This window comes from Xyrauchen texanus, chromosome 25, assembly GCF_025860055.1.
Source record: "Xyrauchen texanus isolate HMW12.3.18 chromosome 25, RBS_HiC_50CHRs, whole genome shotgun sequence".
Lineage (NCBI taxonomy): Eukaryota > Metazoa > Chordata > Actinopteri > Cypriniformes > Catostomidae > Xyrauchen > Xyrauchen texanus.
Window position 1 is genome coordinate 6,282,775 of NC_068300.1, and position 124,369 is coordinate 6,407,143.

Genomic DNA, 124,369 nt, shown 5'->3' on the forward strand with positions numbered 1-124,369 from the left:
TTGATGATTTCATCACAGAAATCTCTCAGCTGAAGAAAGAGGTGACGTCACTGAAGACAAAACTGATGGAGAGAGACGACAGGTTACAGGTTAAACATTCATTTCATCCTTAAAGTTGAGATTGTAAGCTTTCAAATGCTGTGATATGATGAACGGTACAGATGTGATTTGTGTTGTGTTTGTCAGGAGCTGGAAAAGGTTTCCTGTCAATCTTCAGTGTGTGTGACTGATGGGACCTCCACAGAATGTCAGGATTCAGTGTGGAGCGGCAGAGATCAGTCCACACCACAGCGACTGCTGGACAAACTCTCTGAACAGAGATCCAGAGACACACAGGACTCACAGCTCACTTTACTCTGTTCTACTGACGGTAATCAGGGTGATCAAACCTCCACAGAGTCTCTAAATACTTACTGTAATGCTGGAGAACAGCAGATGCTGCAGATACCAGTGAAGATTGAAGTGAATCAGGAGGAGATAAAAGAAGAAAACACAGCAATGGAACAACAGGGAGATAAAGATGATGATGATGATCAAACCTCCACAGAGTCTCTGACTTCTGTCTGTAACGCTGGAGAACAGCAGATGCTGCAGATACCAGTGAAGATGGAAGTGAAGCTGGAGGAGATAAAAGAAGAAAACACAGCAGAGGAACAATGGAGAGAAGATGATGATCAAACCTCCACAGAGTCTCTGACTTCTGTCTGTAATGCTGGAGAACTGCAGATGCTGCAGACATCAGCGGAGATTGAAGTGAAGCTGGAAGAGATAATAGAAGAAAACACAGCAGAGGAACAACATAGTAATGATGATAATTATGATGATAATCAAACCTCTACAGCGTGTCTGATTTCTGTCTGTAACGATGGAGAACAGCAGATGCTGCAGATACCATTGAAGATGACGATGTGTTCAGTGAAGCTTCTGGACTGCAGGAACCTGATGAAGATGAGAGGAGAAACCACAGCAGAGAAGCAACTGTGTGATGATGATGATGATTTTATTCCTTTTGGTATGTTTCTTATTATATTGTGTGATCCGTTCACAAGTGGATCTAGTTGCATTCAGATTTCAAAGGGAAAGTCTCTGATTTCAGGATAGAATACATCAGTCAATTAATCAGTTTAGTACAGCATGATTTAAAAAGTGCAAAAATGTAAGAAAGTGCTAAAAACTGGAGCACCATGTCTTTTAATTAGGAGGCCAAGCACACTTAGAACACTCAAAGGTGCTCTAATCCTAATGTTTTTGTACTGATTTTTTTATTTTTTTCTGCTTTAAAAGTGTTCTAGACATACCAAACTTATGGGGCTTTTCCACTGCCCAGTACAACTCGACTCTGTTCGCTTTTTGGGGGTTGTCCACTGTGGATAGTACCTGGTAAAATTTTTTAGTACCACCTCAGTCGAGGATCCAAGCGAGCCGAACCGATACTAAATGTGACATCAAAACCCTGCAGATCACTGATTGGTCAGAGAATCGTTACTACCAGCATCACTGAATTTCTGATATGCAACATCAACCTGCTAGTTTTAAAGTTAGATACAGCAATAGCAGGATTATTTGTTCACTCGACTTTCGAATTGTATAAAGAAATGGCTGTGCACAAAACCATGCCGTGGTCAATAAACGAGGTGCAGGCCGACTCAAAACAAAAAGGTCTTTCAGGAAGTGTCTCGGCTGTTGGCCACACACTGCTACCACCGGACCTACCAATAGTGTAGGGAAAAGTTAAAAAAAATGTAAAAAATTGATTACAGAACCATCAAGGAAATGTAGAAGTGCTTCAACCAAATGGATGCTATCTAGAAAGGCGAGCAATGGGAGTGAGAGTGCCCTGGACTCTTGCTGGAGTCCACGATGGAGGATGGTACGTTAACTCTATAATCTGCTTGAAAGCTTCACTTTCTTTAGTTGACCAGCTACTGGAAGCTTCTAAAACAACCAGGCCAAGTTAATTGTTACACTCTTGTAAAGTCACCATGCAACAACGACTGTATGCTGCACAATAGCTTGTAGCTAAAAGCTAGCGGTCGTGTTATTGTTTATGGTCGCATTTAAGATGATGTCACTGCAGTAGGGGCGGCGCAACTATGACGATCAGCCTATAATACTCGCTCAGTTCATTGACTTAAGCTGCCGACCTGCTCTGTTAGACAGCTCCCTTTAGGAGAATTGGGTGAGAAAAGCTGACTCTGGATCAGTGGTTCAGTGCAACGTTCTACATCTATTGTGTGCGCAGAGAAAACGTATTAATTTCTAAAAAGATACTAAATTTTTGTTTAATAATAAACATGTAGTTTGATTCATGAAACAAAACATTTTTATGACATTTTGGTAGCATTAAAAATGAATCCATTCAAGTTGTATCTGTAGCCTTTGAAGTTGTGGAGTCTGTACTCACCATGGATCAACTCAAAACAAGCGTGCACTGAGATTACTTAAATAAAAAAATATAAATTGATTTATCAGACTATACTGGAAGCACTGTGTGTTTTGTGCTTTAGTTTCAACAGAGCTGGCTCATAAGAGTCATTTGTGAGTGACCTAGTGAGTGGTGGTGGCGTAGTGGGCTAAAGCACATAACTGTTAATCAGAAAGTCGTTGGTTCGATCCCCACAGCCACCACCATTGTGTCCTTGAGCAAGACACTTAACTCCAGGTTGCTCTGGGGGGATTGTCCCTGTAATAAGTGCACTGTAAGTTGCTTTGGATAAAAGCGTCTGCCAAATGCATAAATGTAAATGTCTTTCTGTGACTGAGGCTAACATTCAATCTAAATATCCATAATCATGAAATGCAGTTACTGTATTAACTTAAATTGGTGTAATATATCATACATTTTATAAAAATTTTATTTTGCACATGCTTGTTGTTTTTTGCTATTAAATTAGTGTTACATTTTATTTGATTTTTTTTAACATTTGTCCCTCTTACTGTGTTTTAGGAGAAAAACCTTACAAGTGCTCACACTGTGGAAAGCGTTTCAGTCATGCACGAGACCTGAAAAAACATGAGAGAATTCACACTGGAGAAAAACCTTTCAAGTGCTCACACTGTGGGAAGAGTTTCACTCAGTCACAAAACCTGAAAATACATGAGAGAATTCACACTGGAGAAAAACCTTACAAGTGCTCACACTGTGGAAAGAGTTTCACTCAGTCACAAAACCTGAAAATACATGAGAGAATTCACACTGGAGAAAACCTTTACAAGTGCTCACACTGTGGAAAAAGTGTCACCCATTCACGAGACCTGAAAATACATGAGAGAATTCATACTGGAGAAAAACCTTACAAGTGCTCACACTGTGAAAAGAGTTTCACTCAGTCGCAACACCTGAAAATACATGAGAGAATTCACACTGGAGAAAACCCTTACAAGTGCTCACACTGTGGAAAGATTTTCACTCATTCACGAGACCTGAAAATACATGAGAGAATTCATACTGGAGAAAAACCTTACAAGTGCTCACACTGTGGAAAGAGTTTCACTCAGTCACAACACCTGAAAAGACATGAGAGAATTCACACTGGAGAAAACCCTTACAAGTGCTCACACTGTGAGAAGAGTTTTACTCAGTCACAAAACCTGAAAAAACACGAGAGAATCCATACTGGAAAAAACCCTTACAAGTGCTCACACTGTAGAGAGACATTTATGCATTTGGCAGACACTTACAACCAAAACCAAACACTTACTTACCAAAGTGACTTGCAGTGCACTTATTACAGGGACAATCCCCCTGGAGCAACCTGGATTTAAGTGCATTGTTTAAGGACACAATGGTGGTGGCTGTGGGAATCGAACTGTCAACCTCTATAATCTGCTTATAATATACCTTCTGCTTACTATTTCTGTGCTTTAGCCCACAATGCCACCACCACTCCACAAACCCTGAAAATACGAGAGAATTCATACTGGAGAAAAACCTTTCCAATGCTCTTCATGTGGTAAGAGGTCCAGCCAATTAGGTAATTAAAATAAACATGTAAAGAATTGCCCAAGTAGTTTGTTATAGTAACTAAGTTTCCATCCAAGGAATTTTAGCCAAAAATGTTTAGTGCATTGTAAAGGGATTAATGGAAAAGATGAAGCAAGAACCAGCTTGACAATATCAATAATAGTTTAATAATAAACTGAACCGAAAAGACACAAACACACACAGGTTTCGGACAGCTGCCCATAACCCTTTCTCTGTCGTACTGCCATCTCAGGTCGGCCTTTATCCCTCTCGAGGGCTTAATTAGCCTGATTAGGGGCAGGGTGTGCAAAATCATGACCCACCCTCTGCCCTGCCACGCTCTCTCAGGCCAGGGAGCCCCCGTCATGACATACACATCAAAGTGCGTGTCTTCCACCCCATCTGCCGGCAGATCATCCCCGTCTACCTGGATGAGGGAGGGGACAAGGGGAGGGAAACAAAAAAAAAGTTTGTCTCACACTTTTGAAAATACTTTCACTCAGCCACAAAACCTGAAAATTAATGAGAAAAATAAAATTCCCCCATTTTAATGATGATAAGATAAATAATACAATATTTTGTTCAACTTTGATTATTTCAAGTGTATATTGACTTGCCTGCTGTGTGTTAACATACTTCTGATGTCATTATTAAAGCCCATCATTCATAATTTGAGGTGGTGTCTAGTGTTTGAATTTACTAAAATTAGTGTTGGGGCTCATGTACTCAGATAGGAGACAAAGGCAGGACTACATACAGTACAGTCATAAATCCTGACTTCGGCCTGTAGGAACACTCAAAGCCTGATAACACAAAACAAAGGGAGTCCAAACAGACTACAGATCCCATCAAGCCTTGCTCACTTTACACCTATGTATGTAATTGTGAAGGATTGAACTCTCAACTCCTGTTAGTTGAAACACAACAGAACACACTCTTCATCCATGACATCATCGAGAGTAAAATACCTCAGAGATCCTTCTAAGCTTTGCTTCCAGTGACAGTATGCACCACGTGTAATTGCAGCCCAGGGTCTCCCAGATGTAGCCTCGCTGCCCAAGGAAGTAACGTACTTACCTGAACTTTGGCCATACAATCTCCATCTCGCTGGACGAGCCGAGATTTCTCTGTTCCACCGAGCATACTGATGGATCCAAAGGAGACTGCCGAGCAATCCGCGTCTCACCCTTTTTCCTGCAGAAATGAAGAAGATTTCTCTTCCTTCAACCGAGTCGACTTCGCCGATATGTCCGCCAACCCCCCGAGAATCAGCCGCTGTACTGCCCGCCAACAGAGCAAGGAAATGTCCTACCATCACCACCCGAGCTTAACCGAGTCAAAGTGAAACGACAGAAGAAGCACACATTCTACCCACGTCCTCACGCAACACAAGTAAAAGGTTTACGTCTGGGCAGAGATGGATTATAATAGTGTGTTATATTGTGTATCAAGTAGGGTTGCAGTGGTATACTGGTTTCATGGTATACCATGGTATGAAAATTGACTGTTTTCATACCATGTACATTTGCTTATCTATGGTATTGAGAAAAAGAATGCAACCGGACGGAGAATCTCATCTGCGCATCTCCTTTCCTCCTCTACTGCCTGTCAGACTCGTCAACTTGCGTAACACACATGCAGTGCAGAAAATGTCAGAGAGAGGCGAGGGGGTCTGACATTAGTGAGTGTGTGTTAAGTAGTGTTTCTCAACTGGTTTCATCTAGTATATTTAGTTTTTCATAAATATCATAATGTTATTATTATTATTACTATTTTTAAGACTAGCTACACTGACCTAACCATGGTAATGAGGGGCCTTTCCTCCTGTGTAATATGTATCTTCTGTTAAGTGCAACAGTGGGTGAAAGTCTTGTGTGCAGTTCTGAGTAACATTGACAGTGATGAGACATTACCAATTTACAATCACATTAGATTGAACTTTATTGTATTGGGCTGTTTATGCATTTCCACCATCGTGGTTGAGACTGACACACTGAGTTTATCCATTAAAGAACCAACGACTGCTGAGAATGGATTACGAGCCGTTCACCGTGTCTCTGAGTGATAAAACTAACAGTTGCCTTCTTTCCCACGATAGCTAAAACCGTCACTCTGTTCTCTCTCTCATACTAAATGGACACACACACACACACAATTGGTGTGCAGATATCTTTCCGAAAGAGCCCAGCCTTGACCCCAAGTTATCGCACCAGCACAGACACACGTTAAATGGGCAGACACCATTAACCAGTCCCTCCACCCGCATTTCATCCACATTCACCGCAAGGACACAAGTAAATCAAGTGATGGAAAAGGTGATAATGCACAGGTTATGTTACTTTCTAGAATACAAAGTCTTAATTCGATATTAACAATATGAGTTCAGGTAATTAAGAGGGGGGAGAGAGAGAAGGATCTCGGGGCTCGTCGGCTCCCGTATACTTCGCCATGTGGTCCTCTTCCAGCTGGATGGCTGTTTGGAGTGATGCCTTGGGGGCCCACCTTGACAAGCAGAACCTGGAGTAGTATGTATGGGATTTGAACGGATAGCCTACAAGAATCATATGATCCATGCCTTCTGTCTCTGGCTCGCAGACAGACATTAATTTATTGACTTAATAAATAATTACTTCTAGGTGTGTGATTGCATTTATATGTTATTGATTTGATAAATATCAGTCATGAAAACGAAAAGAGCATGATGTATATTTTTGATTATTGACTACAAATGAAGAGAAACAGAGAAGTCTCCACTAAACTGTTCACTTCAGTGGAAAGATTATAATTTTATATTGGCCTAGTTAAGGTTCATTAAATTTTTATATAATTGTAATATCTAGCAATCATTTTCTGACTTAAAACACTGTTTTGAAGTAATATTTGGAAGGATTTGCTTCATGTCTGCACATTAATATCAAGGCTCAGTTTTCAGTGTGTTTCCCATGTTATATCAGTTTGTGTGATTCACTCCAGTCCAGTAGATGACAGAAACACGCGGGAGTTGATTTACAAACCAACATAAAACACGTGAATAAACAAGAGCTGCTTCCAGTTTAAACACTCAGGCAAGTGTTTCATGTGTTTTATATCATTTTATGTGTTTATGTTGGATGCACATCGAGATCTGTGTTGATGTGTATTTTTCTGTGCATGTTTTATTAACCATGTTAACTGTGGGGTTAGTAGTAAATCCTTGGTTACTACAGTCATGTTTACTTTAGTTTTAATACAGTAAAATCATGGTTATTTTTAGTAAGGGATTAGCTGATAATATTCCTGCTGTCTGTAAAAATAAACCAAACTCAAAGCACACATTTTATACCATCACAACCGATCTGGGCCTCGTTTCCCAATAACGATTGATCTCAGCGGTCAAGAGCGAATTTACGAACCTTCGTTGTTTTTTACGTATTCCAAAACTGCCCTTAACATGAAGAGGACGCGCTAGACGTCACTGTACATGAACCGGAAGTGATGAAATGGTGCTGCTCGCCATTGCAACGTAATTATATTTGTGCGTAACTTTAAACACGTTTGTAAAATACCTCGCTGGAAATATTGTACAAAATATTTTTTTAAATGTACTCATCACATAATTGCATTTTGTTTTGCAATTGTTAGGTGCACAACAATATATTTAATTTACATAATCACTGCTTCATACATCAGATGTGCACTTTAATATTTCGTTTTCAAAATTTGTTCTGTGGGTCGAGATAAAAGCTTCCAGGATCAGAGAAGACCGATGCCCTTTTGCATGGTCCTGCTAATGATAAGCTTTAATTAAATATAACGAAGTTCACCACGTTATTGCGGAGTACAAAATAAAGAGACGCGTTGAAGGTGCGCTTTTGGGAGTTCACCAATCTAAAGTAGATCTGCTCTTTGCTTCCAAATGTGATAAAAGTTACAGATATGCTACACAGTCAGTGTCAGCAGATGGTAAATGGTTTGCACTTATATAGCACCTTTTTAACCTCAAAGCGCTTTACACAGCATTGCATTCACACACCAATGACGGCAGAGCTGCATGCAAGGTGCTAGCCTGCCATTGGAAGCAACCTGGGGTTCAGTGGGCACTTCAGCATGTGTAGTTGTGTGGGCCGGGAATCGACCCACCAACCTTGCGATTAGTGGACAACCCGCTCTACCACCTGAGCCACAGCCGCCCCATAGCAGCCATATCACCCTGCAGCTCTCGCCTGGTTGCCCACTTAGCAGGGTTGAGCCTGGCCAGTACCTGGATTGGAGACCTCCTGGGAAAACTAAGGTTGCTGCTGCAAGTGGTATTAGGGAGGCCAGCAGGGGGTGCTCACCCTGCGGTCTGTGAGGGTCCTAATGCCCCAGTATAGTGATGGGGACACTATATTGTAAAAAAGCACCATCTTTCAGATGAGAGGTTAAACCGAGATCCTGGTCTTGTGTGTAATAATATAATTATGTTTTTGACTTTGATGAATGTCAGTCGATTATAATGATGATGTTTTTGTGTTCAGATGTTCATCATGAGAGAGCAGGTGGATGTGATCTTCTGTAAATCAGTAGGAACTGATCTGTCCATGCTGGATATTGATAATTTCATCACAGAAATCTCTCAGCTCCGGCGCATCACTGAGAATACTCACTCCAGGCCTGGGTGACAGAGATGAGTATCGTGGCTGGATGCAAGGGATCCAGGATGATAGGGTGCTTGAAAGCAGGATCTAACCATTCGGCCCACCTGAGCCTCCTTCCGACCCATATGATTCCATCGTCAGGGTCCAACTCCGGGGATAAGGTAAGTATACGACTACTTCAGAGTACTGCTTTCCCTAACTTAAGGTGATGCAGCTCCTCTGGGAAACACTCAGACTGTAAATTCTGAAAGATTGTCATCTCAGCCTGGCTGTAGTCCACTGCTGTCATAGGTCCCTCTCGGTTTGCGCCCCATGCGACTCCAGTGCCACAGCCTCAACCAAATTCTTCCAAGATGGGTATGGTTGGTCCTGTGGGGTCCCTTATCCGTCGGCTTTAGCGATCACTCCACATGAAGTCAGCTTCTTGTACTCTGTGATATCCTGGTCAGGGAACTCTCTTGGCGAGGATGGCCATTCAGCAGGTCCTTTGAGGAGGAAAGACGGCCCTTGGCTCCAGCATTTATGCACTGCCAACTCTGCTAAGGTCTTCCCTCATGTGACATTGTCCTCCTGATTGTGGGCAGAGTTTACGTAGTACCAGGATCTCTCCCCTGTGAGCTCCTGATTTCAGCCACAGGAGTACCCACAAAGACTTTGAAGCGACATGACTCTGGTTTTAACCTGGTTTCAGTCATTGTCGATTTCTTTCGTTGTCTTTGCCAGTTGGGCCACTGTCAAAGCACCACTGAATGCTGCCACTGGGGTGCTACCACTGGATCTAGCCGCAAGAAAAGCCAGGTAGACTCGTCCCTGGGTATCCTCAGTTCTGAGGTAGGAGACTGCTCCGTAGGCCCTTTCAGAGGCATCACTGAATATGTGGATTTGCCTGGAGGTGGCCATCTGATCGGTATTGTCTGGGTACTGAGATGCTGGACAACAAGTGTAACTCAGATTCCCACTTCCATGCATTCTGCATGTCTTGAGGGATAAGTGGGTCATCCCAGTCATGTGGCTTGTCCCACATGCTCTGGAAAATCAACTTGGCATGGGTCGTATAGGGTAAGATGAATCCTAATGGATCATATTGTCGAGCCAGCACTTCGTATACGTTTCTCATCATCAATGCTCCATATTCCAGAGGTCGGCCTCTGTACCCTAAGGTGTCAGACTCCCAGTGCCAGCTGAGTCTGAGGGTCTGTTCTGACAGGCTAGGTTCATCATGCGAGAGCCATCGCGCCATGCTGTCAGACCTCGCTTCCATGGGTAGGTGCCTGAGGACATCGGGTAGGTTGCAAGCCCACTGGTGGTCGAACCCTCCAGAAGCAAGGACTTCCCGGATCTGGTCCACCAGCTTCTTGGCTTCAGTGGCCGTGTGCACACTATGAAGGAAGTTATCCACATAGAAACATTGTTCCACTGAATGCCTGACTCCATCTCCTGACCTGCTCTGATCTCTCACATGCAGTTGGAGAGCAAAGATGGTGCAGCAAGGTGAGCATGTAGAGCCAAATGGCAGTACCTGCCACTCAAAGATATTGGGGGGTATGTCTCGCTTCATGTCCCTCCAGACAAACCTGAGGAGTGGTCGGTCTTCTGTTAAGAGCCGAACTTGTTGGAACATGCTTCTGATGTCACCACTGACTGCTACTGCATGTTGCCTGAAGCACAGTAGCACTCCCAGAAAAGAGGAAATTCCTAGATATTTCTAGGTTTTCTGTGAACATAGTGACCTTGAATCAGTAAACTAATCCAAATATTAAAACATTAAAGTAACATCATCTGACTACATTTAGCAGTTTAAATCAATGATTGACCAACACTAATGATTAAATTAAAAAAAATCTAGTTTTATGATCAGTGCTTATGAATTGGCAGGACTAGTAGTCATTGTATTGAGAAAACAAGTGAACCTTTACATTTACATTTATGCATTTGGCAGGCGCTTTTATCCAAAGCGACTTACAGTGCACTTATTACAGGGACAATCCCCCCGGAGCAACCTGGAGTTAAGTGCCTTGCTCAAGGGCCCAACAGTGGCATCTTGGTGGTGCTGGGGCTTGAACCCCCGACCTTCTGGTCAGTAACCCTGATCCTCAACCACTGAGCCACCACTGCCCCTTTACATTCCTAGCTATGTGACAATAAATAGACACTGTCTAGTAAATGTTAACATTTCACTTGCCGATGATTGAGTTCTGTAACGCAATTATATTAGGGTTCAATTTGATTTCTTTTTACATTTGTTCCTGTTGAATTGATTATTGTCTTTTAATGTGTTCGTTGTAGATCTGATGGTGTTGAAAGAGGAACATCAAGAGCTGAATGAAGTGGAGGAGAGTCTTCAGTATCAGAAACCTGATTTAATAACTGTTGAAGAATCTTTGAGTTGCTCAAAGACTAGAATTAATTTCTCATTAAAAAAGCCTCAAAGAGCAGCCAAATTGTTTTTCACCTGCTCTCCGTGTGGAAAGAGTTTCACATGTAAAAGCCAGCTTAATACACACATGAGAGTTCATACTGGAGAGAAGTCTTACACATGCCATCAGTGTGGAAAAAGTTCAGCAGATGCAGACCATCTCAAAGATCATCTTTGCTGTCACTCTGGAGAAAGATCATTTGAATGTGATATATGTGGTAAAACATTCGTTTTGGATTCATGCCTAAAGCGACATCTGAAATTGCACTTAAAATAGAAGCCTTACAAGTGTTCTATTTGTGGAAAGAGTTTTGCAAACCCATCCTATTTTAAAGAGCATCAGAAAGTACATACCGGCGTAAGGGCTCACTTGTGCTCTGAATGTGGGAAGACCTTTACAACAGCCGCCATCTTAAATCAGCACCAAAGAATTCATACTGGAGAAAAACCTTACAAATGCTCACACTGTGGAAAGAGTTTCACTCTGTCACACAACCTGAAAACTCACAAGAGAATTCATACTGGAGAAAAACCTCACAAGTGCTCACACTGTGAAAAGAGATTCTCTCAGTCACAAAGCCTGTTAAAACACGAGAGAATTCATACTGGAGAAAAACCTTACAAGTGCTCACACTGTGGAAAAAGTTTTAACCAATCTGCTCATTTACACCAACATGTAAAAAAGTATTGCTCAAGTAGTCACAGTAAGCAAAAATGATCTTCATGTGCAACAATACCAAGTAAATAGTTTTATATTATCCCAAAGATGCAGTGTCTCTCAAAAAAGCAGCATTATCTTAAGGCAACTATTACATTGTTTTTTCCGTGTTCTAGATCGCTCCACGAGCAGACCAGTTTTTCTCGACAATCGGACAGTTCTCATCTATGTGCATTGTTGCCGTTTGCGCTTAAGACTATCACAAAGCAGTTGTGGTGCACAGGTGTTGACTGCGTCTGTACTTGTGGTCAAAAGAGTATATTTTGAAAGGCTGAGTGCTAGGGCTGGGTGATATAATCAAAATAATTTTGCTGACGATGTAAAATTTACCAATATAATGAATATCACGATGATTTTAATGTGCTTTAATTTAGTTTTCATAAAGAGCACAGCAGACCAATTTCACGATCCTTCTGATATAATGCGTGTGGAGGCTTCAAGCTATTCTCTGTGGCATCCACGCATAACTCACCACATGCCCCACCGAGAACGAACCACATTATAGCAATGGGAGGTTACCCCATGTCTCCCTAGCAACTGGGTTAATTTGGTTGCTTAGGAGACCTGGCTGCAGTCACTCAGCACACCCTGGATGGGGTGGTAGTCAACGTCTTTACTCACTGAGCTACCCAGGCCTCTAAGTATTAGAAATGTATTTATGTCTTTAAAATATTTAATCGACTTGGCTTCAGTTGCTGTTTGAATGAAACAATGGTTTCTCTGATAAAAAAAAACCCACTTTTGAGCCATTTTAGAGCATAATAAATAAATGCATAATTATCGAGATATATATAGAATATCATCAATAGGCTGAAAAATATTGAGATATAATTTAAGACATATCGCCCAGCCCTACTGAGCACTGGACCTTGTGACAGGCTATCTGAAATGTGGAAAAAGTATACTCGAGCCTTAAGAGGCTACATAAGACATTTAAGGAAGGTATTTTTATTAATTCAGGTAAATAATTTGAACGTTTGTGGAAATTTTTTTTTTTTTATTTGTGGGCAAACGTTCCATATTCTTGTTATGGAAACAAATGTATATTATTTCTCTGTTAAATATTTGTTGTCTTAGTTGCTTAGAAAAAACATTGAAGCCAACAGCTAAGGTATCAAAATTGTTTACTGCTATTGATGAAAAGCCTCCAGGTACCGTACATTTTGTTATTTCACATGTTTGTCATGTTCAGTCATTGATGCAACACATAATAATAAACTAAACTGTAAACATCTGAACGGGATAATTTGTGTAATTTCAGTTTTTATTTTGTCTAGTGGAACATACTCTATCTTTTTTGCATCCTCCTTTGGGCAGTACTCAAAAAAATCGTACTGCACCCACAATCCTATTAAGGTAAGTTTTTCCCTTTTTAAAAAATTAGATTTATTTTCAGCAACACCATATTTGATTTTTGACAGGAATGATGAGGCTGTGAGGGATACAGTCTCTTCAATGGGCTGACATGCAGTTTAAAGTGTTTTTGGATCATTTCTTGGACAAAAGTTGTGACACACTGTAACTGTGATATGGTCATTCTCCACAAAGAAGAGAGAAACTGAGACATCACTGTTTCTCCCTACATGAGATTTGGGAGATTTGGGTTCTAGCAACTTGCATCAGCTCAGTTTTGGGCTGTGATACTACTGGTGAGTTGGTTGAAGAAGCAGAGCGAGTAGGAGGACCAAGCGCCAGGGTTGGTGGAAAGCAGCGTCAACGGTGGAGCAATGGCGTAGGATCAGTTGTTGATTGACTCGGATGGCCAGATCCACCACGTCATCGAAGCAGTGGGGCAAATTCAGAATGTCGTCAGAAAGACCATTCAGAAATCGATCCCACATAGCGTAGTCAATCCACTCACAAGAAGCAGCTAGGGTGAAAAATTCAATCTTATAATCTGAGACTCGTCGATCTCATTGACACAGCCCAGATAAGACCCTTGCCGCATTCCGATCTTGAGCCGAGCTATCAAACACTCGGCAGAGTTCCATGGTAAAAGCATCATTGGAAGTGGGGCAGAGATGTCTGTTGTCCCACATGGCAGTGAATGCGCTACAGGATTCAGCCTAATCTGAATACGGGGCTGGAGGGGGAAGGCAGGCTTCAAAGCATCCGGGGAACTCAGAATCAGGGGAACTGCCGGTGAGGAAGTTTCCTGAGAGGTATTAGGAGATAGGCGGAGCTGCTGCAGCAAAGGAGGTGAGCTCGGCGAGCTGCGAAGCCATCATCTCCAGAGCCTGGTTCGAAGCAGATTTGATCCTGCTGACATCCCAGCAAAGCTACCTGCTGAGAGAGGGCAGGGCGAAGATTGGATTCTTCCACTGGGTCCATACATGTCTAGATTGTTCTGTAATGAGCAATAGCGTGACAAACCGTTAAAGGGATTTTAACAACAAAAATGAGCAGTCACTGAGTTGTGGAATATCGAAGATCTCGGCACCGGCTGCAGCGGGAGGGGATCTCCGATAAGTGTTCATGCAGTGACCGCACAAGGGGCAATCTGTGAAGAGTGTGTTTGTATGATGCATTGTGAACAGGGGCGTCGGACTGGGGGGGGTAAAGGGTACCGAGTACCCAGGGCCCGAGGCAGGGGGGGCCCCTTAGAAGTCAGTTTTCTATACATACATATTTGGTACGGGGGCCCAGCAAGATGGTTTGTACCCAGGGCCCAAAATTTGGTGCTACGCCCCTGATTGTGAAAGTCAGCAATAGAATAGTAAAATCCTCTGTTGAAGCTTAGTGAGGTGCAGCACAACGTGCATCTGAGATGGGCAATCTTACTCCCGACACATGGGCAGAGATGAGGTATCCTACATGGAAAACCAGCTGACACAGAGGAAAACTGGAAGGCATCCACACACCCGACATGCGGGCAATCAACAGATACATGAGACAGGACCAACTAGGCACAGAGTGTGAGGTTAGTTACTCAACATCAAACAATCTAGCAAAGATACTGGGAAAATGAAAAGCATAAGAAGGGAGTGAATTAGAGGAGAACAGGTGTTGCTCAGCATGCAAATCAGTGACATGATCAGCGTTCCCCAGAGAACAATCAATGTTCCCATGGAAACTCCTATCGTGCATGCCGGCTGTGCCTGCGAGACATTAAACCAGTCAAGCACAGTTCCTGTTATGCCCAGTGAGGAGAGCGTGGAGAGTAAGATCTGATGGTTGACTCTGTCAAAGGCTGCAGAAAGGTCCAGCAGAATCAGGATGGATTATCTGGATTCAGCTTTCACTCTAAAATCTCTTCAGGATGCACTTGTTGCTCTTAGGCTCTGATGCAATCTGCTACTGTACTGTGACCACTTGATTTTTCTTTTCTAGCTCAATAAAGAAGACATGCAACTACTTGGATGACTTAAGACCATGAAGACAGACTTGTGAGATAATTAGATAAACAGTTATGCATGTTCTGGGTTTGAGCCTTCTTGACCTCTGGGTCCCCAATTGCAAGCTCCATGTCAACATCTATGGCAGGATGTATGTTATTTTCCCATAAGAACTTTGGTCCAGTGAACCAACTGGATATGATGAGATCATCAACACTCAGGCCTCATGATGCATGGGTTTTTGTCAGAGGGAATGTATCTCCACTGCTGAGGGGTTGAATCCTCTTAGCAATGAACATGTGGAAGCAACTAGCTTCGTTATTGATGTAGCCTAACACTACTTTGGAGTCAGACCAGAAATATGCCTCAATCCATAAGACCTATTTCTTCCTTTAGCATGTCATTCGATGCAAGTTACAAAACTGCAGCAGCTAATTCCAACTGAGGAATTGTTGTGACTTTAAGAGGGGCTACTCTGGATTTTGCTATGAGCAAAGCACAATGGATGATACCTTGTTCATTTTCAAGACTTAGGTATGAGCACTGGCAATATCCTCTGGTGCTGGCATTAGAAAAGTGATGGAACTCTCTCTTTATAACTTATACCTCTTTGCATCATGTCAAATGATATTGGATGAGGATTTTCTCTAAGTTAAGATCAGTTTTCCAATGCTCTCACCTTGGCAAATATACAGTAAATAAGGGGTCATCCCAGCCCATTCTATTTCTGAACATCTCTTGAAGCACAGCGTTTCCCTTGAGCAAGAATTGAGCAACAAACAAGATGGGATCATAAAGTGACGCAACAGTAGCCAGTATGCCCTAGCTGGTTGCTGGCTGATTCTTAAGGTTGATGCAAAATCTGAAATTGTCATGCTCTACATGCTAATGAATGCCTAAGGCTCTTTCTAAAGTCTGGTCCGTAAAAGACAGGTTGAGGGCTTTGATATCGGCTGCACAATCAGAGTGTGGTATGCTCTTCGAAACCGCTTGTCATTAGACACAAACTTGTGCTGCCTAAGGCCTCCTGAGGCACAATGCTGAAGGGGCTTTAGAACTAGCTGAATGGCTTTCTCTGTATTTTCAACACTGGAGACTCCATCGTCCTCCAATGAATTGTGAGCTTAGGGGATGAAGATACTCACCTTCTCTTGCAAGGTACATCTTGCTTTAATCCATAGTTTAATCCATAACACATTGGGCTACAGGGTGCTGTCTGAACCATAAAAAGAGGCCAGTCAGGCTGTTCATCAGGTCAGGACCTGGAGGTAGATGGTAATTTAGGCTGGTCCCTTTGTATTTGGCAGAGCAGTCAAAAACTACACAGAGTTTCCCTAGCTTTCTAGAGTGATACACTATGCTGAGGAATATAAAAAAAATTATTTCCTTCATCACATACTTTCTCTGCATCTCCATTTCCAATAAACTCTGCCATGAACTTCACACTGTTCTCTATACTCTTTGTGCTTCTCTAGTTTCCTTTTGAGATGCTGGAGCCTCACAATGGCAAGCGGCTCATTATCAGGAATGTAAGGTCTCTAATACCTTGATGACATCTGCAGGTGTTACAGGAGGGACCTCTTTAGTAGTTACTCTGTGACACACGTTGAGGCCTCTTTGTTACTCATCGTGTGTAAATGAGGGACCTACAATGCTCCATCCAAGATCTTTGCAAACAGCATAGGGTTCATTGTCTGCCCTAAGATCACTTCTCTTGGTACTAGTGCTCTGGAGCAATTATATCCTATGAGGGGACCAAACTCACAATCCTGCAATGGTGGAATTTCATCTGCTAGAGGTATGAGATGTTACCTTGCAGTCTCACAGGTAGGGATGCAAGAGTTAAAGTCTCTAACTCTTTGGCCGGAAACCTTTTACTTGATATTATCGAGTCCCTTCCAACCATGGTGGTGAGCTTAAGAGTCGCTGGGCATAAGTCAAGCTTTGACTTACTCCATGTTCACTAAAGACGGTGTCAATTTGTGTCTAGCACAGTGTAGGCGAGTTTCTCAGATACATGATTACTCTGTGAGGACAACCCCACTGGCACTATCAAGGAGGTGTTGGCAGATGGGTGTCCAGTCTCTATACTTAATGTCTTTGTAGCTACTGTCTCATGTTTATTCTCTGGGTTTGCGATTGGTGAAGACTTTTTTCTTTTGATGAAACTGTCATCATGTAAACATGTAGGATGCCTTTTCTTGCAACTGCAACAAGAGTGTCTGTTACGACTGTCTTTAGCCCTGTGGCCAAGCTTCAAGCAACTGTAGCACAGCTTACTGTCTTTAATGTACTGCCTTTGTTCTTCAAGAGAGATTGTAGAGAATTTATAACAGTTGAAAATGTAATGTTCACTGCTTTGGCATTATTGTAGGCCTTGAATTTTCATGCTCTCTAACTATTTTAGTGTGGAGAACATTGGCTTTGTTTTTACTAACCTTGGGGTAGTGTTTCTCTTTGTTTGCTTCAGAAGCATGAAGAGTGTAAGAAAGTGGTAATCGGATTGCAGACTATTTCAGCCTCTGCTGACATGAAGCTGGCAAAGTCTTGGAAACTCTTGAGTCTAACTTAGGGTTTGCATAGCTTGTCGATTCCAACGGACAGCTGCCCAGTCAGGTACCTTGCTAACAAAATTTGTGTTCTCACATTCATTCAATATTTCAAGACCTTTCACATGAGGCATGGCTTACTTGCATGCATTCAGGAAATCTGAGAAACTCCTTCAGCATCTTTTGATTGGATTCTGGGCCAATTTGTGAGTTTTTTGAATGCCTTTATATGATGAACTGCTGGACGTAATGACTGTAAGTCTTTTCTATGCATTCTTGTTGGCTTCCTCATCATTTCTTTAAAAGATGCCTTCAATGATCTTTTGAGCTCGCCCACCGATATACTACTTCAAATAATGCAACTTATCTGCTGAAGAAATGTGCTTTCTGTCAATGAGCGATTGGAACACAGCTTTCCACTTAATAAAATGAAAGGGGCCACCATGGAAAACTGCCGGCTCTGGCATTGGAAGTCTGTTCAGTGTTATACTAACTTGAACAGCTTGAGCAAGGTACAACACATCTGCATGAGTAGGTGGAGATGATGTTATGGCATTGCTTGGAGGCCTAATGTAAGAAGACACAGGCACCTGTGTGGGAATGCTTATATGTTGCTGCAATCTGTCATTCTTGTCAGCGGACTGAATGCTGGTTTCCTTATTATATGCTTCCAGTCTTGCTCTAGCAACCCTTACTTCCTTCACTGCCTGTAGTCTTTCAAACTCACTCTTTTGAGCATCAAGATTCTTTTCCTTTGTATTCTTTCCCTTTGTTCTTTTTCCTCTGTTATTGTTGCATATTCTGCTTGTTTTGCAGCTAGCTCAGCTGCTGCTTCTGCTTGTTTTAGCCATCACCTTGGAGCGTATGGAGGCTTGACTTATGGGTATTCTGGACATAAGAATGTGAGGCTGCGGATCCATAAACAGGACAATCATGCAACTCACGAAGACAGTCTTTTACTGTTTTACCATAGAAATCTCTATCAATCCCTGAAATCCTCTCAAATGCAATCTTTACAATGTCCTTTGTTATAGCTTCATAAGCATCAATCTGCAGTCTTTTTACTTGATAAAGTGGTGACTTTGAATTCTTATGTATGCTTTCATTACATTGTCTCTTTCTTTCTCTACTGTGTCTATTAGTATTGAAAGTTGACTCAGTAATGTCAGATTTTAGATGCACTCTTGCTTTACATGCCTCAGCTTTCCATTTTTTGTATATGTTTGTGAACCTTTTCTCTGACTTTTGGGCCACCTCCCTTTGATATGCAATTATATTTTCTGTTGGAATCCGTTGATGACCAGAGTGGCGTACATCCTCTCCTTCTATTCCGTAAAAAGGGATTTCCATCTCCTGATCTGTTTTTCATAAGGTAGGATTTTTTATGCATTATTTCTTTTACAGGAGTGCCACAACTGTCCATCAACAATTTAGAGCCTTGTTGAGTCAAAATTAACAACAGTTTAGTGAAATCAGTGGGGTTAAGCTCTTACTGTAGCAGCCCAGTTGAATAAAAAAATGCTCTTTCACTGATGTTTGTGATTATCTCCTTCATGATTGTTTATGATTGAGTAAGTCTGCTCCTTGTCTGGTTCTAGTTGCATTCCAGTCTTCGCCCCTATTAGGATTTCTGTCTGTCCCTGACCTCACCTAGTCCGCTCCCAGTCTGGTGCTCTCAAACATAGCCCCAGGTCCCACAGACTATCAAACTCTGCCTGTCCCTTGACCACTAGCTGTCTGGTTACTTGTCTGCTTAGTCCAACATCCCTGTCTGCTCTACTGGCTCTGAACCTTGCCTGTCCCCTACTACGGAAAAGGACTGCCCCTTCTCAGTACTGTCAGTCTGGTTTACCTGCCTCCTTGCTGCCGATTGGCTGTTGGATTGATACTGTTTGTGCCCTCTGGGGCTTATTTTGATTTCTGCCTCTTTTGTTGCCTCAATAAAGCTTCTCAGTTGTTTATTACCTGCATTTGGGTCCTTTCTGCTTCTTTGCCTGATAGAATGATCTGGCCAGAATGGACCTACAAGGTGAAGGACAGTGAGATCAGCCATTGTCCAGCAGGGGCTCTGTTGGTCCACCATGAAAACCAGCTTTCCTCCTCCAACTGAGTCATGGAGCTGATGGCATCCCAGAATGCTGACCTCACAGCCCAACTCCAGAAACTTCAGTCTGACAGGGACTCAGCTGCTGTGTATGTCACCTTCCCCCAAGCTGTTAAACAAGTGCCTGAATCCTGAGTTAATCCTCCACCTTGCCATGATGGGGATCCTGCTGTCTGTCTGACTTTTCCTGACATGTTCACTGGTCTTTGCTCTCCAACAAGCTACATTATCTTCAGAGGAGTCCAAGGTAGCCTATGTGATCACCCTGCTCACTGGCAGTGACCAAGAGTGGGAAACCACTTTGTGGCAAGCTACATTCCTCTGCTGTTCCAACTTTGAGGAGTTTGAGGCTGAAATGATCAAAGTGTTTGACCGGTTGGTACGTGGTAGGGAGGCAGCATGACACCTGGTTTCACTTCACCAAGGCGATTGCTCAGACTTTGACTACTCGATCCAGTTCTGCACGATGGCTCTATTCCTGTGGCTGGAACAAGGCAGCACAGTGGGTCCAGTTCTTGCATGGGTACTCGGATGGAATCCAGGATGAGGTTTCGACCCACAAGCTGCCCTTTAAGTTTGATGACCATGTGGACCTGGCCATCAGAGTTGATCAATGGCTGGCTGGCGGTGCGCCGATGTAGTCATTTGGATCGTCTGACTTTGATGTCAAGGGGAGCCTAGGATTCAACTCTTACCTCTCCTCGACCTGAGTCCTCATCTGAACCTGAACCCATGCAGATCGTCTGGACCCGTCTCACTGCTGAAGAGAGGCATCTCTGCATCTGAAAAAGGCCTGTGCATCTACGGGGCAAGTCGGGGCACTTTGCATCATCCTGCCCTTTAAAAGCCAATGCTCACCAGTAGCCAGTGGACTCTGGAGCAGAGGGCAATTTCATGGACTCGTCTCTGGCGGTGAAGTGGGGACTCCCTGCTACTCGTCTCCACACCCCTCTGACTGTTTGCAGACACAGTGGATTGCGACTCGCCCAGCTCTCCCAGTCTACTGGTCCCTTAAGTCTTACCATCTTCGGCAATCATCGTAAGGAGGTTGTGTTTAACCTGCTCTCATAGTAAGGAGGTTGTGTTTAACCTGCTCGAGGCCCCCAGCATTTCCATTGTGCTGGAGGGGCACATGGGCAAATCGCGCACAGCAAGACTCGTGCGCCCAAACAAAACATGAAATGCAAAACAGACGGGGGCAATGATGTCATGGTCCTCATCAGACAAAACCCAACCTGACCGGTTGATAAGACCATGACATCACCGGAGAGCACACTACGGTGACGTGCACCGCGGTACCAAACAACTGGACCTGGGCACTCACATAAAGGGGAACACAAAACACTGAGGCAGGCTGATATTGCCACTGTCCCATCAGGGAGACCATGGCAAGGCCTGATTAATCGGATAAATATAATTTATTCTACCAAACGCAGCCACACTCCAGTGTTACATCCTATACAGAATGTATTCTTATAGCTGTATTTAGATGTAGAATTAAAGATCACAGTGTTATTAATTGAATTAAATTATAAGTATTCAAAAGGGTTTTTACCACAAATGACAAAACCTTTGCATAGTTTTTTGTGACTGATGAGCATTTTATATATAAGATAACAGCAATACAAAAAAGATAATTGAGTTTCTAAAACTACTAAAATGACTCTTTTAATTATAATTAATCTGCATTCTTTCTCTCCATGTTGAACAAACGAGCATCTCTCCATTGTGAATTATTACTAGTCAAAATGGCCCTGCAAATATCTAAAATGGTTTTGACTTGGCAAAATTGAGCCACATCGATTAACAGCGAGTTTTCCATGTTATATCAGTTTGTGTGATTCACTCCAGTCCAGTAGATGACGGAAACATGCCGGGAGTTGATTTACAAACCGACATAAAACACGTGAATAAACAAGAGCTGCTGCCAGTTTAAACACTCAGGCAAGTGTTTCATGTGTTTTATATGATTTTATGTTTCGAGATGTGTTGATGTGTATTTTTCTGTGCATGTTGTTTTTCTCTCTTTGGCGTTTTTATGACCATAAACAAATCTTATTATCTCAGTATGGAAATTTGTTTTGTGACAGACGCTTGAAAATATTCAAGCAGAAATGTGAGAATATCATGTTTCATTTCTGATATATGAAAATTTAAATAAAGGAGTTCAATGCAGGTGATGATATATTGTACAGTTTATAGCCTGTTGTATTAACCATGTTAACTGTGGGGTTAGTAGTAAAACCTGGGTTACTACAGTCATGTTTACTTCAGTTTTAATACAGTAAAATCATGGTTATTTTTAGTAAGGGATTAGCTGATAATATTCCTGCTGTCTGTAAAAATAAACTAAACTCAAAGCACACATTTTATACCATCACAACAGATCTGGGCCTCGTTTCCCAATAACGATTGATCTCAGCGGTCAAGAGCGATTTTACGAACCTTCGTTGTTTTTTACGTTTTCCAAAACTGCCCTTAACATGAAGAGGACGCGCTTGACGTCCCTGTCCCAATACCCACACTTGCGGTTTTGGTCTTGTCTACTTACCCACTTGTCTTACGTATTTCTGGTGTTTGGCCACTAGTGTGCATAACTGCTTTAAAATATGAAATATAAGCAATTTCTTTTTACCTTGTTTCTCACACTGCATAAAACTTATATTAAAAATAATTGTATTCTATAAGCCTGTTGTGATCCTTTTAATAGCTACTAATACAAAGCATTTAAATAATATATGCTTTGGCTTGTCATTTAAAAGATGATCAAAGGCTGCTTTACACAACACATCATTATGTGGTTTCAAACAAATAAAAAGCATTAAAAGGTAGATTTTAAATGCATAAAGATGAGAATGAACCTGTGGTGGTAGTTGATACATCTTTAATTTTAAAACAACATTTACTAGACCGCATGTTGTATGACACACTGGCTGATAAATGACCAAAATCACCAGCCGTATTAGGCAAGAACAAACAAAATAAGGTGATTACTGGGCGAGAAGGATAACAAGGATGTATATAAATATATACACATACTATTTGGTGGGTATGATGCTGATATCGAGTCATTCCAAATGTGTTATATAATGTTGAATACTTTCATTTATACTCAAATAAATATATGCTTCACTTAGGTTTCACTATCTGATTATAATAATAACTTATGCTGAAAAGCTTACTTTGATGTCATCATGGCGAAAATACGCAGATTATTCGGGTAGGTGGTATTCGCACTAGTGTGGATTTAGTGTGGGTTTTAGACCTGGGACAGTCTCGAACACTTACTTCCTGTCGCATGCATGTGCACTGAAGTGGCCAAGACCGTAAGTGTGGGTATTGGGACAGGGCCTAGGTCGCTGTCCATAAACAGGAAGTGCTGAAATGTGTCTTTGCAACTTCATTATATTTGTGCGTAACTTTAATAACGTTTGTAATTTACCTCCCTGGAAATATTTCAAAATATTTTCTTTAATGTGCAACATAATTCACCACATAATTGCATTTTGTGCAGAACAGTATATTTCTTTTACACAATTCCTACTGTCAGTAAAAAATAAACCAAACACATTTGCACAAAGTACACATTTTATCCAAAGTTTTCCTGGAGGTCTTGCTGTGGAAACGAATGTGGGTGGGACTTAAATGGTCTGCACTTATATAGTGCTTTTTTAACCTTAGAGGTTTTCTAAGCGCTTTAGAGTGTGACTCATTCACATACACACATTCACACACCAATGGTGGCAGAGCTGCCATGCAAGGTGCTAGCCTGCCATTGGGAGCAACACATGGGGTTCAGTGTCTTGCCCAAGGACACTTCGGCATGTGGAGTCATGTGGGCCGGGAATCCAACCGCCAATCCTGCGATTAGTGGACAACCCGCTCTACCACCTGAGCCACAGCCACCTAATGTCCGCCAGAAGTCGTATTATCGCATTCCCCAGCTCTGGCCTCAGCATTTTATGTTTACATTTGCTGGATTGCAAATGGTCAGTGCTAAATATAGTTGTAAATGGGTTGCAAAGTGCTTTGTGATTGGATCAACATACAGAGGAATTTAAAAACCACATCGCATTTGAGGTTTAAAATGGCGTCCTGATGCATCCTGATGACAGCAGTGAAGCCCCAGCTTTCACCAGTCAATCACTCACCAAACAGATGTTTAAATCTGTGTGTGGATTTAAAAGGAAATAACCGTCCGATTGGAAAAACTGAAAAAGCAAATACATACCCAAGGATGAGAACCTCACAGCTCTTTCTCAGTATGTCTGTCTGATATCAACATGCAGGATGACACGATGACAAGCACACACATCTGAAGCTGATCTAACGCAGGTACTCCACTGAAACAACCAATAATTTAGCTCGAAATGTTGTGCTTGGAGTAATTCTCAACTGCATCTGGAAGAAATGGCGTGCTGGTTTTGTTTGCGCTTTCTTTATCTTTGACTTTTTTGCATTTTATTAACGTTCAGTAACACACTGATATAGTGATTGATGTATGTCCATACAAAATCATACATGCTCTCCTCAAAATCCCAACACTGCAATGAAAGAACGAATGGACGAACGCTGCAACAACAGCTGGGTTAACTTGAAAACAGAAGTAACGCCCATATTTCTCACTAAGCATCACGGGACATAGGACAAAGGTGGATACCATCACACAAACCTATATTTTTTTTAACAGATCTGATCTTGTGTATAGTCATTTAATAATCTTTTCTAAGTCTGATGAATGTCAGTTTATTATAATGATGATGTTTTTGTGTTCAGATGTTCATCATGAGAGAGCAGGTGGATGTGATCTGCTGTAAATCAGTAGGAACTGATCTGTCCATGCTGGATATTGATGATTTCATCACAGAAATCTCTCAGCTGAAGAAAGAGGTGACGTCACTGAAGACAAAACTGATGGAGAGAGACGACAGGTTACAGGTTAAACATTCATTTCATCCTTAAAGTTGAGATTGTAAGCTTTCAAATGATGTGATATGATGAACTGTACAGATGTGATTGTGTTGTGTTTGTCAGGAGCTGGAAAATGTTTCCTGTCAATCTTCAGTGTGTGTGACTGATGGGACCTCCACAGAATGTCAGGATTCAGTGTGGAGCGGCAGAGATCAGTCCACACCACAGCGACTGCTGGACAAACTCTCTGAACAGAGATCCAGAGACACACAGGACTCACAGCTTACTTTACTCTGTTCTACTGACGGTAATCAGGGTGATCAAACCTCCACAGAGTGTCTGACTTCTGTCTGTAACGCTGGAGAACAGGAGATGCTGCAGACACCAGTGAAGATGTGTTCCGTGAAGCTGCAGGACTTCAGGAACCTGATGAAGATGAGAGAATCCACAGCAGAAGAACAACAGAGTAATGAAGATGATGATGACTATCAAACCTCAACAGAGTCTCTGACTTCTGTCTGTTACGCTGGAGAACAGCAGATGCTGCAGATACCAGTGAAGATTGAATTGAAGCTGGAGGAGATAAAAGAAGAGAACACAGCAGAGGAACAACAGAGAGATGAAGATGATTTTATTTCTTCAGGTATGTTTCTTGTAATGTTTAACATTTTGATGACAATCAACCGTCATGTCAGAATCTGTTAGCAGATGATATTTATCAATCAAAAGGTGCACTTACAATTTACAAATGTATTTATTGTAATTTTAGAAGCGCTTAGTTGTCTTTTAAAAAGGTTCATCTGCTTTGAATACCCCGTGAAAAATACAGCTCTGGATAAAATTAAGACACCACTTGCAAAATTATCAGTTCTCTGGATTTAGGTATGGTTTGAGTAAAAGGGCAATGGACTACTGAATAGAAGCTCGTCTTGAATGCCCATGTTTTTCATGTATCTCACATATGTTAACAGCTGTGGACAGCTGGCCACATCAGTGGATTTCTTGATCTGGAGTGAAAAAATGGGCTGTGCCTGATACTGTCTAACACTTGCTCCTTCACATCCTGTGCCGTGTCAGAAATGTGCCGATCGACTGTGCTGTCAGACAGTGGAATATAATCAAGCTTTGAAGCCGCTGCCTCTCCGACCATCAAGGAACACATATCAATGGCTGCCGCTAGAATCCATGACTCTCCGATGTTTTGTGCTTTGCCCGCCATGGCAATAAGCAGCGCAATGTGATATGAAGCTTCAGTGGCATTTACATTTAATTTGACATTTTCTGACAACTTTTTGTTTTTTTTTACCTTGATAGGCTTGATTATTTATTTGGAAAAACTCTGGAGGTTTTCCTTCTACCTCAGCATGCTTGGTGTCAAGGTCTCTGCGGAGTGTAGCAGGTTGCATGCTGTCATTAGCTAAAATCTCCTGACAAACGACACATAAAGGTCATGGTGCATCAACTGATCCTGCCCATGTAAATCCTAAACTTAAATACTGCTCATCGTATTGTCGTCTTTTGGGTTTGACCCCTAAAATGGATTTTAATTTGGTAGTCTCAGACACCCCACCATTGTAATACATCATGTCTACTTTATTGGTGGGCTTGATAAATATCAGAGAATCTTCACAAAGGTTCTTGATATTTTATTGCCTATTATTTTCAGAACTGTTTAAATAATGTTTCAAATCAAATATAATCATTCTCAATACATGTACATTTGAAGTCAGAGTTTTTTTTTTTTGACTGTCTTTGACTAATTTAATTGACTATCACAATTCCAGTTGGTCAGAAGTTTACATACACCAAGTTAACTGTGCCTTTAAGCAGCTTGGAAAATTCCATAAAATTATGTCATGCCTGTAGGCAATTAGCCAATTAGCTTCTGATAGGAGGTGTACAGAATTGGAGGTGTACCTGTGGATGTATTTTAAAGCCTATCTTCAAACTCAGTGCCTCTTTGTTTGACATCATAGGAAAATCAAAAGAAATCAGCCAAATCAGACCTCTACAAGTCTGGTTCATCCTTGGGAGCAATTTCCAAATGCTTGAAGGTACCGCATCCATCTGTACAAACAATAAGACGCAAGTATATTGTTTGGGACCACGCAGCCATCATACCACTAAAGGAGGAGACACATTCTGTCTCCTAGAGATGAACGTAGTTTGGTGTGAAAAGTGCAAATCAATCCCTGAACAACAGCAAAGGACCTTGTGAAGATGCTGGAGGAAACAGGTTGACAAGTATGTATATCCACAGTAAAACAAGTCCTATATCGACATAACCTGAAAGCCTGCTCAGCAAGGACGAAGCCACTACTCCAAAACCGCAATTAAGCCAGACTACAGTTTGCAAGTGCACATGGGGGCAAATATCTTAATTTTTGAAACAAAAATGTTAACCGTTTGGCCATAATGACCATTGTTATGTTTGGAGAAAAAAGGGTGAGGCTTTCAAGCCAAAGAACACCATCCCAACCGTGAAGCATGGGGGTGGCGGCATCATGTTGTTGGGGTGCTTTGCTGCAGGAGGGACTGGTGCACTTCACAAAATATATGGCATCATGAGGAAGGAAAGTTATGTGGATATATTGAAGTAAAATCTCAAGACATCAGCCAGGAAGTTAAAGCTTGGTCACAAATGGGCCTTCTAAATGGACAAGCACTTCCAAAATTGCTGCAAAATGGCTTAAGGCCAACAAAGTCAAGGTATTGGAGTGGCTATCACAAAGCCCTGACCTCAAATATTTGTGGGTAAAACTGAAAAGGCATGTGTGGCAAGAGGCCTACAATCCTGACTCAGTTACACCAGTTCTGTCTAGATGAATGGGCCAGGAAGTTTGTGGAAAGCTACACAAAATGTTTGACCCATGTTAAACAATTGACAGGCAATGCTACCAAATACTTACAAAGTTTATGCAAACTTCTGACCCACTGGGAATCTGATGAAAGAAATAAAAGCTGAAATAAATAATTTTCTACTATTATTCTGACACTTCACATTCTTTTTTTTCTCCCCCTTTCTCCCAAATTTAGAATACCCAATTCTCAATGCGCTCTTAAGTTCTCGTGGTGGTCTCGCCTCAATCCTGGTGGCGGAAGACGAATCTCAGTTGCCTCCACATCTGAGACCGTCAATCTGTGCATCTCATCACATGGCTTGTTGAGCGTGTTACCGCTTAGACGTAACGCTTGTGGAGGCCCACCCTAGTCTCTGCGACATCCACACACAACTTGCCACATGCCCCACCAAGAGCGAGAACCACATTATACCCTCCCTGTATAATCCCTTAATTATACCCTTAAATGTATTTGGCAAAGGTGGATGTAAACTTCTGACTTGAGGCTTGTGGCCATCCATCTTCCTCTTGATCACATTCCAGAGGTTTTCAATGGGGTTCAGGTCTGGAGATTGATCCGGTGGTCCTACATTCACACCTTGATTGACCTGGCTGTGTGGCATGGAGCATTTTCCTGCTGGAAAAAACAATCCTCAGAGTTGGGGAACATTTTCAGAGCAGAAGGAAGCACGTTTTCTTCCAGGATAACCTTGTACATGGCTTGAGTCATGCATCCTTTTCCAAGACGAATCTACCCAATTCCAGCCTTGCTAGAGCACCCCAGATCATCACATGTCCCGTGAAGACAATATTTATGCCATTTTTGAACACTGTATAAACTGATGAGCCAAAATATTATGTCCACCCGCTTAATATGCTATTGGTCCTCCATGTGGTTCCAAAACAGCGCCTACCCACTGAAGCATGGACTCTACAAGACCCCTGAAGTTGTCCTGTGGTATCTGGCACCAAGACATTAGCAGCAGATCCTTCAATTCCTGTAAGTTGTAAGGTGAAGCCACCGTGGATCAAACTGGTTGGTCCAGTTCATCCCACAGATGGTCAATTGGATTGAGATCTGGGGAAATTGGAGGCCTGAGCAACAGATTGATCTCTTCGTCATGTTCCTTAAACCATTCACGGACAATGTGTGCAGTGGCAGGGTGCATTATCCTGCTGAAAGAGGCCACTGCCATCAGGGCATACCATTGCCATGAAGGGGTGTATATAGTCTGCTACTATGTTTAGGTAGGTTGCACGTGTCAAATTGACATCCACATGAATTGCCAGACCCAGGCTTTCCCAGCAGAACATTGCCCAGAGCATCACACTCTTTCCACCAGCTTGTGTCTTCCCACAGTGCGTCCTGGTGCCATCACTTCCCCAGGTAAATGGCGCACACGTACATGGCTGTCCACGTGCTGTAAAAAAATGAGACTCATCGGACCAGGCGACCTTCCACTACTCCAAGTTCCAGTTCTGACCCTTGCGTGCCCATTGTAGGCACAGCAGGGCGTGATGCACTGTGGGTTATGACACATTCCTCTTCTAACCATCATTAAAATTTTCTGTGACTTATGCCACAGTGCTGTAGACCATCGTTTCAGACCAGATGGGATAGCCTTCGTTGCCCTCATGCATCAATGAGCCTTGGCCACCCAATGACCTGGTGCTGGTTTGTGGTTTGTCCTTCCTTGGACCAATGTTGGTAGGTACTTACTACTGCTGACCGGGAGCACCCCACAAGCTTTGCAGTTTCAGAGAGGCTCTGGCACAGTCATCTGGCCATAACAATTTGGCCCTTGTCAAAGTCGCTAAGGTTTTTACTCCTGCCCATTTCTCCTGCATTCAACAAGAACTGATTGTTTGCTTACCATCTAATCTACCCAGACCTTGACATGTGGCCTTGTTAGGAGATTATCAGTGTTATTCACTTCACCTGTGAGTAGTCATAATGTTTTAGCTTATCAGTATGTCTTCTTGCTGCACACAAAGAATGATGAAGAAAACATGAAAATCAGTCTGACTGTTCAGACAGGAATGCATTACCAAAAACTGTTTTTGATGCGGATAGGCCAAAAAATATTTTTGTTTATTTTCACCTTGTGTGAAAATAGCCTAATTGGCCAAACGGAAAAATATATTGCCCAATGCTAATATCAGGGATTACACAAAGTCCTTGAAGTACCTAAAGTTCTTAAATGTATCTTACAATTCTTTTCTTTATATACACTCACCTAAAGGATTATTAGGAACACCTGTTCAATTTCTCATTAATGCAATTATCTAATCAACCAATCACATGGCAGTTGCTTCAATGCATTTAGGGGTGTGGTCCTGGTCAAGACAATCTCCTGAACTCCAAACTGAATGTCAGAATGGGAAAGAAAGGTGATTTAACAATTTTGAGCGTGGCATGGTTGTTGGTGCCAGACGGGCCGGTCTGAGTATTTCACAATCTGCTCAGTTACTGGGATTTTCACGCACAACCATTTCTAGGGTTTACAAAGAATGGTGTGAAAAGGGAAAAACATCCAGTATGCGGCAGTCCTGTGGGCGAAAAAATGCCTTGTTGATGCTAGAGGTCAGAGGAGAATGGGCCGACTGATTCAAACTGATAGAAGAGCAACTTTGCTTGAAATAACCACTCGTTACAACCGAGGTATGCAGCAAAGCATTTGTGAAGCCACAACACGCACAACCTTGATGCGGATGGGCTACAACAGCAGAAGACCCCACCGGGTACCACTCATCTCCACTACAAATAGGAAAAAGAGGCTACAATTTGCAAGAGCTCACCAAAATTGGACAGTTGAAGACTGGAAAAATGTTGCCTGGTCTGATGAGTCTCGATTTCTGTTGAGACATTCAGATGGTAGAGTCAGAATTTGGCGTAAACAGAATGAGAACATGGATCCATCATGCCTTGTTACCACTGTGCAGGCTGGTGGTGGTGGTGTAATGGTGTGGGGGATGTTTTCTTGGCACACTTTAGGCCCCTTAGTGCCAATATGGGCCAACATTTCTAAAGAATGCTTTCAGCACCTTGTTGAATCAATGCCACGTAGAATTAAGGCAGTTTTGAAGGCGAAAGGGGGTCAAACACATTATTAGTATGGTGTTCCTAATAATCCTTTTGGTGAGTGTAAATCTATTTAAGTTCTGTATAATAACTGTTCAAGTAGCTTGTTTTGTTGAAAGTGCATTGAGATCGTGGTCTACTCACCGTGATGAATCCCATGAGCGTGAAGCTTCTCAGCGCAGCTGTTCTCCATATATTCTTCTTTGGGGGAATAATCATCAATGCAAATAGCTGGTGGTTGATGGGGTTTCAGGCTTTCTGCTATTAGTGTTGTTCTCAATTATGTTTTTCATATCCCTTTACTGCATAAATATTGCTTTTCAAGTGGCAAAATTTCATTTTTACTAGAGTCTCGTTTCTCACTGATTTTAAAGGTGCTATATGTAATATGTTTACTCTACTAAATCATTCAATGATTTATATAATTCTCCATAATATGTCATTAGAGAATTAGAAAACATGCTAAGTTGAAATACTGGCTTCTCCGATAACAATGCCAGTATATTCTACTTTGAGGTTTCCATTCCGGGCCAGAATATCGGTTTATGTTTTGTCCTGTGTGATCCCGCCCACTGCCCACTAACCATTTGTATCTCCATACCGACGGGTTGCCAGATTTGAACAAGTTTGCAGGAAAACAACACTGTGTGCTGCAGCCATGGAAGCCAGCAAACAAACTGGATCAGAGATGACCGATTCCACCCGACATAAAAAGCCTTGCCATCCATCTAAGTTCACAAAGGTTGATCTGTTTTCTCCGTGTTTGGATGCCATAGTGTACCCCTATCTGGGAATCAAGATTCATTATACTCATTGTACAGGGTCTGATTATATCCATAAGTAAAGATAATACTTTTCGCATCTGCTGATCTCTCCTATCGCATGTTAAATCACGAAGCGTCATCTTGACTTAATATGTCAAAATCTGCAATCTCCTTAAAAGGGAAGTATCATCTGTTCTGCATGCCCACTGACACCTAGCAGTAGTCATTGCTCATTACATTCAGTATTTCTTTAACTGCACAAAGCAATTGGCTGCTCTCATACAAATAATCATATCAAACCGAGGGTACAAATTCTTATATCACAGTTACGTAAAGTATTTTTAGTGTCATTACACTGTAGATATTTTAATGTCATAGGTTACTGTAAACTATCAAGTCTTTTATTAGTGATTGGACTTTGAAACTTTCTAAACAATGGGGCTTGATCAAAATGTTTGAAATTCCATGCTTCACAACTCATGTTTCTGCATACAATTCGTTTTCTGCATCTGTTGTCAAAACATAAGGTCCCCATTAATGCTCTCTATGTAATTTAACAACATTACATTTATTTTAATTTATCTATGCAATTTGGTTATTTTGCCCCTTACATTAAGATTTCGAATAGATATATAGCCATTTAGTAATTTGTTCATCCTAAACTTCTTTAACAATTGATGTCCATACTCTCTGCAGCTGAAAGGAGCCCTGACTTTCCTACAGCAAGTCTCCATAGCCTTCAACACATTCATACTTCCTGGCATTCACTGCTCTATCCTCTTCTCGGCCAGTGTTTGCGACACCACAATCGCGGTGCTCCTGCAAGTTGCTCAATCTCCTGATCAGCGCAAATGTGCTGTTCTGGTGCTGCAACTGCGGCTTGTATTTCATTCCATGCAACTAAGCATCCCACAACACCACAAATGTGGTGTGGTTTCTGCTTCGGCTCAGTATGTCTCCTAGGCAGTGCAAATGTGCTGTCTAGGTACTGCAGCATATCTATTGGGCCACGCTCTAAGCATATCACAGCACAGCAAATACTGGTTTATAAAGAAAGCATTAATTTCCGTTCACATGGCAAAACTTTTTTTTTATCTTTGCAGGGGTTTTGCACAAACAATAGTCTCCCCCATCATAGGGCTCAAATGCAAAATGTTGTTCAAAAATAAAATGTGTTATTCATTTGCAAAGGTATTTCACAAACAATGTCGCACTTATCAGGGATCAAACGCATACTTCTTTTGTCCTCCTGCAAGGGTATTGCACAAACCACATTGCCCCTATCATGGTGCTGAAACACAATTAGTGTTTGTCCTTTTGCAGAACTATTGCACAGTAGACGTCGCTCTTATCAAGGGCTCAAACGCAAAATGTTGTTTTGTACTTTTGCAGGGGTACTGCACAAATATGCCTGCCTTTTCGTAAGGGCTCAATGACAAGCAAGGGCTCAATCACAAGCATTGTTTACCCCTCTGCAAAGATATTGCACAACAAGGCTCACCCATTCGTAGCAGCTCTACAATTCTAATAAGCTTGCCTACCTTTCTGCAGGGTCTGGCACAACATTGGCATGTTGCACAGTCATATACAAGCTTATGTTTGCATCATTCATTGTTATTTCCTCTCTTCAGATTTGACCCTCACCTTCTGAGGACCTGGGTGTTGTCCTGAGTCTAATTATTTGGTTTTATATTTTCATTAATGGGGCCTAGGTTAAATTAGGTTCTTATTTCTTTTGGGGTAAGCTCTGCTCCCCTGCCTTCATCGGCTCCGGCAGGACCTGATGGTTCAAGCAAGTATCTGAGCGCAGAACCATTGAATTGGGTTTACACCAAATATTATATGTTTTTCTATATTTGCAATAATTCCAATCATCCAGAGTCTTTTCTGATAGAAATGGAAGCGTAAACGGTAGTTATAGCAGGAGGACTCTGGATCCTTATGCTTTCATTCAATCAGGCATCTCATCTAATCACAATACAGACTCCGCTTTATAATCCCACACCTGTCTCTATTGTTTGCATACTTCCATTGTTTTCACCCTCCTCCACCCCATCTTCACAGGTTTAGGTCCCGTCCTGAATCTTAGGATGGGGCTTATGAAAATATGATTTCTTTTTACATTTGTTCCTATTGAATTGATTGTTGTCTTTTAATGTGTTCATTGTAGATCTGATGGAGTTGAAAGAGGAACATCAAGAGCTGAATGAAGTGGAGGAGAGACTTCAGTATCAGAAACCTGATTTAATAACTGTTGAAGAATCTTTGAGTTGCTCAAAGACTAGAATGAGTTTCTCACTAAAAAAGCCTCAAAGAGCAGCCAAATTTTTTTTCACCTGCTCTCCGTGTGGAAAGAGTTTCACATGTAAAAGCCAGCTTAATACACACATGAGAGTTCATACTGGTGAGGAGTCTTACACGTGCCATCAGTGTGGAAAAAGTTCAGCAGATGCAGACCATCTCAAAGATCATCTCTGCTGTCACTCTGGAGATCAGTGTGGGAAAAGTTTAGCAGATGCAGGCCATCTCAAAGATCATCTCTGTTGTTACTCTGGAGAAAGGTCATTTGAATGTGATATATGTGGTAAAACATTTGTTTTGGATTCATGCCTAAAGCGACATCTGAAATTGCACTTAAAAGAGAAGCCTTACAAGTGTTCTATTTGTGGAAAGAGTTTTCCATACCGGTCCTATTTTAAAGAGCATCAGAAAGTACATACCGGCGTGAGGGCTCACTTGTGCTTTGAATGTGGGAAGACCTTCACAACAGCCATCCACTTAAATCGGCACCAAAGAATTCACACTGGAGAAAAACCTTACAAGTGCTCACACTGTGGAAAAAGTTTCAATCTGTCACAAAACCTGAAAACTCACGAGAGAATCCATACTGGAGAAAAACCTTACAAGTGCTCACACTGTGGAAAGGGTTTCGCTCGGTCACAATGCCTGAAACGGCATGAGAGAATTCATACTGGAGAAAAACCTTACAAGTGCTCACACTGTGGAAAGAGTTTTAACCAGTCTGCTCATCTGCAGCAACATGTAAAAAAGTATTGCCCAAGTAGTCACAGTGAGCAAAAATGATCTTCATGTGGAACAATACCAAGTAAATTGTTTCATATTAACCCAAAGATGCAGTGTCTCTCAAAAAAGAAGCATCATCTGAAGACAACAGTTTACTTCAGTTTTTCCTTGTTCTAGATCGCTCCACAGGTGGCCCGGTTTTTCTTGACAAGTGGAAAGTCCTCGTCTGTCTGCATTGTTGCTGTTTGCCCTTAAAAGAGTATCACAAAGCAGTTATGATGTGCATGCATTGACTGTGTTTGTGGTTAAAAGAGTATACTTTGAAAGGCTGATCACTCGGCTGTGTACGAGGCTATCCGGAATATGGAAAAATTAAGAATACATGAGACTTTAGTGTATCGAATCAATTTGTCACTTATTTGTGCAATATTCTCATTATTGTTAAATAACATTTATAAGTATATTTTGATGTTAGTGAAGGTTTGGAAAATTGAATTCTGTCCCTTTTAAGAGTTTGCTATGTTCCACCCAGTTATTCTCTTGGTCAGTTGGGGCTTAAATTGATTGAGGTGCAGGTATGCATCAATCACATTTGTCTGTTAATAATGCTAAAAAATCACCACAAATTATTTTTGTATGGTAGTGATAATTTTACCATTTAATGTTTCTCTATGGGAGTTTTCATTCATAATTGTGTGGGAATATACTCTGTGTAGTTGTGCTGCCTTCATGTGCATCAGAATTATTGTAAATGTGAGTTTCTTATTCTGAAGCTGCCCATGAATACCCCTCAAGTTGTAATTATGACTGGGAAGCTCAAGAGATAATTTTGATACCCAAGTTGGAAGTAGATTTAAACTTTCATCATGGTGGAGCAGTGTATGGTTTCTGTAGTGAATGATTTTATTCATTTTTCATAATACAACTAATTGACCCTTTTCGCAGACATGTCATGACGGGTTTCTACCTTCTTTAACAACGTAAATGTAGCTAACTTTTTTGTATTTCCAATTGAAAAAAATATTTTGTGTAAATGTATAACATTGTACTTAGTATTATATCACTGCAACGGGGTTCGGAAAGGATGAAGCGGGAAACTGGATCAACGTCAACAAGACTATTTATAACACAACATCAAACTGTACAGGCACATAATAACACATGTCAACAACATACACACAGCTCCATGTGTGTGTCTCTCTATTTCTCTCTCTCTCTCTCTCTGGCATCCCAGACTCCTCTTATCTCTCTCCGGCTGATTGAGCTACTCAGCACCAGGCGTGCACCATCACGGCCCGGCCATGCCCTCCTCCTTATCACATACTCCCACTGCTCGATTCAGACCTGGCAAAGCTCTGGACTAACTTACCCCCAGAGAGGATGAATTGCCCCTTCGGCCATGTCCTCACTGGCTGATTCTACCCACCTCCTGGGTTCTTGGGTAGGATGAGGGGAGGTGAGTTGAAAGAGGGTGGGAGAGACAGAGAAAAGAAAAACTCTGGTTCCCGTCCACACCTCCATTCGGGCCAAGGCCAGCTGGGCAGCGGTCCTCCACAACGCCAGGTGATGGCACTGGACCTCGCCTCCCAGCAGATGACATCGAGCTCCCCCGCCTCCCGGCAGACGTTAGAAGCTGCTCCACCTCCCGCCTGGTGGCGGCGAGCTCACCTGCCCCCTGGGGGACAGTAACGGCTCCTCCGCCCTCTAGCGGCACACAGCTATTTGTGTGTCTGGCTCGATCTCTCTCTCTCCCTCTCTCTCTCTCTGGCATCCCTGACTCCTTTTTTTATCTCTCTCCCGCTGATTGAGCTACTTGGTACCAGATGTGAACCCTCACAGCCCGGCCACATCCTGGTCACAATTACCCTGGAATAAGTTTAAAAAAATCAGTTACCATGGCTGCGATGAGGCTTCTAACACCGCTATTGCGGGAGTGACAGAAAATCTGTCCTGTTTCTCTCTGCTTACTACTGTTATCCAGCATTGTTGGAGCAAATAGGTATGAAGGACGAAACCTGCAAAAATAATAAATATATAAATAAACAAATCTGCATATTCATGCATGAATATATAAACAATTAAATTGCGAGGAGATCTACAAATAAATAAATAATACACCAGTTAATGCAAAAATAATAGAATATAAAAACTTAAATTGTTGGAGAAATGTAAATTGTTAAAGGAAATTGAAAATTGAAAGTTGATTTTTATTCCACAAGCAGGGCCGGATTCTGGGCCCCTGGTCACGAAGGCATCACTCCCACCCCGCCTCCTATCAACTCAACCTCAGCTAGTAATATGTAAAACTATGTTGGTTATAAAATTCAATTGATTGTTCAGTAGGCTACAGCAGCCAATGGAAAATGAACAGTACACCATCTATAAATGTAATTAAATCATATAAACCTACAGCAAGCATAATAGCATGTAATAATAAATAAACATGCCTCTTACCTTAGAAAATTGGCCTCTTTCTTGATTTTTCATCAAAGCCAGCTCTCTGACAAGTTCGGACTCAATAGCCATCAATGAAAGCACACTAAGGTGTTTCTGACACATACTTGTTCCTAGTTTGTTTTTTATTCTTGCCATTTGCGAAAATGCTCATTCACCCTCACATTTAGTTACGGTAGAGTCAAGAAAAGTCTGAGTGAAAAAAACACGTATGGAAAGGTTGATTGTAGGGCGTTTCTCAACACTATCTGCAGCAGTTTTGAGGGTGATTTGTCCTGCTCACCTCTTACAAAGAATTTAAATTGAATGAGCTTGTCTGCAAAGCTCTGATCCAAATACGTTGGGTAAGCAGAGGAATGTGTATTGGCCCGCTTACGAATATCACTGGTTTCAGACTCCTTGCTATCAAACAGAACTCCAAAGCAGTCCTTCAGATGCTTGTATGCATCCAGTCATTGATTGAAACAGCTGAGTAACTGATATATCATCACGTTGAAATTCCCAACTTAAAATTTGTGGCTCCCCTCTATTGTGACTTCATGCTCCCTGGTTTCATCTGCAAATGCTTTCCGTTTCCTTATCCAATGAAGGTTGTGCTGATAGGTCTGGCACACATCTCTATCACCCATGGCTTTGGTCTTTTCAAAGTCTGAAAAATGATCCCAATGTGATGCCACAAATGACAGCAAAGACTCCAGTAGTCGCACAGCAATCTTTAAATCAATGTCACTTTTCTGCAACAGCTCACTTGTCATCTTGAACCAGTGTAGAACGGCATCCCATAAATGGGCCGTGGAGGCTGTTTTCAAGCATTCCATTTTGCCACACAACAAAGCTGCCTCACTTTGTGTAGCAAGAGTTTCATGCATGTTACCTGACAAACTCCCCAAAACATCCCTTATTGAGCTGTAGTTCTTCTAAAGTTCTGATGTTGAGTTAGCATGACAGCTCCATCACGTGCTTGATAAGGATTTCAGTCATATTTACTTTTGATGTCAGCATTGTGAAAAACTTTATTCCACTGGTGAGTTGATGCAGCGCAAAAACTGTACGTAGACTGCAGTATACAAAAAAATTGACTAGCCTCTTGGCAGCGGTTTTCAATCATATTGACACCAACCAAATTCAAAGAATGTGCAGCACATGGTATGTAATGAATTAGTGGGTTTTGTTTATTTAATTGGGCCTGAAGACGATTGTCACGATCAGCTGGACATGTTCGGCTCCATTGTCCCCTCACTCGTGAACAAGACCCCGAGGTTCTCCTTCACTTGGGGCAATACCTCCTTCCCTACCCGGAGTACACACTCCATCGGTTTCCTGCTAAGAACAATGGCCTCAGATTTAGAGGTGCTAATCCTCATCCCAGCCGCTTCACACTCGACTGCCAAGTGATCCAGTGAGAGCTGAAAGTCACGGACCGATGATGACATGAAGACTACATCATCTGCAAAATGCAGCGATGAGATCCCCAGCCCACCGAACCGCACACCTTCCCCACACAGAGCGCAGCCTTGGTAGAGACCAAATCCCACATGGAACGAACTCGACTTCGTGCCGAGGACCCAGACACAGCTCTCGCTTTGGACGTACAGGAATTGGATCGCCCTAAGAAGGGACCCCCCCACCCCGTACTCACGCAGCATCTCCCACAGTCTCTCCTGGGGGACCCAGTCATACGCCTTCTCCAGATCCACAAAACACATGTAGACCGGATGGGCATACTCCCGTCGTTCCACGGCCAGGACGGAACCCTCATTGTTCCTCTTCAATCCGAGGTTCGACAATCGGCCGAACCCTCCTCTCCAACACCTTGGAGTAAATTTACCAGGGAGGCTGAGAAGTGTGATACCCCTGTAGTTGGCACACACTCTCTGATCCCCCTTTTTGAAGAGGGGAACCACCACCCCATTCTGCCACTCCTTAGGCACTGTCCCAGACTTCCACACAATGTTGAAGAGGCGTGTCATCCATGACACCCCCTCCACATCCAAAGCTTTCAGCATTCCTGGTCGGATCTCATCAATCCCCAGGGCTTTGCCACTGTGGAGTTGTTGGTCTACCTCAGTGACCTCCCCCAGGGAAATAGAATCTGATCCCCCATCAGCCTCTGGCTCTGCCTCTAGCATAGAAGGCTTGTTGGGATTTAGGAGTTCTTCAAATTGTTCCTTCCACCACCCAATAACCTCCTCGGTTGAGGTCAACAGCATCCCATCTTTGCTGTATACAGCTTGGATGGTTCCCCGTTTCCCCCTCCTGAGGTGGCGGACGGTTTTCCAGAAGCATTTTGTTGTGGACCGAAAGTCCTTCTCCATGGCTTCTCCGAACTTTGCCTCCCTCACAGCCGAGGCTGCAGCCCTTCGGGCCTGTCGGTACCTTGCAACTGCCTCCGGAGACCTCCGGGACAACAAATCCTGGAAGGCCTCTTTCTTCAGTCAGACAGCTTCCCTGACCACCAGTGTCCACCACAGTGTTTGAGGGTTACCACCCCTTGCGGCACCTAAAACCTTGAGGCCACAGCTCCCCACCGCGGCTTTGGCAATGGAAGATTTAAACACTGCCCACTCCGGTTCAATGTCCCCAACCTCAGCAGGGATGCCTGAAAAGCTCTGCCGGAGGTGTGAGTTGAAGATCTCGTGGACAGGGACCTCCTCCAAATGTTCCCAGTTCACCCGCACTACTTGCTTGGGCCTCCCAGGTCTGTCCAGAGTCTTTCCCCACCCCCTGACCCAACTCACCACCAGACAGTGATCAGTTGACAGCTCTGCCCCTCTCTTAACCCGAGTGTCCAAAACATATGGCCTCAGATCCGACGACACGATTACAAAATCGATCATCGACCTTCGGCCTAGGGTGCTCTGGTACCACGTACACTTATGAGCATCCTTATGTTCGAACATGGTGTTTGTTATAGATAATCCATGACTAGCACAGAAGTCTAATAACAAACATCCACTCGGGTTCAGATCAGGTGTCCTTGTCATTTCCCGTGCGCGTTGAAGTCACCCAGCATCACTATGGAGTCCCCTACTGGGGCCCTATTCAGGACTCCATTCAGGGTCTCCAAAAAGGCTGAATACTCTGAACTGCTGTTCGGTGCATATGCACAGACAACAGTCAGAGTTTTCCCCCCCACAACCCGTAGGCGTTACCGGGGTAAACTCCAACGTATCGGCGCTCAGCCGGGGGACTCGTGAGTATCCCCACACCCGCCCGTCGCCTCACACCCTGGGAAACTCCAGAAGAATAGAGTCCATCCCCTATCCAGGAGTACGGATCCAGAGCCAAAACTGTGCATCATTAAGTAAACCCCACCAGATCCAACTGGTAACGCTCCACCTCCCTCACCTGTTCCGGCTCCTTCCTCCCAGTGAGGTGACGTTCCATGTCCCTAGAGCTAGCCTTTGCTGCCCGTGTCTGGTCCGTCGACGCCCACAGCCTTCACTGCCACCCATATGGCAGCGCACCCGACTCCTGCGGTTTCTCCAATGGGTGGTGGGCACAAGGGATTCTAAATCTAAACATTCTAAAATATGTATGTTGTTTAAACAGCAAAAAAGATTGGACTACCAGCAACTCCCACCCCTCTCACCAAATCATTCCCTTGTAGGTAAAATATGTTTCTCCTTTCGTTGCAATAATTATAACAGATTAATATGAGCCCTTTTCCAGCAGGATGTTGTATTAGGACCAAATGTCCGGCAACCTATTGGAATATAGAAGTGCTCCGCTCTAGCGAAGTCTAGACTCTAGAGAACACAACAGTGTAAACTTTGGTTCCCACCAAACATTAGTTCCGAAGATAAAATGGAGGAGAATCTAATTATTGCCGTGGCGGGTTTCCCAGTAATATATGATCTGTCCCTGTTTGCTTACAGGGATATAAAACAACCAAGACCACAGTTATATTACAAATGTATTTTATTTTGATAACAAACAACTATAATTTTAAATACTTTCTGCCATCGATCGATTTCTTATTTTCACATTTTAAAGAGTTCATGAGGATATACGCTACTTGTGATAGGTCGGCAAAAAGTAAATGGTCGACATGTCTGGATGTTTAAATTGCGGCCCCTTTAAATATAGCTCACAAAAAAAGGATTCTGAACAAACGTTGCCGCCTATTTCAACTACGTCAGAGCGTCCTCGAGCGTTGAAGGCAGGGCAGCCAGAGCGAATTTTGACGCTCTCGCCGCTTCTGGTGTGAGCGTCAAACTGGTGTGAGCGTCATCTTTAGTGATCACCAGATGGCGGTAATCAGTTGCTGGTATCCTAGCAACGATGTGACCGAAACCAGTTTCTGACGGTACCTTATATGCAAACGCTGTCTGTTGACTGATAGGGCAGCGAGGCAACAAGACGGTTGGTTTCGGACGCAGCCTGTAAATGTGACTGACTGAGCTGTAGTTTCTTCTTTTTAATGGCTGAGCTACAAACTAAAACAATGCATCACTGCCATCTACTGTTTACATGGGAACTAGACAGCCGGCTCTTCTTTTTTTTTTTTTTTTCTTGACAGCAATTGCAGTTACAAACACATACAAATACATACATAAATAAATCATATAATAAACTATACATAAATAAAGTACATACATAAATAAATCATATCCAGTGGGGTCTGCAAAGTCCAGGAAGGCTGTTGGAATAAGTTCCAATTTCATTCAGTCACGTGATGTCACAAGATTTGAATATATCTGCACAGTCTTCAGAGCTTTACAGTTCTTTGAATGTCTTATGGAGTCCAAGTATTCATTGACTTCACTCTCAAACAAAGGAAAGAAGGGTTTAGAGCCCCTGAACTTACATTTATGGATGTGATATTTAGCGAGTAGAAATAAAAGATTAATAATGAAATACTTTCCTTCCTTGTCCGTCTTGAGGTCGAACACACCAAAGAAAACATCTTTAAAGCAAAATGAGAAATCCGTAACGAAAAAGGTTTGGATAAAGTCAAGGACATCTGACCAGAATTTTTCTATGTACGAACATTTCCAAAATAAATGGCAAATATCTTCATCTGACCTTTTACAGAAAGAGCATTCAGATTCAATATCTGGTTTATACCGCTTAAGCACACACTTTACTGGGTAGAATCTGTGAATTAATTTAAACGTAACTTCTCTCACTTTATTAGTAAGCATATATTTGAAAGGCAAAGACCAAACGTTTTTCCAAGGGACATTCTCTATTATCCTGTTCCAATATGGGATTATATAAGGAATAGTAACAATATCCCTCTGGTATAAAGTCCTAATAGTTTTATTTTTCATCTGGTGCACCGCAGAAAAGCACAAATTCCCCACAGCAGTATCAGATAAATCCATATTGTGAATCAGTGGCCATGGGAAATCAATGCCTCCCATCAGCATTCTGATACCAGAAGGAATTGCATCAAAGACAATTGCATATTCTTTGACTGAAACAGGAATTTTAAATTTCCGCAAGAAATCTGAATAACTGTACAGTCCGCCACTTGTGTCATAGAGATGGCCAACAAGTACAATATTATTCCTGTACCAGTTTTCAAAAAATAAAGACTTGTTTTTGTAGAGAATGTCTTTATTATTCCAAATGTAATAACGATGAGGTGAGAAGTTATGTTTAAATAAGAGAGACCAAGCCAAAGTGATGTTGGGTTGTTAAAGAATTGTCTGAGCCAGTTGATTTTGAAGGTATTGCTTAAAGTTGTGAAGTCCAAAAAGTTTAAGCCCCCACACTGATTTGTGTTCATTATTACAGACTTTTTGACATAATGGGTTTTGTTTTTCCACACAAAATTAAACAACATATCGTCAATTCTTTTCGATACCCCACAATCAACATCCAAAGAGGCCGCCAAAAAAGCAAGTCTGGAAATTCCCTCAGCTTTTGTCAATAATACTCTTCCTCTCAAGGATAAGTCTCTTTGTAGCCAAGAGTTTAACTTTTTTAGTTATTATTGTTCCCAGGTATGTAACCCGATCCTTCACAAGAATGCCACATATGTTTGAAACATCACAATCTTTAACTGCCATTAGTTCACATTTTCTTAAGTTTAATTTGAGACCCGAAGCTTGTGAAAATCCTCTGATCAACTCTATCGCAGGGGGAATCTGGGAGGCATTTCTCAGGAAGATGGTGGTGTCATCAGCCAGTTGACTAAGGATGATACTTCTTTCAGCCAATGTTATCCCTTCCAAGGCACTGTTAGAGACATGTAGAGCTAAGAGTTGAGAGGCGATCAAAAACAGGTATGGGGAGATTGGGCACCCTTGTTTGATTCCACGTGACACTTTGAATCTAGGGGAAGTACCGAATTTCAATTTTATTGCACTACTACCATTTGTATACAGGGTCCTGACAGTTCTGCAAAAGCCATCTCCAAATCCAAATTTTTTAAGTGCTTGCAGGATAAAACCATGTTCAAGCGAGTCAAACGCCTTATAAAAATCAAGGAACAGAATGAAACTGTTGTCAGTGCTGAGCTCATTATAATCTAATAAATCTAGCACTAATCTAATGTTATTTGCAATATGTCGTTTCCTCATGAACCCAGATTGTGATTCATCTATAATAGAGTCTAACACTTCTTTAAGTCTATTAGCGAAAACTAGTGCAAAAAATCTGTAATCGTTATTTAAGAGAGTGATAGGATGCCAATTCTCTAGACAGTTTCTGTCCTTTTCTGGTTTTGGAATCAATGTGATGACACCCTGTGTCATAGTTGTTGGAAGTGCTTCTTTCGCTAAGCTCTCTGAGAAAACTTTTACTAGAAAGGGGGTTAGTAATTCATCAAACATTTTGTATAATTCAGCAGTTATACCATCACACCCTGGGCTCTTGTTGTTTTTGAGATTTTTGATCGCCTTCAACACCTCCTCTTGAGTAAAGCTATCATCACAATAGTCTCTGTCTTCTGGGGATATAGTTCTACAATGACTAATAGAGGTCATAAATGATTTAGTTGTTACCTCACAGTAATTAGATGTGTATAAATTGTTATAGAAATTATAGCAGTGGATGGCTAACTCTTTTGGATCTTCAATAATTTTTCCCTCCACTTCAATTTGATCTACAGTACCCAGTACATTTTTACTCTTTTCAAGTCTAAAGAAGTAGGCTGAGTTTTGTTCACCCTCTTCTATCCATTGTTTTCTTGACCTTATATATGCTCCCTTAGCTTTTGATTTATAAATGTCATCTAATTTATTTTGTAATTTCGTATACTCACATATCTCCTCATTAGATAGAGACTCTTTTTGAGAAAGAAACGCTAGCTTCTCAATAACCTCGTCTTCAACTGCTTGTCTGTTCTTGGCCAAATCACCACCAAACCTCCTGAGAAACTTCCCCAACTCAAATTTTAGAAGCTCCCAATTCGTCCCATAATCTTTCTGAGAGTCTGCTTTAATCCAAAAATTTTCAATCATTTCTTTAACTCTTTGTTTGACCTGCTTATGTTCAAGGAGCGAACTATTAAGTTTCCAAAATGAAGCTTTTGGGCCAGAGGACTGGTCCGAGGACAGAGCTATTGAGAGGTAGATTGCTTTGTGATCGGTCAATGGAGTGTTACTGATATTGCCTGAAATGCTGTTCCTTGTTAAACATCTGGAAACTAACCAGTAGTCAATTCTGGATTGTCTTGAGCAGTCTTTATTGGACCAGGTATACTGTCTGTCATTTGGAAACTGTTCCCTCCAAACATCAACCAGGTCACATTTATCCATGAGACACTTTAATAGAGTTAGGAGACCCTGACCTTCTTGGTGGCCATCTGTCTAAGATATTGTTCATTGCTATATTAAAATCCCCTCCCACAACTAAAGAGGCATAAGGGTATTTGTTCAACCAGTGTGATATTTTATCTTCTATGGTATCAAGAAGCATGTTATTCTCCACAGAAAAGTTGTATCCATATATGTTTATAATGAGTATGGTATGATTATTTTTAGTAATTACCATTATGAGAAAATGCCCTGAAGAATCTAAGTCGGTATTTAGAATATTCCCATTAAATTTGTACCTAAAGATTCCTACACCAGCTGAGTGCTCTGATCCATGTGCTAACCAAATGTTATCTCCCCACTGTGACCTCCAAAAACTAGAGTCATTGACTGTTGAGTGACACTCTTGAAAAAAGCAAAAATCTGTCTTATTTTTCTTTGCAAACAAAAACAAAGCCTTGCGTTTCACACTATTTTTAAGACCCCTGGCATTAATAGACATTAAAGACAAAGACATAAAATAATATCAGGTATAACCTGAAAGCTGGAAAAATACACACGATTCTCTCTAAACACTTAGTTAGAAAGTTGTTGTAAACTCTGCAATACAAGAAACAAACCCTTAGCGAAAGACAATGGGCATGTAGGTACATTCTGTATACATATGATAAATCTACCCCCCAAAAAAAAGGGAAAAAAGAAAGCTATGTCCTTTGAGGAAAACATTTAAAGATATTTTTTTTTTCTCCATGTAGGCTGTATCCGTTAACCTTAAAATGAACTGATTAATAAAGTATAACTTGAGCAATAGGTAACAATTGGTTAGCATAAATTATTTGACACAAAAAAGGAAATAACACATTTAATTCAGTCTTTTTGTGCTTTTTATCTGTACCCTTACATTTTTCGTTCTACCCATCTTTTCTGAAGTCCTAACCAAAAAATTATATTCAGCATTGAAACGGCTTATATATCCATCTACTGAAGCAACAAATTAATGTTATCCAATCAGACAATAGAAAGTTGCTACTATTCATACAACTCATAGGCTAGTAGGTTCTAGCAGAGGTTCTGTAGCAGTTCTACAACAGAGGTATTGTGCGAATTATTCACCCTAGCCAAAGTAGAAAATAAAATACGTTGGGTGACTTTGAAAATACATTAGGTAACCCTTTGAAAATACCTTTTTCTTTTTTCCTTTTTGTGAATCCTTTTATTTAATTTTTTAGATTTGTATTAGTAGTAATTTTTTGATAGTATTTTTGTTGTTTAATATTTACTGTAGAACGTGACTGGTATTTTATTTATTTATTTATTTATTTTTTTTTTTTGATAACGTTACTCCTGAGATGAATAATCCACCCAGAAGTAGAGCAGACAAAATGTAAGTCATTACATCTGTAAATCTGTTATCCAAACAAACCTGCTCTTATCTTAGTTAAGATTTAGGTATCTACATACTACATGTGCTAGAGCAGTTCAGCGGCCTGGCTCACATTCAGCGGCCTGGCAACAGTCATTCACTGTTACCCTTTTACCATCAATATGTGCGAAATGTCCTCTGAAACCCGCTTTCTTCCCTTCCTTCCTCGCCTGTTCCACCAGCGGCCACAGTTTGTTCCTGGCATCCTTGGCATCTTGAGTCAGGTCTTCAAAGATTTTGATTTTTCTTTCCTTGAGTATGGTCGATGTTCTGGCGTCCTTCCAAATCTTGTCCCTGTGGGTTCGCGATAGAAACTGAACAATGATACGGCGGTTGGAACGTGCCTCTCCCGAGCGGGGTCCCAGTCTGTGAGCGATGTCCACGGAAAAGGCCAGTTGGTCTGCGATATCTGGTGAGACCTGGCTGAATAGTTCCACCATAATTTTTTTTACATTTTCTCCCGCTTGTTCCTTTAACCCGGCGACGCGTAAATTCCACCTCCTCTTGTAATTATCAAGTTTGTTGCACCTGTCACGGAGCACACCGTTTTCTTTCTCCAGGAATCCAACTTTTTTCTCTAGAGTTTCCACTTTGTCTGTTGCTTCTTTTAGTTGTTTCCCCATATATTCCATAGCGTCAGTGACACTTTTTATGGTGCAAGTATTATCTTTAACTGTCGCCTCCAACGACTGCAACCTCCTCAGTGACTCTTCTTGCATTTTTTTCAACCCTCTCCATTATTATTAGCAGAACAGAATTGGGCACAGACTGACCTTCATTGTCATCAATTGTTTTACTTCTCTTTGCGGCTCGCAGCTTCGGCGAATTTGGCAACGGTTGCACCGAGTCCGAGCCCTCCTGTTCCAGCAAAGTTAACGTTACCTCCATCTCGCCTTCTTCAGCCTGTGTCTGTGGAACCTTTTTGGCGTATGAGTGCATAATGCTGCTAATATCTTCCTTTTTGTCCATTTTCCAAGAATATGAGGGTCAACTGAAGGCTACTGGTCGAGCAGAAGAAGTGACAGTCCGTTTGAAAAGTTAGCCGTTAGGTTATCAGAAAGTGGTTTGCGTTAGCCACTAACTTCAGCCAATTTTCAAAAAAGCCGAAAAAGTAAGGACACACGTAGATATACAGTGAGGAAAATAAGTATTTGAACACCCTGCTATTTTGCAAGTTCTCCCACTTGGAAATCATGGGGGGGTCTGAAATTGTCATCGTAGGTGCATGTCCACTTTGAGAGACATAATAAAAAAAAAAAAATCCAGAAATCACAATATATGATTTTTTAACTATTTATTTGTATGATACAGCTGCAAATAAGTATTTGAACACCTGTCTATCAGCTAGAATTCTGACCCTCAAAGACCTTTTTAGTCTGCCTTTAAAATGTCCACCTCCACTCCATTTATTATCCTAAATTAGATGCACCTGTTTGAGGTCGTTAGCTGCATAAAGACACCTGTCCACCCCATACAATCAGTAAGAATCCAACTACTAACATGGCCAAGACCAAAGAGCTGTCCAAAGACACTAGAGACAAAATTGTACACCTCCACAAGGCTGGAAAGGGCTACGGGAAATTGCCAAGCAGCTTGGTGAAAAAAGGTCCACTGTTGGAGTAATCATTAGAAAATGGAAGAAGCTAAACATGACTGTCAATCTCCCTCGGACTGGGGCTCCATGCAAGATCTCACCTCGTGGGGTCTCAATGATCCTAAGAAAGGTGAGAAATCAGCCCAGAACTACACGGGAGGAGCTGGTCAATGACCTGAAAAGAGCTGGGACCACCGTTTCCAAGGTTACTGTTGGTAATACACTAAGACGTCATGGTTTGAAATCATGCATGGCACGGAAGGTACCCCTGCTTAAACCAGCACATGTCAAGGCCCGTCTTAACTTTGCCAATGACCATTTGGATGATCCAGAGGAGTCACGGGAGAAAGTCATGTGGTCAGATGAGACCAAAATATTACTTTTTGGTCATAATTCCACTAACCGTGTTTGGAGGAAGAAGAATGATGAGTACCATCCCAAGAACACCATCCCTACTGTGAAGCAGGGGGGTGGTAGCATCATGCTTTGGGGGTGTTTTTCTGCACATGGGACAGGGCGACTGCACTGTATTAAGGAGAGGATGACCGGGGCCATGTATTGCGTGATTTTGGGGAACAACCTCCTTCCCTCAGTTAGAGCATTGAAGATGGGTCGAGGCTGGGTCTTCCAACATGACAATGACCCGAAGCACACAGCCAGGATAACCAAGGAGTGGCTCTGTAAGAAGCATATCAAGGTTCTGGCGTGGCCTAGCCAGTCTCCAGACCTAAACCCAATAGAGAATCTTTGGAGGGAGCTCAAACTCCGTGTTTCTCAGCGACAGCCCAGAAACCTGACTGATCTAGAGAAGATCTGTGTGGAGGAGTGGGCCAAAATCCCTCCTGCAGTGTGTGCAAACCTGGTGAAAAACTACAGGAAACGTTTGACCTCTGTAATTGCAAACAAAGGCTACTGTACCAAATATTAACATTGATTTTCTCAGGTGTTCAAATACTTATTTGCAGCTGTATCATACAAATAAATAGTTAAAAAATCATACATTGTGATTTCTGGATTTTTTTTTTAGATTATGTCTCTCACAGTGGACATGCACCTACGATGACAATTTCAGACCCCTCCATGATTTCTAAGTGGGAGAACTTGCAAAATAGCAGGGTGTTCAAATACTTATTTTCCTCACTGTATATCTTCTTCAAAAAGTCTCTGATTTGTCAAGTATTAGGATAGCATTTTTAAGCCCTCAATTCGTGTTAACTGTTAAAAAAAACGAGGTTTGCTACCTCATATTGCAGAGCGACAACAGAGTGTTGTTACCTCGACGCCATCTCGCCAGCCGGCTCTTCTTTCCTATGTTCATGGACGACGTAATGACGTAAGGATGTACGTCATAAGCCAGCGATCCCGCGCCAAATCGGACCTGACAGCTCAAAAATACAAATAATTTCTGGTTGTTTATGTACTCAGTCAATAATGGCAATTTGTGAAAATTTTATCGAAAAACTTGCATAGTGCAGCTCTAACAGGGATACTACAGACAGAGGATGTTACACAATTCAACTATAATTCGGTCGTCGTCAGTGTTGAAGTAATTAGGAAAGATCATTTTGATTTTAGTGCTATGACTCGTATGTGGCTTTGTTGTACCTCAAGTGTCATTTCAAACAAATATAGTAGGACTGAGTCGCATGGACTGATGAACAGACTGTGTTGATGTTATTCAAATCTGTAAATCGATGTGCAATTTCACAAAGCCTTCATTATGGTTAATAATGGTTAGAGAAATTAGTTAATTATTTATAAAATGTTCATTTTTTTATATCACCATAGAGTGAAAATGAAAAAGTCAGTGTTGTTGTAATATAAACATTTTAATTTATAACTCAGAATATGGGTTATGAAAACCAACAGCACCATCTACTGTAAATTAACTGTAAATTATACTCCGATTGTCACAAAAGTTATAAAGATGCAATATAAACGTATTTTCAACCTAATATTGGGGGACAGAATACAAAACCCGCTCAATCATTCGTTCATAAGGTGCTTTTATGCAACAGATAACGGGCAATTCTTGAAACAAAAATGAGATCATGCTCTTTTAGTCTCCCAGTTTCTGCCATAACAGCTTATAATCATGCGTGATTATTTTGCACGATTAATAATAGATTCTTTCATTGACCAAGTTTGCTTTATGCATGCCATCTGTATCTGCTCAATCTATTGATTACTCTGCATTTTATGAATTTAGTTAATTTATGACATCAACAAAAGCAAACAAGAGGCTGATTGTTTACATATATACTCATTTTCTATTCACATTTTATTTATTTATTAAATGGTTTGGCTCAACTATTCAATATCTCTCTAACAATGATAACACACCAGCAAGAATCGCATCTCCTATCATGTATGTCTATGAAAGATTAACGAGCTAATGAGACTAAGTTATGGGCGGGGCGACACGTGTAGCCCCGCCTCATTCTGCAGGTTGCAACCAGGTCCACAGTATGAGGTAGAGTAAGTGCACAATAGGTGGCGGTATGTGCTGCTTTATGCCACAAAACCGCCAGTTAACTCAAAGAAGAATTTGAGCGCTCAGTCGGTCCGTGTTCAACGTGTTTAACTTCATTTGTGAGTTTATATTGTTTTAATATATTTGTATTTTCTGTGCCGTGTTGTTATTGTTTCTTTGGCGTTTTAATGATCGTTAAATAATCTTACTATCGCCGTATGTGGTGTTTTTGTTTAGGAGAAACAAGCAGAAATCTGAAAATAATGTTTAATTTCTGATATATGAGCTCGCAATATCCATAGACTGAGTGTAAACGAGTTTAATGAAGGCAAGTTATATGGACTTTTATAGGTTGTTGGGGTTTAAATGTTTTTTCGTGGTGGCTAACGCATCTGATGTTGGTTTATCACATAATATCTGTTAATTTATATTTAACGTTATTTACTTGTATGAAATGTTAGCATTGGTAATAAAAGTTATTTTGATATTCAAAGCATCAGGAGCATTATGAATTATGAGTTTTTCAAGGTGTTTTGGAAAATCAAATTAAGCAAAATTTCATTATCATATTTCTGTAGTGTTTGTCAGGGGCGTAGAACACGCGGGGGATGAGGGGGACCTGTCTCCCACACATTCACAGGGCAAATGTGTTTATGCTGTGTCTTGCATACAGTAAATGTGTAAATGCAAAAGTAAAAATTCACTGGTCAATCGTGTAATTAATTCAATAAAATGGTTTCATTGATTTTGAGAGCCTATAATAGTCTTTTTGAGTTTGTTGAATGTCAGTCCATTATGATGATGATTGTAGCAGCCCGGTTGAATAAAACAATCGCTCTTTCACTGTTTGTTTGTGATTGTCTTCCTTTAGTTAGTTATTTTCTACTATTTAGACATCACAACACACCGCAAGAGCTACAAGAAGCAAATAAAAAAATAGTTTGGGTATTTTGCTGGGGGTAAATCAATTTAAACAAACAATTAGACAATATAATTGACAATATTACATGTTAAACATAACATCTAAACATAAACACCACAAATCAGTCCTTAATCCAAACTAAACTGACAAAGAGACACACAATATAGGAATAAAATAAACTTACCAACCGTGTGCCCTTATCAACCAAGTACAATAAAAAAAAAAATCCTTAATGCACACATTTTTAAAACTCTTTTAACTAGTGTGGCCCGAGTAGCTCAGCGAGTAAATACGCTGACTATCACACCTGGAGTCGCAACTTCGAATCCAGTCAGGCTTCCTAAGCAACCCGTTTGCTAGGGTGGGAAGAGTCATGTTGGTTTAACTTCCTCGTGGTCGCTATAATGTGGTTCTCACTCGGTGGTTATAATGTGGTAAGTTGTGCGTGGATGCCGCGGTGAATAGCCGGAGCATCCTCACGTGCTATGTCTCTATGGTAATGCACTCAACAAGCACATGATATGATGCGTGGATTGATGGTCTCAGATGTAGAGGCAACTGAGATTTGTCTTCCACCACCCAGATTGAGGCAAGTCACCGTGCCATCATGAGGACTTGGAGCGCTTTTGGAATTGGGCATTCCAAATTGAGGAGAAAATCCAAAAACAAAAAAACTCTAGACTTCACTGTAGGCTCATTAGCTTACGTATGTTGAACACTCTCTCCATTCACACTCCCATTCCTTGGACGAACAGCACTTCAAACTAAATGTCTTGATTGGCAAAATAACAGTAGGGAAAAATTACAAAACACATATCATGTGACTTTATATGCTATATTAATATAATAACACCAAAAAAAGAAAACTATATAAATAATTGAGGGTTATTTACAATAAAGTTTTTGTGTTCAGATGTTCATCATGAGAGCGCAGGTGGATGTGATCTGCTGTAAATCAGTAGGAACTGATCTGTCCATGCTGGATATTGATGATTTCATCACGGAAATCTCTCAGCTGAAGAAAGAGGTGATGTCACTGAAGACAAAACTGAAGGAAACAGAATTTGTTTCACCCTGCACCTGTTTTGAGCAAGTTAAATTTGAGATTGTAAGTAAGCTTTCAAATTATATGATACGACTCTGACTCTGTCATGATGAATGTACAGATGTGATTGTGTTGTTTTTGTCAGGAGCTGGAAAAGGTTTCCTGTCAATCTTCAGTGTGTGTGACTGATGGGACCTCCACAGAATGTCAGGATTCAGTGTGGAGCGGCAGAGATCAGTCCACACCACAGCGACTGCTGGACAAACTCTCTGAACAGAGATCCAGAGACACACAGGACTCACAGCTCACTTTACTCTGTTCTACTGACGGTAATCAGGGTGATCAAACCTCCACAGAGTGTCTGACTTCTGTCTGTAATGCTGAAGAACAGCAGACAATGCAGATACCAGTGAAGATGTGTTCCGTGAAGCTGCTGGACTGCAGGAATCTGATGAAGATGAGAAGAGAAACCACACCAGAGGAACAACAGAGAGATAAAGATGATAGTGATCAAACCTCCACAGAGTGTCTGACTTCTGTCTGTAATGCTGGAGAACAGCAGATGCTGCAGACACCAGTGAAGAATGAAGTGAAGCTGGTAGAGATAAAAGAAGAAATCACATCAGAGGAACAACAGAGAGATGATGATGATCAAACCTCCACAGAGTCTCTGACTTCTGTCTGTAATGCTGGAGAACAGCAGATGCTGCAGACACCAGCGGAGATTGAAGTGAAGCTGGAGGAGATAAAAGAAGAAAACACTCTAGAGGAACAACGGATTGATGAAGTTGGTGATTTTTTTCCTTCAGGTATGTTTCTTCCTTTAATGTTGTTTTACATTTTCATGCCAGTTTACTTTTTTGTTTACCATAGAAAATAAGACGTTATTCAAGAATCCACTTACTGTTGAAGTCAGAAGTTTACACACACACACACATTAGCCAAATACATTTAAACTCAGTTTTTCACAATTCCTGATATATAATCATAGAAAACATTCCCTGTCTTAGGTCAGTTAGGATCACTACTTTTATTTTTAAATATGTGAAATAACAGAATAATAGTAGAGAGAATTATTTATTTCAGCTTTTTTTTCCATCACATTCCCAGTGGGTCAGAAATATTTTGTTGCATTGCCTTTAAATTGTTTAACTGGGGTCAAACGTTTTGGGTATCCTTCCACAAGCTTCTCACAATAATTTGCTGGAATTTTGGCCCATTCCTCCAGACAGAACTGGTGTAACTGAGTCATGTTTGAAGGCCTCCTTTCTTGCACACACTTTTTCAGTTCTGCCCACAAATAGTTTTGAGGTCAGGGCTTTGTGATGGCCACTCCAGTACCTTGACTTTGTTGTCCTTAAGCCTTTTTTCCACAACTTTAGAGGTATGCTTGGGGCCATTCTCCATTTGGAATACCCATTTCTGACCAAGCTTTAACTTCCTGGCTTCACTTTTTCCACATTTTATGTTACAGCCTTATTCCAAAATGGATTAAATTCATTATTTTCCTCAAAATTCTACAAATAATACCCCACAATTACAACGTGAAAGAAGTTTGTTTGATATCTTTGCAAATGTATTAAAAATAAAAAAAGGAAAAAAAATCACATGTATATAAGTATTCACTGCCTTTGCCATGACACTCAAAATTGAGCTCAGGTGCATCCTGTTTCCACTGATCATCCTTGAGATGTTTCTACAACTTGATTGGAGTCCACCTGTGGTAAATTCAGTTGATTGGACCTGATTTGGAAAGGCACACACTTGTCTATATAAGGTCCCACAGTTAACAGTGCATGTCAGAGCACAAACCAAGCCATGAAGTCCAAGGAATTGTCTGTAGTCCTCTGAGACAGGATTGTATCAAGGCACAGATCTGGGGAAGGGTACAGAAAAGTTTCTGCAGCATTGAAGGTCCCAGTGAGCACAGTGGCCTCCATCATCTGTAAATGGAAGAAGTTTGGAACCACCAGGACTCTTCCTAAAGCTGGCCACCCGGTCAAACTGAGAAATCGAGGGAGAAGGGCCTTAGTCAGGGAGGTGACCAAGAACCCGATGGTCACTCTGACAGAGCTCCAGCATTTCTCTGTGGAGAGAGGATAACCTTCCAGAAGAACAACCATCTCTGCAGCACTCCACCAATCAGGCCTGTATGGTAGAGTGGCCAGACGGAAGCCACTCCTCAGTAAAAGGCACATGACAGCCTGTCTGGAGTTTGCCAAAAGGCACCCGAAGGACTCTTAGACCATGAGAAACTAAATTCTCTGGTCTGATGAAACAAAGATTGAACTCTTTGGTCTGAATGGCAAGCGTCATGTCTGGAGGAAACCAGGTACCACTCATCACCTGGCCAATACCATCCCTACAGTGAATCATGTTGGTGGCAGCATCATGCTGTGGGGATGTTTTTCAGCGGCAGGAACTGGGAGACTAGTCAGGATCAAGGGAAAGATGAATGCAGCAATGTACAGAGACATCCTTGATGAAAACCTGCTCCAGAGCACTCTGGGGCGAAGGTTCATCTTCCAACAGGACAACGACCCTAAGCACACAGCCAAGATAACAAAGGAGTGGCTACGGGACAACTCGTGAATATCCTTGAGTGGCTTAGCCAGAGCCCAGACTTTAACCCGATTGAACATCTCTGGAGAGATCTGAAAATGGCTGTGCACCGACGCTCCCCATACAACCTGATGGGGCTTGAGAGGTCCTGCTAAGAAGAATGGGAGAAACTGCCCAAAAATAGGTGTGCCAAGCTTGTAGCATCATACACAAAAAGACTTGAAGCTGTAATTGCTGCCAAAGGTGCTTCAACAAAGTAATGAGCAAAGGCTGTGAATACTTATGTACATGTGATTTTATTTATTTTTATTTTTTTTCCCCCGTATTTTATTTGTAATAAATTTGAAAACATTTCAAACAAACTTCTTTCACTTTGTCATTATGGGGTATTGTTTGGAGAATTGAGGAAAATAATGAATTTAATCCATTTAAATAAGGCTGTAACATAACAAAATGTGGAAAAGTGAAGCGCTGTGAATACTTTCCGGATGCACTGTATTTATGAATACTTTGACCTTTACTGCACATTTGTGTTCTGCCCTTTAAATTAGGGTTAAATGGTCATTTGTCATTTGATTGTTGTCAATTAATGTTTCACATTTGTCCCTCTTGAATTGATTTTTGTCAATTTACTGTGTTCATTGTAGAGCTGATGGAAGTGAAAGAGGAACATCAAAAACTGAATGAAGTGGAGGAAAAACTTCAGTATCAGAAACATCATGATTTTACAACTTCACATAAAAATTCTTTGAGTTTCTCAAAGACTAAGATGAAATTCTCTTTAAAAAAGCCTCAAAGAAGAGCAGCCAAGGAATCTTCCACTTGCTGTCAGTGTGGAAAGAGTTTCACTCAGTCAGAACACATGAAAACACACGAGAGAATTCATACAGGAGAAAAACCTTACAAGTGCTCACACTGTGAAAAGAGTTTCACTCAGTCACAACACCTGAAAATACATGAAAGAATTCATACTGGAGAAAAACCTTACAAGTGCTCACACTGTGGAAAGAGTTTCACTCAGTCACATGACCTGAAAAAACACAAGAGAATTCATACTGGAGAAAAACCTTACAAGTGTTCACACTGTGAAAAGGGTTTTAATCACTCTGAAAACCTGAAAACACACGAGAGAATTCATACAGGAGAAAAACCTTACAAGTGCTCACACTGTGAAAAGAGTTTCACTCAGTCACAACACCTGAAAAAACATGAGAGAATTCATACTGGAGAAAAACCTTACAAGTGCTCACACTGTGGAAAGAGTTTCACTCAGTCACAAGATCTGAAAAAACATGTGAGAATTCATGCTGGAGAAAAACCTTAGAAGTGCTCACACTGTGGAAAGTTTCAATCAGTCACAAAACCTGAAAACACACGAGAGAATTCACACTGGAGAAAAAAGTGTGTACTGTGAAAAGAGTTTCAGTCTCTCAGAATACATGAATCGTAAAACCACAGTAAAATTTAAAAGAGAGGGAAAAAACACTTACTCGCCGGTTCTCCGATACGCCATAGCTTGGTCCTCGGCCACTCCTCCACCCTCTATTGGATGACAGCTGTGCCTCCCCGGGCAGATCGGAGAAAGTCCTCCGGCCCCTGGCGGATGGAATGCCCTGCCGTGTTTTTGGTAGATGGTAGGGGTCTTCCCTGCCCCTGGCTCCAGGCGGTTGGTTGGGAGCCCCTCGTGGTCAGCGGGAGTTTCTCTGTTTCCAGGCGGCTGGGCTACTCTGTCCTCCGGCAGATGGCTGTGGCTGCTCCTTTGGGGTGGATGGTAGCAGAGAGAACTTCACTACGGCACATCCCTCTTCCTTCCTAAGTTTCGGCACCATTGTAAAGGGATAAATGGAAAGGAGGAGGTGAGAACCGGCTTGACAATATAAATAATAGTTTAATGAAGAACTGAACCAAAAGACACAAACACACACAGGTGTCCGGCAGCTGCCCGTAAATCTCTCTTTCTGTCGCAACGCCATATCCGGTCGGCTTTTATCCCTCTCAGAGGCTTGATTAGCCTGATAAGGGGCCGGGTGTGTAGCATCAAGACTTAGTCCCATTGTTTGGTTGTTGATCATTGTTTATGTTTCAGTTACTTTCTGAGGTGAATGCAGTGCCAAGATGTGAATGTCTCAAGTCATTTGGATGATGAAGTTTTGTTAACTGGATTAGGGCTGGTTGATTCAGAGTCTTCACCCATTGGAAATTTTGTTTAACCTTGAAAACTTTGTCAAAATCTGGAAGTACTGCCCCCTAAATGCCTATGAAATACAATGTATGCTCTGAGTCCGACTTGATGACTGCATCAGATATATGGAATTTCCCCCAAACGAGCAGCATCATCTAAGACAATAACAAAGGACATTTAAGAAATTCCTTACATGATTTTTATTTTTGTTGGAATGGGATACATTTTTTGTTTTGAGTGGGCTAAATTATTTGTGATGCCCTGATCAATCTGGCCAATGATCGGTATTAGCCTATAATCACTTCCTATGATTTGTGTTGTCATAATTCATGGTTCATCAAACCGTTCAAAGTAACATTATAGGGCCAGACCGCCAGTTAGTATCACACACAAGTGAAATGGAAACTCCTGCTCAAGAACTGGCAATGTTTCTTATGCATTAGACACTTCAAGCAATTTCAGGAAGTTGTGGGGACAAAATTGGCCAAGGCAAAATGTGTTAAAGACATGTCCCACCCATTACACCCATAAGTGATGCCTATGTTTAAATGTTGTTATTTTGACAAAATGTAGTCAATTGTTGAACGTAGTTAGATATACAGGCGTATGCAGAAGTTTAGGCACCCCTGACAATTTCCATGATTTTCATTTCTAAATAATTGGGTGTTTGGATCAGCAATTTCATTTTGATCTATCAAATAACTGAAGGACACAGTAATATTCCAGTAGTGGATTAGTACATTGGATTAACAGAAAATGTGCAATATGCATCAAAACGAAATTAGACAGGTGCATAAATTTGGGCACCCTTGTCATTTTGGTGCCTAGCTACCTAGCACTGATTAATTGGAACACACAATTGGCTTGGTGAGCTCATTAAGCGTTGAACTTCATAGACGGGTGCATCCAATCATATGAAAAGGTATTTAAGGTGGCCAATTGCAAGTTCTTGTTGTTCTCTTTCACTCTCCTCTGAAGAGTGGCAACATGGGGGCCTCAAAACAACTCTCAAATGACCTGAAAACAAAGATTGTTCAACATTATGGTTTAGGGGAAGGCTACAAAAAGCTATCGCAGAGATTTAAGCTGTCAGTGTCCACTGTGAGGAACATAGTGAGGAAATGGAAGACCACAGGCACAGTTCTTGTTAAGGCCAGAAGTGGCAGGCCAAGTAAAATATCGGAGAGGCAAAGGCGAAGGGTGGTGAGAACGGTCAAAAACAGCCCACAGACCACCTCCAAAGACCTACAACATCATCTTGCTGCAGATGTTGTCACTGTGCATCGTTCAACAATTCAGCGCACTTTGCACAAGGAGAAGCTGTACGGGAGAGTGATGGAGAAGAAGCCTTTTCTGCACACATGCCACAAACAGAGTCACTTGAGGTATGCAAACGCACATTTGGACAAGCCAGCTTCATTTTGGAATAAGGTGCTGTGGACTGACGAAACCAAGATGGAGATATAAGACACTTGTGATGCCTATGTTTAAATGTTGTTATTCTGACAAATGTAGTCAATTGTTGAACGTAGTTCGATATACAACCCCAATTCCGAAGAAGTTGGGACAGCATGAACAATGCTAATAAAAACAAAAAGGAGAGATTTGTAATTTATATTCACCCTTTGCTATATTGAAAGCACTACAACTATACATTATATGATGTTTTTCCTTGTGAATGTCATTGTTGTTTTGAAAATGTACAGTATTTTCAAATCAGATGATTGCAACACACTCCTAAAAAGTTGAGACAGGCAATTTAAGACTTGACGAGTTAAATTAACAAGGTGATGTAAAACAGGAGATGTTAATTAGGTGAGGCAAGTGTGTCATAGTATATAGGGAGCCTCCAAAAACAGCCTAGTCCTTCAAGAGCAAGGATCATTTGAGACTTGTCAATTTGTCAACAGATGCTTCAGCAAATAATCCAGCATTTTGAGAACAATGTTCCTCAAAGACAAGTTGGAAGGTTTTTGGCATTTCACCCTCTACAGTGCACAATATATACTCACCTAAAGGATTATTAGGAACACCATACTAATACTGTGTTTGACCCCCTTTCGCCTTCAGAACTGCCTTAATTCTACGTGGCATTGATTCAACAAGGTGCTGAAAGCATTCTTTAGAAATGTTGGCCCATATTGATAGGATAGCATCTTGCAGTTGATGGAGATTTGTGGGATGCACATCCAGGGCACGAAGCTCCCGTTCCACCACATCCCAAAGATGCTCTATTGGGTTGAGATCTGGTGACTGTGGGGGCCATTTTAGTACAGTGAACTCATTGTCATGTTCAAGAAACCAATTTGAAATGATTCGAGCTTTGTGACATGGTGCATTATCCTGCTGGAAGTAGCCATCAGAGGATGGGTACATGGTGGCCATAAAGGGATGGACATGGTCAGAAACAATGCTCAGGTAGGCCGTGGCATTTAAACGATGCCCAATTGGCACTAAGGGGCCTAAAGTGTGCCAAGAAAACATCCCCCACACCATTACACCACCACCACCAGCCTGCACAGTGGTTACAAGGCATGATGGATCCATGTTCTCATTCTGTTTATGCCAAATTCTGACTCTACCATCTGAATGTCTCAAGAGAAATCGAGACTCATCAGACCAGGCAACATTTTTCCAGTCTTCAACTGTCCAATTTTGGTGAGCTCTTGCAAATTGTAGCCTCTTTTTCCTATTTGTAGTGGAGATGAGTGGTACCCGGTGGGGTCTTCTGCTGTTGTAGCCCATCCGCCTCAAGGTTGTGCGTGTTGTGGCTTCACAAATGCTTTGCTGCACACCTCGGTTGTAACGAGTGGTTATTTCAGGCAAAGTTGCTCTTCTATCAGCTTGAATCAGTCGGCCCATTCTCCTCTGACCTCTAGCATCAACAAGGCATTTTCGCCCACAGGACTGCCGCATGCTGGATGTTTTTCCCTTTTCACACCATTCTTTGTAAACCCTAGAAATGGTTGTGCGTGAAAATCCCAGTAACTGAGCAGACTGTGAAATACTCAGACCGGCCCGTCTGGCACCAACAACCATGCCACGCTCAAAATTGCTTAAATCACCTTTCTTTCCCATTCTGACATTCAGTTTGGAGTTCAGGAGATTGTCTTGACCAGGACCACACCCCTAAATGCATTGAAGCAACTGCCATGTGATTGGTTGATTAGATAATTGCATTAATGAGAAATTGAACAGGTGTTCCTAATAATCCTTTAGGTGAGTGTAGTTCAACGATTCAAGGAATATAGTTGGAATATAGTCAGTGCGTTGTCTCTGATCCCTCAGACTTCACTGATTTATAAAACGGCATTCATCTGAAGTGGATATCATGAACATTTGCTTTGGATAACTTTAGTAAACCTTTGTTAGTCAAAACCACTAGCGCTGCATCCACAGATGCAAGTTAAGACTTTACTATGCAAAGGAGAAGTCATACATCAGCACTGTCCAGAAGCACTGCTGACTTCTCTGGGCTCAGTCTCATCTTAGATGAAAAGTAGAACAGTGGAACTCCTTTTAGTCTGAAAAAATAAATTGTAAAACAAAGCCATCGTGTTATCTGGGCCAAAGAGGAAAAGGGCCATCCAAGCTGTTATTAGCGTTAGGTCCATAAGACAGTGTATGTATAGGTCAGGGGTGTGTCAGTGCCCATGGCATGGGTAATACGCACATCTGTGAGAAAACCATGAATACAGACAGATATGTACAAATGTTGGAGCAATATATACTTCCATCCAGCACCGTCTGATCCGGGGACGTCCCTGCATTTTCTAGCAGGACAACTTCAAACCACATACTGCCCGGATTTAAAGTGCATGGCTGTGTAAGCAGAAAGTGGGGGTGCTAAATTGGCCTGCTTTCAGTCCTGATCTGTCTCCAGTTGAGAATTTGTGGTGCATTATGAAGTACACCATACGGAAATGAAGACCCTGTACAATTGTGCAGCTAAAGACATACATAATGGATGAATGGAACAAACTTGTGTTTTCAGTGCATAAATGCTTAATAAGTGTTATTAGAAGAAATGATGATGTTTTTACAGTGGTAAACACTCGACTGTCCCAACTTCTTTGGAGCGTGTCGCAATCTCTGGAAACTCCAGAGAAGAATAGAGTCCATCCCCTATCCAGGAGTACGGATCCAGAGCCAAAACTGTGCGTCGTTAAGTAAGCCCCACCAGATCCAACTGGTAACGCTCCACCTCCCTCACCAGTTCCGGCTCCTTCCCCCCCAGTGAGGTGAAGTTCCACGTCCCTAGAGCTAGCCTTTGCTGCCCGGGTCTGGTGAGTCGAGGCCCACGACCTTCACTGCCACCCATATGGCAGCGCACCCGACTCCTGCGGTTTCTCCAATGGGTGGTGGGCACAAGGGATTCTAAATCTAAACATTCTAAAATATGTATGTTGTTTAAACAGCAAAGACGATTAGACTACCAGCAACTCCCACCCCTCTCACCAAATCACTCCCTTGAAGGTAAAATATATTTCTCCTGTCGTTGCAATAATTATAACAGATCAATATGAGCCCTTTTCCAGCAGGATGTTGTATTAGGACCAAATGTAATTGCATATTGGAGTCAGTTTGGGAGTGATGTTGACTGGAAACAAGTCTGGCTTCTGCCCAATCGTTATCTCTTAACAAACAAGGTTAAAGTCTTTTACACTCCTTCACAGAATATACCCTGTTAAACATTATTTAACCAAGTTTAAAAAAGATAGAAATGAAAGTTGTAGCTTTTGCCAACAGAAGCCAGAGATATAGGCGGTGGGCCGAGTCCGTCTATCTCGTTTAGTTTTTGATTTGATAGTTACCCAGCAGCTGTCTGGCTCATTTTTGTTATTTGTCTGTATGAATAATTCACAAAAAGATTACCGATTGTTTCCAACGCCAATTGTTGCACATTAAAGTATAAAAATAGATTTAATTTCGCTATCTGATCACAAACGTTGGCCGGAGTGAGATCCAATCAACTCTTGTGTTGTTACCTTGTTGAATTGATTTGGCCAATCACGTTATTCGTTGAACTGGCGTCGCGTGACTCGCGTCAGTCTGAAGCCAAATGAGTCTACAACCCAACCTGGAGAGACCGGTGTGTCTCGGCAAGACAACGTCAAGGTTAGATTTGTTTTACAATGATTATACACCCCTATATCTTAATGCTTTTCATATAAGTTGTATTTAAGACTGCAAGCTATACTTCGTCGTGAATATATGCGTTGTCGTTGATGAGAACAGTAGCCACGAAAGAATGTTTGTAGTGGAGCAGTAAAGCTAGGTCTAACGGTATGTTGCTTAGGCTAATCCAAATCATTTGACACATACACAATGAACTAAGCAAAGATTATTCAAATACAGGATAATTACGGGTAAATATTTAAACGGGAAGACAGTAGGAAATAATTTGACATGTATGTCCAGGTTGGATTGGTTTATAGCAAGCTACCTAGGCTACAAGTAAGCTAGACTAATTATCAGCTAAAAAGAGTGCAAAGCAAAACAAAGAAATTATTTCAAATCAACTTTATAGTGGTAGTCATGGAGTTATATAAGCCATTTATGGTTGATTGTCACAGTTTAAAATGACACAATTCTGTGCATGGTAGCTTATGCACATATGGTGGAAAAATATTTTATTTAAAGATGGCTGTTTTTGAGCTATTTATCAAAATTATTTGTGGTCAGAACTGCAGTAGTCTTGTCAAGATCGTTTAAGATGGTTAGCATCTTAATACAAATGTCAAGATGAAAAATGTGATTTAAAATGATCTAGTAATGTGTGCTTTCTGTGTTTATTTATCTGAATATAATTCAGTTGTTTACCTAACACACAGACACGGACAGGACAACATATCTCTCCACACCCAAATGACTACAGAGGTGATCGTTGACAATCATCACATCAACAGCACCATGAATGGAGCAGGTCAAGATCACGGAGTTGCTTAGTAGCCACATCACAGATGACCCATCTTGATCTATCGACACCACCAACAGAACCTGGCCAAGAAAGTCCAAAAGCCTCTGCACTTCCTCCCCCAGTTGAGGAAGGCTCATCTCCAACAAATCCATCCTCTTAACTTTCTATAGGGGAAACATAGAGAGCCTCTTCCTTCCACCCCCACCCTCCAATAACCTAAGGGCAGCTGATTGACTCTTGCACAAATACACTGGTAATTTACACTATGATGCTGCTACATTGGTTTATTTTTTTTATTTTTAAATTTGCTATGAACATTTGACCCCACTTACACACATATTGCACTGCCTTTTGCTACTTGTCATGTCATCCACTTGCACTGAAATACTATATTAATTAGGGATGAGTCACGATTTTCGAATATTCGATTAGTTGATTTTATTATAGAATATGGAATAGGATGTGTGGGATGATTGTCTTTAAAAAATCCCCATGTTTTAGTTGTGGTTATAAGTTGCAATCCTAAATTCACATAATATTTTTATACATTTTATAAATATATTCTTAATATTTGTTGTTTTTGTTTCTATGTTTGAGCTTATATATCTCAATATTAATAACAGTCTGGTTAATTTTGAGTCTTGAAATGTAAACTCTCAAGGGTTGGCTTTCTAAATATATGTTGGTTATGTGTATATTCAGAATGACTTCTGAGCAGCAACCTTTTTATTTTGGGGATGTCATGAATGCATCACTTGCCAAATTTAAGTTAAATGCCAATACGGCTTTTTCAGCTACTGTACTCTCTGTGGTTTGCAAGTTCACCGATAAATTTGTACATTGAACAATCTTTGCCCAACTTGTCTGGGAAAGGGGGGTTACAGGGCTTTTTACATTTGAGGCTAAATGGATAAAACACCTCATTTTTTACCTCAGTATTACTGAACTACAGAACTAAATTTACATTTTTAATGATTTACAGCAAAATTGTAATTTCAAGAACGCAGCTTCCTGGTCATCTGTGTTCATTATTTACATTGGTTGTCAAGGAAACGGGAGGTTTTCTAACGTTATGATTAGTACGCCTGCTTATTTGCCGGTTTAAAAAAAGTAAGAGTTTGTAAGGACATTTTGCGTCAAATGTGCAAACAACAAAGTTGGAAACAATGTCTGTAGTACTTATACGATTTTATTACATGACCTCAGCAAAAAAAGACTTACACAGCTGTGAGGTAAGTATTAAATTCATAATTTCGAGGTCCGGCCCACCGCCTAATAGCTGTTCATTTATTTTGGCACTGCCCTTATGTCTTTTTTTTTTTTTTGGCAAAATGTACTTTATTTTATTGTTGGAAATGTTGATGAAAATGTTACATTATAGTGGAAAGATATTTTTAGGTATAATTGTAAACTCCAAAGATAAACAAACCCGCACTTATTTTATTAATTCTTTTCATTTTAATGGCTAAATTTCACCCTCATGAATGTAATTTTCAGTTTTTTTTTAATAGTATTTAAAAATTAAGAGAAGTATTATATTGAGTCAATATTGCCCTCGAAGAAACAAAAAGCTATTCGAATTTACAAACATACACTTGTTAAAATATTCTTATAATATTATTTATACCTCCCCCTAACATTTGAAATGTCGTATTGTATTTGTATTGTTTTTTTTTTTTTTTTTTTTATGTTTTCTTCAATAATAATAATTTAAAAAAAAAGTGGTCCGAATCCAATGTTTGCGTCACATCCTGTCTACTGAGACGAATCCTTCACTGCCTATGAAGTCCCACAATCCTCTGCTACCGAATCCACAGCGTTTGAGCTGAAGAAATAAATTGGTGGCTAAAGAGGCAGTTGATAGCCAATATGTATTTTTTTATTCACTTTTTCCATTTTTAGCGAGAAAGTGGGCCTACATAAATATAGGCCTACTCTTGGTTATCGCCAAAACTCTCTTGATTTTGTTCTAGATTATTAGACCGTTGTGGTTTAGTTGGACTGACCGTGCATTTAGACCAGAGGCGTCGAGAGCGTCAAATCGACCGGAAGTCATTCATTTTCAATGACAGCCAGCGTCTCTCGGAGGCGAGAAGCGGCGCGGCGAGTCTTGGGCGGTGTGGGCGTCAAAGTTCAAATGCAGTCAACATTATGGTAATGAGCTTTGACACGGTTCGGCGGCAACCTATTGGAATATAGAAGTGCTCCGCTCTAGCGAAGTCTAGACTCTAGAGAACACAACAGTGTAAACTTTGGTTCCCACCAAACATTAGTTCCGAAGATAAAATGGAGGAGAAACTAATTATTGCCGTGGCGGGTTTCCCAGTAATATATGATCTGTCCCTGTTTGCTTACAGGGATATAAAACAACCAAGACCACAGTTATTATTATAAATGTATTTTAATTTGATAACAACTATAATTTTAAATCGATCGATTTCTTATTTTCACATTTTAAAGAGTTCATGAGGATATACGCTACTTGTGATAGGTCGGCAAAAAGTAAGGTCGACATGTCTGGATGTTTAAATTGCGGCCCCTTTAAATATAGTTCACAAAAAAAGGATTCTGAACAAACGTTGCCGCCTATTTCAACTACGTCAGAGCGTCCTCGAGCGTTGAAGGCAGGGCAGCCAGAGCGAATTTTGACGCTCTCGCCGCTTCTGGTGTGAGCGTCAAACAGGCGCGTCATCTTTAGTGATCACCAGATGGCGGTAATCAGTTGCTGGTATCCTAGCAACGATGTGACCGAATCCAGTTTCTGACGGCACCTTCATACGCAAACGCTGTCTGTTGACTGATAGGGTAGCGAGGCAACTAGACGGTTGGTTTCGGACGCAGCCTGTAAATGTGACTGATTGAGCTGTAGTTTCTTCTTTTTAATGGCTGAGCTACAAACTAAAACAATGCATCACTGCCATCTACTGTTTACATGGGAACTAGACAGCCGGCTCTTCTGAGCTATGCTTTTTTTTATTTATTTTTATTTATTAATTTTTTTATTTTTTTATTGCATAAAAGGTAACATACAAATAATAACAAGATATAAACAATCAAGATAAAAAAAAAATAATAATAAATAAAAATAAATAAAAAAAGCATAGCTCACATTCAATTTTAACAAATAAGGATATTACAAGACATCAGGGGTATTGAAGAGTGTATCATAGCATTTTAAATAATTCACAGATTTTTTGTTTTTTAACAGTCTTATTGAAGAAATGTAAAAATCAAAGTCAGAACAAAACAAATTTAACATAGGAGATGAATTAAGAAATTTGTATTTATGTATGTGAAATTTTGCTAATAAAATAAAAAGGTTAACAATAAATTCAGCCGGCTCTTCTTTCCTATGTTCATGGACGACATAATGACGTAAGGATTTACGTCATAAGCCAGCGATCCCGCGCCAAATCGGACCTGACAGCTCAAAAATACAAATAATATCTGTAGTTTATGTACTCAATCAATAATGGCAATTTGTGAAAATTTTATCGAAAAACTTGCATAGTGCAGCTCTAACAGGGATACTACAGACAGAGGATGTTACACAATTCAACTATAATTCGGTCGTCGTCAGTGTTGAAGTAATTAGGAAAGATCATTTTGATTTTAGTGCTATGACTCGTATGTGGCTTTGTTGTACCTCACGTGTCATTTCAAACAAATATAGTAGGACTGAGTCGCATGGACTGATGAACAGACTGTGTTGATGTTATTCAAATCTGTAAATCGATGTGCAATTTCACAAAGCCTTCATTATGGTTAATAATGGTTAGAGAAATTACTTAATTATTTATAAAATGTTCATTTTTTTATATCACCATAGAGTGAAAATGAAAAAGTCAGTGTTGTTGTAATATAAACATTTTAATTTATAACTCAGAATATGGGTTATGAAAACCAACAGCACCATCTACTGTAAATTAACTGTAAATTATACTCCGATTATCACAAAAGTTATAAAGATGCAATATAAACGTATTTTCAAATATCCTAATATTCGGGGACAGAATACAAAAACCGCTCAATCATTCGTTCATAAGGTGCTTTTATGCAACAGATAACGGGCAATTCTTGAAACAAAAATGAGATCATGCTCTTTTAGTCTCCCAGTTTCTGCCATAACAGCTTATAATCATGCGTGATTATTTTGCACGATTAATAATAGATTCTTTCATTGACCAAGTTTGCTTTATGCATGCCATCTGTATCTGCTCAATCTATTGATTACTCTGCATTTTATGAATTTAGTTAATTTATGACATCAACAAAGCAAACAAGAGGCTGATTGTTTACATATATACTCATTTTCTATTCAAATTTTTTTTTTTTTTTATTAAATGGTTTGGCTCAACTATTAAATATATCTCTAACAATGATAACACACCAGCAAAAATCGCATCTCATACCATGTATGTCTATGAAAGATTAACGAGCTAATGAGACTAAGTTATGGGCGGGGCGAAACGTGTAGCCCCGCCTCATTCTGCAGGCTGCAACCAGGTCCACAGTATGAGGTAGAGTAAGTGCACAATAGGTGGCGGTATGTGCTGCTTTATGCCACAAACCCGCCAGTTAACTCAAAGAAGAATTTGAGCAATCAGTCGGTCCGTGTTCAACGTGTTTAACTTCATTTGTGAGTTTATATTGTTTTAATATGTTTGTATTTTCTGTGCCATGTTGTTATTGTTTCTTTGGCGTTTTAATGATCGTTAAATAATCTTACTATCGCCGTATGTGGTGTTTTTGTTTAGGAGAAACAAGCAGAAATCTGAAAATAATGTTTAATTTCTGATTTATGAGCTCGCAATATCCATAGACTGAGTGTAAACGAGTTTAATGAAGGCAAGTTGTATATGGACTTTTATAGGTTGTTGGGGTTTAAATGTTTTTTCGTGGTGGCTAACGCATCTGATGTTGGTTTATCACATAATATCTGTTCATTTATATTTAACGTTATTTACTTGTATGAAATGTTAGCATTGGTAATAAAAGTTATTTTGATATTCAAAGCATCAGGAGCATTATTAATGTAAGAGTTTTTCAAGGTGTTTTGGAAAATCAAATTAAGCAAAATTTCATTATCATATTTCTGTAGTGTTTGTCAGGGGCGTAGAACACGCGGGGGATGAGGGGGACCTGTCTCCCACACATTCACAGGGCAAATGTGTTTACGCTGTGTCTTACATACAGCAAATGTGTAAATGTGAAAGTAAAAATTCACTGGTCAATCGTGTAATTAATTCAATAAAATGTTATCATTGATTTTTGAGAGCCTTTAAAATATATCTTATATTTATGTTTGTCTTGCGCTAATTGTTCTGTCCCCCTCACTTTTGAAATGATTGCTATGCTTGTTTGTTATAATATTCTGACTGTACATGAATACAGCACATTACTGAGTAGGTATTGTGATTTAAGTGAAAATGTTAGTTTCTGCTCCTTAACAGATATTGCAGTAATTATTTTCGTTAGACTCTAGATGATTTTAATCTCTATGAATATCTGAAGGCAAACATGGTCAGTTTGTTTCCTAACATCAAGCAAGTTTTGTTTAACAGATCTGGGGTTTTTCTTCTTCTTGTGTCATAATAGTCTTTTTGAGTTTGTTGAATGTCAGTCCATTATGATGATGATTGTAGCAGCCCGGTTGAATAAAACAATCGCTCTTTCACTGTTTGTTTGTGATTGTCTTCCTTCAGTTAGTTCTTTTCTCCTATTTAGACATCACAACACACCGCAAGAGCTACAAGAAGCGAATAAAAAAAATAGTTTTGGTATTTTGCTGTGGGTAAATCAATTTAAACAAACAATTAGACAATATAATTGACAATATTACATGTTAAACATAACATCTAAGAATAAACAACACAAATCAGTCCTTAATCCAAACTAAACTGACAAAGAGACACACAATATAGGCATAAAATAAACTTACCAACCGTGTACCCTTATCAACCAAGTACAATAAAAAAAAAAACCTTAATGCACACATTTTTAAAACTCTTTTAACTAGTGTGGCCTGGGTAGCTCAGCGAGTAAATACGCTGACTATCACACCTGGAGTCGCAAGTTCGAATCCAGGGTGTGCTGCTGTGTGACTCCGGTCAGGCTTCCTAAGCAACCCGTTTGCTAGGGTGGGAAGAGTCATGTCGGTTTAACTTCCTCGTGGTCGCTATAATGTGGTTCTCACTCGGTGGTTATAATGTGGTGAGTTGTGCGTGGATGCCGCGGTGAATAACCTGAGCCTCCTCACATGCTATTTCTCTATGGTAATGCACTCAACAAGCACATGATATGATGCGCGAATTGACGGTCTCAGATGTAGAGGCAACTGAGATTTGTCTTCCACCACCCAGATTGAGGCGAGTCACCGTGCCATCATGAGGACTTGGAGCGCTTTTGGAATTGGGCATTCCAAATTGAGGAGAAAATCCAAAAACAAAAAACTCTAGACTAAACTGTAGGCTCATTAGCTGTTAGGTGTGTGCGTATGTTGAACGCTCTCTCCATTCACACTCCCATTCTTTGGACGAACAGCACTTCAAACTAAATGTCTTGATTGGCAAAATAACAGTGGGGAAAAATTACGAAACACATATCATGTGACTTTAAATGCTATATTAATATAATAACACCAAAATAAGAAAACCATTTAAATAATTGAGGGTTATTTACAAAAAAGTTTTTGTGTTCAGATGTTCATCATGAGAGCGCAGGTGGATGTAATCTGCTGTAAATCAGTAGGAACTGATCTGTCCATGCTGGATATTGATGATTTCATCACGGAAATCGCTCAGCTGAAGAAAGAGGTGACGTCACTGAAGACAAAGCTGAAGGAAACAGAATTTGTTTCACCCTGCACCTGTTTTGAGCAAGTTAAATTTGAGATTGTAAGTAAGCTTTCAAATTATATGAAACGACTCTCTGTCATGATGAATGTACAGATGTGATTGTGTTGTGTTTGTCAGGAGCTGGAAAAGGTTAACTGTCAATCTTCAGTGTGTGTGACTGATGGGACCTCCACAGAATGTCAGGATTCAGTGTGGAGCGGCAGAGATCAGTCCACACCACAGCGACTGCTGGACAAACTCTCTGAACAGAGATCCAGAGACACACAGGACTCACAGCTCACTTTACTCTGTTCTACTGATGGTAATCAGGGTGATCAAACCTCCACAGAGTGTCTGACTTATGTCTGTAATGCTGGAGAACAGCAGATACCAGTGAAGAATGAAGTGAAGCTGGAGGAGATAAAAGAAGAAATCACAGCAGAGGAACCACAGAGAGAAGATTATGATGATGATGATGATCAAACCTCCACAGAGTCTCTGACTTCTGTCTGTAATGCTGGAGAACAGCAGATGCTGCAGACACCAGCGGAGATTGAAGTGACGCTGGAGGAGATAAAAGAAGAAAACACTCTAGAGGAACAACGGAGTGATGAAGTTGGTGATTATTTTCCTTCAGGTATGTTTCTTCCTTTAATGTTGTTTTACATTTTTGTGTCAGTTTACTTTTTTTACCATAGGAAACAATACGTTATTCAAGAATCCACTTACTGTTGAAGTCAGAAGTTTACACACACACACACACACACACACACACACACATTAGCCAAATACATTTAAACTCAGTTTTTCACAATTCCTGATATTTAATCATAGAAAACATTCCCTGTCTTTGGTCAGTTAGGATCACTACTTTTATTTAAAATATGTGAAATAACAGAATAATAGTAGGGAGAATTATTTATTTCAGCTTTTTTTCCCATCACATTCCCAGTGGGTCAGAAATATTTTGTAGCATTGCCTTTAAATTGTTTAACTGGGGTCAAACGTTTTGGGTATCCTTCCACAAGCTTCTCACAATAAGTTGCTGGAATTTTGGCCCATTCCTCCAGACAGAACTGGTGTAACTGAGTCATGTTTGAAGGCCTCCTTTCTTGCACATACTTTTTCAGTTCTGCCCACAAATAGTTTTGAGGTCAGGGCTTTGTGATGGCCACTCCAATACCTTGACTTTGTTGTCCTTAAGCCTTTTTTCCACAACTTTAGAGGTATGCTTGGGGCCATTCTCCATTTGGAATACCCATTTGCGACCAAGCTTTAACTTCCTGGCTTCACTTTTTCCACATTTTATGTTACAGCCTTATTCCAAAATGGATTAAATTCATTATTTTCCTCAAAATTCTACAAACAATACCCCATAATTACAACATGAAGTTTGTTTGATATCTTTGCAAATGTATTAAAAATAAAAAAAGGCAAAAAATCACATGTATATAAGTATTCACAGCCTTTGCCATGACACTCAGAATTGAGCTCAGGTGCTTCCTGTTTCCACTGATCATCCTTGAAAGGTTCCTACAAACTTGATTGGAGTCCACCTGTGGTAAATTCAGTTGATTGGACCTGATTTAGAAAGGCACACACTTGTCTATATAAGGTCCCACAGTTAACGGTGCATGTCAGAGCACAAACCAAGCCATGAAGACCAAGGAATTGTCTGTAGACCTCCGAGACAGGATTGTATCAAAGCACAGATCTGGGGAAGGGTATGGAAAAATATCTGTAGTATTGAAGGTCCCAGTGAGCACAGTGGCCTCCATCATCTGTAAATGGAAGAAGTTTGGAACCACCGGGACTCTTCCTAAAGCTCGTCACCCGGTCAAACTGAGAAATCGGGGGAGAAGGGCCTTAGTCAGGGAGGTGACCAAGAACCCTATGGTCACTCTGACAGAGCTCCAGCATTTCTCTGTGGAGAGAGGATAACCTTCCAGAAGAACAACCATCTCTGCAGCACTCCACCAATCAGGCCTGTATGGTAGAGTGGCCAGACGGAAGCCACTCCTCAGTAAAAGGCACATGTCAGCCTGTCTGGAGTTTGCCAAAAGGCACCTGAAGGACACTCAGACCATGAAAAACAAAATTTTCTGGTCTGATGAAACAAAGATTGAACTCTTTGGCCTGAATGGCAACCGTCATGTCTGGAGGAAAACAGGCACCGCTCATCACCTGGCCAATACCATCCCTACAGTGAAGCATGGTGGTGGCAGCATCATGCTGTGGGGATGTTTTTCAGCAGCAGGAACTGGGAGACTAGTCAGGATCAAGGGAAAGATGAATGCAGCAATGCAGAGAGACATCCTTGATGAAAACCTGCTCCAGAGCACTCTGGACCTCAGACTGGGGCGAAGGTTCATCTTCCAACTGGATAACGACCCTAAGCACACAGCCAAGACAACAAAGGAGTGGCTATGGGACAACTCTGTGAATGTCCTTGAGTGGCTTAGCCAGAGCCCAGACTTTAACCCGATTGAACATCTCTGGAGAGATCTGAAAATGGCTGTGCACTGACGCTCCCCATCCAACCTGATGGAGCTTGAGAGGTCCTGCAAAGAAGAATGGGAGAAACTGGCCAAAAAAAGGTGTGCCAAGCTTGTAGCATCATACTCAAAAAGACTTGAGGCTGTAATTGCTGCCAAAGGTGCTTCAACAAAGTATTGAGCAAAGGCTGTGAATACTTATGTACATGTGATTTTTTATTTTTTTTTTCTCGTATTTTATTTGTAATAAATTTGAAAACATTTCAAACATACTTCTTTCACATTGTCATTATGGGGTATTGTTTGGAGAATTGAGGAAAATAATGAATTTGATCCATTTAAATAAGGCTGTAACATAACAAAATGTGGAAAAGTGAAGCGCTGTGAATACTTTCCGGATGCACTGTATTTATGAATACTTTGACCTTTACTGGACATTTGTGTTCTGCCCTTTAAATTAGGGTTAAATGGTCATTTGTCATTTGATTGTTGTCAATTAATGTTTCACATTTGTCCTTCTTGAATTGATTTTTGTCAATTTACTGTGTTCATTGTAGAGCTGATGGAAGTGAAAGAGGAACATCAAAAACTGAATGAAGTGGAGGAAAAACTTCAGTATCAGAAACATCATAATTTTACAACTTCACATAAAAAGTCTTTGAGTTTCTCAAAGACTAAGAAGAAATTCTCTCTAAAAAAGCCTCAAAGAAGAGCAGCCAAGGAATCTTCCACTTGCTCTCAGTGTGGAAAGAGTTTCACATATAAAAGCCAGCTTAATGTGCACATGAGAGTTCACACAGTAGAGAAGTCTTACACATGCCATCAGTGTGGGAAAAGTTTCACATATGCAGGCCATCTCAAGAATCATCTCCGTTGTCACTCTGGAGAAAGACCATTTGAATATGCCAAGTGTCGTAAACCATTTGTGTTGGATTCAGTTCTAAAACAACATCTGAAAACACTCACAAATGAGAAGCCTTACAAGTGTTCTTCTTGTGAAAGTAGTTTTTCACACCTGTCCCATTATAAAGATCATCAGAAAAGACATAACTGTGCCGGGGCCTATATGTGCTTTGAATGTGGACAGACTTATATGAAAGTCAAAAACTTGAAACGGCACCAAAAAATTCACGCTGGACTGAAACCTTACAAGTGCTCACAATGTGGAAAGAGTTTCACTCAGTCACAAGACCTGAAAAAACATGAGAGAATTCATACTGGAGAAAAACCTTACAAGTGCTCACAATGTGGAAAGAGTTTCACTCAGTCACAAGACCTGAAAAAACATGAGAGAATTCATACTGGAGAAAAACCTTACAAGTGCTCACACTGTGGAAAGAGTTTCACTCAGTCACAAGACCTGAAAAAACATGAGAGAATTCATACTGGAGAAAAACCTTACAAGCGCTCAAACAGTGGAAAGAGTTTCGCTCAGTCAGAACACATGAAAAAACATGAGAGAATTCATACTGGAGAAAAACCTCACAAGTGCTCACAATGTGGAAAGAGTTTCACTCATTCACATCACCTGAAAAAACACAAGAGAATTCATACTGGAGAAAAACCTTACAAGTGCTCACACTGTGAAAAGAGTTTCACTCAGTCACAACACCTGAAAAAACACAAGAGAATTCATACTGGAGAAAAACCTTACAAGTGCTCACACTGTGGAAAGAGTTTCACTCAGTCACAAGACCTGAAAAAACACAAGAGAATTCATACAGGAGAAAAACCTTACAAGTGCTCACACTGTGAAAAGAGTTTCAATCAGTCACAAAACCTGAAAACACATGAGAGAATTCATACAGGAGAAAAACCTCACAAGTGCTTAAACTGTGAAAAGAGTTTCACTCAGTCACAACACCTGAAAACACATGAGAGAATTCATACAGGAGAAAAACCTTACAAGTGCTCACACTGTGAAAAGAGTTTCAATCAGTCACAAAACCTGAAAACACACGAGAGAATTCACACTGGAGAAAAAAGTGTGCATACTGTGAAAAGAGTTTCAGTCTCTCAGAATACCTGAAAATACCGTCTGCTGGCAGGTATTTCTGAGGTGAATGCAATGCCAAGATGTGAATGTCTCAAGCCATTTCGACGATACAATTTTGTTAATTGGATTAGGGCTGGTTGATTCAGAGTCTTCACCCATTGGAAATTTTGTTTAACTTTGAAAACTTTGTCAAAATCTGGAAGTACTGCCCCCTAAATGCCTGTGAAATACAATGTATGCCACTCTGAGTCCGACTTGATGACTGCATCAGATATATGGAATTTCCCCCCAAAAAACAGCATCATCTAAGACAGCATAACAAAGGATATTTAAGAAATTCCTTACATGATTTTTACAGTTATTTTTGTTGGAATGGGATACATTATTTGTTTTGACTGGGCTAAATTATTTGTGATGCCCTGATCAATCCGGCCAATGATCAGTATTAGCCTTTAATCACTTCCTATGATTTGTGTTGTCATAATTCATGGTTCATCAAACCGTTCAGAGTAACATTATAGGGCCAGACCGCCAGTTAGTATCACACACAAGTGAAATGGAAACTCCTGCTCAAGAACTGGCAATGTTTCTTATGCATTAGACACTTCAAGCAATTTCAGGAAGTTGTGGGGACAAAATTGGCCAAGGCAAAATGTGTTAAAAACATGTCCCACCCATTACACCCATAAGTGATGCCTATGTTTAAATGTTGTTATTTTGACAAAATGTAGTCAATTGTTGAACGTAGTTAGATATACAGGCGTATGCAAAAGTTTAGGCACCCCTGACAATTTCCATGATTTTCATTTCTAAATAATTGGGTGTTTGGATCAGCAATTTCATTTTGATCTATCAAATAACTGAAGGACACAGTAATATTTCAGTAGTGGATTAGTTCATTGGATTAACAGACGAAATTAGACGGGTGCATAAATTTGGGCACCCTTGTCATTTTGGTGCCTAGCTACCTAGCACTGATTAATTGGAACACGCAATTGGCTTGGTGAGCTCATTAAGCCTTGAACATCATAGACAGGTGCATCCAATCATCAAAAGGTATTTAAGGTGGCCAATTGCAAGTTGTTGTTCTCTTTCATTCTCCTCTGAAGAGTGGCAACATGGGGGCCTCAAAACAACTCTCAAATGACCTGAAAACAAAGATTGTTCAACATTATGGTTTAGGGGAAGGCTACAAAAAGCTATCGCAGAGATTTAAGCTGTCAGTGTCCACTGTGAGGAACATAGTGAGGAAATGGAAGACCACAGGCACAGTTCTTGTTAAGGCCAGAAGTGGCAGGCCAAGTAAAATACCGGCGAGGCAAAGGCGAAGGGTGGTGAGAACGTTCAAAAACAGCCCACAGACCACCTCCAAAGACCTACAACATCATCTTGCTGCAGATGTTGTCACTGTGCATCGTTCAACAATTCAGCGCACTTTGCACAAGGAGAAGCTGTACGGGAGAGTGATGCAGAAGAAGCCTTTTCTGCACACATGCCACAAACAGAGTCACTTGAGGTATGCAAACGCACATTTGGACAAGCCAGCTTCATTTTGGAATAAGGTGCTGTGGACTGATGAAACCAAGATGGAGTTATAAGACACTTGTGATGCCTATGTTTAAATGTTATTTTGACAAATGTACTCAATTGTTGAACGTATTTCGATATACAACCCCAATTCCGAAGAAGTTGGGACGGCATGAAAAATGCTAATAAAAACAAAAAGGAGAGCACTACAACTATACATTATATGATGGTTTTCCTTGTGAATGTCATTGTTTTTTGAAAATGTACAGTATTTTCAAATCAGATGATTGCAACACACTCCTAAAAAGTTGAGACAGGCAATTTAAGACTTGACGAGTTAAATTAACAAGGTGATGTAAAACAGGAGATGTTAATTAGGTGAGGCAATTGTGTCATAGTATATAGGGAGCCTCCAAAAACAGCCTAGTCCTTCAAGAGCAAGGATCATTTGAGACTTGTCAATTTGTCAACAGATGCTTCAGCAAATAATCCAGCATTTTGAGAACAATGTTCCTCAAAGACAAGTTGGAAGGTTTTTGGCATTTCACCCTCTACAGTGCACAATATAGTTCAATGATTCACGGAATATAGTCGGAATATAGTCGGTGCATGATCTCTGATCCCTCAGACTTCACAGATTTATAAAACGTCATTCATCTGAAATAGATATCATGAACATGGGCTTTGGATAACTTTAGTAAACCTTTGTTGGTCAAAACCACTAGCGCTGCATCCACAGATGCAAGTTAAGACTTTACTATGCAAAGGAGAAGTCATACATCAGCACTGTCCAGAAGCACTGCTGGTTTCTCTGGGCTCAGTCTCATTTTATATGAAAAGTAGAACAGTGGAACTCTGTTATTTAAAATAAAAATTAATTGTAAAACAAAGCCATCGTGTTATCTGGGCCAAAGAGGAAAAGGGCCATCCAAGCTGTTATTAGCGTCAGGTCCATAAGACAGTGTATGTATGGGTCAGGGGTGTGTCACTGCCCATGGCATGGGTTATACGCACATCTGTGAGAAAACCATGAATACAGACAGATATGTACAAATGTTGGAGCAACATATACTTCCATTCAGCACCGTCTGTTCCAGGGACGTCCCTGCATTTTCTAGCAGGACAACTTCAAACCACATATTGCCCGGATTTAAAGTGCATGGCTGTGTAAGCAGAAAGTGGGGGTGCTAAATTGGCCTGCTTTCAGTCCTGTCCTGTCTCCAGTTGAGAATGTGTGGTGCATTATGAAGTACACCATACGGAAATGAAGACCCTGTACAATTGTGCAGCTAAAGACATACATAATGGATGAATGGAACAAACTTGTGTTTTCAGTGCATAAATGCTTAATAAGTGTTATTAGAAGAAATGATGATGTTTTTACAGTGGTAAACACTCGACTGTCCCAACTTCTTTGGAGCGTGTTGCAATCTCGGGAAACTCCAGAGAAGAATAGAGTCCATCCCCTATCCAGGAGTACGGATCCAGAGCCAAAACTGTGCGTCGTTAAGTAAGCCCCACCAGATCCAACTGGTAACGCTCTACCTCCCTCACCAGTTCTGGATCCTTCCCCCCCCCCAGTGAGGTGAAGTTCCACATCCCTAGAGCTAGCCTTTGCTGCCCGGGTCTGGTCCGTCGAGGCCCACGGCCTTCACTGCCACCCATATGGCAGCGCACCCGACTCCTGCGGTTTCTCCTATGGGTGGTGGGCACAAGGGATTCTAAATCTAAACATTCATAAATATATATGTTGTTTAAATGGCAAAAAAGATTAGACCACCAGCAACTCTCACCCCTCTCACCAAATCACTCCCTTGTAGGTAAAATACACTCACTTAAAGGATTATTAGGAACACCATACTAATACTGTGTTTGACCCCCTTTCGCCTTCAGAACTGCCTTAATTCTACGTGGCATTGATTCAACAAGGTGCTGAAAGCATTCTTTAGAAATGTTGGCCCAGATTGATAGGATAGCATCTTGCAGTTGATGGAGATTTGTGGGATGCACATCCAGGGCACGAAGCTCCCGTTCCACCACATCCCAAAGATGCTCTATTGGGTTGAGATCTGGTGACTGTGGGGGCCATTTTAGTACAGTGAACTCATTGTCATGTTCAAGAAACCAATTTGAAATGATTCCAGCTTTGTGACATGGTGCATTATCCTGCTGGAAGTAGCCATCAGAGGATGGGTACATGGTGGCCATAAAGGGATGGACATGGTCAGAAACAATGCTCAGGTAGGCCGTGGCATTTAAACGATGCCCAGTTGGCACTAAGGGGCCTAAAGTGTACCAAGAAAACATCCCCCACACCATTACACCACCACCACCAGCCTGCACAGTGGTAACAAGGCATGATGGATCCATGTTCTCATTCTGTTTACGCCAAATTCTGACTCTACCATCTGAATGTCTCAACAGAAATCGAGACTCATCAGACCAGGCAACATTTTTCCAGTCTTCAACTGTCCAATTTTGGTGAGCTCTTGCAAATTGTAGCCTCTTTTTCCTATTTGTAGTGGAGATGAGTGGTACCCTGTGGGGTCTTCTGCTGTTGTAGCCCATCCGCCTCAAGGTTGTGCGTGTTGTGGCTTCACAAATGCTTTGCTGCATACCTCGGTTGTAACGAGTGGTTATTTCAGGCAAAGTTGCTCTTCTATCAGTTTGAATCAGTCGGCCCATTCTCCTCTGACCTCTAGCATCAACAAGGCGTTTTCGCCCACAGGACTGCCGCATGCTGGATGTTTTTCCCTTTTCACACCATTCTTTGTAAACCCTAGAAATGGTTGTGTGTGAAAATCCCAGTAACTGAGCAGATTGTGAAATACTCAGACCGGCCCGTCTGGCACCAACAACCATGCCACGCACAAAATTGCGTAAATCACCTTTCTTTCCCATTCTGACATTCAGTTTGGAGTTCGGGAGATTGTCTTGACCAGGACCACACCCCTAAATGCATTGAAGCAACTGCCATGTGATTGGTTGATTAGATAATTGCATTAATGAGAAATTGAACAGGTGTTCCTAATAATCCTTTAGGTGAGTGTATGTTTCTCCTGTGAAAGGCGCTAAACAAATAAAATTGACTTGACTGGACTTGCAGCTAAAGACATACATAATGGATGGATGGAACAAACTTGTGTTTTCAGTGCATAAATGCTGTTATTAGAAGAAATGATGATGTTTCACAGTGGTAAACACTCGACTGTCCCAACTTCTTTGGAGCGTGTTGCAATCTCGGGAAACTCCAGAGAAGAATAGAGTCCATCCCCTATCCAGGAGTACGGATCCAGGGCCAAAACTGCGTCGTTAAGTAAGCCCCACCAGATCCAACTGGTAACGCTCCACCTCCCTCACCAGATCCTTCACTGCTACCCATATGGCAGCGCACCCGACTCCTGCGGTTTCTCCTATGGGTGGTGGGCACAAGGGATTCTAAATCTAAACATTCATAAATATGTATGTTGTTTAAACAGCAAAGAAGATCAGACTACCAGCAACTCTCACCAAATCACTCCCTTGTAGGTAAAATATGTTTCTCCTGTCGTTGCAATAATTATAACAGATCAATATGAGCCCTTTTCCAGCAGGATGTTGTATTAGGACCAAATGTAATTGCATATTGGAGTCAGTTTGGGAGTGATGTTGACTGGAAACAAGTCTGGCTTCTGCCCAATCCTTATCTCTTAACAAACAAGGTTGAAGTCTTTTAAACTCCTTCACAGAATATACCCTGTTAAACATTATTTAACCAAGTTTAAAAAAGATATAAATGAAAGTTGTAGCTTTTGCCAACAGAAGCCAGAGATAGCTGTTCATTTATTTTGGCACTGCCCTTATGTGGGTTTTTTTTGTTGCAAAATTTAGTTGATTTTATTGTTGGAAATGTTACATTACAGTGGAAAGATGTTTTTTTTAGGTATTATTGTAAACTCCAAAGATATACAAACCTGCACTTATTTTATTAATTTTAAAGGCTGAATTTCACCCCCATGAATGTAATTTTTTTAATAGTATTTAAAAATTAAGTGAAGTATTATATTGAGTCAATATTGCCCTCGAAGAAACAAAAAGCTATTCGAATTAACTTGTTAAAATATTCTTATAATATTATTTATACCTCCCCCTAACATTTGAAATGTCGTATTGTATTTGTATTGTTTGTTTTGATGTTTTCTTCAATAATAATAAAAAATAATGTGGTCCGAATCCAATGTTTGCGTCACATCCTGTCTGCTGAGATGGATCCTTCACTGCCTATGAAGTCCCACAACCCTTTGCGACCGAATCCACAGCGGTTGAGCTGAAGAAATAAGTTGATAGCCAATTTGTGTATTAATGTATTTTTTTATTCACTTTATCCAACTTTTGATTCCATTTCTAGCGAGAAAGAGGTATTGTAGTTATTCATAAATATACTCTTTATCGCCAAAACTCTCTTGATTTTGTTCTAGATTATTAGACCGTTGTGGTTTAGTTGGACTGACCGTGTGTTCAAACCAGAGGCGTCGAGAGCGTCAAATCGATATATATATATATATATATATATACTCATTTTCTATTCACTTTTTATTTTTAATATATTTTTTATTATCTCTATCTTGTTGTATTGTTTGTGCACTGGAAGCTTCTGTCATCAAGACAAATTCCTTGTATGTGTAAGCATACTTGGCAATAAAGCTCATTCTGATCTTGTCTGCCTAAAAAAATCTTTCTAATTGACATACACACAGAAATCAATGCTAGCCAATAAATAGTCCATTTACAGTGGAAAATAAGGAATATTGTATGAGGCATATAGGCTATAATTTTAACATGATTTTCAGTTGGCATTTGTTTAAGAACATTTTCACGTCAGTTTCTGCCTATAAATGCAGATTTGTTCCTCACTTTTAACGTAGGATAACATCCATGGGATTTAGGATTGAATATCACATACAAGTAAGCAGAGGTTAAATTGGGCCGGAGCGCACCGGAGCGCAGCTCCGCCTCCTCAGGTCCACAACACACCCTGACAGAGCTCAGCTCCGTCTCCTTCAGCACCAAATATTGTTATTTCACTTGAATTATTTTTCATGTTCTGACTCCTGACAAATACATGGCATATGAGACTGAATAATTAGCAAGACTACACGGAGACACCCAGGCTACAATTATCAGACATCATAAATGCATTAATCGCTGATTCAGCACCCCGCCCACAACCATCAAGGGAAAACTGTCACAATTCTAAGACAGCGACGTTACCATGGAAACCCGCTAACGGCTAGAGCGATAGAATATACTGCTCCTGTCTGTAACGTTATCTCAGCGCTTCTCAACTGGTTTTGCTTCAGGACAGATTTTACAACTGGACATCAAGTGTCGACCTGCCATAGATTAAACATACCCTGTATTTAATGTGTCCTGAGTTGCATTTCCTTTTGCATAGTTTAATGTTGCATAGTTCTCTTACGAGAGGTTCTCTCGTATTGCGTAAGCTAGCTTACGCTACGGGAAAGATTCATCTTTTCTGAGATATTGAAGCCAAAAAATTATCCTTAATTTTTGTATCAACTTCCCTGCCCCCGGGTGGGCGGGGAGGTTGAAGGCGATGCTCGAGGGAGGGGCTCCGGCGAGGCAATCGCTTCTACCGCTGGTTCCGGCAGCCTTTGAGAGCGGCGCTTTTTACTGCGCGGCTGAATGGAAGGCGCGCGGCGGCTTCGGTCCTGAGCGCTGAGTCGAGCCCGCAGGGTCGACATCGAAGCTCCTCGCAGAGATCGCATCCGCCTTCAGCGAGGGCGAGCTCTGCATGCCCCAGTCCCAGGCAGAGAGCGCCAGATGACGTGGCGGTCTCCGGTGCTGAGAGGGGCGCGCATGAGGCGCAAGTGGAGCGACGCATCTTTAAAAAGACGCTCGTACTCTTTTGTGAAGTTCATAAGAACTAGCTTGCTTTAAAAGGATACGTCGCCGGATGGCGTAGCTCGCAGGACGGCTGAAGGTGGCGAAGACGGCCGGCTTCTTCGAGCGCTGTCCACGCTTGCTTGATGCCCCTCGAACGGCGACGCGGCTTCCAGTTCAGAGATGCGAAGAGCTTCGCTGAAGAGATGAAAACCAGGGTTCCAGCCTACGAACTACGCTTATATGCACTCTAGTCACGCCCATTTTGGCGGGCTTTGTTGCAGTGAGCGCGCGGACGCCTCTCATTGGATGCGAGTTCGCCCAAGCTCGTCTTTAGGCTGCAGCAGTTGCCGCAGAGCAACCTATGAGCTCGCTAGCTAGCCCGCTCAAGGTCTGCAGCTGCCGCACTGCGTTGACAATGGATACAAAAATTAAGGATAATTTTTTGGCTTCAATATCTCAGAAAAGATTAATCTTTCCCGTAGCGTAAGCTAGCTTACGCAATACTCGTTCCCTCATCTAGAGAGAACCGAGGTTACGTTAGGTAACCGATACGTTTTCCAGTACAAGGACATGCATCAAGTGGCATTATTTTTGTTGTTGATGTCAAAATCTACAGAAACTGTACTTATATGGGCCCATTATTATCCCATTTGTTACCTAATATTAAATTTTTATACACAGAAGGAAAGGCTCCTCAATACCATGGTTAAGTCAGTGTGCTAGTCTTAAATAATAGTAATAATAATAATAAATTAATGTATTTATTAAAAATACATACTAGCTGAAACACATCTTGAAACTTTAAGCTGCCACTGTTGATATAAAATGAGGTCTAATAGATTCTACCTTTAGATTATTTCATATGAAACTGAAACATTTTGTTAAAATATAACAGTTACATTTACTCATGTAAAATCCTGAAACACATTTGTAAAGGTGATGGTGTGTAATATTTTAATATTGTGTAATAGTTCATATTTTTAACTATTTTGGTAAAGGGGCCACATCGGGCTTTAAGTAGTGCATGGGGGGGGGGGCACATTGTATTGCTTTTGAGATACAATGTTCTGCATTGATTTGGTTTTTGTAACTTTTAAGCCCAGAAATAGTTGTGTACTCAATTTTCTGAAGTGTATCTGTGATTAATGGGACTATTCTGCAATTGCCTAAAGTATTGTATTGCTCTATAAAGATAGATACTTTTCTATCAGGCATTACAAAACTCAATAAAGGCGGAGATTATACATTTATTTTGCCAACTCTATACTTCTCTGTTAATTTATTATTCAGTTTTAATAATAATTTAAAAAATATTTATAGAACGACTAATGTTTGTCGCAAAGCTGACGAGTTTACTCTTTTTTTCTTTCTAAAACTTTACCCGTTTACATGCTAAAAGAGTCATGATGCGTTTCTCCTCGATGGTTTTTCAACACTCAACAGAATAACACAGGCTGCATGAATATGATAAATAATTACTGCAAGAGTTACATTACCATTCAGGTGCGAAGGGACTTCAACGTTTCTAAATTGCACAAATAAAAAATACATTTACATAGGCCTATTCGTCTCTGGCTTGCAATATTTTCAAACATGTTCATTTCACAAGTTTTCCGAGGGTGAAATCCGTTGCCTGCCTGTTAACATTCAAGATAAAAAATAATAATAAAATAAGTGAATTGTAAAGTATTTGTCTTTGTTTGAATAACTACTCAACCCTACCTTACACATTAATACTGAAAAAGAGCCCCTTTGGTGTAACAAAAAAAACTAAGTCATTTTACGGCAGGATTTTGAATGGTGACCATTCACCGTAAATTAGGGCTCCCCCTCCCAACAAAAGCCAATTTAACCACTGCAAGTAAGCATTATAATGAAATGGTTTGGCTCAACTATTCAATATATCTATATATATTGAATAGTTATATATATATTCAATATATATCTCTCTAACAATGATAACACAACAGCAAGAATCGCATCTCCTATCATGTATGTCTATGAAAGATTAACGAGCTAATGAGACTAAGTTATGGGCGGGGCGACACGTGTAGCCCCGCCTCATTCTGCAGGCTGCAACCAGGTCCACAGTATGAGGTAGAGTAAGTGCACAATAGGTGGCGGTATGTGCTGCTTTATGCCACAAACCGCCAGTTAACTCAAAGAAGGGTTGTCACTGGAACACCACAGGCCGGAACTCGCTGAGACATTGAGTCACACTCTTGGTTTTGGGCGCGGGAGGAAGAACAAGAGGTGGGAGAAAACAACCGAAGGGAAAACCGTTTTGGAGGAAGAGTTCGATCACGCCGCTGCCATTTTAGCGCACGGCGAGAGACGCGCTGGGTGGAGGATAGACTAAGTGGAGAGAGTATTCTGCGAGAATATCGGCCGACGGCCTGTATAGGTCCGGTATACGATATAATTGCACGTATTCTCTGTCATGGCAGACAATCAGGAAGATAGTTGTTGTAGTATGGATGAATTGGATCAAGAAGATGGGAACTGGCAGATGAGGAGGATTAATAAAGCAAAGCGGATTAGAGGAATGAAAGAGAGTGAGGAGAAATGGACTGTTGTTGTGAGGTTTGAAGAACCAGGAGTGAAGAGTTTGGATCCATTAAAATTGACGAAAATAATTAAGAATCAGGTTGGCGAGGTTAAATATGCTAGGATTTTAAAAGATGGCAATTTATTGATTGGGTGTAGCTCTGAAGAACAGATTAGAAAAGCTTTAAAACTACAAGTTGTTGGGAAAACAGTGGTGGTAAGGGTCGCGAAAGTGGGTGAACAAGGAAGTAAAGGAGTGATTTATGGGATTCCTTTAGTAACTGAGATGAAGGAGCTGGTTAAAAATTTAAAAGAAAAATGTGATTCTGTTCAGAGTGTGAAGCGTTTAACTAAGGGGGTAAAGAAAAAAAAGAAACCGAGTCAGTCTTGGTTCAGTTTAGCACAAAAGAGTTGCCTACAGAGTTATACTTTGGATATGTGAGATATAGGGTAAGAGAGTTCACTCATAAGTCAATAAGATGTTACAAGTGTCAGAAGTTTGGGCATGTAGCTAAGTTGTGCAAAGGGACTAAAATGCGGCCTACTGGGGTTGTGAAGTAATGAGAAGGGAGACTGAGATTCAGAGTGTGAAAAGGAAGGATAGAGTTACTTATGGAGAAGCAGTTAAAAGAATGGAGCAAACAAAGAGGGTTAATGAAGAAAATGTTAGACAGGAAATAGCAACAGGGAATGCATGGACACAGCGACAAGATCATGTCAGAGAGAAGGAAAAGGAGAAAAAGGAGTGGGGTGAAAAGAGGAACTTGGTTATCTTTATTGCAGGGGTAATTAATGCAACAGCTGAGGTTAAATCCAAAACTGAAAGGATTCAAATCATAGCAAAGGCAGCAATTCAGCATTTGGGCGTGCTAGACTTAAAATGGGAAGAAATAAGGGAATGTCTTGCTGTACACTCCAGTCAGGAAGGAGGTAAAGGATGATATTATTTATTATGATCATTATCCAATGGAATGCAAGGAGTCTGTTGGCAAATGGTCAAGATTTTAAACAGTTTATAGATAGTAGAAGTGTAAAACCTGATGTAATGTGTATTCCGGAAACATGGTTAAAACCTAGATTTGATTTTGTTTTATCTAATTATATCGGCATCAGACGAGACAGAGAGCAAGGAAGTGGTGGTGGGTGTGCTACCTTTGTAAGGAAGGGGATACCCTATAGGGTGTTGGATATAGGGAAGGAGCAAGAATACGTGGTAGTGGAAGTATGGACAGATAAAAAGAAAATAGTAATAATAAATTATTATAACCCCTGTAAACAGTTAGAGGTAAATAAACTAGAGGAAATAGAAGGCCAGGATAGAGATAATGTTGTGTGGTGTGGAGATTTTAATGCCCACAATACACTGTGGGGAGGAGAAAAGACAGACAACAATGGACAGGTGATTGAGGAGGTGATGAATGATAGGAACTTAGTGTGTCTGAATGATGGTAGAAGAACTAGGATTGATATTAGAACTGGTAAAGAGTCAGTATTAGACCTCACAATCTTGTTTAGTAGAATGGCTTCAAAGTGTAAGTGGGAAGTGCATGGAGAAAGCACTATTGGAAGTGACCACTACCCAATTATATGTAAAGTGAACGTTGATGTAAGGTTGAGCACAGAAGATAGTCATGGAAGGTGGATTTTCAAAAAGGCAGACTGGAAGAGATTTATGAAAATAAGTGAATTATATATTAGTTCAGTCCAAGAAACAAATGATGTTGAAAGAAATGAAATTGAGTTGCGACAGAGTATTTATATGGCTGCAATGGCTACAATACCAAAAAGTTCAGGAAAACTAGTAAAAAAGCGGTTCCATGGTGGAGTGTTGAATGTGAAAAGGTAGTTAGGGAAAGGAACCGAGCTTTTAGAAAATTAAAAAGAACTCATAACTTTCAACATTTGATTGAATACAAGAAAGCACAGGCAGTAGTGAGAAGGAGTATAAGGCAAAGGAAAAGAACATACTGGAGGGATTATTGTAGCTCAATTGGAAGTACTATTAATATAAATGATGTATGGGGAATGATTAAGAAAATGGAAGGTAACAGAAGAGAGTGGAATTATCCGATCCTTTCAGATGGAGAGCAGTTGGCTATATCAAGCCTAGAGAAAGCAGAAATGATGGTGAACACACTGAGTAAGGTACATAGCTCCAGTAATCTTTCAGAAGAAGAAAGGAGGGCTAGGGAAGAAACAAGGAGTCAATATGTTGAGGTTATTCAAAAGAAAGAAAAATTAGAGGATAAATATAATGTTCCTCTCACACTGAGAGAATTAAGAAATGCATTGGATAAGTGTAAGAATTCAGCTCCTGGTAAAGATGAAATTTGTTATATTATGTTAAGACATTTAAGTGATAAGGGAATGAATAAGGTTTTAAATGTATTTAATAAAGTCTGGGAGGAAGGAAAGATTCCTGTAGGATGGAAGGAGGCAGTTATTGTCCCAATAAGAAAACCGGGGAAAGATGCTAGTAATCCAGCAAATTATAGGCCAATAGCTTTAACTTCTCATTTAGGTAAGTTAATGGAAAGGGTGGTGAATGGAAGGCTAATGCACTTTATTGAAGAAAGGGGTTGATGGCTAGTCATCAGAATGGCTTTAGAAAGGGGAGAAGTACTATTGATTCACTCATATGCCTTGAGGATGAAATAAGAAAAGCACAGATAAATAAAGAGACTGTTGTGGCAGTATTCTTAGATGTAGAAAAAGCATATGACATGCTATGGGTAGAGGGTCTTTTAATCAAGATGCACATGTTGGGAATTAGGGAAATATGTTTAACTGGGTAATGGACTTTTTAAATAATAGAAGTATTCAGGTGAAAATAGGGTCAGAAAAATCTAGAAGCTGCTTTGTAGAAAATGGTACACCTCAAGGTAGTGTTATTAGTCCATTGCTGTTTAATATAATGATTAATGATGCTTTTTCTAATGTTCAGCCGGGAATTGGAAAGTCATTATTTGCAGACGATGGTAGCCTATGGAAAAGGGGGAAAAATGTAAAGTATACACTGAAGAAGGTGCAGGAAGCTCTAACCCTAGTGGAGGATTGGGGAAGGAAATGGGGGTTTAGATTCTCTATTGAGAAGACAAAGGCTATGTTTTTTACTAGGAGGAAAATAGATGAAAGTATAAAATTGAAGTTATATGGTAGGAATTTGGAAAGAGTGAAAAGTTTTAAATTTCTTGGTGTGTTTTTTGACACAAGACTTACATGGAGGGAGCATGTTTCAAAAGTAGTAGACAAATGTAAAAGGGTAATGAATTTAATGAGATGTCTTGCTGGAACAGAATGGGGAGCAGATGTTGCTTCTTTGAAGCAAATTTATGCATATTTAATTAGAGCAAGAATTGAATATGGGTGTTTGGTTTATGGATCTGCAGCCAAGTCAGTTTTAGCTGGATTAGATATAGTTCAAGCTAAGGCACTAAGAATATGTACAGGAGCTGTGCGATCTTCCCCAGTGTGTTCCTTGCAGGTAGAAACAGGAGAAATGCCACTCTGTTTGAGAAGACAGCAGCTTCAGGCTAACTATTGGGTTAACTTGATGGGTCAAAAGTGTGATCACCCAGTTAAAGCAACAATTCAGGTAAGCTGGGAGAGAGAGATGGTAAGTCCTCAAAGTTTTGGATGGACAGGGGAGGCATTGGCCCAGGAAATGTCTATACATGATAAGAACTTTTGTCCAGGAGTACTGTGGCCATCAGTTCCTGTATGGCAATTGGAGGTTCCAAAGATTGATTTAGAGATACTTAGGATTAAGTCAGAGAATCCTGAATCAGATTTGGTGCATGAATTTCACTGTCATATAATAGAGAGATATCAGGAGCACATATTAATTTTTACTGATGGTTCAAAAGATCAGGAAACAGGTGCTACAGGAGCAGCTTTTGTTGTTCAGAAGTGGAATACCCAAGTTTGTAAGAGAACCTCAAATTTCCTAAGTGTGTTTTCAGTGGAATTATATGCAATCCTGATGGCAGTGCAATGGACTGAGCAGATTCAGAACCATAAAGTGTTGATATGTAGTGACTCTGTGTCAGCTATTAATAGTATGGGGAAAGGGACCTCAAAGAGTCGACAAGACCTTGTATATGATATTCTTCTGGCAATTAGAGATGTGAAAAGGAGAGAAGTAGAAATATCATTTGTATGGGTCCCAGCTCATGTAGGTATTGCAACAAATGAAAAGGTTGATAAGTTGGCCAAGGAAGCTGCTCAAAAGGAAACAATAGATATAAACTTAAATCTGTCCAAAGCGGAGGGTAAAAGTATTGTGTGGCAGGGAACAATTTTGAAATGGCAACAGTTCTGGGAGCAAGAAAATAAAGGGAGGCACCTATTCTCTATTTCTAGTAGGGTAACTGATTCAGTTAAGGTTTGTAAAGGAGGAGAGGTTAGACTTAAGGAAGAGATTATTATTTCTAGAATGAGGATTGGGCATACGTTTCTGAACAGCACTTTATTTATTTTAGGAAAACACCAGAGTGGCTTGTGTTCATGTCAAGAACCTGAGACTGTGAATCATGTTTTGTTTTTTTGTAGAAAATATGACCACCAAAGACAAGATCTGCTCAGAGAAATGCGAGTAATTGGCTTGGAAGAAGTATCTCTAAAAAATATTTTAGAAGTAGGGTCAAGCACAAGGGGAAAGCAGTGTCTTTTTAAATTTCTAAAAGATACTGGATTATATAATAGGATATAGTGCACTTAGGTGCTAATACCATAGATGGCAGCAATGCAACTTATTGGATGCCGGCTGCCGTAAAACCCCAAAGAAGAAGAAGAAGAAGAAGAACTCAAAGAAGAATTTGAGCGATCAGTCGGTCTGTGTTCAACGTGTTTAACTTCATTTGTGAGTTTAAATTGTTTTAATACGTTTGTATTTTCTGTGCCGTGTTGTTATTGTTTCTTTGGCGTTTTAATGATCGTTAAATAATCTTACTATCGCCGTATGTGGTGTTTTTGTTTAGGAGAAACAAGCAGAAATCTGAAAATAATGTTTAATTTCTGATATATGAGCTCGCAATATCCATAGACTGAGTGTAAACGAGTTTAATGAAGGCAAGTTGTATATGGACTTTTATAGGTTGTTGGGGTTTAAATGTTTTTTCGTGGTGGCAAACGCATCTGATGTTGGTTTATCACATAATATCTGTTTATTTATATTTAACGTTATTGTATGAAATGTTAGCATTGGTAATAAAAGTTATTTTGATATTCAAAGCATCAGGAGCATTATGAATGTAAGAGTTTTTCGAGGTGTTTTGGAAAATCAAATTAAGCAAAATTTCATTATCATATTTCTGTAGTGTTTGTCAGGGGCGTAGAACACGCGGGGGATGAGGGGGACCTGTCTCCCACACATTCACAGGGCAAATGTGTTTATGCTGTGTCTTGCATACAGCTAATATGTAAATGCAAAAGTAAAAATTCACTGGTCAATCGTGTAATTAATTCAATAAAATGGTTTCGTTGATTTTGAGAGCCTATAATAGTCTTTTTGAGTTTGTTGAATGTCAGTCCATTATGATGATGATTGTAGCAGCCCGGTTGAATAAAACAATCGCTCTTTCACTGTTTGTTTGTGATTGTCTTCCTTCAGTTTGTTCTTTTCTCATATTTAGACATCACAACACACTGTAAGAGCTACAAGAAGCAAATAAAAAATAGTTTGGGTATTTTGCTGTGGGTAAATCAATTTAAACAAACAATTAGACAATATAATTGACAATTTTACAACAATATTACATGTTAAACATAACATCTAAACATAAACACCACAAATCTGTCCTTAATCCAAACTAAACTGACAAAGAGACACAAAATATAGACATAAACTTTACCAACCATGTGCCCTTATCAACCAAGTACAATAAAAAAAAAACCTTAATTCACACATTTTAAAACTCTTTTAACTAGTGTGGCCTGGGTAGCTCAGCGAGTAAATACGCTGACTATCACACCTGGAGTCGCAAGTTCGAATCCAGGGTGTGCTGCTGTGTGACTCCAGTCAGGCTTCCTAAGCAACCCGTTTGCTAGGGTGCGAAGAGTCATGTTGGTTTAACTTCCTCGTGGTCGCTATAATGTGGTTCTCACTCGGTGGTTATAATGTGGTGAGTTGTGCGTGGATGCCGCGGTGAATAACCTGAGCCTCCTCGTGTGCTATGTCTCTATGGTAATGCACTCAACAAGAACATGATATTATGCGCGGATTGACTGTCTCAGATGTAGAGGCAACTGAGATTTGTCTTCCACCACCCAGATTGAGGCGAGTCACCGTGCCATCTTGAGGACTTGGAGCGCTTTTGGAATTGGGCATTCCAAATTGAGGAGAAAATCCAAAAACAAAAAAACTCTAGACTTCACTGTAGGCTCATTAGCTGTTACGTGTGTGCGTATGTTGAATGCTCTCTCCATTCACACTCCCATTACTTGGACGAACAGCACTTCAAACTTAAAGTCTTGACTGGCAAAATAACAGTAGGGAAAAATTACAAAACACATATCATGTGACTTTAAATGCAATATTAATATAATAACACCAAAATAAGAAAACTATTTAAATAATTGAGGGTTATTTACAATAAAGTTTTTGTGTTCAGATGTTCATCATGAGAGCGCAGGTGGATGTAATCTGCTGTAAATCAGTAGGAACTGATCTGTCCATGCTGGATATTGATGATTTCATCACGGAAATCTCTCAGCTGAAGAAAGAGGTGACGTCACTGAAGACAAAACTGAAGGGAACAGAATTTGTTTCACCCTGCACCTGTTTTGAGCAAGTTAAATTTGAGATTGTAAGTAAGCTTTCAAATTATATGAAACGACTCTGACTCTGTCATGATGAATGTACAGATGTGATTGTGTTGTGTTTGTCAGGAGCTGGAAAAGGTTTCCTGTCAATCTTCAGTGTGTGTGACTGATGGGACCTCCACAGAATGTCAGGCTTCAGTGTGGAGCGGCAGAGATCAGTCCACACCACAGCGACTGCTGGACAAACTCTCTGAACAGAGATCCAGAGACACACAGGACTCACAGCTCACTTTACTCTGTTCTACTGACGGTAATCAGGGTGATCAAACCTCCACAGTGTCTCTGACTTCTGTTTGTAATGCTGGAGAACAGCAGACGATGCAGATACCAGTGAAGATTGAAGTGAACCTGCTGGACTGCAGGAATCTGATGAAGATGAGAGAAACCACAGTAGAGGAACAACAGAGAGATGATGATGATCAAACCTCCACAGAGTCTCTTACGTCTGTCTGTAATGCTGGAGAACAGCAGATGCTGCAGACACCAGCGGAGATTGAAGTGACGCTGGAGGAGATAAAAGAAGAAAACACTCTAGAGGAACAACGGAGTGATGAAGTTGGTGATTATTTTCCTTCAGGTATGTTTCTTCCTTTAATGTTGTTTTACATTTTCGTGCCAGTTTACTTTTTTACCATAGGAAACAATACGTTATTCAAGAATCCACTTACTGTTGAAGTCAGAAGTTTACACACACACACACACACACACACATTAGCCAAATACATTTAAACTCAGTTTTTCACAAGTCCTGATATATAATCATAGAAAACATTCCCTGTCTTAGGTCAGTTAGGATCACTACTTTTATTTTTAAATATGTGAAATAACAGAATAATAGTAGGGAGAATTATTTATTTCAGCTTTTTTTTCCATCACATTCCCAGTGGGTCAGAAATATTTTGTAGCATTGCCTTTAAATTGTTTAACTGGGGGTGAAACGTTTTGGGTATCCTTCCACAAGCTTCTCACAATAAGTTGCTGGAATTTTGGCCCATTCCTCCAGACAGAACTGGTGTAACTGAGTCATGTTTGAAGGCCTCCTTTCTTGCACACACTTTTTCAGTTCTGCCCACAAATAGTTTTGAGGTCAGGGCTTTGTGATGGCCACTCCAATACCTTGACTTTGTTGTCCTTAAGCCTTTTTTCCACAACTTTAGAGGTATGCTTGGGGCCATTCTCCATTTGGAATACCCATTTGTGACCAAGCTTTAACTTCCTGGCTTCACTTTTTCCACATTTTATGTTACAGCCTTATTCCAAAATGGATTAAATTCATTATTTTCCTCAAAATTCTACAAACAATACCCCATAATTACAACATGAAGTTTGTTTGATATCTTTGCAAATGTATTAAAAATAAAAAAGGAAAAAAAATCACATGTATATAAGTATTCACTGCCTTTGCCATGACACTCAAAATTGAGCTCAGGTGCATCCTGTTTCCACTGATCATCCTTGAGATGTTTCTACAACTTGATTGGAGTCCACCGGTGGTAAATTCAGTTGATTGGACCTGATTTGGAAAGGCACACACCTGTCTATATAAGGTCCCACAGTTAACAGTGCATGTCAGAGCACAAACCAAGCCATGAAGTCCAGGAAATTGTCTGTAGACAGCCGAGACAGGATTGTATCAAAGCACAGATCTGGGGAAGGGTACAGAAAGGTTTCTGTAATATTGAAGGTCCCAGTGAGCACAGTGGCCTCCATCATCTGTAAATGGAAGAAGTTTGGAACCACCAGGACTCTTCCTAAAGCTGGCCACCCGGTCAAACTGAGCGATCTGGGGAGAAGGGCCTTAGTCAGGGAGGTGACCAAGAACCCGATGGTCACTCTGACAGAGCTCCAGCATATCTCTGTGGAGAGAGGATAACCTTCCAGAAGAACAACCATCTCTGCAGCACTCCACCAATCATGCCTGTATGGTAGATTGTCCAGACGGAAGCCACTCCTCAGTAAAAGGCACATGACAGCCTGTCTGGAGTTTGCCAAAAGGCACCCGAAGGACTCTCAGACCATGAGAAACAAAATTTTCTGGTCTGATGAAACAAAGATTTAACTCTTTGGCCTGAATGGCAAGCGTCATGTCTGGAGGAAACCAGGCACCGCTCATCACCTGGCCAATACAATCCCTACAGTGAAGCATGGTGGTGGCAGCATCATGCTGTGGGGATGTTTTTCAGCAGCAGGAACTGAGAGACTAGTCAGGATCAAAGGAAAGATGAATGCAGCAATGTACAGAGACATCCTTGATGAAAACCTGCTCCAGAGCACTCTGGGGCGAAGGTTCATCTTCCAACAGGACAACGACCCTAAGCACACTGCCAAGATAACAAAGGAGTGGCTATGGGACAACTCTGTGAATGTCCTTGAGTGGTTTAGCCAGAGCCCAGACTTTAATCCAATTGAACATCTCTGGAGAGATCTGAAAATGGCTGTGCACCGATGCTCCCCATTCAACCTGATGGGGCTTGAGAGTTCCTGCTAAGAAGAATGGGAGAAACTGCCCAAAAATAGGTGTGCCAATCTTGTAGCATCATACTCAAAAAGACTTGAGGCTGTAATTGGTGCCAAAGATGCTTCAACAAAGTATTGAGCAAAGGCTGTGAATACTTATGTACATGTGATTTTATTTTCCCGTATTTTATTTGTAATAAATTTGAAAACATTTCAAACAAACTTCTTTCACATTGTCATTATGGGGTATTGTTTGGAGAATTGAGGAAAATAATGAATTTAATCCATTTAAATAAGGCTGTAACATAACAAAATGTGGAAAATGTGAAGCGCTGTGAATACTTTCCAGATGCACTGTATTTATGAATACTTTGACCTTTACTGGATATTTGTGTTCTGCCCTTTAAATTAGGGTTAAATGGTCATTTGTCATTTGATTGTTGTCAATTAATGTTTCACATTTGTCCCTCTTGAATTGATTTTTGTCAATTTACTGTGTTCATTGTAGAGCTGATGGAAGTGAAAGAGGAACATCAAAAACTGAATGAAGTGGACGAAAAACTTCAGTATCAGAAACATCATGATTTTACAACTTCACATATAAAGTCTTTGAGTTTCTCAAAGACTAAGAAGAAATTCTCTCTAAAAAAGCCTCAAAGAAGAGCAGCCAAGGAATCTTCCAAGAAATCTTCCACTTGCTTTCAGTGTGGAAAGAGTTTCACTCAGACACAAGACCTGAAAAAACACAAGAGAATTCATACTGGAGAAAAACCTTACAAGTGCTCACACTGTGGAAAGAGTTTCACTCAGTCACAAGACCTGAAAACACATGAGAGAATTCATACAGGAGAAAAACCTTACAAGTGCTCACAATGTGGAAAGAGTTTCACTCAGTCACAACACCTGAAAAAACATGAGAGAATTCATACAGGAGAAAAACCTTACAAGTGCTCACAATGTGGAAAGAGTTTCACTCAGTCACAACACCTGAAAAAACACGAGAGAATTCATACTGGAGAAAAAAGTGTGCATACTGTGAAAAGAGTTTCAGTCTCTCAGAATACCTGAAAATACCGTCTGCTGGCAGGTATTTCTGAGGTGAATGCAGTGCCAAGATGTGAATGTCTCAAGTCATTTGGATGATGAAGTTTTGTTAATTGGATTAGGGGTGGTTGATTCAGAGTCTTCACCCATTGGAATTTTTGTTTAACCTTGAAAACTTTGTCAAAATCTGGAAGTACTGCCCCCTAAATGCCTGTGAAATACAATGTATGCCACTCTGAGTCCGACTTGATGACTGCATCAGATATATGGAATTTCCCCCAAAAAAGCAGCATCATCTAAGACAATAACAAAGGATATTTAAGAAATTCCTTACATGATTTTTCCAGTTATTTTTGTTGGAATGGGATAAAGTTTTTGTTTTGAGTGGGCTAAATTATTTGTGATGCCCTGATCAATCCGGCCAATGATCGGTATTATTATAGAGCCAGACCGCCAGTTAGTATCACACACAAGTGAAATGGAAACTCCTGCTCAAGAACTGGCAATGTTTCTTATGCATTAGACACTTCAAGCAATTTCAGGAAGTTGTGGGGACAAAATTGGCAAAGGCAAAATGTGTTAAAGACATGTCCCACCCATTACACCCATAAGTGATACCTATGTTTAAATGTTGTTATTTTGACAAATGTAGTCAATTGTTGAACGTAGTTAGATATACAGGCATATGCAAAAGTTTAGGCACCCCTGACAATTTTGGATCAGCAATTTCATTTTGATCTGTCAAATAACTGAAGGACACAGTAATATTTCAGTAGTGGATTAGTTCATTGGATTAACAGAAAATCTGCAATATGCATCAAAACGAAATTAGACGGGTGCATACATTTGGGCACCCGTGTCATTTTGGTGCCTAGCTACCTAGCACTGATTAATTGGAACACACAATTGGCTTGGTGAGCTCATTAAGCCTTGAACATCATAGACAGGTGCATCCAATCATGAGAAAATGTATTTAAGGTGGCCAATTGCAAGTTGTTGTTCTCTTTCACTCTCCTCTGAAGAGTGGCAACATGGGGGCCTCAAAACAACTCTCAAATGACCTGAAAACAAAGATTATTCAACATTATGGTCTAGGGGAAGGCTACAAAAAGCTATCGCAGAGATTTAAGCTGTCAGTGTCCACTGTGAGGAACATAGTGAGGAAATGGAAGACCACAGGCACAGTTCTTGTTAAGGCCAGAAGTGGCAGGCCAAGTAAAATATCGGAGGGGCAAAGGCAAAGGGTGGTGAGAACGGTCAAAAACAGCCCACAGACCACCTCCAAAGACCTACAACATCATCTTGCTGCTGATGGTGTCACTGTGCATCGTTCAACAATTCAGCGCACTTTGCACAAGGAGGAGCTGTACGGGAGAGTGATGCAGAAGAAGCCTTTTCTGCACACGCCACAAACAGAGTCGCTTGAGGTATGCAAACGCACATTTGGACAAGCCAGCTTCCTTTTGGAATAAGGTGCTGTGGACTGACGAAACCAAGATGGAGTTATAAGACACTTGTGATGCCTATGTTTAAATGTTATTTTGATAAATGTAGTCAATTGTTGAACGTAGTTTGATATACAACCCCAATTCCGAAGACGTTGGGACAGCATGAAAAATGCTAATAAAAACAAAAAGGAGTGATCTGTAATTGTCACGATTCCCTGGTTGTCTGCCCTGTGTTTCACTAGTCTTTGTCTAAAACTACACTTCCCACAATTCCCGGCCCTTATCACTGCCAGCACTCTGTCATTGTTCGCACCTGATTGTCGTTTGTGATCATCCTGTGTCTGTGTATATAAACCCTGTTTGTTTTCCACTCCTTGTCGATCGTTGAATGTTGATGAATGTCTCTCTCGTGTTTAATGTTTCTACCCTTCCAGCTGTGTTCATCCTGCCGTGTTTTCCCAGTTCCGCGTTTCTCCGATGTGTTCATGTTTTAGTTTCAGTTTTACCCCCGTGGATGTTTCTTTTGTTCCTGCTTGTTTGTCTTCACTTTGATTTAAAATAAAGAACCCGCATTTAGATCCGACTCCTTGTCTGCACTCGTCTGCATCTTAACAGAATGATCAACCACAAATGGATCTAGCGGTTCAACAGGCAAACTTCAAACTCCTCTGCCTCAAACAAGAGGACCGTCCGGTGGAACACATCCGCGATTTCCTCGAGCTGGCGAGTGTCGCGGACTTCCCGGACTCCTCCCTAGTGGTCTTTTTCCGGGGCAACCTGAACAGTTCGCTCAAGGAGCGGTTACCACCGGCGACGCGCGGCTGGACGCTCCGCGATTTCGTGGCTCGCCGTTCACTGTGGGCGTTGTTGAGGAGGACCCTGCCCCTCCTCCCACAGTGGTGACCCTCCAGTCATCCATGACTCGTCCTTTCATGCCTACCCCACCTGCCAGCAAGCCAACCCCCACACCTTCCTTGATCAATGAGCCAGCGCTGCCAACTTCGTCCGCCCGGAGGAGGAGGAGAAGAAAGGCTTCCGCTCCCCAGCTCACGCCTGGCATAGTCAGCGAGCCCGAGCCCAGGCCTGCCACGGTCAGCGAGCCCGAGCCCAGGCCTGCCACGGTCAGCGAGCCCGAGCCCACCCCAGCCACGGTCAGCGATCCAGCGTTGCCAGTCTCGTCCGCCCAGAGGAGGAGGGGAAAAGGAAAGGCCTCTGCCCTCCAGCCTCCGCCTAGCACGGCCAACCAGCCAGTGCCTGTAGCATCGAACGTCAGTGAGCCAGTGCCTGTAGTCTCGAACGTCAGCGAGCCAGCGCCTGTAGCCTCGACCGGCCCAGAGCCAGCGCCAGTAGCCTCGACCGTCCCAGGGCTCCGCCTCCCGAGCCTCCCACGACTCCGCCTCCCGAGCCCCCCATGGCTCTGCCTCCAGAGCCTTCCAGGCCTCCACCTCTAGAGCCTCCTACGGCTCCGCCTCCCGAACCTTCCGCGTCTTCGCCTTCCACGGCTGAGCCTCCCTCAGCTCCGCCCCCTGAGCCTCCAGAGCTTTCCATGGTTCCGCCTCCATCGGCTCTGCCTCCTGAGCCTCCCGAGCCTTCCTCGGCTCCGTCTCCAGAGCCTTCTATGGTTCCACCTCCTGAGCCACCCATGGCTCTGCCACCTGGGTCTTCCACGGCTCCACCCTCCATGGCTCCGCTACCAGAAACTTCTATGGCTCCGCCTACCTCGGCTCCGCCCCTGGAGTTCCCCATGGCTGTGGTCCTGAGGCCGCCTCCTGAACCTGTCCCTGTCCTGTGGCCGCCTCCCAGGCCCCCTGAACCTGTCATTGCCCTGTGGCCAGCTCCCAGGCCACCTGACCCAGTCCCCATCTTTTATTTTTTATTTTTAATTTTTTATTTTTTATTTAACCTTTATTTTACCAGGTAGGCCGATTGAGAACAAATTCTCATTTACAAGGGCGACCTGGCCAAGATAAGGCGAATAAATGTGCAAGACAACATACATAATAAGTACACAGAACACAGAAATGCAAATTACTAATTACAGTAAAACACAATACGGCAATACAGGGTCAAAAAAGCAGGATAAGGTATAAGTGAATTCTGTCGAGCAGCATAGCTAAGGCACTAGCGAATATATTTTAAAATATTTTACAATTTTAAAAATATAAAGTACAAAATATATATATTACATTTTACTGGATATTTCAGGATTAAAGTGTGTCTAGCAGGTAGATCATTTGAGTGCATGAATTATGTGACCACGATTATGGGAAAGAGCATTTGAGAAATATCTGAGCAACAAGAGTAGTACAAGAAAGTCAGCAGATATGACAATAATGCAGGTGAAAGAGGCCCACTGTGCAATACGGGCATAAGATAAGGTAGAAAAGTTGAAGACAGTTAGCAGGTACATAGATCGGACAATTGTTCAGAAAGGAGTAGTTTAAAGGCAGCTGGTGATATAAGTGTTTCAAGTTTTAGGGTTTTTTGTAGTTCATTCCAGTCATTGGCGGCTGCAAACTGGAAGGATTGGCGGCCGAATGTTGTGCAGGCCTTCGGAGTGATTAAGGCGATATACCTACTAGATCTTAACTGCGAGTAGGTAGAGCGATGGTAACTAGACAGCTTAAGTAAAGGGGAACTTTGCCAAGCAGAGACTTATAAATAAGTTGGTACCAGTGAGTTAAACGCCGAGTAGTTAAAGACGGCCAACCGACTAAAGCATAGAGCTTGCAGTGGTGGGTGTTGTAAGGGGCATTTGTAACAAAACGTATGACGCTATGATAAATCACGTCCAGTTTTTTCAGCAGAAAGTTTGAGGCAGTTCTATAAATGACATCGCCAAAGTCGAACATTGGAATGATAGTCATTTTCGCCAAAGCAAGTTTGGCAGCATGAGTGAAGGAGGCCCTATTGCGGAAGAGGAAGCCGATTCTAGAATTAATTTTAGATCTTAATTTATTAATGTGCGGCTGGAAGGAGAGAGAGCTGTCTAACAAGACACCTAGATATTTATATGTATCAACATACTCTAGTTCAGACCCATCCAGCATGGTAATGCTAGGTAGACAGGCAGGTGTTGGCAGTGATCGCTTGAAAAGCATACACTTAGTTTTACCAGAATTTAGTAATAACTGAAGGTTTCGAAAGGAATGTTGAATGTCATTGAAACTCTCCTGGAGATTTTTGAGCACAGTATCTAACGAAGAGCCTGACGTGTACAGGATGGTATCATCTGCATAAAGATGGATCTGAGAGTCACCAGCAGCGAGAGCCACATCGTTGATGTAGAGGGAAAATAGAGTCGGCCCGAGAATCGAGCCCTGTGGCACCCCCACAGAGACAGGCATGGGTCCCGACAAAAGGCCCTCTGATTTAACACGCTGGACCCTGTCGGAGAGATAGTTGGAGAACCAGGCGAGGCAGTCATGGGAAAAGCCCATTCTATTGAGTCAGCCAATAAGAACACGGTGATTAACCGAATCAAAAGCCTTGGACAGATCGATATAGATGGCTGCACAGTATTGCTTTTTATCAATAGCGGCTATGATGTCGTTCAAGACCTTTAGGGTAGCCGTGGTGCAGCCATGACCAGCACGAAAACCAGACTGCATAGTGGAAAGAATGCGGTGGGATTCCAGATAACTGACAATTTGTTTGTTGACCAGTTTTTCAAAAACTTTGGAAAGACAGGGTATGATGGAAATTGGTCTGTAGCAGTTGGGGTCAAAAGTGTCTCCTCCTTTGAACAGGGGAATGACTGCGGTGGATTTCCAATCTCTCGGGATTTCAGAAGATAAGAGAGAAAGGTTAAATAGACTGGTGATGGGGGCAGCAATAATATTTGCAGATAATTTTAGAAAAGAAGGATCCAGATTATCCAGCCCAGCTGATTTATATTGGTCCAAGTTTTGCAATTCTTTGAGTACCTCGGCTGTCTAAATAAGGGTAAAGGAAAAGTGTGTGGAGGGGGCTGGGCACGGAGGCATTGTGGTTGTAGGGCAGCTAGCTTTAGGGTGAGTATCTAGATGAAAGGCGTGGCCGGCTTCAGCGAAATGCTTATTAAAATTCTCTAAAATCTTAACCTTATCTGTAGTGACAATATTATCTAATTTTAGGGCTGTAGGAAGTTGAGAGGAGATGACCTTGTTCTCCAGAGTTTGAGTATCCCAAAACTTTTTGGAGTTGGTGTAGCAGGAAGCAAATTTCTGTTTAAAGAAGTGGGCCTTTGCTTCCCTGACTACCTGAGTATATCGGTTTCTGGCTTTTATAAAAAGTTGCATATCGCTGGGCTTGTTTGAGGCTAGCGCGGTACGCCACAGAGTGTTTTTGTGTTGATTGAGAGAGGTCAGTTCTGTGGTGAACCAGGGGCTGTATCTATCTTTCGTTCTGAACTTTTTAAAAGGGGCATGCATATTTAAAACAGAGAGAAATTCACTTTTGAGGTACAGCCAAGCATCCTCTACTGACGGAATGAGATTAATGTTTAACCAAGAAATAGCGTTCAGATCATTTAAAAAAGCCTGTTCGCTGAAGTGTTTTAGACAGCGTTTAACGGAGATGAGGGGTGGTCGTTTGACCCCGGTCCCATTACGGACACAGGCAATAAGACAGTGATCGCTAAGATCCTGGTTATAAACAGCAGAGGTATATTTACAAGGCAAATTAGTCAGGGCAATGTCTATGAGGGTTCCCTTCGTCGCTGATTTGAGGTTGAACCTGGTAGGTTCATTTATTATCTGTGTGAGGTTAAGTGCATCAAGCTTAGAATGTAAAATGACTGGGGGGTTGAGCATATCCCAGTTTAAGTCACCAAGCAATAAAAACTCAGAGGATAAGTGTGGGGCAATGAGTTCACATATGGAGTCAAGGGCACTGCACGGGGCTGAGGGGGGTCTGTAGCAGACAGCAACAGTAATAGCCTGGTTCTGAGATAGCTGGATTTTTAAAAGTAAAAGTTCAAATTGTTTCGGTACAGATCTGGACAAGATGACTGAGCTCTGTAGCTTATCTCTACAGTAGATTGCGACTCCACCACCTTTCGTACTCTATCTTGCCGAAAAATATTATAGTTGGGATTGTTATTTCAGTGGTGTTAACAGACTTCCTAAGCCATGATTCGGATACGGCTAGTATATCAGGATCGGCTGAATGTACAAGAGCTGTAAGTAAGTCTAGCTTTGGGAGTAGACTTCTAATGTCTTGTGCTCCCGTTGGACTGCCTGTCTACTCCCTGTGCCCCCTTGGAATGCCTTCCTGTCTGCCCTCTGTGCCCCCTTGGACTTCCTGTCTGCCCCTTGTGCCCCCTTGGACTTCCTGTCTGTCCCTTGTGCCTCCTTGGACTGTCTGTTTGCCCCTTGTGCCCTCTTTGTTCTGCCTGCCCCCCCTCACTCCTTCGATTATTTTTTGTTTTGTTTGGGGTATTCCTTTTTTTATGTTAGGAGTGTCTGGAAGCCGCTCTTTTTAGGGGGAATTCTGTCACGATTCCCTGGTTGTCTGCCCTGTGTTTTACTAGTTTTTGTCTAAAACTACACTTCCCACAATTCCCGGCCCTTATCACTGCCAGCACTCTGTCATTGTTCGCACCTGATTGTCGTTTGTGATCATCCTGTGTCTGTGTATATAAACCCTGTTTGTTCTCCACTTTTGTCGATCATTGAATGTTGATGAATGTCTCTCTCGTGTTTAATGTTTCTACCCTTCCAGCTGTGTTCATCCTGCCGTGTTTTCCCAGTTCCGTGTTTCTCTGATGTGTTCATGTTTTAGTTTCAGTTTTCCCCCTGTGGATGTTTCTTTTGTTCCTGCTTGTTTGTCTTCACTTTGATTTAAAATAAAGAACCCGCATTTAGATCCCACTCCTTGTCTGCCCTCGTCTGCATCTTAACAGTAATTTATATTCACCCTTTGCTATATTGAAAGCACTACAACTATACATTATATGATGTTTTTCCTTGTGAATGTCATTGTTGTTTTGAAAATGTACAGTATTTTCAAATCAGATGATTGCAACACACTCCTAAAAAGTTGAGACAGGAAATTTAAGACTTGACGAGTTAAATTAACAAGGTGATGTAAAACAGGAGATGTTAATTAGGTGAGGCAATTGTGTCATAGTATATAGGGAGCCTCCAAAAACAGCCTAGTCCTTCAAGAGCAAGGATCATTTGAGACTTGTCAATTGTTCCTCAAAGACAAGTTGGAAGGTTTTTGGCATTTTACCCTCTACAGTGCACAATATAGTTCAACGATTCAAGGAATATAGTCGGAATATAGTCAGTGCGTGTTCTCTGATCCCTCAGACTTCACTGATTTATAAAACGGCATTCATCTGAAGTGGATATCATGAACATGGGCTTTGGATAACTTTAGTAAACCTTTGTTAGTCAAAACCACTAGCGCTGCATCCACAGATGCAAGTTAAGACTTTACTATGCAAAGGAGAAGTCATACATCAACACTGTCCAGAAGCACTGCTGGTTTCTCTGGGCTCAGTCTCATCTTAGATGAAAAGTAGAACAGTGGAACTCCTTTTAGTCTGAAAAAATACATTGTAAAACAAAGCTGTCGTGTTATCTGGGCCAAAGAGGAAAAGGGCCATCCAAGCTGTTATTAGCGTCAGGTCCACAAGACAGTGTATGTATGGGTCAGGGGTGTGTCAGTGCCCATGGCATGGGTTATACGCACATCTGTGAGAAAACCATGAATACAGACAGATATGTACGAATGTTGGAGCAACATATACTTCCACCCAGCACCGTCTGTTCCAGGGACGTCCCTGCATTTTCTAGCAGGACAACTTCAAATGGATTTAAAGTGCATGGCTGTGTAAGCAGAAAGTGGGGGTGCCTGCTTTCAGACCTGACCTGTCTCCAGTTGAGAATGTGGGGTACATTATGATGTACACCATACGGAAATGAAGACCCTGTACAATTGTGCAGCTAAAGACATACATAATGGATGAATGGAACAAACTTGTGTTTTCAGTGCATAAATGCTTAATAAGTGTTATTAGAAGAAATGATGATGTTTCACAGTGGTAAACACTCGACTGTCCCAACTTCTTTGGAGCGTGTTGCAATCTCGGGAAACTCCAGAGAAGAATAGAGTCCATCCCCTATCCAGGAGTACGGATCCAGAGCCAAAACTGTGCGTCGTTAAGTAAGCCCCACCAGATCCAACTGGTAACGCTCTACCTCCCTCACCAGTTCTGGATCCTCCCCCCCCCCCAGTGAGGTGAAGTTCCATGTCCCTAGAGCTAGCCTTTTCTGCCCGGGTCTGGTCCGTCGAGGCCCACGGCCTTCACTGCCACCCATATGGCAGCGCACCCGACTCCTGCGGTTTCTCCTATGGGTGGTGGGCACAAGGGATTCTAAATCTAAACATTCATAACTATGTATGTTGTTTAAACATTAAAAGAGATTGGACTACCATCAACTCCCACCCCTCTCACCAAATCACTCCCTTGTAGGTAAAATATGTTTCTCCTGTCGTTGTAATAATTATAACAGATCAATATGAGCCCTTTTCCAGCAGGATGTTGTATTAGGACCAAATGTAATTGCATATTGGAGTCAGTTTGGGAGTGATGTTGACTGGAAACAAGTCTGGCTTCTGCCCAATCGTTATCTCTTAACAAACAAGGTTGAAGTCTTTTAAACTCCTTCACAGAATATACCCTGTTAAACATTATTTAACCAAGTTTAAAAAAGATATAAATGAAAGTTGTAGATTTTGCCAACAGAAGCCAGAGATAGCTGTTCATTTATTTTGGCACTGCCCTTATGTGGGTTTTTTTTTGTCAAAATTTACTTGATTTTGTTGTTGGAAATGTTGATGAAATGTTTAAATTACAGTGGAAAGATGTTTTTTAGGTATTATTGTAAACTCCAAAGGTAAACAAACCTGCACGGCTAAATTTCACCCTCATGAATGTAATTTTCAGGTGTTTTTTTTAATAGTATTTAAAAATTAAGTGAAGCATTATATTGAGTCAATATTGCCCTCGAAGAAACAAAAAGCTATTTGAATTAACTTCTTAAAATATTCTTATAATATTATTTATACCTCCCCCTAACATTTGAAATGTCGTATTGTATTTGTATTGTAATAATTAAAAAAAAAAGTGGTCCGAATCCAATGTTTGCGTCACATCCTGTCTACTGAGATGGATCCTTCGCTGCCTATGAAGTCCCACAATCCTCTGCTACCGAATCGACGACGGTTGAGCTGAAAAAATAAGTTGATAGCCAATTTGTGTATTAATGTATTTTTTTATTCACTTTTTCCAACTTTTGATTCCATTTCTAGCGAGAAAGAGGTATTGTAGTTATTCATAAATATACTATTTATCGCCAAAACTTTCTTGATTTTGTTCTAGATTATTAGACCGTTGTGGTTTAGTTGGACTCAGAGCCATATAGAGAGAGAGTTGCAACAACTCCATTGACTCCAATGGAAAGTTTTTTTTTACAGCAATGGCGGCTCCTGGAGCCTCTCAATAGTTCCCGGAAGTAGCAGCAAACACATGCCGCGCCGAACAGATGCAGCAGAACAAACCGTTTGCGACGCACTTTTAAAAGGTGAGACGTTTAAAGAATAATATTATCTTATTCTGTATATTATCAGTACATCTAAATAAAAATAACTTGTCAATTAAAACCTTATAGTTGAGTATTACTCATTAAATTAGGAGATAAGGGATGTTATCGGATAACTAACAGATTAGGCAAGGATTGGAGCTGGATAAAGTATTGTATTTTAAAATGTAATTTACTCCTGTGATGCCAAGCTGAATTTTCAGCCTCATTACTTTTGAACGGCAGTTTATATACGAGTATGCTTAAGTTGTTTTAAAGTTGAATATATTGTGTATATGAATAAGTATTGTAAGAATTATACATTAGATATATAATATTTATAATACATAAATAATTATATTACTATATATAGAATTGTAAACAATAAGCTTCATTTCACTATATTTCACATTTACGTAACTGCTGCTAATAGTTAATAGTTCATTGACCCATTGTGCGGCGCGAGCTGGAAATCACCTGTCACCAGCCTGTCTCTGTACTATCTGGAAAGTCATAAATATGACATTAGTTACCATGAGATTAGTGAAAATGATGAACATGAGGTAACATTAAAAGGCAACAGAAACCCTAGCCTGAAATAAGTTGAGGCAACGGTAAGCGAACACTAATCCTCAAATATTAGCTGATTTGATCTTTAAAAAACAACATCGCTGTAACAACATACTCATGCTACATACATATGTCGATGTGTTACATAAATATATAAAATAAATGCATTTATTGACTACTAATTACCAGAAATCGCAGTTCTGTCACTCTAACAGTTTGAAATGCCCGCCAAAGCACTTCCTGGAACTATCTGATGTCTACGTGAATCACGTGACGATCACGCATTTAGAACTTCCGTTGGCTCTGGTTGGACTGACCGTGTGTTCAAACCAGAAGTGTCGAGAGCATCAAATCGATATATATATATATATATATATATATATATATATATATATATATATATATATATATATATATATATATATATATATGTATACACTCATTTTCTATTCACTTTTTATTTTTAATATATTTTTTATTATCTCTATCTTGTTGTATTGTTTGTGCACTGGAAGCTTCTGTCATCAAGACAAATCCCTTGTATGTGTAAGCATACTTGGCAATAAAGCTCATCCTGATCTTGTCTGCCTAAAATTGTATTTTTAATTGACATACACACAGAAATCAATGCTAGTCAAGGAATATTGTATGAGGCATATAGGCTATAATTGTAACATGATTTTCAGTTGGTATTTGTTTAAGAACATTTTCACGTCAGTTTCAGCCTATAAATGCAAATTTGTTCCTCACTTTTAACGTAGGATAACATCCATGGGATTTAGGATTGAATATCACATACAAGTAAGCATTATAATCAAATGGTTTGGCTCAACTATTAAATATATCTCTAACAATGATAACACACCAGCAAGAATCGCATCTCCTATCATGTATGTCTATGAAAGATTAACGAGCTAATTTATGGGCGGGGCGAAACGTTTAGCCCCGCCCCCGTGTAGCCCCGCCTCATTCTGCAGGCTGCAACCAGGTCCACAGTATGAGGTAGAGTAAGTGCACAATAGGTGGCGGTATGTGCTGCTTTATGCCACAAAACCGCCAGTTAACTCAAAGAAGAATTTGAGCAATCAGTCGGTCCGTGTTCAACGTGTTTAACTTCATTTGTGAGTTTATATTGTTTTAATATGTTTGTATTTTCTGTGCCGTGTTGTTATTGTTTCTTTGGCGTTTTAATGATCGTTAAATAATCTTACTATCGCCGTATGTGGTGTTTTTGTTTAGGAGAAACAAGCAGAAATCTGAAAATAATGTTTAATTTCTGATTTATGAGCTCGCAATATCCATAGACTGAGTGTAAACGAGTTTAATGAAGGCATGTTATATGGACTTTTATAGGTTGTTGGGGTTTAAATGTTTTTCGTGGTGGCAAACGCATCTGATGTTGGTTTATCACATAATATCTGTTTATTTATATTTAACGTTATTTAGTTGTATGACATGTAAGCATTGGTAATAAAAGTTATTTTGATATTCAAAGCATCAGGAGCATTATTAATGTAAGAGTTTTTCAAGGTGTTTTGGAAAATCAAATTAAGCAAAATTTCATTATCATATTTCTGTAGTGTTTGTCAGGGGCGTAGAACACGCGGGGGATGAGGGGGACCTGTCTCCCACACATTCACAGGGCAAATGTGTTTATGCTGTGTCTTGCATACAGCTAATATGTAAATGCAAAAGTAAAAATTCACTGGTCAATCATGTAATTAATTCAATAAAATGGTTTCATTGATTTTGAGAGCCTATAATAGTCTTTTTGAGTTTGTTGAATGTCAGTCCATTATGATGATGATGATTGTAGCAGCCCGGTTGAATAAAACAATCACTCTTTCACTGTTTGTTTGTGATTGTCTTCCTTCAGTTAGTTCTTTTCTCCTATTTAGACATCACAACACACCGCAAGAGCTACAAGAAGCATAAAAAAAAATAGTTTTGGTATTTTGCTGTGGGTAAATCAATTTAAACAAACAATTAGACAATATAATTGACAATATTACATGTTAAACATAACATCTAAAAATAAACACCACAAATCAGTCCTTAATCCAAACTAAACTGACAAAGAGACACAAAATATAGGCATAAAATAAACTTTAACAACCGTTGGCCCGTTTGCTAGGATGGGAAGAGTCATGTCGGTTTAACTTCCTCGTGGTCGCTATAATGTGGTTCTCACTCGGTGGTTATAATGTGGTGAGTTGTGCGTGGATGCCGCGGTGAATAACCTGAGCCTCCTCACGTGCTATGTCTCTATGGTAATGCACTCAACAAGCACATGATATGATGCGTGGATTGATGGTCTCAGACGTGGAGGCAACTGAGATTTGTCTTCCACCACCCAGATTGAGGCGAGTCACCGTGACATCATGAGGACTTGGAGCGCTTTTGGAATTGGGCATTCCAAATTGAGGAGAAAATCCAAAAACAAAAAAACTCTAGACTTCACTGTAGGCTCATTAGCTGTTAGGTGTGTGCGTATGTTGAACGCTCTCTCCATTCACACTCCCATTCTTTGGACGAACAGCACTTCAAACTTAAAGTCTTGATTGGCAAAATAACAGTAGGGAAAAATTACAAAACACGTATCATGTGACTTTAAATGCTATATTAATATAATAACACCAAAATAAGAAAACTATTTAAATAACTTTATTGTAAATAACCCTCAATTTTTGTGTTCAGATGTTCATCATGAGAGCGCAGGTGGATGTGATCTGCTGTAAATCAGTAGGAACTGATCTGTCCATGCTGGATATTGATGATTTCATCACGGAAATCTCTCAGCTGAAGAAAGAGGTGACGTCACTGAAGACAAAACTGAAGGAAACAGAATTTGTTTCACCCTGCACCTGTTTTGAGCAAGTTAAATTTGAGATTGTAAGTAAGCTTTCAAATTATATGAAACAACTCTGACTCTGTCATGATGAATGTACAGATGTGATTGTGTTGTGTTTGTCAGGAGCTGGAAAAGGTTTCCTGTCAATCTTCAGTGTGTGTGACTGATGGGACCTCCACAGAATGTCAGGATTCAGTGTGGAGCAGCAGAGATCAGTCCACACCACAGCGACTGCTGGACAAACTCTCTGAACAGAGATCCAGAGACACACAGGACTCACAGCTCACTTTACTCTGTTCTACTGACGGTAATCAGGGTGATCAAACCTCCACAGAGTCTCTGACTTCTGTTTGTAATGCTGGAGAACAGCAGACGATGCAGATACCAGTGAAGATGTGTTCAGTGAAGCTGCTGGACTGCAGGAATCTGATGAAGATGAGAGAAACCACATCAGAGGAACAAAAGAGAGATGAAGATGATGATGATGATGATCAAACCTCCACAGAGTCTCTGACTTCTGTCTGTAATGCTGGAGAACAGCAGATGCTGCAGACACCAGCGGAGATTGAAGTGACGCTGGAGGAGATAAAAGAAGAAAACACTCTAGAGGAACAACGGAGTGATGAAGTTGGTGATTTTTTTCCTTCAGGTATGTTTCTTCCTTAAATGTTGTTTTACATTTTCGTGCCAGTTTACTTTTTTTTACTATAGAAAACAAGACGTTATTCAAGAATCCACTTACTGTTGAAGTCAGAAGTTTACACACACACACACACACATTAGCCAAATACATTTAAACTCAGTTTTTCACAATTCCTGACATTTAATCATAGAAAACATTCCCTGTCTTAGGTCAGTTAGGATCACTACTTTTATTTTAATATGTGAAATAAGTGAATAATAGTAGAGAGAATTATTTATTTCAGCTTTTTTTTCCATCACATTCCCAGTGGGTCAGAAATATTTTGTAGCATTGCCTTTAAATTGTTTAACTGGGGTCAAACGTTTTGGGTATCCTTCCACAAGCTTCTCACAATAAGTTGCTGGAATTTTGTCCCATTCCTCCAGACAGAACTGGTGTAACTGAGTCATGTTTGAAGGCCTCCTTTCTTGCACACACTTTTTCAGTTCTGCCCACAAATAGTTTTGAGGTCAGGGCTTTGTGATGGCCACTCCAATACCTTGACTTTGTTGTCCTTAAGCCTTTTTTCCACAACTTTAGAGGTATGCTTGTGGCCATTGTCCATTTGGAATACCCATTTGTGACCAAGCTTTAACTTCCTGGCTTCACTTTTTCCACATTTTATGTTACAGCCTTATTCCAAAATGGATTAAATTCATTATTTTCCTCAAAATTCTACAAACAATACCCCATAATTACAACATGAAGTTTGTTTGATATCTTTGCAAATGTATTAAAAATAAAAAAAGGGAAAAAATCACATGTATATAAGTATTCACTGCCTTTGCCATGACACTCAACATTGAGCTCAGGTGCATCCTGTTTCCACTGATCATCCTTGAGATGTTTCTACAACTTGATTGGAGTCCACCTGTGGTAAATTCAGTTGATTGGACCTGATTTGGAAAGGCACACACCTGTTTATATAAGGTCCCACAGTTAACAGTGCATGTCAGAGCACAAACCGAGCCATGGAGTCAAAGGAATTGTCTGTAGACCTCCGAGACAGGATTGTGTCAAAGCACAGATCTGGGGAAGGGTACGGACAAATTTCTGTAGTATTGAAGGTCCCAGTGAGCACAGTGGCCTCCATCATCCGTAAATGGAAGAAGTTTGGAACCACCAGGACTCTTCCTAAAGCTGACCACCCGGTCAAACTGAGCGATCAGGGGAGAAGGGCCTTAGTCAGGGAGGTGACCAAGAACCCGATGGTCACTCTGAGAGAGCTCCAGTATTTCTCTGTGGGGAGAGGAGAACCTTCCAGAAGAACAACCATCTCTGCAGCACTCCACCAATCATGCCTGTATGGTAGATTGTCCAGACGGAAGCCACTCCTCAGTAAAAGGCACATGACAGCCTGTCTGGAGTTTGACTCTCAGACCATGAGAAACAGAATTCTCTGGTCTGATGAAACAAAGATTTGGCCTGAATGGCAAGCGTCATGTCTGGAGGAAACCAGGCACTCATCACCTGGCCGATACCATCCCTACAGTGAAGCATGTTGGTGGCAGCATCATCATGCTGTGGGGAGGTTTTTCAGCGGCAGGAACTGGGAGACTAGTCAGGATCAAGGGAAAGATGAATGCAGCAATGTACAGAGACATCCTTGATGAAAACCTGCTCTAGAGTGCTCTGGACCTCAGACTGGGGCGAAGGTTCAACTTCCAACAGGACAACGACCCTAAGCACACAGCCAAGTTAACAAAGGAGTGGCTATGGGACAACTCTGTGAATGTCCTTGAGTGGCTTAGCCAGAGCCCAGACTTTAACCCAATTGAACATCTCTGGAGAGATCTGAAAATGGCTGTGCACTGACGCTCCCCATCCAACCTGATGGAGCTTGAGAGGTCCTGCAAAGAAGAATGGGAGAAACTGCCCAAAAATAGGTGTGCCAAGCTTGTAGCATCATACTTAAAAGACTTGAGGCTGTAATTGGTGCCAAAGGTGCTTCAACAAAGTATTGAGCAAAGGCTGTGAATACTTATGTACATGTGATTTTATTTATTTATTTATTTTTTTCCCCGTATTTTATTTGTAATAAATTTGAAAACATTTCAAACAAACTTCTTTCACGTTGTCATTATGGGGTATTGTTTGTAGAATTGAGGAAAATAATGAATTTGATCCATTTAAATAAGGCTGTAACATAACAAAATGTGGAAAAGGTGAAGCGCTGTGGCTACTTAACGGATGCACTGTATTTATGAATACTATGACCTTTACTGGACATTTGTGTTCTGCCATTAAATTAGGGTTAAATGGTAATTTGTCATGTGATTGTTGTCAATTAATGTTTCACATTTGTCCTTCTTGAATTGATTTTTGTCAATTTACTGTGTTCATTGTAGAGCTGATGGAAGTGAAAGAGGAACATCAAAAACTGAATGAAGTGGAGGAAAAACTTCAGTATCAGAAACATCATGATTTTACAACTTCACATAAAAAGTCTTTGAGTTTCTCAAAGAATCATCTCCGTTGTCACTCTGGAGAAAGACCATTTGAATATGCCAAGTGTCGTAAACCATTTGTGTTGGATTCAGTTCTAAAACAACATCTGAAAACACTCACAAATGAGAAGCCTTACAAGTGTTCTTCTTGTGAAAGTAGTTTTTCACATCTGTCCCATTATAAAGATCATCAGAAAAGACATAACTGTGCCGGGGCCTATATGTGCTTTGAATGTGGAAAGACTTATATGAAAGTCAAAAACTTGAAACGGCACCAAAAAATTCATGCTGGACTGAAACCTTACAAGTGCTCACAATGTGGAAAGAGTTTCACTCAGTCAGAACACCTAAAATCACACGAGAGAATTCACACTGGAGAAAAACCTTACAAGTGCTCACACTGTGAAAAGAGTTTCACTCTGTCACAAGACCTGAAAAAACATGAGAGAATTCATACTGGAGAAAAACCTTACAAGTGCTCACACTGTGAAAAGAGTTTCACTCAGTCAGAACACCTAAAATCACACGAGAGAATTCACACTGGAGAAAAACCTTACAAGTGCTCACACTGTGGAAAGAGTTTCACACGATCAGATGAACTGAAAATACACGTGAGAATTCATACAGGAGAAAACCCTTACAAGTGCTCACACTGTGAAAAGAGTTTCAATCGGTCACAAGACCTGAAAACACACGTGAGAATTCATACAGGAGAAAACCCTTACAAGTGCTCACACTGTGAAAAGAGTTTCAATCGGTCACAAAACCTGAAAAGACACGAGAGAATCCATACTGGAGAAAAACCTCACAAGCGCTAACAATGTGGAAAGAGTTTCACTCGGTCACAACACCTGAAAACACACGAGAGAATTCACACTGGAGAAAAAAGTGTGCATACTGTGAAAAGAGTTTCAGTCTCTCAGAATACCTGAAAATACCGTCTGCTGGCAGGTATTTCTGAGGTGAATGCAATGCCAAGATGTGAATGTCTCAAGCCATTTCGACGATACAATTTTGTTAATTGGATTAGGGCTGGTTTATTCAGAGTCTTCACCCATTGGAAATTTTGTTTAACCTTGAAAACTTTGTCAAAATCTGGAAGTACTACCCCCTAAATGCCTGTGAAATACAATGTATGCCACTCTGAGTCCGACTTGATGACTGCATCAGATATATGGAATTTCCCCCAAAAGAGCAGCAGCATCTAAGACAATAACAAAGGATATTTATGAAATTCCTTACATGATTTTTACAGTTATTTTTGTTGGAATGGGATACATTTTTTGTTTTGAGTGGGCTAAATTATTTGTGATGCCCTGATCAATCCGGCCAATGATCGGTATTAGCCTATAATCACTTCCTATGATTTGTGTTGTCATAATTCATGGTTCATCAAACCGTTCAAAGTAACATTATAGGGCCAGACCGCCAGTTAGTATCACACACAAGTGAAATGGAAACTCCTGCTCAAGAACTGGCAATGTTTCTTATGCATTAGACACTTCAAGCAATTTCAGGAAGTTGTGGGGACAAAATTGGCAAAGGCAAAATGTGTTCAAGACATGTCCCACCCATTACACCCATAAGTGATGCCTATGTTTAAATGTTGTTATTTTGACAAATGTAGTCAATTGTTGAACGTAGTTAGATATACAGGCGTATGCAGAAGTTTAGGCACCCCTGACAATTTCCAAGATTTTCATTTATAAATAATTGGGTGTTTGAATCAGCAATTTCATTTTCATTTCAATTTCAGCAATTTTAGAACACACAATTGGCTTGCTGAGCTCATTAAGCCTTGAACATCATAGACAGGTGCATCCAATCATGAGAAAAGGTATTTAAGGTGGCCAATTGCAAGTTGTTGTTCTCTTTCACTCTCCTCTGAAGAGTGGCAACATGGGGGCCTCAAAACAACTCTCAAATGACCTGAAAACAAAGATTGTTCAACATTATGGTTTAGGGGAAGGCTACAAAAAGCTATCGCAGAGATTTAAGCTGTCAGTGTCCACTGTGAGGAACATAGTGAGGAAATGGAAGACCACAGGCACAGTTCTTGTTAAGGCCAGAAGTGGCAGGCCAAGTAAAATATCGGAGAGGCAAAGGCGAAGGATGGTGAGAACGGTCAAAAATAGCCCACAGACCACCTCCAAAGACCTACAACATAATCTTGCTGCAGATGGTGTCACTGTGCATCGTTCAACAATTCAGCACACTTTGCCCAAGGAGGAGCTGTACAAGAGAGTGATGCAGAAGAAGCCTTTTCTGCACACACGCCACAAACAGAGTTGCTTGAGGTATGCAAACGCACATTTGGACAAGCCAGCTTCATTTTGGAATAAGGTGCTGTGGACTGACGAAACCAAGATGGAGATATAAACACTTGTGATGCCTATGTTTAAATGTTATTTTGACAAATGTAGTCAATTGTTGAACGTAGTTTGATATACAACCCCAATTCCGAAGACGTTGGGACAGCATGAAAAATGCTAATAAAAACAAAAAGGAGTGATTTGTAATTGTCACGATTCCCTGGTTGTCTGCCCTGTGTTTCACTAGTTTTTGTCTAAAACTACACTTACCACAATTCCCGGCCCTTATCTCTGCCAGCACTCTGTCATTGTTCGCACCTGATTGTCGTTTGTGATCATCCTGTGTCTGTTTATATAAACCCTGTTTGTTCTCCACTCCTTGTCGATCGTTGAATGTTGATGAATGTCTCTCTCGTGTTTAATGTTTCTACCCTTCCAGCTGTGTTCATCCTGCTGTGTTTTCCCAGTTCCGTGTTTTTCCGATGTGTTCATGTTTTAGTTTCAGTTTTCCCCCCGTGGATGTTTCTTTTGTTCCTGCTTGTTTGTCTTCACTTTGATTTAAAATAAAGAACCCGCATTTAGATCCCACTCCTTGTCTGCCCTCGTCTGCATCTTAACAGAACGATCAACCACAAATGGATCTAGCGGTTCAACAGGCAAAATTCAAACTCCTCTGCCTCAAACAAGAGGAGAACACATCCGTGATTTCCTCGAGCTGGCGAGTGTCGCGGACTTCCCGGACTCCTCCATGGTGGTGTTTTTCCGGGGCAACCTGAACAGTTCGCTTAAGGAGCGGTTACCACCGGAGACGCGCTGCTGTATGCTCCGCGATTTCGTAGAGGAGACTCTGCTGGCATGCGGCTCGCCGTTCACTGTGGACGTTGTTGAGGAGGACCCTGCCCCTCCTCCCACAGTGGTGACCCTCCAGTCGTCCATGACTCATCCTTTCACGCCTGCCCCACCTGCCAGCAAGCCAACCCCCACGCCTTCCTTGATCAATGAGCCAGCGCTCCAACTTCGTCCGCCCGGAGGAGGAGGAGGAGAAGAAAAGCTTCCGCTCCCCAGCCCACGCCTGCCACAGTCAGCGACCCCGAGCCCATGCCTACCACGGTCAGCGAGCCCGAGCCCACGCCTGCCATGGTCAGCGATCCAGCGTTGCCAGTCTCGTCCGCCCACAGGAGGAGGGGAAAAGGAAAGGCCTCTGCCCTCCAGCCTCCACCTACCATGGCCAACCAGCCAGTGCCTGTAGCCTCGAACGTCAGTGAGCCAGTGCCTGTAGCCTCGTACGTCAGTGAGCCAGCGCCAGTAGCCTCGACCGTCCCAGAGCCAGCGCCAGTAGCCTCGACCGTCCCAGAGCCAGCGCCAGTAGCCTCGACCGTCCCAGGGCTCCGCCTCCTGAGCCTCCCACGACTCCGCCTCCAGAGCCTTCCAGGGCTCCGTCCCTAGAGCCTCCTGTGGCTCCACCTCCCTCGGCTCCGCCTCCCGAGCCTTCCTCGGCTCCGCCTCCTGAGCCTCCCTCGGCTCCACCTCCTGAGCCTCCCATGGCTCCGCCCCCTGACCCTCCAGAGCTTTCCATGTTTCCGCCTCCCTCGGCTCTGACTCCTTAGCGTCCCGAGCCTTCCTCGGCTCCGCCTCCTGAGCCTCCCTCAGCTCCGCCTCCTGAGCCTCCCACGGCTCCGTTCCAGAGCCTTCTACGGTTCCACCTCCTGAGCCACCCATGGCTCTGCCACCTGGGTCTTCCACGGCTCCACCCTCCATGGCTCCGCTACCAGAAACTTCCATGGCTCCGCCTACCTCGGCTCCGCTCCCGGAGTTCCCCATGGCTGTGGTCCTGAGGCCGCCTCCCAGGCCTCCTGAACCTGTCCTGTGGCCGCCTCCCAGGCCCCCTGAACCTGTCATTGCCCTGTGGCCAGCTCCCAGGCCACCTGACCCAGTCCCCATCTTGTGCTCCCCGTGGACTGCCTGTCTACTCCCTGTGCCCCCTTGGAATGCCTTCTTGCCCTCTGTGCCCCCTTGGACTTCCTGTCTGCCCCGTGTGCCCCCTTGGACTGCCTTCTTGCCTTCTGTGCCCCCTTGAACTTCCTGTCTGCCCTCTGTGCCCCCACGGACTGTCTGTCTGCCCCTTGTGCCTCCTTGGACTGTCTGTCTGCCCCTTGTGCCCTCTTTGGTCTGCCTGACCCCCCTCACTCCTTGCATTATTTTTTGTTTTGTTTGGGGTATTCCTTTTTTATGTTAGGAGTGTCTGGAAGCCGCTCCTTTGAGGGGGAATTCTGTCACGATTCCCTGGTTGTCTGCCCTGTGTTTCACTAGTTTTTGTCTAAAACTACACTTCCCACAATTCCCGGCCCTTATCACTGCCAGCACTCTGTCATTGTTCGCACCTGATTGTCGTTTGTGATCATCCTGTGTCTGTGTATATAAACCCTGTTTGTTCTCCACTCCTTGTCGATCGTTGAATGTTGATGAATGTCTCTCTCGTGTTTAATGTTTCTACCCTTCCAGCTGTGTTCATCCTGCCATGTTTTCCCAGTTCCGTGTTTCAACTTCATCCGCCCGTAGGAGGAGAAGAAAGGCTTCCGCTCCCCAGCTCACACCTGGCACGGTCAGCGACCCCGAGCCCACGCCTGCCACGGTCAGCGACCCCGAGCCCACGCCTGCCATGGTCAGCAAGCCGAGCCCACGTCTGCCATGGTCAGCGATCCAGCATTGCCAGTCTTGTCCGCCCAGAGGAGGAGGGGAAAAGGATAGGCCTCTGCCCTCCAGCCTCCGCCTACCATGGCCAACCAGCCAGTGCCTGTAGCCTTGAACGTCAGTGAGCCAGTACCTGTAGCCTCGAACGTCAGTGAGCCAGTGCCTGTAGCCTCGTACGTCAGTGAGCCAGTGCCTGTAGCCTCGACCGTCCCAGAGCCAGCGCCAGTAGCCTCGATCGTCCCAGGGCTCCACCTCCTGAGCCTCCCTCAACTCCACCTACTGAGCCTCCCACGGCTCTGCCCCCTGAGCCTCCAGAGCTTTCCATGGTTCCGCCTCCCTCGGCTTCGCCTCCTGAGTCTCCCTCGGCTCTGCCTCCTGAGCCTTCCTCGGCTCCGCCTTCCTCGGCTCCTCCTCCTGAGCCTCCAGAGCCTCCCTCAGCTCCGCCTCCTGAGCCTCCAGAGCCTCCCTCAGCTCCGTCTCCTGAGCCTCCCACAGCTCCAACTCCAGAGCCTTCTAAGGTTCCACCTCCTGAGCCACCCATGGCTCTGCCACCTGGGTCTTCCACGGCTCCACCCTCCATGGCTCCACTACCAGAAACTTCCATGGCTTCGCCTACCTCGGCTCCGACCCCGGAGTTCCCCATGGCTGTGGTCCTGAGGCTGCCTCCCAGGCCTCCTGATCCTGTCCCTGTCCTGTGGCCGCCTCCCAGGCCCCCTGAACCTGTCATTGCCCTGTGGCCAGCTCCCAGGCCACCTGACCCAGTCCCCATCTTGTGCTCCCCGTGGACTACCTGTCTACTCCCTGTGCCCCCTTGGACTTCCTGTCTGCCCCGTGTGCCCCCCTGGACTGCCTACTTGCCTTCTGTGCCCCCCTTGGACTTCCTGTCTGCTCTCTTTGCCCCCTCTGACTGTCTGTCTTCCCCTTGTGCCTCCTTGGACTGTCTGTCTGCCCCTTGTGCCTCCTTGGACTGTCTGTTTGCCCCTTGTGCCCTCTTTGGTCTGCCTGCCCCCCCTCACTCCTTGGATTATTTTTTGTTTTGTTTGGGGTATTCCTTTTTTTATGTTAGGAGTGTCTGGAAGCCACTCCTTTGAGGGGGAATTCTGTCACGATTCCCTGGTTGTCTGCCCTGTGTTTCACTAGTTTTTGTCTAAAACTACACTTCCCACAATCACTTATCACTGCCAGCACTCTGTCATTGTTCGCACCTGATTGTCGTTTGTGATCATCCTGTGTCTGTGTATATAAACCCTGTTTGTTCTCCACTCCTTGTCGATCGTTGAATGTTGATGAATGTCTCTCTCGTGTTTAATGTTTCTACCCTTCCAGCTGTGTTCATCCTGCCGTGTTTTCCCAGTTCCGTGTTTCTCCGATGTGTTCATGTTTTAGTTTCAGTTTCCCCCCCCTGGATGTCTCTTTTGTTCCTGCTTGTTTGTCTTCACTTTGATTTAAAATAAAGAACCCGCATTTAGATCCCACTCCTTGTCTGCCCTCGTCTGCATCTTAACAGTAATTTATTTGAACCCTTTGCTATATTGAAAGCACTACAACTATACATTATATGATGTTTTTCCTTGTGAATGTCATTGTTGTTTTGAAAATGTACAGTATTTTCAAATCAGATGATTGCAACACACTCCTAAAAAGTTGAGACAGGCAATTAAAGACTTGACGAGTTAAATTAACAAGGTGATGTAAAACAGGAGATGTTAATTAGGTGAGGCAATTGTGTCATAGTATATAGGGAGTCTCCAAAAACAGCCTAGTCCTTCAAGAGCAAGGATCATTTGAGATTTGTCAACAGATGCTTCAGCAAATAATCCAGCATTTAGAGAACAATGTTCCTCAAAGACAAGTTGGAATGTTTTTGGCATTTCACCCTCTACAGTGCACAATATAGTTAAACGATTCAAGGAATATAGTCAGTGCATGGTCTCTGATCCCTCAGACTTCACTGATTTATAAAACGGCATTCATCTGAAATGGATATCATGAACATGAGCTTTGGATAACTTTAGTAAACATTTGTTAGTCAAAACCACTAGCGCTGCATCCACAGATGCAAGTTAATACTTTACTATGCAAAGGAGAAGTCATACATCAACACTGTCCAGAAGCACTGCTGACTTCTCTGGGCTCAGTCTCATCTTAGATGAAAAGTAGAACAGTGGAACTCTGTTATTTAAAATAAAAATAAATTGTAAAACAAAGCTGTCGTGTTATCTGGGCCAAAGAGGAAAAGGGCCATCCAAGCTGTTATTAGCGTCAGGTCCATAAGACCGTGTATGTATTGGTCAGGGGTGTGTCAGTGCCCATGGCATGGGTAATACGCACATCTGTGAGAAAACCATGAATACAGACAGATATGTACAAATGTTGGAGCAACATATACTTCCATCCAGCACCGTCTGTTCCAGGGACGTCCCTGCATTTTCTAGCAGGACAACTTCAAACCAAATACTGCCTGGATTTAAAGTGCATGGCTGTGTAAGCAGAAAGTGGGGGTGCTAAATTGACCTGCTTTCAGTCCTGACCTGTCTCCAGTTGCATTATGAAGTACACCATACGGAAATGAAGACCCTGTACAATTGTGCAGCTAAAGACATACATAATGGATGAATGGAACAAACTTGTGTTTTCAGTGCATAAATGCTTAATAAGTGTTATTAGAAGAAATGATGATGTTTCACAGTGGTAAACACTCGACTGTCCCAACTTCTTTGGAGCGTGTTGCAATCTCGGGAAACTCCAGAGAAGAATAGAGTCCATCCCTTATCCAGGAGTACGGATCAAGAGCCAAAACTGTGCGTCGTTAAGTAAGCCCCACCAGATCCAACTAGTAACGCTCCACCTCCCTCACCAGTTCCGGCTCCTCACCCCCCACCCCCTTTGCTAGCCTTTGCTGCCCGGGTCTGGTCCGTCGACGCCCACAGCCTTCACTGCCACCCATATGGCATCACACCCGACTCCTGCGGTTTCTCCTATGGGTGGTGGGCACAAGGGATTCTAAATCTAAACATTCTAAAATATGTATGTTGTTTAAACAGCAAAGAAGATTGGACTACCAGCAACTCTCACCAAATCACTCCCTTGTAGGTAAATATATATTTCTCCTGTCGTTGCAATAATTATAACAGAACAATATGAGCCCTTTTCCAGCAGAATGTTGTATTAGGACCAAATGCATTTGCATATTGGAGTCAGTTTGGGAGTGATGTTGACTGGAAACAAGTCTGGCTTCTGCCCAATCATGATCTCTTAACAAACAAGGTTGAAGTCTTTTAAACTCCATCACAGAATATACCCTGTTAAACATTATTTAACCAAGTTTAAAAAAGATATAAATGAAAGTTGTAGCTTTTGCCAACAGAAGCCAGAGATAGCCGTTCATTTATTTTGGCACTGCCCTTATGTGTTTTTATTGTTGAAAATGTTGATGAAAATGTTACATTATAGTGGAAAGATGTTTTTTAGGTATAATTGTAAACTCCAAAGATAAACAAACCCGCACTTATTTTATTCATTCTTTTAATTTTAATGGCTAAATTTCACCCTCATGAATGTAATTTTTAGTTTTTTTTTTTAATAGTATTTAAAAATTAAGAGAAGCATTATATTGAGTCAATATTGCCCTCAAAGAAACAAAAAGCTATTCGAATTTACACTTCTTAAAATATTCTTATAATATTATTTATACCTCCCCCTAACATTTGAAATGTCGTATTGTATTTGTATTGTTTATTTTGTTGTTTTCTTCAATAATAATAAAAAAAAAGTGGTCTGAATCCAATGTTTGCGTCACATCCTGTCTACTGAGATGGATCCTTCACTACCTATGAAGTCCCACAATCCTGTGCTACCGAATCCACAGCGTTTGAGCTGAAGAAATCAATTGGTGGCTAAAGAGGCAGTTGATAGCCAATATGTATTTTTTTATACACCTTTTCCATTTTTTGATTCCATTTTTAGCGAGAAAGAGGTATTGTAGTTATTCATAAATATACTCTTGGTTATCGCCAAAACTCTCTTGATTTTGTTCTAGATTATTAGACCGTTGTGGTTTAGTTGGAATGACCGTGCATTCAGACCAGAGGCATCAAGAGCGTCCAATCAACCGGAAGTCATTCATTTTCTATGACAGCCAGCGTCTCTTGGCGGCGAGAAGCGGTGCAGCGAGTCTTGGGCGGTGTGGGCGTCAGAGGAAAGTTCAAGTGCAGTCAACATTATGGTAATGAGCTTTGACGTGGTTCGGCTGCAACCTATTGGAATATAGAAGTGCTCCGCTCTAGCGAAGTCTAGAGAACACAACAGTGTAAACTTTGGTTCCCACCAAACATTAATTCCGAAGACAAAATGGAGGAGAAACTAATTATTGCCGTGGCGGGTTTCCCAGTAATATATGATCTGTCCCTGTTTGCTTACAGGGTTATAAATCAACCAAGACCACAGTTATTATTACAAATGTATCTTAATTTGATTACAAACAACTACACTCACCTAAAGGATTATTAGGAACACCATACTAATACTGTGTTTGACCCCCTTTCACCTTCAGAACTGCCTTATTTCTACGTGGCATTGATTCAACAAGGTGCTGAAAGCATTCTTTAGAAATGTTGGCCCATATTGATAGGATAGCATCTTGCAGTTGATGGAGATTTGTGGGATGCACATCCAGGGCACGAAGCTCCCGTTCCACCACATCCCAAAGATGCTCTATTGGGTTGAGATCTGGTGACTGTGGGGGCCATTTTAGTACAGTGAACTCATTGTCATGTTGAAGAAACCAATTTGAAATGATTCGAGCTTTGTGACATGGTGCATTATCCTGCTGGAAGTAGCCATCAGAGGATGGGTACATGGTGGCCATAAAGGGATGGACGTGGTCAGAAACAATGCTCAGGTAGGCCGTGGCATTTAAACGATGCCCAATTGGCACTAAGGGGCCTAAAGTGTGCCAAGAAAACATCCCCCACACCATTACACCACCACCAGCAGCCTGCACAGTGGTAACAAGGCATGATGGATCCATGTTCTCATTCTGTTTACGCCAAATTCTGACTCTACCATCTGAATGTCTCAACAGAAATCGAGACTCTTCAGACCAGGCAACATTTTTCCAGCCTTCAACTGTCCAATTTTGGTGAGCTCTTGCAAATTGTAGCCTCTTTTTCCTATTTGTAGTGGAGATGAGTGGTACCCGGTGGGGTCTTCTGCTGTTGTAGCCCATCCGCCTCAAGGTTGTGCGTGTTGTGGCTTCACAAATGCTTTGCTGCATACCTCGGTTGTAATGAGTGGTTATTTCAGGCAAAGTTGCTCTTCTATCAGCTTGAATCAGTCGGCCCATTCTCCTCTGACCTCTAGCATCAACAAGGCATTTTCTCCCACAGGACTGCCGCATACTGGATGTTTTTCCCTTTTCACACCATTCTTTGTAAACCCTAGAAATGGTTGTGCGTGAAAATCCCAGTAACTGAGCAGATTGTGAAATACTCAGACCGGCCCGTCTGGCACCAACAACCATGCCACGCTCAAAATTGCTTAAATCACCTTTCTTTCCCATTCTGACATTCAGTTTGGAGTTCAGGAGATTGTCTTGACCAGGACCACACCCCTAAATGCATTGAAGCAACTGCCATGTGATTGGTTGATTAGCTAATTGCATTAATGAGAAATTGATCAGGTGTTCCTAATAATCCTTTAGGTGAGTGTATAATTTTAAATACTTTCCTCCATCGATCGATTTCTTATTTTCACACTTTAAAGAGTTCATGAGGATATACGCTACTTGTGATAGGTCGGCAAAAGGTATATGGTCGACATGTCTGGATGTTTAAATTGCGGCCCCTTTATATAGTTCGCAAAACAAAGCATTCTGAACAAACGTTGCCGCCTATTTCTACTACATCAGAGCGTCCACGAGCATCCTCGAGCGTTGAAGGCAGGGCAGCCAGAGCGAATTTTGACGCTCTCGCCGCTTCTGGTGTGAACGCACGGTGAGTGAAACAGGCACGTCATCTTTAGTGATCACCAGATGGCGATAATCAGTTGCTGGTATCCTAGCAACGATGTGACCGAAACCAGTTTCTGACGGTACCTTCATAAGCAAACGCTGTCTGTTGACTGATAGGGCAGCGAGGCAACAAGACGGTTGGTTTCGGACGCAGCCTGTAAATGTGACTGACTGAGCTGTAGTTTCTACTTTTTAATGGCTGAGCTACAAACTAAAACAATGCATCACTGCCATCTACTGTTTACATGGGAACTAGACAGCCGGCTCTTCTTTCCTATGTTCATGGACGACGTAATGACGTAAGGATGTACGTCATAAGCCAGCGATCCCACGCCAAATCGTACCTGACAGCTCAAGAATACAAATAATTTCTGGTTGTTTATGTACTCAATCAATAATGGCAATTTGTGAAATTTTTATCGAAAATCTTGCATAGTGCAGCTCTAACAGGGATACTACAGACAGAGGATGTTACACAATTCAACTATAATTCGGTCGTCGTCAGTGTTGAAGTAATTAAAGATCATTTTGATTTTAGTGCTATGACTCGTATGTGGCTTTGTTGTACCTCACGTGTCATTTCAAACAAATATAGTAGGACTGAGTCGCATGGACTGATGAACAGACTGTGTTGATGTTATTCAAATCTGTAAATCGATGTGCAACTTCACAAAGCCTTCATTATGGTTAATAATGGTTAGAGAAATTAGTTAATTATTTATAAAATGTTCATTTTTTATATCACCATAGAGTTGAAAATGAAGAAGTCAGTGTTGTTGTAATATAAACATTTTTATTTATAACTCAGAATATGGTATAAAGACGCAATATAAACGTATTTTCAAATATCCTAATATTGGGGGACAGAATACAAAACCCGCTCATTCGTTCATAAGGTGCTTTTATGCAACAGATAACGGGCAATTCTTGAAACAAAAATGAGATCATGCTCTTTTAGTCTCCCAGTTTCTGCCATAACAGCTTATAATCATGCGTGATTATTTTGCACGATTAATAATAGATTGTTTCATTGACCAAGTTTGCTTTATGCATGCCATCTGTATCTGCTCAATCTATTGATTACTCTGCATTTTATGAATTTAGTTAATTTATGACATCAACAAAAGCAAACAAGAGGCTGATTGTTTACATATATACTTATTTTCTATTCAAATTTTTTATTTATTAAATGGTTTGGCTCAACTATTAAATATATCTCTAACAATGATAACACACCAGCAAAAATCGCATCTACTATCATGTATGTCTATGAAAGATTAACGAGCTAATGAGACTAAGTTATGGGCGGGGCGAAACGTGTAGCCCCTCCTCATTCTGCAGGCTGCAACCAGGTCCACAGTATGAGGTAGAGTAAGTGCACAATAGGTGGCGGTATGTGCTGCTTTATGCCACAAAACCGCCAGTTAACTCAAAGAAGAATTTGAGCGCTCAGTCGGTCCGTGTTCAACGTGTTTAACTTCATTTGTGAGTTTATATTGTTTTAATATATTTGTATTTTCTGTGCCGTGTTGTTATTGTTTCTTTGGCGTTTTAATGATCGTTAAATAATCTTACTATCGCCGTATGTGGTGTTTTTGTTTAGGAGAAACAAGCAGAAATCTGAAAATAATGTTTAATTTCTGATTTATGAGCTCGCAATATCCATAGACTGAGTGTAAACGAGTTTAATGAAGGCAAGTTGTATATGGACTTTTATAGGTTGTTGGGGTTTAAATGTTTTTTCGTGGTGGCAAACGCATCTGATGTTGGTTTATCACATAATATCTGTTCATTTATATTTAACGTTATTTACTTGTATGAAATGTTAGCATTGGTAATAAAAGTTATTTTGATATTCAAAATTCAAAGCATCAGAAGCATCAGAAGAATGTAAGAGTTTTTCAAGGTGTTTTGGAAAATCAAATTAAGCAAAATTTCATTATCATATTTCTGTAGTGTTTGTCAGGGGCGTAGAACACGCGGGGGATGAGGGGGACCTGTCTCCCACACATTCACAGGGCAAATGTGTTTACGCTGCGTTTTGCATACAGCTAATATGTAAATGCAAAAGTAAATATTCACTGGTCAATCGTGTAATTAATTCAATAAAATGGTTTCATTGATTTTGAGAGCCTATAATAGTCTTTTTGAGTTTGTTGAATGTCAGTCCATTATGATGATGATGATTGTAGCAGCCCGGTTGAATAAAACAATCGCTCTTTCACTGTTTGTTTGTGATTGTCTTCCTTCAGTTAGTTATTTTCTCCTATTTAGACATCACAACACACTGCAAGAGCTACAAGAATCAAATAAAAAAATAGTTTGGGTATTTTGCTGTGGGTAAATCAATTTAAAGAAACAATTAGACAATATAATTGACAATTTTACAACAATATTACATGTTAAACAGAACATCTAAACATAAACACCACAAATCAGTCCTTAATCCAAACTAAACTGACAAAGAGACACACAATATAGACATAAACTTTACCAACCGTGTGCCCTTATCAACCAAGTACAATAAAAAAAAACCTTAATGCACACATTTTTAAAACTCTTTTAACT

General features: G+C 41.2%; 5 protein-coding genes across 5 annotated transcripts in view; 4 read left to right on the forward strand and 1 right to left on the reverse strand.

Annotated features, from left to right (window-relative positions):
• LOC127618956 (zinc finger protein 45-like) overlaps positions 1-4,617 on the forward strand; it is a 15,756-nt gene extending 11,139 nt beyond the window's left edge. Inside the window, exons 7-9 of the mRNA XM_052091662.1 lie at positions 30-89; positions 187-1,012; positions 2,948-4,617. Coding sequence (XP_051947622.1) covers positions 30-89; positions 187-1,012; positions 2,948-3,765 — 1,704 coding nt within the window. The 3' untranslated portion in view covers positions 3,766-4,617. The remainder of the gene's footprint in view (positions 1-29; positions 90-186; positions 1,013-2,947) is intronic.
• A 19,864-nt stretch (positions 4,618-24,481) lies between these two features.
• LOC127618587 (zinc finger protein 391-like) lies at positions 24,482-36,723 on the forward strand. The gene is made up of 3 exons (XM_052091142.1): positions 24,482-24,640; positions 24,737-25,256; positions 33,470-36,723. The coding sequence occupies exons 1-3, from the start codon at positions 24,488-24,490 to the stop codon at positions 34,381-34,383; spliced, it is 1,587 nt and encodes a 528-aa protein (XP_051947102.1). The 5' UTR covers positions 24,482-24,487; the 3' UTR covers positions 34,384-36,723.
• Positions 36,724-50,044: 13,321 nt separating this feature from the next.
• On the forward strand, positions 50,045-111,720 carry LOC127618957 (uncharacterized). The gene is given in 14 exon segments (XM_052091663.1): positions 50,045-50,095; positions 51,812-52,006; positions 52,089-52,752; positions 72,496-73,943; positions 85,174-85,372; positions 88,679-88,755; positions 90,506-90,700; positions 90,783-91,293; positions 93,682-94,238; positions 100,207-100,309; positions 105,883-105,929; positions 107,506-107,700; positions 107,783-108,308; positions 110,690-111,720. Coding segments are annotated over 13 exon segments (5,748 nt in total). The 5' UTR covers positions 50,045-50,095.
• On the forward strand, positions 55,026-58,335 carry LOC127618611 (zinc finger protein 239-like). The gene is given in 2 exon segments (XM_052091177.1): positions 55,026-55,849; positions 55,851-58,335. Coding segments are annotated over 2 exon segments (900 nt in total). The 5' UTR covers positions 55,026-55,157; the 3' UTR covers positions 56,059-58,335.
• A 2,319-nt stretch (positions 111,721-114,039) lies between the features above and the next one.
• On the reverse strand, positions 114,040-116,560 carry LOC127618607 (retinitis pigmentosa 1-like 1 protein). The gene is made up of 2 exons (XM_052091173.1): positions 116,408-116,560; positions 114,040-114,894 (listed from the first exon to the last, which is right to left on the reverse strand). The coding sequence occupies exons 1-2, from the start codon at positions 116,558-116,560 to the stop codon at positions 114,040-114,042; spliced, it is 1,008 nt and encodes a 335-aa protein (XP_051947133.1).
• Between the last annotated feature and the right edge of the window lie 7,809 nt (positions 116,561-124,369).

What these genes read in the sequence shown, in the direction of transcription:
- LOC127618587 (XM_052091142.1), top strand. Translation starts at nt 24,488, where the DNA reads ATGAGAGAGCAGGTGGATGTGATCTGCTGTAAATCAGTAGGAACTGAT. An exon ending in AGAGAGACGACAGGTTACAG is followed by an intron (nt 24,641 to 24,736) that starts GTTAAACATTCA and finishes TGTGTTTGTCAG; the next exon opens with GAGCTGGAAAATGTTTCCTG. An exon ending in AGATGATTTTATTTCTTCAG is followed by an intron (nt 25,257 to 33,469) that starts GTATGTTTCTTG and finishes TGTTCATTGTAG; the next exon opens with ATCTGATGGAGTTGAAAGAG.
- LOC127618607 (XM_052091173.1), bottom strand. Translation starts at nt 116,560, where the DNA reads ATGGGGACTGGGTCAGGTGGCCTGGGAGCTGGCCACAGGGCAATGACA. An exon ending in ACTCCGGGGTCGGAGCCGAG is followed by an intron (nt 114,895 to 116,407) that starts GTAGGCGAAGCC and finishes AGCGGAGCCGAG; the next exon opens with GTAGGCGGAGCCATGGAAGT.